The 119136-nt window shown below is 35.8% G+C and overlaps 19 protein-coding genes across 29 annotated transcripts; 9 read left to right on the forward strand and 10 right to left on the reverse strand.

The window, feature by feature from the left end:
* Positions 1 to 8651: 8651 nt before the first annotated feature.
* LOC102624781 (protein HUA2-LIKE 2-like) lies at positions 8652 to 24395 on the reverse strand. 3 transcript variants are annotated; one of them, XM_006479696.4, is made up of 16 exons: positions 23939 to 24390; positions 23167 to 23243; positions 17343 to 19364; positions 16565 to 17030; positions 15158 to 15266; positions 14906 to 15018; positions 14626 to 14813; positions 14118 to 14544; positions 13516 to 13963; positions 13248 to 13418; positions 11042 to 11118; positions 10846 to 10922; positions 10644 to 10705; positions 10158 to 10276; positions 9061 to 9228; positions 8652 to 8955 (listed from the first exon to the last, which is right to left on the reverse strand). In XM_006479696.4, exons 1-16 carry the CDS (start codon positions 24059 to 24061, stop codon positions 8923 to 8925), a joined length of 4680 nt encoding a protein of 1559 aa, XP_006479759.1. In that variant the 5' UTR covers positions 24062 to 24390; the 3' UTR covers positions 8652 to 8922. The 3 variants fall into 3 exon arrangements, with proteins under 3 accessions (XP_006479759.1, XP_006479758.1, XP_006479757.1); XM_006479695.4 differs by lacking the exons at positions 8652 to 8955; positions 9061 to 9228; positions 10158 to 10276; ... (1 more) ...; positions 10846 to 10922; positions 11042 to 11118 and adding exons at positions 12214 to 12683; positions 12916 to 12969 and having other exon boundaries at positions 15167 to 15266; positions 23939 to 24395; XM_006479694.4 differs by lacking the exons at positions 8652 to 8955; positions 9061 to 9228; positions 10158 to 10276; ... (1 more) ...; positions 10846 to 10922; positions 11042 to 11118 and adding exons at positions 12214 to 12683; positions 12916 to 12969 and having other exon boundaries at positions 23939 to 24394.
* A 10828-nt stretch (positions 24396 to 35223) lies between these two features.
* LOC102625456 (EID1-like F-box protein 3) lies at positions 35224 to 36395 on the forward strand. The gene has a single exon (XM_006479697.4). It carries the CDS (start codon positions 35275 to 35277, stop codon positions 36163 to 36165), a length of 891 nt encoding a protein of 296 aa, XP_006479760.1. The 5' UTR covers positions 35224 to 35274; the 3' UTR covers positions 36166 to 36395.
* A 3348-nt stretch (positions 36396 to 39743) lies between these two features.
* Positions 39744 to 45498, forward strand: LOC102625734 (CSC1-like protein At4g02900). 2 transcript variants are annotated; one of them, XM_006479698.3, is made up of 9 exons: positions 39744 to 39867; positions 40562 to 40663; positions 40820 to 40936; positions 41090 to 41170; positions 42007 to 42347; positions 42957 to 43202; positions 43707 to 44031; positions 44865 to 45098; positions 45182 to 45498. In XM_006479698.3, the coding sequence occupies exons 1-9, from the start codon at positions 39751 to 39753 to the stop codon at positions 45416 to 45418; spliced, it is 1800 nt and encodes a 599-aa protein (XP_006479761.2). In that variant the 5' UTR covers positions 39744 to 39750; the 3' UTR covers positions 45419 to 45498. The 2 variants fall into 2 exon arrangements, with proteins under 2 accessions (XP_006479761.2, XP_052293059.1); XM_052437099.1 differs by lacking the exon at positions 42957 to 43202.
* Positions 45499 to 45750: 252 nt separating this feature from the next.
* On the forward strand, positions 45751 to 49338 carry LOC102626207 (isoamylase 2, chloroplastic). The gene is made up of 2 exons (XM_006479700.4): positions 45751 to 46365; positions 46525 to 49338. Exon 2 carries the CDS (start codon positions 46525 to 46527, stop codon positions 49192 to 49194), a length of 2670 nt encoding a protein of 889 aa, XP_006479763.1. The 5' UTR covers positions 45751 to 46365; the 3' UTR covers positions 49195 to 49338.
* A 399-nt stretch (positions 49339 to 49737) lies between these two features.
* Positions 49738 to 54167, reverse strand: LOC102626893 (protein PALE CRESS, chloroplastic). 2 transcript variants are annotated; one of them, XM_006479703.4, is made up of 7 exons: positions 53973 to 54164; positions 53788 to 53855; positions 53120 to 53314; positions 52233 to 52319; positions 51621 to 51671; positions 50773 to 50952; positions 49738 to 50191 (listed from the first exon to the last, which is right to left on the reverse strand). In XM_006479703.4, exons 1-7 carry the CDS (start codon positions 54088 to 54090, stop codon positions 49958 to 49960), a joined length of 933 nt encoding a protein of 310 aa, XP_006479766.1. In that variant the 5' UTR covers positions 54091 to 54164; the 3' UTR covers positions 49738 to 49957. The 2 variants fall into 2 exon arrangements, with proteins under 2 accessions (XP_006479766.1, XP_024954356.1); XM_025098588.2 differs by lacking the exon at positions 51621 to 51671 and having other exon boundaries at positions 53973 to 54167.
* Positions 54168 to 56015: 1848 nt separating this feature from the next.
* LOC127900842 (uncharacterized) lies at positions 56016 to 57842 on the forward strand. The gene is made up of 5 exons (XM_052436102.1): positions 56016 to 56300; positions 56391 to 56537; positions 56623 to 56765; positions 56827 to 56989; positions 57075 to 57842. The coding sequence occupies exons 1-5, from the start codon at positions 56016 to 56018 to the stop codon at positions 57708 to 57710; spliced, it is 1374 nt and encodes a 457-aa protein (XP_052292062.1). The 3' UTR covers positions 57711 to 57842.
* Positions 57827 to 58742, forward strand: LOC127900843 (putative ubiquitin-like-specific protease 1B). The gene is made up of 4 exons (XM_052436103.1): positions 57827 to 57862; positions 57959 to 58054; positions 58145 to 58273; positions 58344 to 58742. The coding sequence occupies exons 1-4, from the start codon at positions 57827 to 57829 to the stop codon at positions 58740 to 58742; spliced, it is 660 nt and encodes a 219-aa protein (XP_052292063.1).
* Positions 58743 to 58958: 216 nt separating this feature from the next.
* LOC127900844 (uncharacterized) lies at positions 58959 to 60353 on the reverse strand. Its single transcript, XM_052436104.1, has 2 exons — positions 59589 to 60353; positions 58959 to 59513 (listed from the first exon to the last, which is right to left on the reverse strand). The coding sequence occupies exons 1-2, from the start codon at positions 60351 to 60353 to the stop codon at positions 58959 to 58961; spliced, it is 1320 nt and encodes a 439-aa protein (XP_052292064.1).
* Positions 58988 to 62510, reverse strand: LOC127900990 (uncharacterized). The gene is made up of 2 exons (XM_052436628.1): positions 62286 to 62510; positions 58988 to 61585 (listed from the first exon to the last, which is right to left on the reverse strand). Exon 2 carries the CDS (start codon positions 61578 to 61580, stop codon positions 60441 to 60443), a length of 1140 nt encoding a protein of 379 aa, XP_052292588.1. The 5' UTR covers positions 61581 to 61585; positions 62286 to 62510; the 3' UTR covers positions 58988 to 60440.
* Positions 62511 to 62702: 192 nt separating this feature from the next.
* On the reverse strand, positions 62703 to 70606 carry LOC102627163 (mediator of RNA polymerase II transcription subunit 33B). Its single transcript, XM_006479705.4, has 12 exons — positions 70162 to 70606; positions 69932 to 70042; positions 69325 to 69672; positions 68860 to 69179; positions 68680 to 68771; positions 67895 to 68255; positions 67317 to 67530; positions 66633 to 66747; positions 66317 to 66478; positions 65170 to 65830; positions 64402 to 64608; positions 62703 to 63946 (listed from the first exon to the last, which is right to left on the reverse strand). Exons 1-12 carry the CDS (start codon positions 70449 to 70451, stop codon positions 62826 to 62828), a joined length of 4002 nt encoding a protein of 1333 aa, XP_006479768.1. The 5' UTR covers positions 70452 to 70606; the 3' UTR covers positions 62703 to 62825.
* Positions 70607 to 70990: 384 nt separating this feature from the next.
* On the reverse strand, positions 70991 to 74075 carry LOC102627850 (RNA exonuclease 4). 3 transcript variants are annotated; one of them, XM_006479707.4, is made up of 7 exons: positions 73938 to 74075; positions 73484 to 73635; positions 73252 to 73385; positions 72878 to 73101; positions 72579 to 72785; positions 71836 to 71916; positions 70991 to 71334 (listed from the first exon to the last, which is right to left on the reverse strand). In XM_006479707.4, exons 1-7 carry the CDS (start codon positions 73976 to 73978, stop codon positions 71112 to 71114), a joined length of 1062 nt encoding a protein of 353 aa, XP_006479770.1. In that variant the 5' UTR covers positions 73979 to 74075; the 3' UTR covers positions 70991 to 71111. The 3 variants fall into 3 exon arrangements, with proteins under 3 accessions (XP_006479770.1, XP_024954355.1, XP_052292589.1); XM_025098587.2 differs by having other exon boundaries at positions 73484 to 73742; positions 73938 to 74046; XM_052436629.1 differs by having other exon boundaries at positions 71187 to 71334; positions 71877 to 71916.
* Positions 74076 to 74586: 511 nt separating this feature from the next.
* On the reverse strand, positions 74587 to 75969 carry LOC102628147 (heavy metal-associated isoprenylated plant protein 32-like). 2 transcript variants are annotated; one of them, XM_006479708.4, is made up of 3 exons: positions 75552 to 75969; positions 75375 to 75453; positions 74587 to 75252 (listed from the first exon to the last, which is right to left on the reverse strand). In XM_006479708.4, the coding sequence occupies exons 1-3, from the start codon at positions 75576 to 75578 to the stop codon at positions 74729 to 74731; spliced, it is 630 nt and encodes a 209-aa protein (XP_006479771.1). In that variant the 5' UTR covers positions 75579 to 75969; the 3' UTR covers positions 74587 to 74728. The 2 variants fall into 2 exon arrangements, with proteins under 2 accessions (XP_006479771.1, XP_024954378.1); XM_025098610.2 differs by lacking the exon at positions 75552 to 75969 and having other exon boundaries at positions 75375 to 75522.
* Positions 75970 to 76103: 134 nt separating this feature from the next.
* On the reverse strand, positions 76104 to 78737 carry LOC102628439 (sm-like protein LSM2). The gene is made up of 3 exons (XM_006479709.4): positions 78583 to 78737; positions 78252 to 78410; positions 76104 to 76467 (listed from the first exon to the last, which is right to left on the reverse strand). Exons 1-3 carry the CDS (start codon positions 78583 to 78585, stop codon positions 76348 to 76350), a joined length of 282 nt encoding a protein of 93 aa, XP_006479772.1. The 5' UTR covers positions 78586 to 78737; the 3' UTR covers positions 76104 to 76347.
* Positions 78738 to 79376: 639 nt separating this feature from the next.
* Positions 79377 to 82594, reverse strand: LOC102628741 (BTB/POZ and MATH domain-containing protein 2). The gene is made up of 4 exons (XM_006479710.4): positions 81777 to 82594; positions 80966 to 81314; positions 80347 to 80623; positions 79377 to 79796 (listed from the first exon to the last, which is right to left on the reverse strand). The coding sequence occupies exons 1-4, from the start codon at positions 82193 to 82195 to the stop codon at positions 79618 to 79620; spliced, it is 1224 nt and encodes a 407-aa protein (XP_006479773.1). The 5' UTR covers positions 82196 to 82594; the 3' UTR covers positions 79377 to 79617.
* Positions 82595 to 86898: 4304 nt separating this feature from the next.
* On the forward strand, positions 86899 to 91960 carry LOC102629013 (uncharacterized). Of its 2 annotated transcripts, XM_006479711.4 has the most exons (6): positions 86899 to 87059; positions 87165 to 87367; positions 87807 to 87987; positions 88715 to 89132; positions 89949 to 90029; positions 90951 to 91960. In XM_006479711.4, the coding sequence occupies exons 2-6, from the start codon at positions 87281 to 87283 to the stop codon at positions 91447 to 91449; spliced, it is 1266 nt and encodes a 421-aa protein (XP_006479774.1). In that variant the 5' UTR covers positions 86899 to 87059; positions 87165 to 87280; the 3' UTR covers positions 91450 to 91960. The 2 variants fall into 2 exon arrangements, with proteins under 2 accessions (XP_006479774.1, XP_024954554.1); XM_025098786.2 differs by lacking the exon at positions 86899 to 87059 and having other exon boundaries at positions 87128 to 87367.
* Positions 91961 to 92831: 871 nt separating this feature from the next.
* Positions 92832 to 97101, reverse strand: LOC102629479 (elongation factor Tu, mitochondrial). The gene is made up of 12 exons (XM_006479713.4): positions 96794 to 97101; positions 96434 to 96509; positions 96171 to 96263; positions 95943 to 96017; positions 95407 to 95511; positions 95209 to 95299; positions 94903 to 95108; positions 94515 to 94598; positions 94208 to 94273; positions 94058 to 94120; positions 93453 to 93693; positions 92832 to 93116 (listed from the first exon to the last, which is right to left on the reverse strand). The coding sequence occupies exons 1-12, from the start codon at positions 96976 to 96978 to the stop codon at positions 93046 to 93048; spliced, it is 1356 nt and encodes a 451-aa protein (XP_006479776.1). The 5' UTR covers positions 96979 to 97101; the 3' UTR covers positions 92832 to 93045.
* A 2081-nt stretch (positions 97102 to 99182) lies between these two features.
* On the forward strand, positions 99183 to 100818 carry LOC102622578 (GDSL esterase/lipase At1g54790-like). 2 transcript variants are annotated; one of them, XM_052438404.1, is made up of 5 exons: positions 99183 to 99478; positions 99613 to 99819; positions 99912 to 100078; positions 100150 to 100420; positions 100531 to 100818. In XM_052438404.1, the coding sequence occupies exons 1-5, from the start codon at positions 99241 to 99243 to the stop codon at positions 100758 to 100760; spliced, it is 1113 nt and encodes a 370-aa protein (XP_052294364.1). In that variant the 5' UTR covers positions 99183 to 99240; the 3' UTR covers positions 100761 to 100818. The 2 variants fall into 2 exon arrangements, with proteins under 2 accessions (XP_052294364.1, XP_024954556.1); XM_025098788.2 differs by having other exon boundaries at positions 99184 to 99478; positions 99619 to 99819.
* A 788-nt stretch (positions 100819 to 101606) lies between these two features.
* On the forward strand, positions 101607 to 105744 carry LOC102629766 (E3 ubiquitin-protein ligase SP1). Its single transcript, XM_006479714.4, has 11 exons — positions 101607 to 102135; positions 102246 to 102298; positions 102939 to 103063; positions 103168 to 103263; positions 103462 to 103599; positions 103684 to 103749; positions 104296 to 104408; positions 104518 to 104628; positions 104921 to 104967; positions 105060 to 105168; positions 105324 to 105744. The coding sequence occupies exons 1-11, from the start codon at positions 102062 to 102064 to the stop codon at positions 105424 to 105426; spliced, it is 1035 nt and encodes a 344-aa protein (XP_006479777.1). The 5' UTR covers positions 101607 to 102061; the 3' UTR covers positions 105427 to 105744.
* A 797-nt stretch (positions 105745 to 106541) lies between these two features.
* Positions 106542 to 110566, forward strand: LOC102630052 (E3 ubiquitin-protein ligase SP1). Of its 2 annotated transcripts, XM_015530776.3 has the most exons (11): positions 106542 to 107209; positions 107333 to 107385; positions 107956 to 108080; positions 108186 to 108281; positions 108479 to 108616; positions 108701 to 108766; positions 109295 to 109407; positions 109518 to 109628; positions 109877 to 109923; positions 110016 to 110124; positions 110280 to 110566. In XM_015530776.3, exons 1-11 carry the CDS (start codon positions 107136 to 107138, stop codon positions 110380 to 110382), a joined length of 1035 nt encoding a protein of 344 aa, XP_015386262.1. In that variant the 5' UTR covers positions 106542 to 107135; the 3' UTR covers positions 110383 to 110566. The 2 variants fall into 2 exon arrangements, with proteins under 2 accessions (XP_015386262.1, XP_006479780.1); XM_006479717.4 differs by lacking the exon at positions 107956 to 108080 and having other exon boundaries at positions 106543 to 107209.
* Positions 110567 to 119136: the final 8570 nt, after the last annotated feature.

The following is a 119136-nucleotide window of genomic DNA, read 5'->3' on the forward strand; positions in this document are numbered from 1 at the left end:
CGGATTAGGAAATTAAAGCTGCAACAACAAGGGGCCGGGCATGCATGGTATTGGTTCCTAGAAATTTGTTTGGGCTATGAGAATGTTGCGAATGCGAATGCGATTCAATAAAAATCCAAGCTGTCGGGGGAGGATTTTTTTTTTTTTAACCTTCTTTCGCCCCTATTTGTCATAAATGGAGATTGGAGAACCGTCATGAGTTGAGTGGGGATCGATATCATCAATCCGTCGTAGAAAGCTTGAACAAGAATCATGATGAATGTGTAGCATGTTACCCGCCTGGAGGAAATGGTCGAAAATCTCATATCTGTATATATAAGCTTCCATTCAGAAACAAACTGCCACATGTGTCTTACATATATATTAGCAAAATAAATATAATATTACTCAATATTTTACATCACAAATTTACTAATAAATATATCTTAAGTCTTATCAGTCCATTCTAATGTATGTCAGTCCTTTCTGGATGTATCAAAATTGAAGTTTCAATTCATAAATTTGTTTACAAAGAAGGAGAAAGAAGGAGAAAGTATACTTCCACAAACATTTGTTTATGTTCATGTTCTATGACAAACATGTATTTGCAAGGAAAAAATATCCCCTCAAAGAAATCAGCTACTGAGAAGTTTAAACGAAAAATAAAAGTAAAAAGAATAAATTTGACCTACATGTAGTGTGTGCTAAAAGCACATATCGAAAAGTTAAAAATAATACGAGTTACCTTATATATATATATATATATATGCTACTTTTTAGATATTCAAAGTTTTTAGATTTTTTGAATATAACACTAAAAATAAAATATTTCTATTTAAAAGTATTAGTAGAAATTCAAAATAGTAATAATCTTCGTCCTAGATATTTAAAATAGTTGCTAATTAAAATAATGAAAAGGCTTTTATTATGTTGCTTAAATTATAAAGAAATTCGTGAACTCATGTGTTAAGAATTAAAAAGTCCTTCATGACCAAGAATTGAATAAGCTCTTGAATAATAAGATAAAATTGTATTTATCTCAACCAAATTCATGATAAAAAAATATAATATATTTATTGGGGTCGGACTAACACGAAGATGAGATAGTGAGAGTCGTGTTGTGACAGACTGTCTCAAAATTATGACGATCAATCATACTCTCCTGCATGCAAATTAATCACTTGGGAATTGTTAAATTCTTACTAAATTATATAATAATGTAACTTATATCGATCCAAGAGTTATGCCTAATAATCCAAAAATATTTTATAATATTATCCTTATTTTAAAGTATATTTTTTTATTTATATTTATTACAAATTAAATAAATCATATAAAATTTAAATAATAAAAATAAGAGACACATGTTTCAACGTAAATACCAAAATTAATAATAATTAAGATATTTTTATTTTTGTTATTGTTATACTTTTTTCAAATAAAATTATATTCACAAGATCAAATATGAAGCAAATAACTTATTTATCTCTCCTTTTCTTTAAAATTTTTTTATGTCAAAAAGGTTATTAGATATTATGAAAACAGTGGGATGAGCAGTATATAATTTTAGTAAGGAGAAACTGACAATCTCTATTAATCATCGCATTACCTTGCATATAAATAATCAAATATCTGCATCAATGTTTAGAATTGTACGTTTTGAATTTGCCATGTCAATGTTTAACATTTTTGGCACAATGAGAGTGTCAACTTTTGCACCTTTTTAATTCCCTTCCGGTTGATGATAATGGCATGATATTAGGTTACAAACTTACAGTTATGATGTGCCATAAAACTTGATCATTTTCTCTTAGCAATATAAACCATGTAGTTTATAAAGTCGTAGATTTTTGCTATGGAAAAGGAAGCTGACCAATGTGTTTCAGATTCTTTGATCTTTTGGGAAAACCCCACCTCATTTTTTTCTAAAGAGAAGAAGTCACACTTCCTTTTGAAGTAAAAAGAAAATATCTAATTATTCAATAAAGAAGAAAATATCTAAAAGGCAGTGACGAATCGATTGCCACAACGAATGTGAGCTATTTGTGATTAATAACTTTCATTCCCAACACCACACATATTAAAGCGTAGACAAACCAAGAGTGTGGGAGCTGGATCGCCTATTTCTTCAAGTAACTGAAATGCCCTATTTCTTCAAGTTAGCTTTGCGGAATTAAAGAAGGAGGTTAACATGCGCAGAAAGAGGCAGCATACCATTTCACCAGAATCGATTGTTTGAATCCTTAAATAATGAAATTAATCCAATTGTAACTAGAAACACGATGAAAGTGTTTTACCACTATTTTTCATATATATAATTAATTATAAATAGCTACGTTTCGTATTAAAACATTCATTACTCGAGATACATTTATCTCGGTTTGTCCTTAGTCTATTGACAAACTGGATCATTGGCGTTTGACACTCCCAAAAATAAGATGACCATGCGTATTGCTCAAGTAATGATGAGATTTGAGCACATACTTAAAGAAAGAGACTGCCATATATATGTCCCCAAGTTCGTAACTTTATTGGGTTAAAAATGAAGGAGATAGCTAGGTAGGTAGACCTGCTTCAATTTCTACGTAATCATTATTTTAGTTGTAACTCACCCGAAATCTTTATAATTATTCTTCTAATTGTCGAAATGTGTGTGTGTGTTTATACTCTTCAATTTTGTTTATATGTTGTTATCTTTTTTGCCCTTTTTTCTGTTCAGTTGTTTTATCTTTCTGTAGGCTATGGTCTTCTATAACAATTACTTATTTCGAAGTGAGATATCTAGTGGTTTGTTATAATCATCGTATGTTGACAAATTTGTTCTATGGAAATTAAAGGAAGTTTCTATTGATCTTGGGCGAATCCCACTCATTCTTTTTCAAGAGAAAATTAAGATCACGCTTCCTATTAAAAGTGAACAAAATATCTGAAGGTAGTGAACCACACATTGCCACTATGAATCTGTGCTATGATTACCAACTTAATTCCACTCACTACACCACATATATTGAAGTGCATACAGCTAGCTCATCAAGGATGTGCATGGGAGCTCGATCGAGCTAGATATTCTTTCCGGTGAACCAAATTCTTTAAATAACCAAAATGCACTTTACAAGATATTTCAAAAGGAGGAAACGAAGTCACAGTTCCAAAAAGTGGTGGTCCGTAATCCACTTAAAAAAAGTCGGTGCCATTTCAACGGAATCCTCTAACAATCAAATGGTAATTAGGAACACTAAGAAAGCCAGCTGTTTCTCAGTCTTCCTCATATTCAAACTGCTGCATTTCATGTTACAACAGTCACTCAGCCAGCATTTTTTCCCAAAAAGTATTCTACCTTCTCTGTCAACTTTTCCAGAAATTTTCGCTAAATGAAACACAGACGTGGCCATCAAAGTGTTTTACCGCAGATGATCCAAAGGAAACTTGAAGTAATTTCAAGTTCATGATTCAGGCATCAACGTGTTTGACCGAACAATTTCTAATTGCAACAGAACTTTTGGATCTTGCATCAAAACGACACAACATATATAAAATAAATAAATAAACTAATAAGGTTTTTTTTTTTTTTTTTTTATCTTGAACGATTTGTATTTTATATTTATACAAAGTGGACTTTCGTATGGTTATCTTTGACTAGTTAGAAAAATAAAAATAAAAATCATGAGCTCAATTGTGCGTTCAAAGACACAAATGCTTTTTTGGAATTCATGATTATTTGTTGTTCTCTAAATAATTATCAATCATGACCTCAAATTCACATTTTACAAAACAAGGGACAACTACACCTGAAAATTTCAAATTTGTTGCCCACTTGTTTAAATGATAATTATTTATTAGTTCACATATTAAGCCACTAATGGTTAACCTATAAGTAGATCTTTCTGGTTTCTTGACCACTAGATTTGCTACCTTAGTGGTTGTATATTTTTATTGTAAAGTTAAGCATACATTTAAAAGGATGCGAATTATATCATGAACATAGATTATCCACATTTTGATTAAAATTAAGCAAATTTTCCATTAAATGTACATAAGAGCAAGAAGGGCACCGGGTGTTTACTCAAGGATTAATTTTACGTTACCGGTGCAATGTCTATGATATCGAATTGTATTTTGAATGGCTATATATCGATTTTCATATATCTTCGCCTTCTGATTCTCAATCAAATCCCAATAGCCAATGGTGAAGAATTGAACCCATCACTACCCAACCAAGAAATGGAAAAAGAAGAAAAAGAAAAAAGAAATTAAGAAAGAAGTGAATTTGCAAATCTAACTGAAAGTAAAGGTGTTATACTATCAGCTTAATTTATAGTTTTATATATACATCATACATATGTATTAATTGTACAATCAAACAAAACTGGACAGACATTAATCCATTAGCTTTGTTTTCAATTGAACTGAAACCCTAGCAGCCCCCTTTTCTTTACTATACCCTAACAGCGAGCTTCCGAAAGTAACTTCAAAAATTAACTTGCACGTCATATATACATTACATATAATTAGTTTTATTTAGAATTTAATTTGCATTTTCTTGCTTGACTCACTGTATATAAAAAGCTCCCTGTAGCCAGGACGTCAACAAAAAATACACAGCTACTTAATCATGCCAACAAAGAAGCATTACAGAACATCTCCATATAATATAAAGCCGTGCCTTCTGCTCCCGAATATGCTTCGAAAGCTTCCTTAGCTTCATGCTTCTTACTGAGAACATGCTTGTTGCAGCCATGAACAAATTGAATGAAGTTGTGTGTTGAATCACCTGATGTTCATGAAGACATAGCTGGGGATATATATATAGGGCAGAAGAAGTTCTGTTGAAGATATTCGGGAAGTGATTTGTGGTTGATTCGTGATTCGTGAATGGCCTAATTAGCTTGAGGACCCACTCTTGGAGCAAGTGGAAGAAGACAAAAGCAGAGAAAAAAATGTTTAGCTTAGTGTGTCCCAGCGGCCTGATAACCACTTCTCATCATCTTTGCCCCGCATCGCGTCAATTCCTATATATGTTCACGCATTATTTCTGCTTATGTATTCGGTATAGTTGGTATAATATTTTTATCAAATTTTGTCAAAATGGAAAGAATTATGAACTAAAAATTAGTTTATTTTGTATGATATTTAATTTCTATGCATGCACCTTCATTATACTTCAGTTATTATATGACATGTGAAAAAACATATCTTGAATCAAAATACTCAAATCTCTCAAACAAAAAGCATACCAATAATAATTGGTTGTTGTTAGTTGTGTATGCTAATATTTTAATGTTACTACGAGCTTGCAATTACGTCTACTCAACATTATTAATTGAACATTCATCAAACATTACAAATATATACTAATTAAGGAAATTATCTCTTCACCATCTTAATTTTATCATATGTACATCTAACTATCATAAAAATTTAAAAATGTTCTTTGCACCACTTTTATTTTTAACTTTGTATCAACCACTCACTTTGACACTAAAAAATGATCATTTTATCATTAAAAAAAATTAAAAGTCCATTTTATTCTACAAAATATTGAAAAATAAAAAAATTATAATTAAAAAATACCCCTAAATTTAATAAAATAAATAAATCTCAAATCCAATATGTTAATTTTTATAATCATAATTAATTTCATTTAAAAAATTATCATGTTAAACTTTTGTAATTATAATTTCATTTAATTTGTATAGGGAAGTTTCTTAATATTAATTATGGGGAAGTTTACAATAATTATAGGGCGTTTTTCTCTTCATGTTAATGTTTGTAAACTTCCCTATACTTAATTTAATTACAAAAATTAAACGAAGTTATAATTACAAAAAATTATAATTAATTTCATTTAAAAATTATCATCTTAAATTTTGAGATTTATTTGTTTTACTGAATTTAGGTGTTTTCTTGTGATTATAATTTTTTTTATTTTCTAAAATTTTGTAGAAAGAAATAGTCTTTTAATTTATTTAGGGGTAAATTTGTTATTTTTAGTTTCAAAATAGTTGATTGATACAAGCTTTCATAAATAAAGATAGTGTAAAGAATATGTTAAAATTTTGTAGTGGATAAATGTAAGTATTACAAAGTAAAGATGATGCATAGATAATTTCCCTACTAATTATTAAAGTGTTAGCCATCTAGCTCAGTCATAATATTCTCAAATCATCAGGCAATTAAAACTTACAGATGTCAAGTATGGATAGTAGTTTCATACGTCATTAGAATACTTAGGAAGGATGCATGTGTCGAGATCAATTATATATATATATAAATAAAATAAAATAAAATAAATCCAATGTCGATTTCCCAATTTTTTTTTTTTTAAAAAAAAACTAAGATTTGGCCCTCCAATATGTCCTAACATTCTCTCTTTTACTAGAAATCATATTGGGTTTTACAAATTATTAATCTTTTACTAGGGAATGAAGTAACATTTGAGTTGATCTTATAGCAGGCTCTCATTTTCTCTCTTAATTAAAGATTGAGTAAAGGCAGATATTTTCCCACTAATTCTGTGGGTAGACTAAATATACAATATAAAATAATTCACAATAAAATTGACCTGAATGATTTTAATAAATATCTGATTGTACTATATATATATATCAGTAATTAAAAAAAAAAAAGAGTAACTATCAGTGCAAGTGCAAACCATTTGTTTGTCTCACCTGTTAATTAGTTCAATTTGAAGCATGGATGTGATCAATCGGAAAGGGACGTCGGCCGAAGGAATTGTGATTACAAACTGAAAGTATAATTTTCCCAAAAAAAAAGAACAAAAATCATGAAACATTAATTTCATCATTGTTCAATGCTTTTCTTGCATTGGGAGCCGAGCTTATCTTGTTTATACAACCACGGCCCACGGGTAACTAAAATGCAAATGCGAGCGCGAGCGCTAACAACATTTACAAAATATTTAAAAAAAAAAGGCCAAACAGGCCTGAGATCAAATTTCTGGTCTGGGTCAGTGACACGTGTATGGTTGGGTCGTTATCAACTTTCAACAAGAGTCTTCTGGAGGGCTGGCAAAGCGAAGCAAATTGGTTGCCACCACCAACCAGACTGACAGTGGGGCAAAATCGAAGTATCATCGTCTCATCAACTTGGTAGTAAAACCATCCGTTATCTGTATGTAACCCTAAATTTAATAAAAATCCCAAATGTCGGATAGATTTTCCTGAGCCGTCTTCTGAATATGATAGGGTGGGAGTGGGATGCCTCCAATCTCAATTACGTCACAATAACTTTGTTTATTTTAATATCATATATACTACTTGCCTCGGTAGCTGTTTTAAGTTATTGGATCAAAGCAGTTCGTCTAATACAGACCGAAATAAGTCTTTTTCGTAGATGAAATGGAAAGAAAGAAGACACAAGTATTTGACTTTTACATTTCCCTTGATTTAGGGAAATCTACATTATGCTTTCATAGTGCCTTTAGGGGAAGCGGACACGGATAACAGTTGAATTGACAACCACACGATTGCAGGTAAGTGACTAAGCTCTATCCCGAAATATAACAGCAATGTTTAAGAAGGAGAAATTTGAATGCTGATCTCGGCTAATGACTTAATGACACGTGGTAAAGAAAGTCCGTGAAGTGAAGTTAACTTATTTGACCGAGATGGCAGTATGCTCTCAATTTTTGTAAATATGCTTAGCATCAAAGGATATTGTTGGTCAGAGATAGCATGTGAACAGTGTGCACCATTATGAGAAAAAAAATAAAATTTCTTTTTTTTTGACTAAGAATAAAGAGTCAATAAGAATAAAAATTCTTTGAGCAAATCAATAAGAGGGGATCATGTCAGCTGTCATTTACTGCTCTCCTAAAAAATAATAGGACCACTACACCAGCTTCCGCCATGTAATGAAGAGCAAGTACTACATAAAAGATAGAGAAATTACTTACTCACCAAGCTTATTTAGTCACTATCAACTGAATAAAAAAAAGATAATAATAACCCCCCTTGAGGAAAGCAACACTAATAAAAAATCTCCATTTAGTTGAAAAGACGAAACTACCCCTAAGACACCAATCCTATAAATTCAGCTGAAAACACAACAGGGATCTTTTTCAGATGTAATTTCTTAGGAGGCTGCTTCATCTTCTTCCTCCATTTTTACACCTCCATGAAAGATTTTGGCCATCTCATTTCTCAAAGAAACTTTTCCCTTACTCTTATCTTAGAAAACTCTCTAATCTTCATAAGACCCTCGCCTCTCTCGTGTTATTATTCATTATCACTAACCTTTAATAAGATTTTGCTGGTATTGTAAAGTAAATCATGCAATACTTCATATATATAGTAGATTGGAGATTAACTACTCCCGTGGATGTAGGCCAAATGACCGAACCACATAAGATCTTATGTGTTCTTTATTATTTATGCTTATTTTCTACTTATTATAATGGTTTTATTGCCTAAATTGCATTTTCTTTATGAGTTCACCTGAGTTATACCACGAGGCTTGCTCTCCAGAGCTATCCTCAAGTTCACCAAAGCTATACCCTGAGTGCTCTTGAGCTCCCCATATCAACCCCCTAAATTAACCCCACAGAGCTCTCCATATTATTTTAAACTCGGAATACCTCAGTTCACCTCCTAAGACACCTCAATTCACCTCTTAAATCACTTCAACTCACCTTCCAAATCACCTCAATTCAGTTAAAACAAACAACAATAATAATATTAATATCTACAAAACTACTAGTCTTTACAATCTGAGAGTACCGAAATACAGAAATAAATCGATTACATTATACTCTAGACACATATTTTGCTCTCGGAATAAATAAAAACAAAAAAAAAAAGTTAAATAATTAAAACATAGTGATAAAACAGAAAATATAGGACAATCAAAACAGCTACAACACTCATTGTACATACACTATTATATCATGTCTTGCACAGGAATGACTAGTCACCCAGAAATCTCCTAAACATCTCCCAGTGCATTCTTTATGTCACCCTGTGCCCAAACACCAAAAGGCAGACAAAAACTAGCTACTTAAAAGAACAAGAAGAATAATGTCATGAATATCGGTTGCACAAAATATAAACAAAAACGGAGTACCTCAATTGCCATCGGAGAAGTGGTTGGGCTATAACGCCCGATGACATTTCCTTCTGTATCAACTAAAAACTTGGTGAAGTTCCACTTTATTCTGGACCCAAAGTATCCAGTTTTACTTGCTTTGAGAAATTTATATAGAGGTTCCGCATTTGGACCATTGACGCGTACCTAAACATTATGGAAATGAACATATTATATCAATTACCAGAAAACAGAGGTACTTTCTGACAAAGAATAGAGCACTAAACAGACTTGAAGAGTAAGTGCAGAAAATACAGCTATCGGTGTACAAACTAGCTAAAGTTTTATATAATAACATACGGTGAAGTGAAAAGCCTTTTACATATCTGGAAATACTTTAACCTAATAAGAGATATGGCAAAAACAGTAGACTTTCTTGAAAAAACAATGATTGAGCTTTTTCCTCACTAAAGGCCAACATCAGCCAGAAAGAATGAATAAGAGAATTCAATTTTCTAGATCTGAAGTAGAAAATTAGTTGTCAACAATGTAGAAGGAAATACTAACTGCTGAACTTGTAACTAACAAAAGATGAAATCAACTAAAATCATAATACATTTTCGACAGTAGACATACCAAAAGTTTCAAGGTGAAAACTCATGACTACTGTAACTCTCGTGATTTGGCATAATTAGAACCTCTTCTCTGATGCAAAAGTTGAATGGATTTCATTATGAACCAACTACTTGTTCTTCCATCAAATAAAATTTTGATATGCTTTAAAGGCAAAGAGACTTTTTCTAGTCCCCACTTCAGAGTAAGGTTTGATCATTGGGCTTTTAGTGAATCATTGCTCACCAGAAACAACAATGTTTTACCAACACATTTAGCACATACTCAAATAACAGACTTCAGAACAAGAAAAAAAAACAGTTTGCAAGTCATTAACAAAAACAGAACATCCTCAGAAGGGAAAGGGAAAAAAAAAAAAAAAAGAATCAAATCCCAATAAAGAATTTAATGATTAGTCATCAAATAATTCTATAACTATATCAAGGACCTTCAAAAGAAAAATGTTTATTTTGGAAACAAGACAAGATTGAGAGCCACAGGAGGCAAAAAACCAGATAGTGTACCTTTTGAAAGATTGGATATTCAGCCTTGTATCTAGTACATGCAAATTCGTGAGCCTCCTGACTTGTCCCAGGCTCTTGCTTCAAAAATTGGTTGCACGGAAATGCCAAGATCTCCAAACCTGAAATGATAGGAGAAAAAATAAATTGGGAAGAAGATTTTCGAAAGCAAAGAAAATAAAAAACATTAAGCAGCAGCATAATATGCAAATAAAAAAGGTTCAAATTAATAAGTAGAAAATCAGAAAAGCAATGAAGAAACAAATTAATTAACGTTAGGATTAGTTCATGGCAAGGACAAAAGACATGAACAGAATAGAACCTACAGTAGGCACCCCAGGGTCAAGGGCATATCAGAAAACTGGAGTTGGTTTGAAAAGAAATAAGGAAATTAAAATAGAATGAAGCACTTGAAATAAGAAACAGTAAAAGAAAATAATAGACATATTGAAGATGACGAAACAATAACAGAAGGGAAAAAGAAGTGACCTTTATGCTTGTATTTGTTATAAAGATCAGTCAACTGGGAGTAATTTGAATCCGTAAAACCACTGATTCAAAGGAAAACATCACCAAAGGAGGCAAAACCAAAAAAATAAAAAAAAATATCAGATATAATTAAAGGAAAGAAAAATATCAAATCATAAAAATAAAAAATAAAAAAAACACCCAGAAAGAGAAAGAGACGAACCATTTGGAGGCAACGTTAACAATCAAAAGAACCTTGCCTTTGTAAATGCTAAGGTCCACGTCCTTGCCCTTGCTATCCTGCTCCAAACCAACCCCCCCCCCCCCCCCCCACCCATTTGATTTTTTTTTTATATATATATTCTGAAAAATCATCCAATAAACTCAAAATCTAAACAACGGAAGAAGAAATGAAATACCTTGACAGTGAACTCGTAGATTGATTTCTGTGGGACTGATTCTGAAGCACCCATTTGCTTTGTTTCGCTATGCCGTGCTGTCCTGTGCTTTCTTATCTCACCTCCCTTTAGGGGGTTCAAATTTCGAAATTGGAGTTGGGATAACAATTAAATTAATTTACCGAACGGCCGTGACTGAAATTGCCTTACCAGTCGGGTATCGGTTTTTTTTTTTTTTTTTTTTTGTCAAATTGATTTTTTTACCTTCAACTACTGTTCCAGGACAGTTATTATTATTATTATTATTTATTGTTAATTTCACACTGTAGTTAATTGACATTTGCGTTCCTATTATAAATGCATAATATATATATAAAATTTCTGAATCTATCTTCTAACGCCGTATTTTGCTGGGAATAATAATAATATAATAATAAGAAACTTCTTTGAAATCATCAAAGCAAATGCGCTGTCGCTGAGATGAGTTATATAAATAATAAAATATTATTAATCCATAACTGATCCGGTAAGTTGGTCGATTTTTCACTGCTTGGCTGGACAATCTGTTGTTACTCGTGTTATCTAAATTTAGCGCGCGCCTTGCCGCCTTCCCGTTCTAGTAGTACATAACGACATCTACAAAATACTTCCAAACACGCGCACACACATGTATCTCTGTGTTTCATTTCTGTCTCCACTTCTCTAGAATCATCCACCCCACTTTTGGTGGACTCAACAATTTAGGTTTTTAAATTTTTTCTACGCTATTAAAACATGTTCTCAATTACGCGTCTTGAACTCCGCTCATTGCAACTCTTCTATTCTATGACGTCAAATATCCGCCGTCCATTATTTTTCCTTTTTTCCTTCTTCTGATTGGCTCCAAGTTGCATACATACCATTGATTATCCGGGTCTCCCCACTACGTTGTTTATGCCCGCTATATCCGTATTACAACCCCACCTTCACCCAACTCTTTCATGAAATAGGGTCATACATATTTGAAAGCCAGCTTAATGCAGCTAATAATACAGTTCGAAACTTAACATGTGTGCGTATGTCCTTCCTTTACATTAACAAAATTGCTGAATAATAATAACTATTCAAAAAACACAACATGATTATAACAGTAAGGCTGGCTGTGTACACACACACACACACACACACACACACACACGAGACATTCAAGCATCTAATCTAAATTCTAATTTAAACTAACAAAACCGGTGAAATAGAATTTCAAATGTATGAACAACCAACTGTTTACAGCAAAATAGCGGAACCGACATTAGCCCCCCAACCCCCAATGTTAAAATTATGATAGAAATCCTATAATGGTCCGGCTTCCAAGAATAAAACGAGCCTAAAACTGATTATTAGACAATATCCTAGAATTAATCACAGCTGCCCCCCCCCCCCCCCAAAAAAAAAACAAAAAAAAAAGCTCTCTATAGTTACCACAGACAATTCTGACCGCCCTCCCCTCTCCTTTTGCAGATGGGTTTATAGTATACATATTTATATATACAACCCAGCATGTCACCAGCATGCTGCTCCTCTGGCCCTTGGGCTCAGCTGAAGTTTCTATTACTTGTCCAGCAAAGAGAGTCTCTCTGTTTCAACAAGCCGCAATAACCCAGATCAAAAATATTGGTGGCCGTACCTAAAATAGTGCAAAGCAGACATAATTCCATAAGTTAATATGGCATCTTATTAGATGTATTTAACTTTATTTAATAATGCCCATCCACTAGCATGGGTTATAGCTCTCAAATTCGAATTCTATGTAATTGGCGATTGCAGCCCTCTGTTTCACACGAGGTGCATGTCCCGTTGCATACAATTCAGCCATTCCATGACATGAAGAATCAGTTCAATTATTAACAATGACATACCGATCCCTCACGTTTCATAAATACTTTTTCACCTTGGCCGCCAAGCGCCTGGAGCTGAAACAGCAGAAAAAAGTTTTTAAAAAATCAATGAATAAATAAAATACACTTAGCCCCTCTAAATTTTGCACTTAGCCTCTCTAAGTTTTGTAATATTAACACTTGCATGTACCTACCAACTACAGCAGATCAACTGCTAACTCCTAACTGAATTACTGATTACTTCAATGACATTGCAAGAACAAATCCAGCAACAGATAGAAACTTCACAAACAGCCAATAACAAACATTTTTGGTTTTCTTTATGAAGATAATCTAATATAAAGATTACACACCTCTTATTCCAACTGGAACTGCACCTCCAGAAGGTGGTCTCATGTGTCTGTGATTCATTGGCCTGGGAGGATATGCCCACCCTCGGTTTGAGTATCTTGGTGGCTCACGCAGTGGACCACCATATGAGCCAGATGGATAACATTCTCTGGCTTCGTCAGGATATCTTGGACCTGGATGCAGAGAGATGAATATTCACAATGTAACCAGAGAACAGAGCTAAACCTGCTATCATTCCTAGTGAAATAGACTTCAATGGAGGGACCTTACCAGAAAATGAGGGTGCAGAAAACCTCCAGCTCTCTCGGTGTTCATATGGACCCGGTTTCATTCTATCATGGTTATTGTAAAAGTTCCCCCCATCAAAATTTGGATGAGGGTGGAACCTGTGGGAGTTTGAAGGGTGTGGAGCCTCCCTCCGGGACTTGGCACTTTGACTTGCCTGAACATATGAAAAATGATTTGACTGTGGAGCATGTGGTGGACGTGGAGGGTATGGTTTGTTATGGAACCTAGGGCCATCAGTTTGTTGAAAATTATTTGACGGACACATCGAGTAACAGCCAAAAGAGCTGGTAGACTCAGGCATCTGCATTGGCATCTGATGATCTCTACATTCAGAAGCATGATAATGAACTGCATTGGTGGACACCGTTGAATTGATTCTTGGGGCAACTGACTGCTGGGTTACAGATTGTTGCCCATCATTTTGCATATTCTGAAAATGTAGGGGAAAAAAATAATAATAAATAACAGATTACACTCATATCCATATTCCTTTAAATGAAGTTTAGAAATCCAAACAGGATTAGCACTCATATCCATATTCTTTTACATGAAAGTTTAGAAATCCAAACAAGGATAGCACATACCTGCATGCTAGCTCCATTAGAGTAGGAGTCAGAGAATGCACATGAATGAGGAATGGAGGGAGGTGGTGGCAGAACCGGAGGGGGAGATGATGGCAGTGGTGGTGATGATGGGGGCACATCTTGCGGAAGAGGAGGGACAAAAGACAATAACTGATCATGTGATGTCTGGGCAATATCAACTAAAACGGTTGAACTCATCTCATTGTCACAAGTGGGAGCTACATCCTCCATTTCAAGCTCACCATCTACTTCTTCCAAGATATGTCTATGCTTTTTCATTGAAGGATTAGCATCACGTTCTTCAGGGATTTCAGAATTATGTTCAGGAGTGACGGCCTCAAAACTACCCCCATCAGAATCACTTCCATCATCATCATCCTTGAGCATGCGGGGCATACAAAATCCAGGAAGCTGAAAACTTGAATTGCTGAAGCAACAGCAATGCATCAGTAAAAGAGTATAAACAGTTAAATTGTTTAGACTATAAAAACGGTTCACAAAGTGCTACCTTCCATATTCATCAACAAGCATACCCTCCATGTCCCTAACAGGATCATCCAGAGCCCTTTCCGTTCTTGATGAGCGGCGAGAATAAGCAACAGCAGAAGATGAACAAGTAACGGTATCAAGTTCACGCATATGGTGGCGAATAATGGATTCTGGCAGGATTCGTCTTTCCAGCCAAAGTCTCAAAACCTATAAAAGGGAACATAAATTGGGTAAGAAATAACCAAAACACAATAAACTTATTAAACTATGACAATGAATGACAAAACATTCTCACTTGCCTTCAAACACTGCCTACGATTTTCCTGAGCCACGTTGCCAGGAGGAGCAGCAGCTGACAGTAACCTTGGCAGAACCGTCAGAATAGCTGAAGGTATTATACCACTAACATCACCTGGGTATTCAAAGTCAATATCAACATAACACCCATATAAACAGACATGTGCGATTGACAAAACACATCACAAAGTAATCATGCAATTAAACTACCATATTACTAAGTATTTGCACTATTAAGACATCTGATACATTACCTTTCATACCTCGAGAACACTGCATGATAGAATCCACAAGGAAAAACAAATCCACCCTTCTGTATAAGCTAGACTCACTTTCCAAATGACGGGCTACAATTTCCACAACCTGGTTACACAGAAAACTAGAATATCAAAAAGGAAAATAGTCTATTATTGCATTAAAACTATATTATCATTTTAAGTTCATGAGTTCACCTTTCCATAATGAATATGTTATATTACAACTTCATACTTGTAAAAAGGGAATGACAGTAAGAAAACATATAAAGTGCAAAGTAAGGCCATACTAAAGCATTCAACATAACCATGCAAAGAATAATAACACTGAATTAAACAAAAATTTAATATCTATTGACATTTCAAAGCGACAAACAACAAAACCACATAATAATAATAATAAATATAAATTAAAAGAAAAAGTCCTCTGCACATTGTCTCAAAAAATAAATAGCGCCTTCAGCACATGAAAAGTGTTAAATATATTATCATTCCAAACAACAACAAACATAAAAAATCAAAACAGAAATATCATTAACCAGAAACCCCACCTAACTTAATGATCACCACTAAATTATCAATGTTTGTCTTTTCTTTGAGGTCCTGCCTAAGGCATACATTTCAGGTCGCAAATGCTTCCATGCTCACAAACAAAATAATGTCGAAGCGAGAAAATCATCAAGGCATTGAAAAGGAGAAAGATTTGAGTTCCATCTGAAATTGACAGTCTCGTTCTGGCATTTCTGTTATTTAAAAAAAAAAAAAAAAAAAAAAAAAAACCAATCCCGCAAAGAGCCCGCAAGCAATTCATCTGTTTTGGTTAGTGGTTTTTCAGTCTTATCCACTCTCTCGTGATCCCTACTCTAATCAAAAGAAAATGTGTTTTGCCTTTTGAAGCACTCACAGACAAAAAAAATCTCCAATCAGGCAACTGGTATATGGCTTATAACATATGGAACCCAATAGTTTTTCCATTGAATTAATTGCCAAAATATCAGAAGAGAACAAAAATTAGATGTTAATTCTATTAAACAAAAAGTTCTGAGCATTATATTCACAAGGGCCACCTTATACAAATCCCCCCACACCCCCCCCCAAAAAAGACCAAAAAAAAATGCATTAAAAATCTTACAAACACCAAATGAAAATATTATCACGGCATTAAAATACCTAAAATTTCTTAAACTCGTTCTTTACTATATTATTTTGTCCATTTATGAACTTCTACTTAGCATATCAATATCATTCACCTAAAATGACTATGAATCTTACGTAAAGATACAAAATTGAGGTCTTAGTAATTATCCACAGATCAATCCTCATCATCAATGAACATTATAGATCTAATACTTTTAACAAGGTGAATCAAATGAAGTATGGAAAAAAGTAAACAATGATATTTTATACCTTAGAAGAGACACCAAACTTTGCACAGTCGATTGCTATGCGTGTTGCTCGACCAATGCTCTCCTTGGTCCTAGTCAATGATCCAAGGACAGCCTCAAAGGAAGATAGAGCAGCATGTGCTTCTGAACAACTGCTCCACTTTCCAACAGATTTTGGTCTCTGAGTCAGTGTTGTGTCAACTTTTCCCTCATCAGCAACTGGTGCCCCTAAGGACTTCTTATACTGTGAACGGGCATAGGGACTAGAGCTACTGCTTTGAACAATATTGGCACTTTCTGAAGTGGAGACATGGCAAAGCGAGGTATTGGGTGGAGAGACCCGTGCAGGCGAATCCACTCCCTCAGCAGGAGATGAACTAAATAGGACACTTGCAACACCTTTGTCACCCAAATGATCATCAGAAATTGAAACAGAACTCATTTCCTTCTGCTTTTCATTTTGTTTGATTTCTTCCACAGCCTCACACCTAATACAAAGATGTAAAGAAGATATCGATATTCATGCCAAAGATGCTAAAAATGACACTAACAGATAACGAACAAGAAAAAATGACAATTCAGTCAAGGCCAGCAATCACAAATTTAATGTTTAAATTTAAATACCATCAATGTCCTATCACCAAAGAGAATAATTTCATTGTTAATTAACTACTATATACCTGAAATACAATAAGTTCGGTCTTTCAGAGGTGAGGAGAGGGGAATCTTTAAAGAACAAACAGAATCTAGTATTAGTGCTTTAGAGAATAACCATAGCAAAATTAGGCCCACGAACTTACCTAGCATTAATATGGCAGTTGTCATCAATTTGAGACTTCAAAGACTCAGAATTCTCATAACTCATGCCCTGTACACTGTACTGAAGCTCATTTGAACCATTTTGAGGAGAAAGTTTAACACTTTCATCAGCCCCAGAGACAGGATCCAGACTCAATTCCACAAGCGCTGAAGTATTGAACTCTTTATCAACATTTTCAACTCTACTATCTTTCAACTGAAGATCCTCAGCACTGCCTTCATCCTTTAAAGACAACTGATCCAATGAATTTTGATACAATTGGAAAGAAGAATGTCTTTTTTTAGGATCCGGCAAAATATTTACTGGAGTTTGGGTTTGAACTGCAGTTTGAATAGTATGAACAGAAAAAGGCGACCCAGGAAGATCTTTGCCATCAACATTGTCTACAGACCCTACATCATCTCTAAAAGATTCCTGTTTTTGGCTATTACAATTCTCGGAGAGTTGATCACATGTGGGAACATTCTGGAGTCCCGAACCACTCCTTTCTCTGCTATCCACGGTCTCATGAGAACATTTACAAATGGAATTGACACAACACCCATTAATAGATGTGTTTATCAAAGATGACGCCTGAACAGATGCTTGGCCTTCTTCAGCTGCATTAGCTGACATAGCTTCCAAGGCACGATGAAGGCGTTTAGATGGAGGTAAAGCAGCTTCACCATCTGCTGAACAACCAAATGATTGATTTGTCGTCCCCTTCCAAAGCTGTGGCCTATTTCCTGAAACCTCACTACAAACCTTTGAAGGTGATACACTATCAGTTGATTCCTTCACTAAAGAAGGGCCTTTTTCAGTAAAACCTTCATCATAATTGTTTAATGAGGGACTGATATGCTCCACAAGATTGACAGCAGTATCCTTGGAGGGTTTTTCTTCAGTCTGCAAGGAGCTTTTCAACTCCTCTTCAGATGATGGTTTGCCCATTCTCACCCTGGCTCGTTTCACCAACGGCAGGTGCTCATCTCCATCTTCTTTAAAATCCCTTTCATCCAAATTTCCACCAGTATTTTCTGAACTATGACAAGTGTTACGTGTACTGACATCCACTTCTGTTGCTGTATTAATTCTAGCAGGAGGATCAACAGCATCATTACACACTCTCTTTCGATTTGGTTTTCTTTTCTTCTTAACAACAACGGCCTTTATTTGAAAATCAAGCCTTTTGCTTAACATCTCATCTCCATCCAAACACTCAAGAACAGTCTCAGAGTCTTCAACTTTACAACCAGAATCCACAGTGCTGCCTTCATTCAGACTAAAGGCATCAGATTCAACTGTTACAATCTCAGAACTGTTATCTTCAATGCTACCATTTGACATCAAAGCAGATGAATCCAAATCATTGCATTCAGAGCCATCAGGAGACTTCCTTGTTCGTTTATTCCTTATGAGGGATCCATCTAGGATACTTTTAGCTGAAATGCCCTCAGCATTCTTCCCCTCATTATTATATGGCATCATCAAGTTTTGCAATCTACAGGATTCAACCATTGTCGAGCTTCTCGACCTTCGAGTTGAAGGTGCCATTCTCTGAGTACTTTGTAATCGTGACCCTCCAGATCTTTTTCTCGAGGAGTATGTGGTTAAAACAGGTGTTGCTTTAGCAACCAAATTTTCAGAAGGTTGCTCAGGTAATGGCTCTTTAGCTGGTAATGCATCCAATTGTCTTCCAGCTGGAGAATCCTCAGTTGGGAGATTTAGACCATCACCAGCAGTTGAGTTGGAAGGTTTCATTTGTGAATCAAGAGTTGCCTCAGAAGCTTCTGTTCGATCCTTCAAGTGGGAAATCGAGTTCACTGAATTCCCACCATTTGCCACAGTGAGCTCATCACCAGAATTAGAATCAACTTGGTCCTGTTTCTTTAACTTTTCATAACTGTCAATAATCTCCTGCACTGCACGAACAAAATCAGCACCCCTTCCCTGGCGTTTCGTCAAAAGAGATTGTTTCTTCTCTTCCGTAAATGCTTCAACATCAGCAGGGTTGCAGAAGGCTCTGCATGAAAAGTATCCATTCAAATTAAGAAACAAGGTAATATTTAGCTCCTAGAAGAACTGTAAAAACACTTGGAGAGAGACAAGAATAAAAAAAAACTAAAATCATCCTTAAAAAAAAAAAAAAGGACCAACAGCATCAAACCACCATCATCCCCCCACCACCAAAAAATAAATAAATAAAACAAAAATCTACCACCAGGATATGTGGCTGACAAAGTGAACAAACAACTCCATAAAGATACAAAAATAAAAAATAAAAATAAAATTCATATACAAAGAAAAAAGGTACTAGTGTACTTATTTCAAGGACCAAAAAAACTACAATAGGAACAATAATTTTCTTTTGGATAGGAACAATAAGGGAGTAATAACATGAATAATAACATGAAAGCAGCCTTTCTTTTAAATGAAAAATAATGAATGCTGCATTAAGCGAATCCTCATACAGAAAAAGTATACATAACACAAACACAAATCCACCTGCTCACTTTGCAATAACACAAATGGATAAGCCAAAAAAAAATGGTGAAAAAACAGTTCATACATATAAAACTACCTGCAAACAAATAGATGTCATTGTTATCTTACAGATTAATGCCACATAAATTGCCACACTAGGAATCTTAACTTTTAATTAATCTCCCTAAGAAGGCATACTAGCCCATCAAAATCTCTTTATAACTGTGATAGCCCAACAAAATCAGCCTACAGCAAAGAACAGAAAAGTCACCGCACACACAACAAGAATGCAGGCTACAAATATATCAAAGAGTCCCTTCGGCAATCCCAAGTCCTGACATAATATTTTCCTGTGTATAAATATCAATGCAGATAAATTCTCTTCTAAATATATATCTTACCATAATTGATGTTTGATACTAAATATTTTTCAAGTACTAATGTTTTGCCATTATTTAAATATCCTTTTTGATAAGAAACTCAAAGTTATATTAAAGAGGAACCCAGGATTAAATGTCAATGCAATGAAATGCTCAAACTTTTCAAAAATATATCATAAATCCCATGGTTGATGTCAGATAAAAAATATTTTCATATGCTGGGAATATATTTTTCTCATGTTTCACAAGCATTGCTGACAATATTTCTGGGTATTTTACCATAACCTTATTTGAAATAACGTCCTTATTCTGAAAAACATTCTATAATTTAGAAAAATATTAACTTTGCAAATGAAATTTATTGCATTTACTAGAACAAACAAAGTGTCAAGGTGAAAGGACAAGAAAACTTCCTAAACCTTCATGTGCAATAGACCACAACAGACAAGAAATTTCAATAAAAAGAGAACATTTTGCAACCATCTGCAATTTCTGTCATATACGCAACTGGTGGAAAAACCAAAAAGACTAAATAACCGTTGGACATCTCAACCATGGTTCTATTTTTCCCCTTTGACAAAGCTGCTTACAAGGATAAATTCCAAATGAAGTGTATTTCAACATAGGATCAGTGCACTTGCTAGAAAAAGAAGCCCAAAAGAAATTATGAATAAAGAATATAATCTAGGTTTTTGGTTATGGGCACCCCAAAAAAAAAAAGGCACCTGCAGAAATGAACAAGAATCTAACTACAATCTTCCAACAAAACCCAGCACAAAATTGGAGGCCTCATTTACCTAAAAATTAACAGTCTTCAAATGAAACCTAAATAAAATAAAACAATTAAAAAAATGTAGCTCAGGTTGCAGCCATCAGCTGTCGAATGCATCACACTCAACTAACGCACACACTCCTTCAAGTAAGTGATAAATTTGCCACCCAGAGATTCATAACATAAAGAGTAATTTTTCAAAAATAAGAACTCAACTGACCAATTTAATTGCTTTCAGCTTTCATAAAATGGTCAATAAATCTATCATTTAATCATTTGTCAAAGATAAAAGCATTCCTTTCCATCATTGCACTTCCTAGCTATAACAAATAAATATCTTGCTGAAAACAGGGGGGGGGGGGGGGGGAACATTGCAATCAGATCAAATTGAGTATGAAGGTATGCCCATAACACTATATTATGAAATCATTCCCTTCCTTGGCTGCAGGATTGTCTTCCTAACTTAACTTGCCTCTAGACTTCTAAGACAACTCGTTAGACACATGAATATTCGATATTTATTGGTTCAAAATCTGTCCGGCATATGGAAGAAACCCGTTTAATATTGTTTTATCTCACGCAACATCCCAATTTAACTTTCTACTCTTTGCAAGTCTAATTACAATAATTTGAAATAAATTAGCATACAGTCACATCATGACTGTATCTCTATCATATTATATCACAAATTTGTTGTATCAACAACAAGCCATCTCTTTTCAAAAAAAAAAATGCCCACATCTAATCTCACTCACAAATAGCAATGCCAAAACGCTCCACTCCCTAGTCCAAACATTTCAATAAGTCAATCACAATGATAATTCACACAAAGTATCGTAAAAATTCAAAGGCTGCTTAGATATCTTGTCACATAGTCAATTAAACAAAAACAAATTGTAAAAAGAAACAAGCAAAAAACAATAATATTTTTGAAATTCAACATCTGGTGGCTTATTTGGAACTCAGCTGCTTAAGAAAAAATGCAATAGCGTTTTCAGCTGTAGTTTAGACAATTGGTAGGAAACCCAAAACACATAAAAAGACTCAAAAGTCATTCTTGACATAATACTAGTTCTACTGAATGAATTATGTGTTTCTAAAATGCTGTTCTAAAAGCAGCATCATAAAACAGACAACAAATTAAAAAAGGGCAATGAAGGCACCTTCAAGATGCAAAAGCCAAGGGAGACCTTAGAACCAATGCAACATAATGCTTCAACAATAATCTGCCAAAACACCTCAATCACATGTCCAAAAATAAAATCTACATAGGAATTGAATGCACAAAAATCTTGGTAATTCCCACAAAATTCCTAAAGTAATAAACAGGATTATAAGAAATTGTAACTAAGGACTAGCCTTATGGTGCCATAAATCAAACAAATTAGAAGGTAAAGTGTACCAAGGGATGCTAATCTTTCCATCATTTATTTTATTCAACCACCATTTGATTGAGTTTTAAGAAAAAACAAGAAAAAATATCCAATGACTGCTCAAGAATAGGCATTCAGGTTTATAGGGATACAAGCTAAGAACAACGTATTGAAAAAAGAAAGATTCACAAAAGGTGAAAAAGTTGCCCACCAGCCTTGACTACACCCAAGAATTTACAATTAAGAGAACATCTTGAAAAAGAAAGCTTCTATGGACTAAACAGAATCAACAACTTCAATGAAGGTAAAGACATTCCACACATAAGAAAATAAAATAAAATAAATTGAAAAAAAAGAACTTCCAAATCATCAAATATATGAACAGATGCTAAGAACTGAGCTCTATCCCAAGCATTTTTTGTTCCTTTCTAGCTAAATAACCCATAAAATAGCCAAAATACAACTCCAAAATCCTTTCAGCACTTTTTTCTCATCTAGCAAAAGCCGACGTGTTCAGAACACAAGAGGGCTTTACTATATACGCACACAAGTGTTTACAGAAAACAACTATGCACCACATAAAGCATGATCCACAATCATACTCCCATTGAATAATCAGTAACATATAGAGAGAAAATATAAAACCAACCAATAGAAATGGGTGTATATGAAATGCCTAGATATCAATTAACCCATATGAATGCATCATATTGTAACTAAGCAATCAATTAACTTGAAGGAACCAAAACGAATATGATTCACAATCATGTGTAAAATAGTTTAGGACAAAACACCCCAATATAGCTGAGCACTCACATTTGTTGTGTTCCAAAAAAGAAGACTAGTACTTTCTTCCAATCCGCTGAATAGCCCCACTTTTCCGGCTCACTTACCTGCCATTAAAAAAAAAAAAAAAAGGCAATGGTCAACCAACCAAAAATCAAAGCAATTTTTGAAAAAAGTAAAAAATTGTGACTTCAAGACTTCAGTTTGTAAAACTGAAAGTACTACATGCTAAAGAATAAACTTCTTTTGGGTACCAGAAGCATTTCAATAGCATAAAGAGAGAAAAAAATAAAATACCCATAGAATTTAACTCAATTTTCGACTTAACCAGAAAAAAGAATAAATAGATTCCTCTGGAAGCCCTCATTTTAATGAGATATAAACAAATGGCTCTGTAATTTTTTTTTTTAGGTACTAGGGTTTGGGAGTTCTAAAGCTGATTCATCAAATAATCTCAAAAATAACCACAAAAACTGACCCAACAAATAAAAATTATATCGATCAAACAGTCCACTGAAAATATAAGTCCTATCACAAGAACATGCAAATACCAATTACAGTTAGGAAAAGAATCAATTAACAATGGGCAAGAAATTAAACTTCAATACAGACCGAGAAGCACACCCAATTAACAAAATCCCTAATAAAGATCAACCCAGCAAGCCCAGACCGTACGCTCAAACCAAACCAGGAAAACCCTAACTAAATGCATATTCTTGAACTAACAATCACTTAAAGAACAATCTTTTGGTTGTTGAAATTAATCATGTAAACAAAAAGAGATATATGATGCGTTGCATACCGTGGCAGGCCAAGCGGGGAATCCTTTGACTTTGGCAAGCACGAGATCGCCGACCTTCCACTGGCGACGAGCGGCGGCCGCGGCCGCGGCTTTGCTCGCTCCTTTTCTCCGACTCGGCGCCATCGGAGAATTGCACCACACTCAATCGATAAAATTCTACGGCAACAAACGAGTTGAGGCTATAACAAAACAGACGGACTGAGATAAACACGCCAAAATTGCTCACGCGAAGGAGCTATTTGGCTCTGTCTAGGGTTCTCGAGGCACGATTTGGCAATGAAATTTGCAGGCATTGAAACGCACAAATCGCTGGAAAAGAGAGGGATGAGTATCTCAAAACCCTAATTTATGTAGGAGCAAGCAAGCGACTGTGTATGTTAATGTGAGTGTCTTGACTGTTTATGTGTAAATATTGGGGGTGGGGGGTTATCGTGGTTGAAGAAGGGTATTCACGCACAATCACAAACGAGAATTGACAGATATTGAAATGGATCGGTGGGGGCTTGGCTAAAGTGAGCTGCGGCGTAGGTTAACACCGCCGGGTGGTGGGATATCCGCTAACGTGCGCACAATGTAGATTCATTTTCAAAAAAAATTGTTTCCGATAAAATTATTTACCAATATCACCATAGTATAGTAAGAGAAAGAAAGAAAGTAAATAAAAGATATAATGTCTTGAGATAAATTTTATTTAACCACATATATATTTAAAGAAGGAGTAGATGCCTCCTTCTCTAGTGATACAATCATAAAAAATGATGAATAATATATTAAAATTAAAAGAGATAATAATTCTCAAATTAAGGAGTTAATGGGAATTATAAGAAGATTAGAGTTTGCTTGTGGAGAGATAAAAGTTTACTTTGATGAATATTCACATACACAATAAGTGTTTTATAACCCTTCCCTTGAATGTTTATCTTACAAAAAATATGCCTTATTAACAGTTTTGCTAGTAAAAACCCTAAAAAAAAAAAGAAATAGCGATTGAAAAAGATATACTATTCATTTATATTGTAAGAAAATACAAATTACTTCATTAAAACCTCATTAAAAAAAACTCAATGAGATAAAAACCTAATGAATGAAAAAAAAAGTATTGGGCATGATTTCATATGTCCCTTCGTATCAATAACTCCCTTCAATAATTACACTCCCCATCAAAGTGACATGTGTGCTTCAATGATCACATTTTATTGTAATAATAATTTGATGAAATGATATACAGTGTCAACACTATCCTTTAAAAACTTGAAAACATTTAATAAATCAAAGGCACCATCATCTTGATTGAAGAATATCGTCGTACATATATCTTCATAATTTTGTCGATCTTCTCGAATAAAACCAAGTTTTAGCATCAATATGAAGAAAAAAGTACAATATAGTTTTCAGACTCTTTTGATAGTTTTCAAGTTAATGATAAATATATTTTAATTTGCAATGATGCAACTTTTTCATTATCTTTTTAGACACTGGTTTGAATAAAATATGGCACTTCAGGACCAAGACATGTACATTATATTTTAAAATATAACAATTTTTTAACATGAAATACTTTTGTTATTTTTATAATATCAGCATTCCACTTGATAAATTTTAATTCATAAATTGAAAGAAATTCTTTCATTTCAAAAATTTTCATCTTGAATTTTATTTTTAAAAGAAGTAAATTCATAAACTCTTCATAAGTCTTTTTATGATGAAATCATCAACATATTTTGTAAAAATTACAAATTTAAGCTTTAGTTTTTATTAAAATTGCAGCAAAATGGATAATGGCATATCCCACTTACAAAAAATCATTACTGAAGTGATTATATTTTATAAGTCTAAATTGTTATAATGTACACAAATATGATTATAGATCTATGAAGAATACATAAGGTGCAATCTTTTTGATTTAGTACTTCAATTACTTCTCTCGAGCATTTTATTATTTTAAGATAAGTAAAGAAATTCTTCAATTTAAATTTGACATGCTATAGTTCAAATTCATATTTTAGTAATGAATTTTATACTTCAGGTGTATGGATTACAAGTCCAAAACTCTTCAAATTTTACTAATCAACTTTACATTCTCTAGCCTCTTGACTATAGATGCAAATATTTTACAATTTTAGCCAATTATATGATTTGATGATCTTCACATTTTATAATTTAGGATCTTGAAGCTTTTATCACAACAACTAAGTTTTTATTGACAACAATCTTATGTCAATTTCAAATTTTCTCTTGCGCTAAGCACTAGCATGCCATCGATTAAATGTTTTTATTTTTTTTAATATATGTCCCAATGAGATCTTTTAAAGTTTCTAATACTTATACTTTGTAAGGGTTAAAGATCTCTCTTTCTTAAATTGTATGCATGTATCTTATAAGGCAATTTGAATCTCTTTATTTCTCACTATTGACCTTTTCACGGGCATTTGATAATCAATTTCTAATTAGTATATCATGCCTCTCTAGCGATATTATATTCCATAATTTAATATAGTTCAAATATATTCAATAATTAATATAGATTAAAATGTTTTGCTATACATGCAAGCATGGTCCGTTCAAAAGCATCGAATTATTTCGCTTCGACTTTGCAAGAATTAAAGTATTTGCATCAATTAATCTATCACATGTTTCAAGCATTCATATGTTTACTTGTATGACTATTTCATCATTCAATGACACCATGTATACCAGCCACAATCATATTATATTCATGGTTTTCTCAATTTCACAAATATTTGCAATTCATCGTAATTTTCTTTGTCTCGATAGAATATGGAATCATCAAAAGAATCCATGACTCCTTGATTGAAATTCATGTGAAGTTCTATTTATTCATGCATTTAGTCTTGTTAAGCCAAATTAGTGAAGATGTTGGATTTGAACTTGGGGCCTATCACCAAATATTAATTCCGAGTCTATCCCACTTATGAGGGTGTAATTTTCACATTTGATTTTTTATATCAAATGATAAGACCTTTGGCCATCATAACTTTGAAAAGTTATATTTCCTTGTTAATCAATTAAGAACCATTCACTCCATCAAATGAAATTTGTGGATTGTTAGAGATTGATGATGATTTTAAGAACCAAACAAAAGGAAACAAAGAGAAAGATATCCTATTTATCATCTTTTGAAACTCTTAATTTGCTACTTCAGGAGCATATAAATATTCAAGCCATTATACATAAATTTTGTAACATATACACTTTATGATTCTCTTTTCTCACGTAGTTTAATATAGAAAATCATATAAACTATCAAAATATCAGTACTTAAAAGCCCTCGAAGTTACAATTTCTATTAACTTACCACAAAGGAATAAATTGATAATTTATCATAAAATATTTAATTTCAACTCTTTCAAGAAGATTATGGTAAAGAAAAATTACGATTTTTTAATTTGTATAATTCTTTAGGAATGGTAAAGATATTATAATCTATTAATTTTATAGTCCTTCTAAGACATGACGGTGAATAAAACAACTATTTTATGTATCGTCCATTGGGGACATATTTGAGCCACAACAATTTCTTATGATTTCTTTTTAATTTAATTTAATGTAAGAAAACCACATAAATGAGTTTTCAAAAATATTTCAACATTTGATGATAATATTTTTCTTTCATATTGTTTCATGAAACAAGTTTGCTGTCATTTTTTCATGAGGTTACAATCTTTCCTCCTATAGGGAAATGATATATGATGAAGGAAAATCACTTATTATTATTTTTTATTTTTTTTGGTCATTCAAGGACGAGGTAATGAACAAAGAACACCAATTTTAGTGTAATTCTTCAAGAATATATAGTTAAAGAAATTTTCATCATAGTACAATCTGTTGAGGATGCATTCTAAATTTTCTTTCATTTTTTATTGCAATATTCACACTGCAGGATTGGGCCTAATATCCGAGTGGGCCAAATATCCAGTCCAGTTAAAGAAGGATCCAATCTTCGTAGCATATGACATAACAGAGCGAGGCAAAAAAAAAATCTCTTCGAGATTATTTTGGTTCCAAACCAAAACCCAGCTGGCTGCGTCATTGGCTAGCTTTCTTTTCAAGCACAAAAGCGTTCTTAATTCTTACCCTTGTTTGGAAAAAAAAAAAAATTTGCACATTGGTCGAAAGAAACTTAATTTCTTGGACTAAGAGTAATAAACATGGCAATTCTCAATTTGAAAAGAACATGACATTTTTTCAAACAAGATCGATCAGTGATTTTAAATTTGTCAAATTAACTATTGAAAGTTTGGATTTAGCAAAGAGCAATCAAAGAACTTACTAAATTTCGAAAGTTTCATTTGCATATACAGAGATGAACTTAAACGGATAATGAAAATAGAGTAATGATAGAGATTGTTTTTTTGTATATCTGTATGCGTCAACTGCTATCTATAATATGATAGTTTAGTCAATAAAACTTGTAATTAACTAATTATATGATATTATTAATTATGTATTCAATTTGATTAATAAAATTTTTAATCAGGGGTGCGCCTTGGTCCTTATGTGGCTCCGACACTAAGTGAAATACATGCCATCAAATGCACAAATTTGAAGCATATTTTCCTAATCAACCTCCTATGAAATATGTGCCATTATATGTACAATTTGAATTTTAAATATGCTTTTAATCAACCATAATCTCCCAATTTATATGTTAAAAAAATTAACGTATTATATCAACTATTGATCACAGGACACCCACATGCACCAATCCGTACATGCGTGTTTTTTTTTTTGGTAAAATGTAGACGCAGGCCGTTCGTGCATGGTACCAATGTAGACGCACGTGTGAAATGTGCGATCAAATCGGAGTTAAGTAAATAAAGCAGGCCGGTTAACCAATTCCATCCCCAAAGTCCAAACCAGAAATATTCAAAAGCGCGTGCCAAGTCAACAAAGTCTAACTCCTCTTTATAAAGTCTTCTTTTGACCACCAGCCACATTCTTAGTTTCTTACCTAACTCTTCGAAACCTTGTAACCCAAGACCCTAAAACCCATTCCGGCCATCTTCAAAAAACGGTAGTGCGAAAGCGAAACAAAATAAGAAACCAAAAATGGCTGTCTTGCCAATGCCTTGTTCCTGTTCCTTAAACATTCACTTGCACGCAAATATTAAAAATAATAACACGGTCTGCCTGGCCGGTTCGCTCGCTACTGAATCGACGAGTCGTACCGCCGCAGAACCACGAACGTCCCCGTTTCACGGAATTTCTCTCAGGACAAGGCCAAGAACATTGGTCGTGGACCAAGAAGATGGTCGTCTAATGAAACCGATCAAGATAGAAGATGAAGGATATTTGGAGAAAGAGGCTGCAAATGTTATGATGAGATTGAAGACGGCGGTGGAGAGGCTGAGAGAGGTGGAGATACAAAAGTTCTTGAGCAGAGTATCGCATAATGATAGCAGCGTTATGGCGGCGGAGGAGATGAGTGGGCAGATCGTTAGCGAGTTCCTAGAGAAGCCCATCGAATATTTGACTAGTGATGCTGGATGCAATTTGGAGCAAAAATTGAAGGACGTTGATGTTCTGGTTAGCATTCTCGAAAACTCATGCCTGCGGCAGGCAGTGGCGGCAAATCAAAGATAAAGCCTCGATCAAACAAAATCCATACCAAGCTAATCTGTTATTGTGAAAAAAGATTGATATTTTGTACAGTGCCTTGTTCGTACGCAATGGGTAATTTTTAACGATAATTCAGTTGATTCTTTTTTTTATCTTTGTTGTACGAAACAGTGCTGATCTCTAATGAGAAAAAGACGCCGCATTGAGTGGGATTCGTGTAAGATTGATTCATATATTGGCCCGATGTTTTCTTTTGCTTAATTTGTTTTCTAATTAAATACATGTTTTTGACGTCGCAACGTTGTCTGATTTCGTTAGTTTGATTGTGGCGCACGTATGTCCATATACATTATATAGCTCTAATTCATTCGTAAATATAGTCTAAAAGGGTAAAATTGGGAACAAAGGGCTTAAAAACAAAAATACAAAAACTTAAAAATAAAGGGCAAGCATGTCAAGAACCATCAAGATACTCGTTGCAACCACATTTTAACAAATATTTTTGTTTCTAATACACTCCAAACTTAAATTATAATTATCAGACATTAGACGAGTTAATAAAACGAAGGAAGAAACTGCAAACTGAAGCTTGTCTACAAAATAAACATCTCATGCAACAAAATCATATGATGTCTCATTCAAAAGTACGCAAGCCCAAGCAAAAATAATTTCCAACAAAAGTTTTTCATAAGTTATGATATTTAACTTTTATAGTTTTTTTTATATTGATTTTCTTTTAATTTAATACTTTAGGCAAGCAGATTGACGGTCATATATATATATATATATATATATATATATATATATATATATATATATATATTCTGGATGTATATAAAAAAAAATTCAAGCACAATTTTAATTCTATTTTGCTAATTTGTGTGGTTAATTCCAGTCAAATATGCATTCTGTTAATACTAAACCACAATATTTTATAATTAATAAAATTGGTTCGCATTTAAATGAAAATGGGTGTAGAAATTAGTTTCTATTCGTGTTTAAAATAGATTCAAGGACATATTTAGTATTAAGGTGGATGATTAGAATGAAACCTTAATTTTTCATATTCTCGTATCGAGTTAATTTAATAAATAAGTTTATACAAGATATTAGTAAATTCAAATAATCTCACCAAAAAATAAATCATTTGCTTTGATTAATTTATCATAGATACACGTGTCTTTAATTTATGATTAGTTTGTATTCTCAATTTCTCCCCATTTTTGTACACCAATCATTTTTCTTTTACCACCCTTTGTGGGACCAAAGAAATACATACATACATATGGCGCCAATCTTCCGTATATCGTTATTTTTTAAGGGAATAGAATTCTCTCTTAATATGAGTTCTATTGAATTTTTAAAAATCTTTTATCATGTGTTTTTTAATTGTAGTGTATGGATAAAATTTTAACTTCTTTTTATTTTTTTTATTAATTATCAATCAACAATTTAATTATTTATTTAAGACATGATCAGATTAAGAAAGAATTTTAATTTCTTTTAAGCCTCGCATCTCATCATGACATACTATTGAGTACCGAATCCACCTTACTCGGCGCTCTCTCAAAGCTTTACCAAATTTTTTTAGTCGAACTTGTAAACATATAGAATTTTCTGAATTGAACCACAACGAACATCCAATTGAATGATGGATATTGGAAAAGAACAACTAACTGATCTCCTCCTCATTATAAATTAAAAATCTTATTCTTACGTGCAGGCTAAAAAGCATCTCAATTTTCATCTTCTTAACAAATAAAAGTAAAAATAATAAAAATAATAATAATCATTGTATATCTGAATTTTATCTAATCTGTCCACCCAAGTAATTATCCACTTATCCCCTTCAGACACAAGCACATTTAAGTCTTCCTTTAATATTGAGGTTAAACAACTTTAACTTTTAAATTACAATATTAAAATATTTAAAAACTTAAAATTATTTTTTTAAAATTACATTTACTTCATATTATCAACGTTTATTTTATAATTATAAATTTTTACTTCCTAATAGTTGTGATTTAAAAGTAACGATACTTCAATACCAAAAAGATCCTTACTTAACAAAAATGTTAGATATTATATATCTCACGTGATTATTTTGTGATTGCTTTAATATTATCAATCATACTTGTAATGATAGCAACCATAAGCTGCCACTTAGAACTCAAGAGGGATAGCAAAATTTAGTATTACAGACAGATATTATGGATATTTGAATCCGCATAAATTAAAATTTAATAATTTAAAATTCAACAATTTAACTAATAATATCAAATAAAATTCAATTATAATTCAATAATCAACAATTCAATATTAGAATAATATATTACACCATAAAGTCACAAATAAAAATACCACAACATAAATCAAATATAAAAAAATAACATAAATCCAAATCTAACACTACCATAAATCCACAAATAAAATTTTAAAAACACTATAAATTCACATAAAATAATGCAGATCCCAATATGCTTCTTAATTCAATTTATTAATTAATCCTATTATGTTTTGTTTTTCATTTAACTTATATTTTTTTATTTAATTTTAATTTAATAAATAATTTAATTAAAAAATAATATAAATTCGGATATCCAATTTTTCAGATACATGTGCATCCAAATTTAGATTTAAATCGACACGGATTTTAAGTTTTGGGATTTGAATTTACATTTTTAACATGTGAATCTGAATATTTCGAATTTTTATGGATTCGAGACGAAACAAGATATTTTTACCTTCCCTAAACTTAGTTTAATTGAGAAATTGCCAAACGCATACAAAGTTAATTGACACGTACTAGATGGATCTATTAATTAAAAAAAAAAAAGAAAAACAAGTAAAATGTCAAGTATTTATGTGACCAAACTCTTCAACATATTAATCGGCTTCAAAAATACGAGGTGTGCAAAGCTCAAGCACTAAACAAGACTCTTCCACGCAATTCACATCTCCAAACTGAAGTGTGCAGCACTCCCCTTCAATTACGTTATGAGAAAAGCGCTTAAACATCATCCCGCATTCATACTAACCTCTCAATTCCATTTGTGTAAAACAACTTCAAGGAGTCTTGCACTGCAACACCTCCTGCAAAATTCCGTTAAGACTCCAAAATGAGAGGCCATAAAAGGGGAGGCCCGGTGGCCAAAGGAAGCACAAAGCAAGAAAAGAAGTCTAAAAAGAAGAAGACAGCAGCTTGGTTGTTTATAATAACAATACTATTGCCAAATTATTCAATTGAAAAGTGTTAAAAAGACAATAATAAGGCTATGGTGACAATGGTATTCAAGTCATAAAAAGCGTCAAAATATCAAAGTATCAAACGAGTTATGGGGGCAAATTGTTATGGAGAAGGGAATAAACGTTTAGAGAATATATTTGCAATTCCGTGTGAGACACCCCCCACTTAGACGATAGAAAGCATCCGGATTTAAAGGATAATCGCACTCCACATCAGACATCGAAATGTGGCGGTAGTCCATCAGCCTTCATCGCTTGCCACGTATCAGACATACCATGATGTGGAAGCTGCATCAATCACCATGTGTCATCCAAGAATGCGATGGACAGTCACTTCAGTCTTTATACTATTACCCCAGACGAATACGCAAGTGACCGCCACGTTTCAGGACACGCGTCATAAGCTCGTACAACATTGACTTTATAATCGTCGTCTGAGGTACGCGCTACACTGAATTTTCCAATCATCATTAGCCAGCCAAGCTCTTGTCTCCATCTCTCGGACAGAACGAACCAGATTTGACAGCTTTTTTCCGACTCTCCCTCAGAATCTGTTTGGGCTTCGACGTGGCGGGGTTAGCAGTTATTTTTATCATTTATCGTGTCTACTTCCAGTTGGCTCGCTTTGTATTTTGGTTACTTAGTAAATCTATAAAATTTGGGAAATTTACAGTAATAACCATTAAAGTTTTGATTTTTTTCATCTTAACCCCTCAAAAATATTTCTATCAACATTAGCCATAAAACAACTTTTGAGACTAAAATACCCCTCCTTCATCTCTCCCCCAAAAAACTTGTTCTATGGCCAAAAAGCTTGATTTTTTTTTTTTAAAAAAATCTAATCTTTTGCGGCTTGTTGCATGATTTTAAGATGGAAAATTTGTCAAGTTGTATTCTATCAGCATTATTATTATTAATGCTTTCACCTGCAAATCCATTGATATTCATTCCCCCTTCCATAATCTTCGTGCCCAAATTGCTTCTAACTTTTCTCGACTTCGACGCGGGTGAGAGATTGCTTTTCCTTTCACCTTTTTGTTTTCTTCCGTTTAGCTTCATTATTTAAAAAAAAAAAAAACCGAAACAGAACAGAAACAAAAGCTTCAGCCCGCGGCCACCGTCCAAGGCTGCCGGCTCTCGTTTTCCGTCACCGATCCGGACGCAACCACCACTAAACGGATCATAAATCGCCGGCCATCAAACCCCAAGCATCGGACACCGTTGATTAGCCACAGATCGCCGGAAAAACAACCAAAACAGCCGCGCCAACCGTGCCGTCATTCACCGGTTTCCGCCGCAATTTAGCCAGCACCACCGTAATCAATCCACTCCTCTCCACGAGCTCAACCTCTTTCGTTATTCCCCACCTCCGATTGACCAACCCATCGCCGGAATCTAAGCATCACCAAACAGTTACAACTTATCCCAAATTTCCGGCCAAAACGCCACCGTTTCCGACGAATCACAAACATCATCATGAACAACTTCAAGTTTTGGTGCGACGGGTGCCTGTCGCACCAAAACTTGGTGCGACAGGCACCCTGTCATCAGATTCATCCTCCGACTCAGATCAATAAGTTTGAAAATAACTCATGCCACGATGCCGATTAGTTTTGGTCCGTAAAGAAGGGTAATTTAGAGAGAAAGGCTTGTGTTTGGCTAATGTTGATAGAAAAAAGTTCAGAGGATTAGTTACAAAAATAACAAAATATTTATGGTTATTTTCGTAAATTTCCCATAAAATTTACAATCCATTAATTAATTATGAAATTGCCAATTTAAAATTTGCTTGGTTATGAAATCCAAGTGGAAAGAGTCGAGAGAGTGTCGGCGTCGAGTAAATGTATCATCACGCTCTTCAATGAAAGTGCCACAACGGGACAGAGTGATCATTACAACACGTCTCACTAATGACACATCGCCCGTTGTCTTTGCAGGCCCCCTAACTGACTCGCCTCGCCCGCTTTATTCTTTAATCTCTCCTTGCCTTTTTGGTCCATACCGTGACCACGTGCTGGCACATTGTTTAAACACCGTTATCTTTAAGTATATAAATAAAATAAGACTGCACCAATCTTTCCCAACAGTTGCCACGTGTCTCTCAGTTATTTGTTTAGATCTATTTGTTACATGATTAACCAGGATACTTGCAGCTGTGTCATTTCCGGAACTTAACTGCTACCGGACACGTGGAATCACAGATATTTTGGAGCGACGAAGAAAGATATTTCGTGATCTGAGACCGTGATGACACGTGGAGCTCGATCTCCCTACAGTCCAATAGCTGATGCAATTCCTCGATTCTCTTTTACTACATCTCTCCAGTACAAAACGGACACGCGTCCTGCACCAGTAGAAAGGTGACACGTGCCCCCGAATTGGGGCCAGGGTACCATGAGACTCAATTGCTTACACGACTCGTGTCTAAACATTCAGATTTTGATGCGCACAACCAGGCATATAATAATAAGAGCACGCAAACACAATCTCTATCTTCAGCATTGTCACCGATGAGTGGGAATGCGAACAAGAGACTCAGACCAAACCCACCAAGTCAAGTGCCCGAGTCAGGCGACTCGGGGATATTCAACGAGCGGATACTCCTACTCGTCTTCGAGTCCGTCGGATGGGACCTTCACATGCTCTGCTTAACCGCTTCTCTCGACCGCAAGCTTCGCGCCATCGCAGAACGACTGCTCTGGCGCAAGCTCTGTGAGTGTCGCGCCCCGCGCATGATTGAGACATTGGCTAACGGTGCGCCTAACGGTCGAATTAACGGCGGATGGCACGCGCTGGCCAAGCTGATGTTTCACTGTTGCGGTTGCGAGTCAACTCGTAATTTCAAAGTGAGTAAAGCTTCTCCAGCTCATTTTGTTCAAGCGTCTCGATTTTCTAAAACTTCTGGCCGTAGCTTTTTGACTAAAAAGTGCCGGGGGGATTTATTGTACGTGAGCGACCCGTGCGAGCATCCAATGGGTAATAAGGAGGATGATTTGGGGATTTTCCGAGGTGTATTTCGGGGATTTTTGAAATCGACGACTAGGGCGTGTTTGATCCGACGGCGAGTGGAGCTCGAGGAGAGGGTAAAATGTCCTTACTGTGGGGCCCGCGTTTGGAGTATGACTGCGGCTCGGCTTGTCCCCAAGAGCGCGGCTCGCAGGCTTGGGTCGCATGACGGCGGTTTGGAGTATTTTGTTTGTATAAATGGGCACTTGCACGGGTCTTGTTGGCTCGTTCCTCTATCATCCGAAGAAGATGCTTGTGACGAAGACGATGACGAAGATGGCGAAGACGGAGAGGACGGTGGTGATGATCCTGATGGGGCTTATGATCTTGATGATAATCATGAGCATCGGACGGTGATAAAGTGTGAACCTCATGTTGCATTTAGTGGGGTCTGACTGTTACTTGTTCTGTTGCGTTTTGGTTCCATTCCAATGTAATTTTGTGAATCCATTTTTGTAAATCTCACCTGAGTGGATCAAATTGTTGTAGCTTAAGTGCAGTATTAGGATTAGGCGATTAGCATATAGCCAATTAGCCATATCCATTTTTGTGCTAACGTGGAATTATTACACGTTTCGTTTCCGCATTTCGATGCTCTTGTGCAATTTAGCTTCTGATTCTCCTTCGTGTCCCGCTCACTTTGTTTTTTTAGAGGATTTCCCCCAACCACCCCCCCCCCTTCCCTTTTTTTAATATATTACGAGAACCTGAGATTTTATGATTGTCGGGCACCCTGCATGACTTGGACGGATCAGCGGCACTGTAGCTCATTAAGTCATTTTTTCCCCCCATCATTTGTTAAGTTTGAGGAGCGGACATTACTAATTAAATACAATATTATTATGGATCATCGGTTATTTAAATTAAAATTACCATAAATAATTTATAAATGAGTAATGATACAGTTACAAATTCTTGTATAAATTTATTTTGTACAAACTGATGTGTCATAATAAAATTGATTGAATTAAATATCACTTTGCCCACATGATTTATTTTTATTAATTTATATTTTCATTCAACTAATGAATTAATGCCACGACAGTTTGTACAAAATAAGTTTGTATAAGAATTTATGGTTGTATCATTACTCTTTATAAATTGTAGCTTGACCCAAAAAAAAAAAAAAATTGTCTCATGCATAGCATACTAGTTAGAAATTAAAACTCCTCTGTTTCCAACTATGTAAGAGATATTTTAATCTCATATCTCTTATTTCAACCTGATATATTAATTAAATTAACTAGCATTCCTAAACATGATAATAAGGTCATGAATACATCTGATTGCCGAAATTGAACGTAGCTGAATCCTAAAATTTATACAATCAATATCTTTTTAATTCTATCGATTTGATGCAAAGGTCAGGAACAACATATTTATAAGATTTAACAAGTGCTAACTTTAGTTTTAATATTATCATTTAAAAAAATTGGATTTCATATATAGTAAAATCTCGTTATAATCATAATGTTAGATTATAATGTTTCTTAAGATGGGATTTAAAAAAAAATTATATTTTAAATAAATATTACTATATGTAGGTAAGTTTCTTAAAATGAGATTTAAAAAAAATTATAACGTTTTTTAAGACAGAACGTAAAAAAATTATAACTTACAATAATTTTGAGTTTATTTTTATTTATAAGTAATCTAAAACAGAATCATAATGAAAATGACAACATAAAAATTATTTATATACACAATATTACTCTGGAGGGGTTTTACTATAAATGCCAGATCCAGGTACTTAGTTCGCACGCTGCAAATTGCAAATACTGGGTAAAATCACCGAATTGAATCCCCCGCTGACACCCGTCAACACACAAACAATATACTGTAAACTGATGAGGAGACAAGAAGCGAGGGGGCAATTTCGTCAAACAAATCATTCAAATAATTGGCGTCGTTGCTAATTATAGCTTGCAAAAACAGGACCCGTTTCCGTGCATGTTGCCGCCATTACATCCGATGGGAGTCGCATACATTTCTCCAGGTTTTTAACAAATACAAGAAAACTCATCCAACCAACATAACAAAATCCCTTTTCTTTTTCTTTTTTTTAAACTTTATTTTACATATTCAAATACTCAAAAGCCAGACATTTTCAGGTATATGTTTTATATGTTTCTCCCTCGCGAATTTACAATCAAAGAACTTTCGCTAATTGATTATGCGTTCATGGTTTTTGCTTTTGACATATAGAGAAATGTTTAGGATTTTGAACCAATGAATGCAGATATCTCATTAATCATTATGATGATGAATTTCCTCTGCCACCTGACTTTTACGTTCTTCTTTTGTGTACAATGTAGAATCTTGTATGGCCGTTACATTTACGTGAGGAATTACAGTATTAAATTTGGATATTTTGGTTCTTGATTTTTCTTAAGAAGACGACTTCGTTTCCTTTGAATTACAACTCTACAACTGAAATATCACCGAAATGGCTCAAAACTCAAAATTGTGGTATCTAATTGCAGATGTAATTTTGATCTTACAATCTTTTTTATTTTTTTAATTCATTTTAATGCAATGTCATTCTGTTTAGGCGCCATGGCTTTGCCATCATATGGTTGAGCTGGAGCGGTGCATGTCAATTCTTGATTTCTGATTAATGGGATACTCTTAATTATAAACGTCTAAATAATAATACTGTTGGAATGACAGTCATATGAATGTTGCTGCTGTCAACTGTCTTTAAAAATATTTGACATGTTTTTCACTTGTCCGTCACCGTTTGCTGCAGTACACCAATAATTTCAAAGGAAGGAGATGGCCAATCTAAAAGATATAGGGGTTTCAGCGGCTATTAATCTCCTCTCTGCTTTTGCATTTCTTGTGGTATTTGCAATTTTACGAATTCAACCGGTAAATGATAGAGTCTACTTCCCAAAATGGTATCGTAAGGGAGTAAGAAGCAGCCCAACACACTCTGGAACCTTTGCCAACAAATTTGTTAACTTAGACTTGAGAACATACTTAAGGTTCTTGAACTGGATGCCCGATGCTCTCAAAATGCCAGAATCCGAGCTTGTTGATCACGCGGGATTGGATTCTGTTGCATACCTCCGGATTTATCTCCTTGGGTTTGTTTTCTGTCTTGCCTTCTCCCATTTACTCTACTGTACATGAACTCGTTGCCCTTTTTTTTTTCGGACTACCAGATTATGCCTCTGCCTTGTTCTTTTAAATTGACTTGTTGATGTATCTACAATATCGTGTTCCTGAATCAAATAGAAAGTGTTCAAAGCTAATATGGCCATATGGACAGATGTCCATGTGTAAACATCTCTGCACACTGTTTACTTTCTCTTTTATGTTGTTTTATGTAGATTGAATATCTGACATGAATGACACTTCTAATTTTCAGCTTAAAAATCTTTGTCCCGCTAGCTATTCTTGCTTTTGTGGTTTTGGTGCCCATCAATTGGACGGGGAAGACATTAGAGCACGCTACAAATGTGTCATTCAGTGATATCGACAAGCTGTCAATATCCAACATCCCAGCTGGATCGAAAAGGTCAAAATTGGTTTATTGTCTCTCTTCTATAGATTTATTGTTTCTGTTTTTTTTTTTTCACTTTGTATGAAAAAATCTCATTTGCTTTTTTTTTTTTTTTTTGTTGAAAAAATATATTGATAGAATTTAAATTGGAATATAGTGTACTTGGAGCTTGACCTCTATTGGTATTGTCAGTTATCTTGCTTACTGAAATGGCAATTCAATCTTTGCATGATATCGTAAAAGCAAGGTGCTAGAGATTAAGTAGCCGAGTTTATAAATATCACTCAGGAAGTAACTCCCAGAATGTATGATCTTTAAGCTGTGACTATGTATAACAAGAGTTGTTAGACCTGAGAATCTATTCATGTTTTTTGTTTTCATGTTGAATACATTCTTACGTTGTTATAATGAGTTCACATTCTTGTATGACAGCCTTTTTTAATTACTTTTCAGGCTATATGCACATACGATTATGTCCTATGTCTTCACATTGTGGGCATTCTATGTGCTGCGAAATGAGTATAAGATGATAGCAGATATGAGGCTGCGATTTCTAGCATCTCAAAATCGGCGCCCTGATCAATTCACAGTGAGTTTATCAGATACGTTTTAGTTAAACCATTTCTCTGTTTCTCCAGTGTGTTTGTACATATAATCTTACCATGACTAGTATGTTTCAGAAATATAATGGAACATATGCCATGTTTGACAACACTTAATCATCTAAGAAGGAATCTTGTTTGAGAAACGAGATACATTTTCTGACTGGTAGTATTATCTGGACTGTAATTGAAGGCAGATATATGCTGTGAGATTAGCGTCTTCTATGTACGGACGAGCCAAGCTATGATGAAGTCAACTATTTTCAGTGCTTGGGCAGGATAAATAATTGAAAATTTTTATGTGAAACTGCCGATGCCCATCACAGAACTAGTCTTACATATAGAAATTACACAATGATGTACAGTTTCAAACATTAATTGCATATAACTACAATAGATCCCTTCCCAAACTGATGATCAAAGAAAAGAATGAGAAATGAACTTTAGGGCTTGTCTGAACTTCAGGTTCTAATAGATGAATAAAACTCAGCTTCTCGATCATAAATTATGCAAGCTATCTTCATAAAAAAATAGTAAGTCTTGCTGTTCTCTCCTAAATTAGATTTTTGTCACTCCTAATTTTTCTTATTTTTCTTTGGGGCCATCTTTCACTGTTAGAGGTAGCTTCTCCTTATAGTTTGATCATCGTTTGCCATAGATTGATTTTTACATCATTGGCAGGTTCTTGTGAGAAACATTCCTCCCGATCCAGATGAATCAGTTAGTGAGCATGTTCAACATTTCTTCTGCGTGAATCATCCCGATCATTATCTTACTCATCAGGTATTTCTTTTAATAGCTGTTTTGGTTAGGAACTCGACTCATGTTCTAGCAGCGTGTACTGCTGTGAAAAACTAAATACTCACCTTTCATGTTTCAAGCTTTTCATATAATCCACTTCACAAATTGCACTGAATATTCACCTTGCCAAATTTCTAGGTCGTCTACAATGCAAACAAGCTCGCTCAATTGGTTGAAAACAAGAAGAGTTTGCGAAATTGGTTAACCTACTACAAAAATACTTACGAGAGAACTTCAAAGAAGCCAACCACAAAGGTTTCCAACTGCATGAAAAACTTTTAATTGTCTTTTGTTGCTCTATGTTTCTTTCATAGCGGGGTCTACCTAATTTGTTCGGTATAAATCATTTTGTATATAATCATTGATTTAAAAGTATTTACTTTGCCATCTCATTGTCTACATATATAGACAGGTTTCTGGGGACTTTGGGGGACTCGAGTGGATGCAATTGACTATTATACTGCTGAGATTAACAAGTTAACTGAAGAAGTAAGTTTTGATACGTTACAATAAAGGTTTCATCATTTCGTTAGCTACTTCTATGAAGCATTTTCCTTCTGCTTACGAACATATCTTTATTATTCTTATGGCCACAGTTGCTCTTATTGTTCTTGTGATGGGCTATATTTTAAGAACTTGGTAAAGACTCTGGCTGTTTAACATAGATCCCTTCCCTTTTTCCCCCCCCCCCCCCCCCTAATTCACAGTTCATGTGATAATTTTACCTGACCGTAGATTTAAGAAGAGGTGACAATTGATGTAGCATTCTCTGTGTTGATTCCCCATATGATATCTGAGTGAAATTCAGGCAATCTCCCAGCTCCATATTAAATATGACAATTAAAATTAAGGGTGACTGAACAAATGGTTACGTAGAATAACCCAGGGATTGTGTCATGGGCAGAGGGATGTGCAGGTAGTTTATAGGCTTGAACTTTCTATCCAAGGAAAAGCTAATAGAACCTCAGCATAGGTGAACAGCTAAAACGCATACAGGTTCTAAAGCTATTCAAGATAGTATTTTATGGAAATCATAAAATATTCTGAACATAAGTATTTTTCAAATGGGATGATTCAGGAGTGCATAGGATAGAATAGGAAGATTTGCTCAATTAGATAAGAGTTGCATCAATCAGAAACAGAGAAAGCAACAGTTGAAGGTCGCATCTATTCTGAACTTTCAGCTTGTAGGGGGTTATTCCACATATTTCGCCTGTTTTTATATTTGAAAAAATGTAAATTAAATAACCCAAAATAATAACATGACTAAACATGCCCTACAGGGGACTATTTTGTCTGAAATTTTACAATGACTTATTTCGCAGGAGAACGCAGAGAGAGAAAAGGTCATAAGTGATGCCAATTCTATAATTCCAGCAGCATTTGTTTCATTCAAATCCCGATGGGGGGCGGCAGTCTGTGCTCAAACTCAGCAATCACGTAACCCTACAATTTGGTTGACAAACTGGGCTCCTGAGCCACGTGACATTTTTTGGGATAATCTGTCAATACCTTATGTTGAGCTGACCATCCGGAGATTGCTCATGGCTGTTTCTCTATTTGCCTTAATTTTCTTTTTCATGATCCCTATAGCATTTGTCCAATCCCTTGCCAACATTGAGGGGATCCAAAAGGTTTTACCTTTCCTGAAGCCATTGATAGATTTGTAAGTTTTTCCTTCCGTCTATTACTTAAAAGCTTTTATATTGCATGCAGTATTTGTTTCTTTTATTTACGGGACCACGTATGTAAAATGCTACAAGTCCTTGAGAGCATCCCTGTGTTTTATCTTGTCTTTACTTTTCCATTCACCAACTCCTGAGAAGAATGGACATATTAAATTTTAGAAATGATCTTCAATATGATGAGGGTAATTCAGGAAATTTAACTTTTCCCTTTACCCTTTTGAGCAATGCTTGAATTCTGGTGGCAACTGTTATAAAGGTTCTGATTTACTAAGATGAAAAGGAAATTTAGATTCTAGCAGTGCTTCAATCTTGAGCAGGAATGGTTTGATGATGAAACCAGGCAAACTTATGCACAGATTAATATTAATTAAACTGGATTTATTGGGAAAAAGCAAAGGACAGAGACAGCAAAGTTTACTTGGAGAAAGTGATTGAGCTTGTGATAATGATGTCCGCTACTTCTAGTCATGGGATGGTTATAATGATGGATGGCTAGTTTTTTGACCGCCTTCCCCCTGTATTGCTGACAGTTTTCATGTTTGGGATGGTCGGAGTTTTTAATTGTAGAATTTTTAGTTTTCCTGCAGTGGGTTTGTGAAGTCATTTATTCAAGGGTTTCTTCCTGGAATCGCTCTGAAGATATTTCTTATTTTACTTCCACTAATTCTCATGACCATGTCCAAGATAGAAGGATTTACATCACTCTCATCATTGGAGAAGAGATCGGCTGGGAAGTATTATTTGTTCATACTTTTCAATGTGTTTCTGGGAAGCATTGTTACAGGAACAGCACTCCAGCAGCTTAATACTTTTCTTAATGAGCCCCCGACAGAGTATGTTGCTTTACCAGTCTGTTTATCACAATCATTTAACCTAAAGGAAACTGTGTTTACCATTATCTACATGTTACTCACTCTAAGTTATAGAAAAACACTTCCAGAATCCTCCTTAATGCATGAAACTATGCATGATTACTTAAAACAGTGGTCCAGAAATTATCTTGTCCTCAATTTTTCTCTTGCAATCTCTAAAGAAAAATGAGATGCATTGAGCACCATATTCTCTTTAAACAAAGACAATTTTTTTTTTTTTTAAAAAGTTGGTTTTCTGCAGAGAATTAGGCTTGCAAACTTTTGGTGGGTGCTAAACTTCTATGCTTTTAATTGTTACTCTGCAAAGATGTTTATGACTTAAATCTCCAAGAATCAACGATGTGTTGTCGAAATTTCAGTGCCATAGCATTTCTCTTGGTGTTCCATGTCACAAGCTATTATGCACTGTCAGTGATTTCCTTGTTCCAATGAAGGCAATTAACATGAGCTTGTATTGCTTTTCAGGATTCCAAAAACTTTCGGGGTTTCCATTCCAATGAAAGCCACTTTCTTCATTACATATACGATGGTTGATGGTTGGGCTGGAATTGCTGCTGAGATCATCAGATTGGTACCATTAGTAATATTCCACCTGAAGAACACATTTTTGGTTAAGACAGACCAAGACAGGGATGAGGCAATGGATCCTGGTTACTTGAGATTTGGGACAAATGAACCTCGGATCCAGTTCTATATCTTGCTGGGACTCGTATATGCTCCTGTCACACCCATACTTCTTCCTTTCATCATCGTCTTCTTTGCCTTTTCCTATGTGGTATTTCGTCATCAGGTACCTAAATAAGGTTCAGTTTTACATTTTCATCTTTCAATAAGTTTGTCTGTATATCTCTCCCTCCCTCCTATATGTGAAAAAACCTATAGGTAACATGTTAAGGTTCCTTTGCTCCACATGGCTTAGTTGAGTATTTCTCATGGTAACTGATATGGCTCTGTTCAGAATACTTTCTGTCTTTGCTTATGCACCTTTGACTCATTCATAGATTTTCATTATCTCAGTTATTTATTGTGAATCAATGCATGCATAATTTTTTCCACACATGATTGATGGTATGCTGCCATACTTATTCATTAATCAGTTAGCTAGGTTACTTTAAACATGTTGACGTAAAAATATTCCATCTGACCTCTCTTTATCTTTCTTTCTGAGAGGAACATCATATTCAATAAAATCTTTAAATATATTGAAAAAAAGGGGGATGAATCAATCTAAAAGAAAAGAAAAATGTTTGTTTCGGGTTCATTCTAGTAGATTTATTATCTAGAAAAGTATCTTACTCTCCTTGTCAAATGGTCATGTATCAATAAAGGGCATGACATATTCATGTTGGGCAGATATGGGTGGTGATCATATAGGTGTGTTCAGGGAACTAGTCGTACTATTGCCACTAGGTATTGACAAATTCTCCCGGTTGGTAACATTTTTTTTCTTGAAAATCCTCTAATATATATATATATATATATATATATATATATATATATATTTCAATTTCAAAAAAATAAAATAAAATGAATTGCTTGTATTTGGATGAAAACAAAAAGTGAGGATGTTGAATGTTGATGGTTGACTCTATGTACACATTTGCTGGTGCTGCTTGTTGTAAGGTTATCAATGTATACGACCAAATATATGAGAGTGGAGCTGCATTCTGGCCTGATGTGCATCGGCGTATAATAATAAATCTAATAATATCTCAACTTCTATTGATGGGATTGTTGAGCACAAGGAAAGCTGACAAGTCAACGCCATTGCTGATCCTGCTTCCAGTTATAACCATATGGTTTCATGTGTACTGCAAGGGTCGTTTCGAGCCTGCATTTGTGACGTTCCCATTACAGGTTTGTTGGAATATTTGTATTCGGGGTTATTTGGGTGGCGAATATATGATGTTTGTTTTCTGAGAAATGAAAGCTGAATGCAGGAGGCAATGGTGAAGGATACACTTGAACGGGCTACAGAACCAAACCTCAACTTGAGAACCTATCTCCAGGATGCGTACGTGCACCCTGTTTTCAAGGGGATTCAGGAGCAGAATCCGCCGGCGGTTGAGGAGGAGGAGGATAGCAGCCCACTTGTTGCAACGAAGAGGAGGAATTGGAATGCTAGTAAAAATGAGTCTGATGCCAGTTCTAAAGCTGGAAGTGGTACTGGTCAGTGAGAGAGTGAGAGAGAGAGATTATTATTGTACATGCATATTACATATACATGTGAAAGAGAAATGGAGGAAGAATCACACAACTCCGCTGCTGGCCTAGCTTTATTCATCAACAAGAAAAAAATTGTTTTTATTTTTATTTTTGCCCGTGAATTAAAAAAAGAAAAAAGAAAAAAAGAACACGTTTCACATGCAAAGATCAGCTTAAATTAAATTAAATTTATTTATTTTTATTGCTGCTGGGCAAGGGATAGTGTCAAGAAAGGAAATTATAAATAAATAGACGGGCGATCTCAAATCAGAGTTGTTGACTGATGATGAGGACTCCCACTGGCTGGGAGAGCTGTTTTTAGGGATGACGATGGACACCTCCGGTTTGTTAATACCAAACTTAATAATCCAATTAAAATATAGAAAATTGAAACAAAAAAAATGTACAAGTACTAATGGACGGTCTGTATTAATTAAGTATAGTGATATAATCGGATTATCAAAAAAAAAATATAAAAGTAATGAAAGAAAAGAAAAGAAAATCTGAAACGCGTCGTTTTGGGTCTCTCGATCAGTCGATCTCTTGCAGATTTTGTATTTTTCAATTTTCAAACACTCCCGTTCCCGTCCCGTCGCAAAGTTTAAGCAGCCAATCTGTCTGTCTCGGTCTGTCTGTCTGTCTGTATTGTGAATACCGAACAGGCTTCGTCAGTAAAATGCTGCGTTGTGCGGTCCAAAGCGAACACCAATTTATTTTATTTACTTTGAAAAGAAAACAAATTAGACGGTAAGTGTGAGTGTGTGTGTGTGTGTGTGTGTGTGTTGTAATCTTATTAGCTTGGAGTCGGTTTCGCACATTGTTGGCCTCTGCCACTTGCTTTCAATAATTTCATCGAACATCACACATTCATCAGCTCAGCTGGCTTTTTCAACTGATCAGATCAAAATCATCAAATGACGTAAGTTCCATTCTCTATTGTTGATTGGTGCACTGGTGGCGTACTGATTTTGACTAATTTATACATCCTTCAATCGAATTGATTTATCTTTGTATTTGGCAAGTTCTTTCTTTCTTAAGGGTTTTTATTTCTGCTAAATCTCTGCTTTTACAACAATAGATGGCAACTCTCGCTCCATCACTTGCATTTCGGCCCTGTTGTTTCAACTGTGGGGCCGTGGAATCATCACCACCCTCAAAATTATGTGCTGCCTCTGCCTCTGCCTCGCATTATGTTTTTAAATCGAAATGTACACGAAGGCCTGCCAGGCTGGAAGTGGAAAAGACGCTTTCCGCACAAGTTTGTCAGAATGCCGTGACAACTCGTCCTGATTTCAGAGCGTGTGCTTCTTCATCTCGAGTTTCTGTTGACGAAACTCAGCCCGTCTTTACTCCGACTACTGAAGTTGATGAGCTTCAGAAGGTGTCCACTTATCTATTTAGGACTGACCTCGGCGGTCTGGTGAGTGTTTCTGTTGGCGAGAAAAATGTTAATTATGCAGTCACTATTGATGTTTCTTCATTGCAAACAACTCGAGGTGGCCACAAGTTGGTGCTCATCTGGGGTGTCTACACTTCTGACTCGTCGTCTTATATGCATCTGGGCTCTCAATGTTTTACTCCAGATGCCAAAACCGGGAGCATTGAAACCCCATTTACACCGACTTCTTTTGATACTTTTGCCCTTGAATTGGGGTTTGAGGCAAAACAAACTCCCTTTTATCTCTCTTTCTTGTTGAAATCTCCTTTACGTGATGGTTCGGGTGATTTTGAAATCAGGAATCATCTGAGTGCAAAGTTTTGTGTGCCAGTTGGTTTGAATGCCGGTGTACCATCTCCTATGGGTCTCTCCTTCTCCATTGATGGTTCCTTGAATTTTGCTATCTTTTCAAGAAATGCACAAGGCGTGGTTCTATGCTTGTACGACGACACTACAGCAGATAGACCTGCTTTAGAGCTTGATCTTGATCCATATATCAATCGATCTGGAGACATCTGGCATGCCTCGATGGAAAGTACCTGGAACTTTGTCAGCTATGGCTATCGGTTCAAGGGAAGCTTCAGTCAGGGAGATGGGTATAAGTCTCATCTGGAAAGTGTTCTTCTGGATCCATATGCTAAAATTATTGTGAATTCTATTCCTAACCATCACGACTTGGGCTTGCCACCAAAGTATCTTGGACGATTATGCAAGGAACCTGATTTTGACTGGGGTGGCGATGTTCATCTAAACTTACCAATGGAAAAATTAGTGGTTTACCGGTTGAATGTCATGCGTTTTTCGGAGCACAAGTCTAGTAAGCTTCCTCCTGATATAGCAGGGACCTTCTCTGGTGTAACTGAGAAGGTGCACCATTTGAAGGATCTTGGCGTAAATGCAATCTTATTGGAGCCAATATTATCATTTGATGAACAGAAAGGGCCATATTTTCCACGTCATTTCTTCTCACCAACAAAACTACACGGGCCTTCTCGTGGTTCTATATCTGCCATTAATTCAATGAAGGAGATGGTGAAGAAGTTGCATGCCAATGGAATAGAGGTCTTATTGGAAGTTGTCTTTACCCGTACGGCTGATGGTGCACTACAAGGAATTGATGATTCATCCTATTACTATGCGCATAGAGGTGAGGGCATAGAAACCACTAATGTTTTGAATTGTAACTATCCCACAGTTCAACAGATGATTTTAAATAGTCTTAGGCATTGGGTGACTGAGTTTCACATTGATGGTTTCTGTTTCATAAATGCTTCATCTCTGTTGAGAGGGTTTCATGGTGAATATTTGTCCCGCCCTCCATTGATTGAAGCAATTGCGTTTGATCCCCTACTCTCAAAGGCCAAACTCATTGCGGATTATTGGGACCCACATGGTGTGGCACCAAAGGACACTCGCTTTCCTCATTGGAAGAGATGGGCAGAGCTAAATACTAATTTTTGTAATGATGTGAGGAACTTTTTTAGAGGTGAGGGTCTTCTTAGTGACCTGGCCACTCGACTTTGTGGGAGTGGGGATATCTTTTCAGATGGGCGAGGGCCTGCATTTTCTTTCAATTATATTGCCAGGAACACAGGACTTCCCCTGGTAGATCTGGTCAGCTTCAGTGGTGGTGGACTAGCTTCAGAATTAAGTTGGAATTGTGGAGAAGAAGGACCTACAACTAAAACTGCTGTTCTTGAAAGACGACTCAAGCAAATTCGCAATTTTCTCTTTGTTTTGTATGTTTCACTGGGTGTTCCCATCCTAAATATGGGGGATGAATGTGGCCAGTCTTCTTGGGGTTCCCCTTCATATGCTGACAGAAAACCTTTCGATTGGAATGCTCTGGCAACAGGTTTTGGCATTCAGATCACAGAGTTCATCTCATTTTTGAGTTCATTCAGACTGAAACGAAGTGACCTTCTTGAACAGCGGAACTTTTTGAAAGAAGAAAATATTGATTGGCATGGAAGCGACCATTCTCCTCCTAGATGGGAAGATCCGGACTGCAAATTCCTGGCCATGAGGTTGAAGGTTGACAAGGCAGAGAGCCAGTTAAGCTCTGAGTCGTCTCAAACAAAAGGTGATCTATATATTGCCTGCAACGCAGCTGACCATTCTGAAAGTGTTGTTTTACCCCCACCTCCAGAAGGGATGACATGGCATCATCTAGTTGACACAGCTCTTCCATTCCCTGGGTTCTTCTCAACTGAAGGTAAGCCTGTTCTTGAGCAGATGGCGGGATTGTATACTTACGAAATGAAGCCTTACAGTTGCACTCTATTTGAAGCAAGCAATGGAAACGATTAAAGTCTTCTCCAATTGTTAGTTTCTCAATGCCTTCTGGTTAAAAAAGAAAAAAGAAAAAAAAGAAAGAAATAAAACAAGAAAAAGATGTAGCTGTTTTCTGTACAAAATTGTTTGTAATAAAAATGTCACAAGTATAGTGAATCAGGCAGGGTGCGGTAACAAGGCAATTGACACTCAAGCGAACAGCGGTCAGTTTTCAATTTGTCTTTGAATAAGGCCCTTCATTTGTTAAATTTTTATTATTTCTATGGAAAACAAAAAAATGGTCGATCTCTGAAACACTGTTTGATGGGTTGTCTAATCATGTGTAAGTTTTTGGCAAATAACATAGCGGGGCAGATTTTCGATTGGGGCCTTCGATTATTTGCGCAGAATCGGATCTACAGTCAGTTGAATTTCTTAACGATTCTCAAATCATTAAAATATAAAGCGCAATATTGGAAACATACTTGTAAACTGGGCTCTTCGAAAAGGAATAATGACTCTTACCCGCTAGGCCCCCTCACCTCAAAACGGGAAATGTTAACTGAAAAATGGCCGCCATGAACAGAAGAAGATCGTACATTTGTATTTACAAAATCTGTAAATTAAATGGTACAAAATTCTAATACAAAAATAAAAGTGCCATATGGCGAATACAATAAAATAAATTCCATTAAGTGCTAAGATCTTCACTACATAGAACTCTATATAGACAGCACTGTAAAGCTAAGAAATGAACCGGGTGCCGAATTAAGGACCTGCATCTTCTCTCCCAAGATTATTACCACTTCAAATTAATGGCCAGGTCTAGCAGAGCTTCAACTTGGCGTATGGTTTTTTGCTTCTCTTGTTGCTTCAACCTTCTGGCAACAGATTCAGGATCAAGCCCTTCTGCAGTTTGTGCTTCATTTTGTTCCAATCTAACCTCTTTTAACAATGCGTCTACTTCTCTGACGAAATCTACTCTCAGAAGAACATCATCTACTTCAGGGGGTGGTGGCAGTGGTCCTTGATGCTGCATACAGATCAAGGGAGTCATTGTAGTCCTTTTAATTGCAAAAGAAAATTCATATGCATTTTTAGTACGCGAATTAATAAGATTAACTACTTAAAATTTGGAAAAATTACAGTATGGTGATATTTACTTTGAAACAGTCACTACTGTACAAGCACACAAAAAAAAAATAATAATAACAATAATAATAATAAAAATTTAACCACGTCCTAAATAGCTGCAAAATTCATAGTTATTTCCCTCATCATTCTTGTTATTTTCTAATATTATTAATATTAAGTATTAATCACCAGACTATCTAATGCTGCAGTTCCATAATATAAAAATGGCTGATGATTTTGTGACACAAGGAATATTACCAATAAGAAGCGAATTAGCACCTACTCGAACGGTTCACTCTCAGTTTAAGGAAAGCAGAAGTCTAAACCAGTAATCCAATTGAATTGACAAGAAGCCAGGAAATCCTGTCTACCATGTAGGGTCCTTAAAAATATTTTGATATTGTACGTGTGTACCTTCAAGCAGGTCTATTTCGTAATCACAGACATATAAAGCACACAGACAGCATAAATGCAGCATACCTTATCAATGTCAAACCCAGCTGGTGCAAGAATGGTAAATGGATCCTCTCGTGGAAATGTATCAACCATATGTTTCTTACATTCTTTCAGCCACCCTTCATCATCAAAACCATCATGCATGTTCAATAGATCATTGAGCAGTCTCATGGCAGGAGTGGCCTCCCTTTTCAAAATCTCAGTCTAAAATTTCAAGTGAACTTTAAATCATCTCATTCTTTTCCAATAAACATAAGGAACAAAGAATCTAGAAATTCAAATAATTAAAGAAAAAAAGAGTAGAAAAGCAAAATTTCATGTCTAACATGTGCTAGGCTGGAATAAGCAGGAAATATATAGCATGTAGAACAATTTGTATAAGTTGATAAAATACCATGAATGTGTAACTTTCTTTTTCCAATTTTATCTTTTATTGAAAGAATAAAGCCTAGAAAACTTTCAACCCAGTCCTGCAGTTTATACCATAAAGTAAAAATGGACAGTCAATAAAATATCAAAGGTTTAAAAAAAAAAAGACTGCATCACTTTAACCAACAGATATTTGTTTTAAGACAAATCAACAGGGATCTAATAGATCAAATTTATTGTTTAATAGTTATTTTGCTTCATGGATTTTGATAAATGGAGGCAGACACTTCAAAGTGCAGAGATACCATACAAAATTGACATCAACACATGCAGAAAACTGAGAGAAGAAAAAATAGATCAGTCTAACCAAAATCAGTCAATTAGCCTAGAACAATTTGAATTATGTATAGGAATTTTTCAAAACTTGAAGGAAGTTTAAAATCCATTTGCAAGCCCATTCATTGGGAGTAACAACTTTCTCACATAGTGCATCTAGTGCATACCTCAACCCTTCTGTAAAGCAGATCGAGACTTCTTATTGCATCCTTTTCTTCCTGGAAGAATGTGACACACACACACACACACACACATCAATAAGATAAATGTGAGAGTGGTATCAATCATCACACTATCCTCTTAAGGTAGTTATGGAAATCAACTTTAAAGATCCAACTGATCACATATGGTAGCAAATAACTTACAGATCTACTTAATGAAATATATATGCATTCACGCAAGTCGATATGTATGAAAACAACCAATCAGGGATTAAAATTTTCATCTCCTATTTAACACATATTTTGAATTTCAATTCCCAAATATGACTTTCAAAGTATATAAATCAACTTGTTTACACTTGTGCACAAAAAATCCTTTCTGTATTTATAAAATCTTTGATCATAAGATGCATTAATATGGAAAAACCATAAGCATCAATCATAATGACTGGCAGCATCGGCATATAGGATGCCATCATTTATATTAGCTCAGAGAAAAGATCAATAAATTTGCCTCAAAGGAAAGAGGAATGTGGAAGAAGGACCAGGTAATGAACAATAAGCCGACACATGGTAAAGATACTACCAACTTCTTTCAATAATAGCACACCAACTTACATCACGTCGGGCAAGATCAAGGCGATTCCATATAACCATAAGAACAAGTTCAGTGAGTTCTCCTCTTTCAGCAGTTTCTTCAATTCTCTGCATGGAACGAAGTCCTAACATCAATTATCTAACATAAGTGCTTTTACCTAAAATCAACAACCCAGAAGATCCATGGGAATGCATGACATAAAGGAAAATGAAACAGAGAATCTCAGAGAAATACTTGAAATTATGTATAAGTAATAGTGGAGACTAGATAAGTACAAGACATTTCCAAAGAACTTCACTTCAGAAAATATCCTATCAACTTCTGTGTGCAGAAAAAAAGCACATTTTTCAGATAGAAAAGATGAGTTGCCAGAAATTCTGGTGCAAAAGCATGTGAAATATGGTGTCTTCTCAAGGTTCAAGAACATTCCTTTGCTTTCCATATACTGACAGAATTATCATTTCTCATATCCCCAGAAGTCAAATAGCTCATGAATTTCTAATTCACACTTCTGAGCAAGGTATTTGTTCCACTTAGGGTGTTCAATCATGAAGCAACTTTACATATAACATGAACCTCAGTTTGATATTTGCACCCTTAACACAAAGCCTTTGATTTTAGATAATAAGTTGGAATGCAGGTGTGTTGAGGGAAGCCGCTACAGCTACCCAGTTGAAAGAGTCCAAACCGTCTAGCTAAAAGATACCTAATTACAAGGATCTGGTATGCAAGAACAAGGTCTACAAGGATCTGGTATGCAAGAACAAGGTCTACAAGGATCTGGGAGGCACCTTTGATGATCAAAAGGCTCATCTTCTTAAAAACTTAATTTGAGGGGTAAAAGAAAAAAAGAAAAAAAGAAAAAAAGAAAAAGAGAATGGCAATTCCAGTGAATTGGACTCTGTACCTCTTCCACCTCTTCTTCAGCTCTGATAAAGCTAGAAACTAGTTTTCTCGCATTTCTTACATCCTCTTCAGGATATCCCTTCAACCGCATGCCAATATCTCGGTACTCTTCAATTTTCCTTCGCTCTTCTTCATCTTCCTCTTGACGTCTTCGATGCAACTCCTTAGTCTTTTCTCGTCGTTGAGCTTGCCATTCCTGGCCAATCAAGGTTAGAATCATGAAAAATACTGAAACATCGATTTAATGAATTACAATCAATACTGAAAGTACTGTAAATAAATAATAACAAATAAATTTTCTTTTATGGAACTAGGGAATCATTATAAATACAGCTACATGACAAACGAACTCATTCACGTAAGAGCCGAATGTGACATGCCATTCCCAGTTTTCTAAAATTAGACCAGCCATGTGGAATCAAATCAAACTCCAAATGTTAGCGCAAAGTGAGTTGCTTCGTATTACTAGGTGAAAAATCCAAGCAACTCCATTAACAGAAGCACTGAATCCAAACTCAAATGTCATAGTAGTTGATTAATAACACCAAACATATAGAGTAGAATACCCAACAATCAGACGGTAATAATCCTAAAAGAAGGAAGAAACCCAGAAATAAAATAAATAAAGAAAGCAAGCGAGATATGAAATGAGCGTATTTGGACACTCACATCATCGTAGTACTCGGGCGGCATGCCTTCTAAAAGCGTTTCTTCTTTGTCCGTGCACCTCCTTAAAACTGCGAACTCAATTATTTAAAAAAAAAAAACAAACGCACCCCAAAAAAAAAAAAAAAAGACAGAGAAACACAAAGAAAGCAACAGGAAGTTTATGTGTATTGAGTTAAGGAACTAACCTACGCCATGTAGGGCTTTAGTCTTGAAAAATGATATACGCTCGTTCACGTTAGCTTTTAGTAAACATGGCGATGGCACAAGAGGTGCGCATGTTAGCGGGAAAACTTTTGCCTCCATTTTTGTCTTCGACAGGGGGAAAAAGGCCAAAAATAAAAAATAAAACCAAAGCGAAGTAAGTGAGAGAGAGAGCGCCGCGGTCAGGATATGGACTGGAGAGTGTGAGAGCATGACGTGTCGGTTAAAGATTAAGATTTTACGACCGGTCGTTTCACCTTGCAAGTACCCAATGAATTCTGCAAGTACCAAATTGCCCTTACCTCTTGATCAGGAAGCACACCATAAGAGGAAAGGAAGAGCGTACAAAATAATATTTTATTAATAATAAAGAGAATTGCATGAACAGCAGACTCTGCATTCTGACAGCACAGCCCAAAATGATCTTAGCGGGTTGGGAAATTTACAAAACAAGCCAAAAAAAAAGGTATTTTTCAACTTTAACCTCTTAAATTTTTTTCTTTCAACATTAGCCAAATTACCAAATTGTAGACGAAATTACCCTCCTCATTCTCACGTTTCCCTCAAGTAAATTCCTTCCTCTCTCACCAAAATCTCATCACCGGAAGTTCTATAGATTGTCGGCGGCGGCGTACATCGGCAGCGGAGGAAGTTGTTGGCACTTGAAAGAAGCTAAATCACGTTGAAAATCTTCGGAGATCTCCAAATTCAAAGAAAAAAATTGAAAACCCTAGGTGAGTTGTTATTGCCGTTTTTCTTGTTGTTGTTGTTGTTGCTGTTGTTGTTTGGGATGTTGTTGTTGTTTGGGTTGTTGTTGTTGTTTGGGATGTTGTTGTTGTTGGTGGTGTTTTAATGGCGGTGGTGGGTGAGATGCATGTGGGAAAGGGAAGAGAAGAGAAAGGGGGGAAGCCAACTCGCTCGCTCGCGCAGCGCGCATCTCGCGTGCGACATGCGCTGCGTCGCACACGAGATGCGTGCGGCGTGCGCACCTCGCGCGCGCGAGATGGGCATGCCGCGCGCATCTCGCGTGCGACATGCGCATGTCGCGTGCACGAGGTGCACACGCCGCGCGCATCTCGTGTGCGACGCCGCGCGCATCTCGTGTGCGACGCCGCGCGCATCTCGTGTGCGACGCAGCGCATGTCGCACGCGAGATGCGCGCTGCACGCCCATCTCGCGCGCGCGATGTGCGCACGCCGCGCGCATCTCGCGTGCGACAGGCGCATGTCGCGCGCGCGAGGTGCGAACGCCGCGCACATCTCGTGTACGACAGGCGCTGCGTCGCACGCGAGATGCGCACGTTGCGCCCATCTCGCGCGCGAGGGCGCGGCCTCGCTCGAGCGAGTTGCGCTAGGCTCGCGCAAGGGAAGCCAAGCGCGCGCGAGTTGCGTGCAGGCAAGCAGCTCGCGCGCGCTTGGCTTCCCTCGCGCGAACCTGTCGCACCAAGAGGCAGTGCGCAGTGTTGCCTTAATTTTTATTTCTTTTGTTCATAATTTTTTTAATGTGTGATACTTTTAACTTGGACCAGATAAATGGGCAAATCAAAATTAGCATTGCATAACCCACCCGGACTGATTAAAGAACCGGGAATGATGAAAATACCTTATGTTGATCACTTCCCTAGGCGTATCACGAGTATGTGCAAATTAGATGTCGTTGTTAATGCCATCTGGGAAAAATTAACAAGGCAATAGTTGAAGCTATTCAAAGACGATATATTTGGGCATTTCCTATAGTGCCGGAGCTATCCGTTCAGTGGCGTGATTGTGCACAATATATTGCTTCGGCAAGTGTCACATGGCGATGGAAATGACAAAGATGAGTTATGGTTTCAAGTTGGCGATCATTTGATACGACTATCGATTGGAGAGTGGTGCCTAGTAACGGGACTTTGTTATGGCGAAAAAGTATTCCTGACGAAGCATAAAACAAATCATAGGTTACTTAATAAGTACTTTGGAGGCAGGATTCGCGATATAAATCTTGGCCAGTTCGAGGAAATATTTATGAACTTACGCTTCAAGACTATGAATGACACCGATGCGCTAAAAATTGCCATGTTTTACTTTGCTGATAGAGTGCTACACGGAAGAAAGGATCATTGTCAAATCAATTTCAATTTACTTAATGAGGTAGATGACATAAATCATTTTCGAAGTATTCCGTGGGGTCGTTTGTCATGGGAAACAATATATAAAAGCATTGATAATGTATTGAACGACAAAGCTAAAAAATTTAAGAAGGCAAGCGCAGAAAATCCATTGCATAGAATTGAGAAATACAACTTTTACGGCTTTACGTCGGCAGTGCATGTAAGTGAAGAAGTTTTTTTTATAACTTAGTTTTGTTATAATAAATATTTAATGACACGTTTTTTTACTTCATATATTTCCTTGTTGAAGGCATGGATTTTTGAAGCGATCGAAGGACTACCATTAGAGTGGGTGGAGAAAATTAAGAGGAAGGGTGCTCGGATCGTGCGATGGAAGCCTGTGGCTTCTTTAAATATTAACTTCGGCGAAGTGTATTCATACCTGAACGAGCGTCTTGTAAGTCATTTATATGTATGTTTGTATATAAGTATTACATAATATATGGTTATACTAATTGAAAATTTGGTAATCTTTACGACAGGATGACACCATTTTCCAAACCCTGAAACCGGATGCAAAGGAGAGAGCCACAAATTATTGGAAGAGTGTCGAGGATTACGTGCCATATTTGCCAAGTTGGGTCCGTAATGTGGGTATCATCTATAGTATCATTGAAAATCGGATGCAAAGTCATTTATATGTTTGTTTTTTTTGTATTTACTGTTTTCTGTTTTACTTGGTGCAGCACCAGCCTTCAATCAATGCGACATCCAGTACAAAGGCCAAACGAGGTGGATCCTGACCCCACGAGCCCAATAGGACTGGAGCAGAGTCTTGTTGAGGATGCCGGTGCTGCCGACGACCATTATGAATCCGCACATGATTCAGATGACAGAAATGAGCCAGAGGTAACTTCTGTCGTCTTGAACATTTACAATGCACATATACTTATCCGACATTTTGTCATTACTTTCTTATTTGCGTAAATTGTAGGCAAGGACTAAGTTCCGCAATGATTATTTCGTTGGACGACTGGATAAAATAGAGTCTTCCATTCACGAGTTGAGGTCGGAACTTCAGACTGGACACAGTTCCATTAACGAACTGAGGTCAGAACTTATGGCGGAACGCAGAGAAGCACAACAATATAGAGCAGCGGTCATGGGGTTTATGGCTTCGTTTGGCGCGGGTGCTTCAAAGGGCGCGTACGGTGATTCTCCGTTTGGCCCCGCGCCCTCGGTGAGCAAGTTTCGTATGTTTTCGTTATGTTATTATGATTTCAAACCCGAACTTATGTTAATATGTTCATCTCCTCGAAACAACAGGCCCCAGATTGCTATGGTCCGAACGTTGATGCTGGCTATAGTACGCATACTGATGCTGGTAATGACGACGAGCACACCCCTATGTCCTTGTACAGTCTACATGGGGACATATGTGATGACAGTGTACAGATATTCACGGAGGCACCTCCCGGCGTTAGTAAGTTTGGGCGTCCGTACCGACCATCGTATATATTTGGCAGTCCTTACTTCATTCCTCATTTCAAGAGAGTTAGGAATGTCAGGCCTCTACCCGCACTCAACATTACGGACTATGAAATTGATGAAAGATCGAGTGTGGATATGAATCCGCTTAGGGGACTAGAAGACTCAAGACTATGTGAGGAGTTTGATCAGTGGTTTGCCGGCAACATTTCCGTGGATTGGCCCGTCCAACAGTCTCGAAATTTCTTTGAAATACTTATGGGCAATGCTTCGATGGGGTGGTTTGGTGACGAGGTAAGCGTGTTTAATGGTCAGTACATTACAATACACAATAATATTTCTGCTGGCATGGATATTGATATAAATTTACTTGGTATAATCCCTTCACAGCATATTCACACGTATTACCGCTTGATCAGCGAGAAGCAACGACGGTTTCCAAATGCACTACCACAACGCGTCACGCATACAGATACATACTTTTGGGCATGTTTTCAAATTTTATAATCATTAATTATAATTTCGATGTTTTAAATATCTCGAAATGTTATTAATTTTCTACTCATCGTGTAATAGGTGTTCCTAAAGCAATTATGGAACAATGGTAGTTGTGATGTCAATTCATTACAATATGGCAACAACTTGAGCAGCTATATGGATGGGCGGGAAGATCTCATGTCCAAACTGTTTACGGATGTCGATATGGTAAGAATTGTCACTCAATCTTATGGTAATTGTGTATAAAATATACTAATTTACCAATTTATTTATGTAGATATTAATCCCTGTGAATTTGGGCGGCGATCATTGGGTACTAGCTCGAGCGAACCTTCGCGCGAGGAGGATGCGGATTTACGACTCGTTGGTTACCTTTCGCGAGGACAAAACATATTTGCGTAAATTCAAACCTCTTCAGGTCGTCTTCCCTCAATGGCTTCAAGATGTTGGATTCTACAACATTCGATCTGAGCTGCAGAGTGCCGACCCTTGGAAAGTAAGAATCGTTAAGGATGTGCCCCAACAATCACCTGGAAGTGGTGATTGCGGTGTATTTATGTTGATGTTTACAATGTATTTGATGTTCGGGCTAAAACTTGATTTTGATAGTAGCCACGGGCATTACTTCAGGAAGAAAATTGCTGTAGATATATTCACGGGCGATATTGCCTTGTAAGTCGTTGTATTGTATTAAGACTTGATGTATGGATGTAGATTGTTTTTCTAATAGATATAAACTTTTGATATATTCATATATTTAGCTATAAGTAATTATTGATCAACTTTAGTACTCATTATGCAAATGAACATAACATAATATACCTCATTACATATAATTGTAATATAAATTATAATAAGAGTTCATAATCCATAATTAGTTACAACGACACAGTCAGTTTGGATTCGACACAATAGGATTTTTACATCTCTTGCGGTTATGACCTGGTTGGTTGCATCGACCACATCTCACAGTTTTTCGGTTAACATCCTCACCGATAGAAGGAATTCTTAACTCTGGACGACGACCAGGTGGTGGTGCTTTGATCGGTGGGTTAACTCTGATTTCCTGGATTTCTTCTGGAATGTCCCAATCTGTCATGTCCCCAACCGGCTCTACTGGTTCTGCATATGCCATGACCAATGCATTTTTAGAGTAATAATCAGAGCAAAGACTTATGTAATCCACACGGACGATCAGACAAGCAGCAATTGCAGGCGCACAAACAAGCTGATCGAGTTGGAATACTCTACAGGAGCAAGTTCTTTCATGAATGTTAACTATCCCTTCCTTCATACCACCACCCAAAACATGAAATCGATGTTGAGACACTGGCCGAACGGTCATTCTTTCGGCCAAAATTCTCATTTCGCCGAGTATCTCATCTGCCCACGTCGTTAGACGAGTGCTCATCGATTTAGCGACAATTTTCCTATCATAAAACCATTGCTGTAATGTTTTTCTAAAGTGATCAACAAGATGAGTAACAGGAAATTTTCGCGGTTCCCTCATTAAAGAATTCACGCTTTCTGCAATGTTGGTGGTAAGTATGCTGTATCTCCTACCTTCAAATCCGGACCTTGCCCAATTACACGTGCCCACATTATTCTCTAAGTAATCAGCCGCGGCCGAGTGGAGCATCCACAACCCTTCAAGTTGTCTTTTAAATTCTTCGTGTCCATATGCCTTTGCTGCATTAATAAAAGCTGGCTTGAATTGATCCCAAATAGCTTTGGACATCCTGAATTTAGACTTAATGTTGCCTTTGACATGGTAAAAATAAACTCCATGACTAGCAGTGTGAAATGCTTTTAAAACGGCTCGCTTGATGGCAGTGCATCGATCAGAGATAAATACTAACTCTGGCCTATCGCCAATCACTCCGTGTAACTTCGTCATAAACCATTCCCAAGCATCATTGTTTTCTGAATCCATGACCCCAATAGCTAACGGATACAGTTGATTATTACCATCCAGACATGTTGCTACAAACATGCTTCCATGATATAGCCCCTTCAAATGAGTGCCATCTACAGCGATCACAGGCCTTATGTACTGTGTGAAGCCCTTAATGGAAGATCCAAGCGCAACAAAGTAGTATAAGAAATTATCATCTCCATCCCGCTGGAGGTGTGTCACTGTGCCCTCATTCGCTTTAGTCAAAACGTGAGAGTATTTGGGAAGTAAGTTGTATGACTCTGCAGGGTTCCCTCGTACTATTTCAAGACCGACTTCTTTAGCCCGATATGCTTGCTGATATGTTAACTGGACCCCGTATTCTTGCTGCATGTCTGCTCTAATGTCATTCGGCGTGTATATCCGTTTATCCTGAATAAATTTATCCGCGATAAGATGGCCAACAACCCGACTCCTAACTTAGCGGAGGCCACTAGGCAAAACCTCATTAGAGCACGTATGAACATTGTCAACTCTTCTCACTACCCAAGGAACATTATGCTCATCCGAACCTCTTGTTGCGCGAAGACGCCAATTACATGATTCCGAAGAACAATGAGCCTCAAAGCGTGTCGTTGTGGACCGTGCAATCTTGAAATCAAACTTTTCCCGCAAGGCCACTTTGCGCAATTCCAGTATTAACTCATTCTTCTCAACGAACAACTTTCCCACACTAATGTCCGCAGAATTATAGCTTCTAACTAAGTCTGGAGCAACCAAGTTTGAAGGCAAAACTGGAGCAAGACTCACCAGGGGATCAACTGTTGTCCTCCTCCTCGAACGGGCCATCGGAGGAATAGGTCGATTCTCTCTATTGTTAACAGGAATATCATACTGATGCTCATCCTCATTATTGATAGGAATATCGGAATGACCAGTGTCCCTATCATCAACTTCAGTATTGGAGTTCATGCCTTGCACATTATCAGCTTCTGTGTTGTTGGTGTTATAACCAGGATCATCATAACTGCGGAACTCATTATTTTGAAATGGAGAGTAATGTTGCCCTAACGATGTCCCTAATGGTAACACATTATCTTCAACATCCGATATCGTAATGCCATTATCATCAATAGTGTCATTGTTTTCGTTGACTGGTGAGTAATGTTGTTGGAACGACATTTGTTGTGGTAACACCTCTTCCTCAATATCAGGGACAGGCTCGTTTGCTCTAAACGAACTTTCACTTTCCACAAGTGGCTCAGGATTTTCGGCCGGAACTCGAGAATGTGTGGTGACAAATATAGGGATGCATCCATAATTGACCACATCAGAGGCCATGTGCAGCACAACATTAACCATTTCATCATTAAATATATCCATAGGTAGTGAACATGCACGATACATTGTGTTACTAGATCTCAAAGTTGTCTTCATCGACAAACTATATTCAATAGGATTTATCTGTAAAACTTCATACACCCTTGCCATAAATTGCTCAAACGTACAATCTTTCCGAACTAAAAATGCTGTATTCTTCGCATTCACGTACTCCATACGGCCATCTGCTAATGTCTCCCACCAACCGTCATAACATAATTGAAGTACAACGGAATCCATTAAACCTAAAAAAAAAACAAAAGAGATAAGATTTCACGCTACAAAACCTAGTAAAAATGAATATGCAGTACATTTATGTGGATGAAATGAAGTATACAATTTTTGATTTACTTCGTCTCATCGTAAGTTTCGAAATGATATATTATACACCTAAAACGGACACATGTAGCCCAAGTTATTACTTTCGGAAAATAACTTAAATTTAGTGAGACAGGCAGTGGGACAGGTGCCTGTCTCACATAAAACCAACAAATTTATGTAAGACAGGCGCCTGTCCCACTTGCCTGTCTCACATAAAACCAGTGGTAACAAATGAGACAGGCGCCTGTCCCACTTGCCTGTCTCACATAAAACCAGTGGTAACAAGTGAGACATGCGCCTGTCTCACACGCCTGTCCCACTTGCCTGTCGCACATATTTTGGTGAGACAGGCAAGTGAGACAGGTGCCTGTCTCACATAAAACCAGTAGATTTATGTGAGACAGGTGCCTGTCTCACTTGTTCTGGGTTTCTGTTTTACTCGATTTTTCAGGGGTTTCAATAATTGATTTTCATTTCTCAACTCAAACTAACTACTTTAACAAGTCACATTGTTTTGTTAATGAAAAATAACAACATTTGCAATAAAAACTCACTTCAATTTCGAACTCAAATGATAAAATCAATAGATTAAAAGTTTAGGTTATGGTAAGAGTATAAACTAACCTTAAGAAGCTCTCCAATTGATAATTATATCTTCAATTATGTAATACTTGTTTGATGAAATTTGCTAATTTATTGAGAGTAATGGAGTTTGTTGAGTGATGAAATTTGTTAAGTTGAAAAGGGAAAAGAGGTGGAAGTGCTGGAATTGATAAGGGAAAGTGGCATGCCTTTGTAAATTTGATGAAAATGATGAGGGTAATATAGTCCAAAAATAGGGTGTTTGACTAGTTATGATAGAAAAAAATTTGAGGGGTTAAAGTTGAAAAATGCCTAATTTTTTTTGGCTATTTTTGTAAATTTCCCTAGCGGGTTCGAGGGATTCTGTGATATCATAACTAAAGGTGTTAGGTAGCTAGTTCATAATTCTAACCTGATTTTCCATTATATCATATTATGTTTTGATTTTACAAGCAATAATAATAATAATAATAATAATAATTAATGTAGCAGTTTTTTGTTACAAACATCCGCTAGACGGAAAGGATTATATTAGATAATATAATCCATACAAGTAATCTTCTACCTTATAAGCTAATACCTCTAAATTTTACTTTCAACAATCAATTGGGCAGCTGCACCCATTGCACCAACGCCGCCTACTCCCAGCAGGGTCAGGGCCAATTCTTCCTCATCCCATTGCCTCAGACCCTTGCTCAGCCTCTTTAATGCATCCACATTAATCTCTAGCATCCATGTTGGTGTGCAACCCACAATCAAGGTAACAAACCCTGATACATAGGCCCGCCAAGTGGCGCAATCACAACCCACTGATATCTTCCTGTCTAGTGCACTTGCAAGAAATTCTAGGTGAGTCCCAAGAACCGTTGGTCGCTTCTTTGATGCTCGTGATTCCGAGTCCACACCCCAAGCAAATGTTGCACAATACACTGCAAAGTACGCAAGTGCATAACCTCCCAACATGCCAACCATGCATCCTGATTCCCCTCCTTCCTGCACCAGTCCATGCACTGATATAAACCAAGATGGCAGAGTTTCTGTCAATAAAGAGTGCACCAAACTTGATCCACCAGATATCCAAACTAATGAAGCCCCAAGTGAAGCTGCAAGCTTGGCACGTGTCATTGCTGCAGCAAGAGATACTTGCCCATATCTCATTCCATGTTTGGTCTTCTTCAATTTCTCCAATTTCTCCCTGGGCAGCCCACAGCTAGCAATATCTCTAACACAATGCATTAAAATAGAGAGAATTTCCTCTTTCATGAACATGACATCTCTAACAGAACGGTGAACTCGCAAGTAGAGAATACCAGGGCCAACTGGAGAGATACCGCCTGAAAAGTGTGAGCCAAATCCATGGCCAAGAAGGGCACCTACACCACCATTGCTGTAATTGTGAGAGGAAGTCAACCCAAGAGTGGATGTGAAGCAGCTCTTGAGGAGTTGGACTACAGCATCAGTATTATAGTGGAAGACTGTGCCAGAAGCAGAGAACACAAGGAAGTCATTCCAACGCTTTACTTTCTGAGCCCATAGTGAGGCTACAATGGGCATGCATGGCCAGGGGCAACTAGAGGCAAGAGAACTCAAGCCAAGGCCTACTAGAGCGAGAAAACGATCAGAGGCTTTATCAAGTTTAAATGTTATTGTGAGGCTAACTAGGGCAGCCAATGGTAAAGGAAGCGTAGCTGGAGAATTTCCCCCTGCAAGCAAACAAGTTTGAGGCATAATATCAAACAGACTGATTTATAGAACCATAAAATTCCCGGTAAATCTGAAATGATATTTCATTCATTGCACTCATTTATTATAACATCAAAAAAACCGCAAGTAATTCCACTCTTCCACCTTTATCATCAGGAGCCGAACCTCCTCTGTTTAAGAATGTATATGTGTTGATCAAAATCTCAAGTTAAATTATTAATTCCTGGGTACATATTTTCCTTACAAATAATACCAGCTCAACCATAAGTGACAGAGTGTCTAGGAGAGTTGACTGACACGACTTTTACTCAAAAGAGTTGAATGGAAAAGGATGATTATTCTTGGTTGTGATGGCAGTAAGGCAGTAGATGTGAAGAAATTTCATTGTGTCCATTGACGAGCATTCAACAAAGCAGATATAATAACTCACATAACAGACAATATGAAGAAATACCTACGGCAACGGTTGGGACATCAACACCAGTGGCAGCTAGGATTTTCTTGATCTGTTGTTCTATAGAGGATAAATTTGTAGCAGGGCTTGGCCAGTCAGTTCCATTCATAAAGGCTGGCTTCCATAAGCCCCGTGTTACTTCTGCAGAAAAGTAGCTAACAACGGTTGCCAGAGTTGCTGGAAGACAATCAGAAAGTTCTTTGAGTCCTGAGATAAGAGTAAAAAGATTTTAAGAGGCAGACAAGTATATGATATATTGAGAAATATGAATAAAACCGTCATACATTTCATATATACGTTTACCACCTCACAGATGCCAACAAGATATGCTTAGATCATTGAAAAGATAATACGGGCAGATCAACAAACAATATTTTTGTAAATGGTGATATATATAAAAGAAAAATTGAGGTCAGTGGTAATTTTGTAACAATACATCGAGTAAACTGTAATTTGACACTAGAATTTCAGACATTGATATGAAACTTCCCAAAGTGGATTTAAATTTCTGTAAATGAAAAATATAATATCTTAAGAAAAAGAAAACTCATTATCTTATATGAAATAAGTGGGCCACTAATTTACTGTTTATATAGGCCCAGCATATAGAAATAAACATATAATAATCAACTGCATGAACCGCCAACCACTAGATCCCTTCTCACCAAGCTCCAAGTGTACTTTCATCTTTCAAGTAAATGTCGCACCTAGATGATAAAGATTCAATAACAAAAGCATTCCTTCCCTCTTTAAGTATATTAGACAAACCTGTAGCCAGTTCACGAGGTGACAATCTGCCATGGGCGCAGGCGGCCAGAGCAGCATCAAGCACAAAAGGAGTTGCTTCCAGGATGTCCCATGCAGGAACTTTGAGTTTAATTGATACATCCTCCAAACCAGAACCAGATGAATTGGTACTTCCAGAAGTTGCAGAAGTTAAAGGCGTCCCACTTCTATTAATCTTTCTAAACATCTTAGTGAGAAGCGCATCAACAATCAGATGAACAGAGGTCCCATGTACAAGACCAGTGAGGGTGGAAGCAATACACTCTTCATTCTGTCGATACCATCGCTTTAATTTGGGAAAAGAGTCCATAAATATGGGATCTGTAGAAAACTTTATATTTTTTGAAAATCTTTTGCTTTTCATTTGATCCTTTGGTGAAGTCCCAAAAGATGCTAATTTAGAGTTACGAACTAGCAGGAGATATTCAGGACTTAGTTGGGAAGCAACCAGTGGCATGTCTACAGTTAACTGTTCAAGAGGAGGTTTATGGAACCTCCATAATCTCACTAGAATGGTAAATGCATTGGAGAACACTGCATAACAAGAGAATTCTTCTCCCGATGAAAGAGTCCATGAGGCATTTGGTATGCTTGATCCAAAAACCTCACAAATGGGCATCAATGCAGCTGCAAGTAGTGGAACCTGGCAATAGAAATTGAACAAAATTAGCTGACAACATGAAGACCTTAGGTTTCTTCATTCCTTAGATTGGACCTTTAGCTTTTGTCCCTTTAGCTTTTGTCCGTTTTTATTTTTAATAAATTCCAATATTTTCAATTATTGAGTCAGCAGAAATATATGCAAGCAGCCATGCATCATTAGCTAAGATCATTAGCGAAGTGACCTACACGGATGAGGAAAGCGATGCTACTTCAATTTCTTTCTGGTCTTCATATTTTGTTCTCAGGGTTTCTTTTTATTTCATAGATACAAAGAACTTAGGAGGATTCCTTTCTTCATCTTCAAATAAATAGGAGCCCTCTAGATTTCATTTATTTTCCATGAACCAAGGACATATTCTTTCTGGACTCTAGTAACCGAACCTCTTCAAGAACTTGTTTCGCTACTATTTTTGCAATTAGTTCAAATTTCAAACATGAAGCTATAATATGCTTAAATAGAACCTACCCAGCCGTGTAAAGAAAAAATCTGGATGCAATCCACAGATGATATTCCAACAAGAAGAGTGTTCAGTAATGCAGCATAACCAATTAAATGACTTTCACTCCCAGAATAATCTGCAGGAACTGGAGGCGACAGCAGCTTTATAATGAAAAGAATGGTGTTTTCCTACAAACAAGAACCAAAAGAAAAATTCACTATAAAGGACATAGGAACCAGGAAAAGTAACACGACTCCTGAACCAATAAGGAAGACGGCGGGAAAGTTTGCCATTGGCTGATAGAGAGTCTGTAAGTAAACATAATAGCATCCACTATGTTACCTGAACACTCCAACCACGAACCAGAGATGCCCCACAAAGAACTGTAGCAGCACATATCTTCTCATCGTCTGAACCATTGACTGCAATCTCATATACCTTCTCGATCTCTGCTAAGCTTCCATCAAATCCATGAGCTTAGATTAAGTTCCCATATCACTGGGTAAATTTACAAAAAAGAGCATCTGATATACCTGGCTTCAGGAAAAAGATTGTTGTAACTGAAGACCAGGTCATAGTCAGAAAAAACCAGGAATGCTGCAGTTAACATGACAACCATGCTGTTTTCCTAGCCAAATTGGAAATAGAATAGCGGAAAAATAAAGGCTATTACTTCAAGTATGCATTTTTTACGTGCATTGACTGACATCATAATTGCATTTGTGTAACTATATTAGGCAGAATCATTCAGGCCACTAAATCAATATTTCAGCTGAAAAAATTCAGTGAGGTCATTGACTAATATTATGAGATTAGATCTACTTTTGTCAAAGTTACTTCATTTATTCAAGCATTTTAATGTTAGCAGGGCACTACACTTGATAAATTATGTATATAATAAAAAATGAACATAAAATAAAGAAATTGATAGAAAATGTGTGATTCTAGGGCGATTATTAGAATGATTGATCTAGAACAAAAAGAAATTAATAGATATGCTATTGAGAGATTCAAGAAGCAGCATACCTAGAAGCTGGAGTTACAACTAAAGCATTTGTCAAAGATGGAGTTAGAGGCGACCCCTTCATCAATGATGACCAACCGGACATTTGGGTAGCAATACTACAGGGTACTTGGTTGCTGTCTGAAGCATTCACGTAGCCCGGCCAAAGATATGCAGATGTGTCCAGCAGATTCCTGGCAATACAAGCCTCGACAATTAGATGCCGCATGTTTCCTACTGCAAGGAAAGTGAAAGATTGAAAGCAAAGTTATTTAAAGAAGACAAGACAATATCTCTCCACAGTCAATGAAAGGGAAATTCAAAAACATATTCAAGAATAAGAATCTAAGATGAATAATGTGAAAGGGGCTATGTAATTTTCAGATTCAATTAGTTCATAAAAATTTCTTTTATGAAATCTTAAATTAAGGGAAATTTCCGAAATGATTGATTAATCAAAAATATTTGTTCAAGAAAAGCTTGGGGGAGATATATGCGAAGATGGGCCCGGGCAGAAACATGTAGAAAAGTTTACTTACTTTTCTCCACAAAATAAACTACATAAATAAAGTTGTGAAACCGAAATAATAATATCACTTACAACAGCTCGTGGCCAAGCCATTCATGCTCACACTTTCATAGTAACCATTACCAACTGTGAGACCTGAAATGAACATAATTGCTTTTGCAGCAGCTTGATTGGCTATTGAACGAACAAATGGAGGTGGAGTTAACATGTCCTCAAAATCACCCAACAGTTGTAGACTTGTGACTAAATCTTTCCGCCGTCTTCCTGGAGCCTGCTTGTCTTTTGGAAGATTGCTTGGGCTTTGTTCAGTTTCATCAATCAACTCACTTTCCTCCTCCTCAATAATGTCAGCAACCGTAAGTGTTGTGACAGACAATACCATGCACAAGCTAGAGTCAATGCGAGGTACAGGGCCTTCTGATGGGTCCCTTTCCTAAAAGATACACCAAAATAAAAAATTAAGGCATGTCATTATAGATTTCTCGAAACAGAAGCATGTAAAATTACACTGGAACCTTGAAAATGATTCAGGTCAAATTGCAAGTGACTAGATTGGCTAGACAGATCCAATCGGGAATCAATAAAATGTAAGTTGGCATAAACATAAGAGTAAGCAAATTCCATCCATGCATGCTCAAAGTTACTAAATTCACAGTATACATTTCTATTTTTCGAACATTTCTTTTTCATGTTCTGGCTCTATTTATAAAACATGTAATCCATACATTAGACACAACATAGATGTTTTAGATTCCTCAGCCATAAAGCGATACCATATCCCAAAAAGTTTAGGCAAGCTGATATAAAGCTATTTTCAAAATTTGAAGCAACAAAATCAAGCTGGTACTAACTCCTACCCTTTGAAGAAGCCGTAGAGCTGCAATCCACAGACCCAAAAACGTATCATGCCATGTAGTACCATTTACTACCTGCAGAGCCTTTACTAAACCTGCATTATTGACTTGCCTCAATAACGCTGCCTAGAAGAAGTAGAGAAAGCAATGAACTAGCATCACAATACAACAATCCAATTTTACCAGTGAGAATTTCAACAGCACTAGTTGCAGCAACTTGAGTTCCATCCATAGCATCTTCCAGAAACAAATCAATTGGAAGCCACAGGGCAGACCGACTTGTCCCATTACATTGACCGGCCAACGACATTAAAGAACCAGGAAATGCCACTGCATGACACTCTTTTTGTGGTGCTGTTTTAGACTTCCTACCCAAATCCCCACGTGTATCAGATGCCAACTGCAGAAGGGCCTCAGGAGTTATAACTTTCGAATTCCTCAAAGCAGCTGACTTCAGTGCAAGCAGCCTTAGCCGCTCAATGAAACCTCCCCAGTGTGATGGCCTGAGAAGAATAATGGGGTTCGTGCATTAATGACATCTCAAAGTAACCTTCCTCCAAACTCTAAAAGAAATCAACTCAAATATTAGTAATGTCAATCATTATTTAAGATGAAGTTAAAAGATATCTAATAAAAACAAGCTCTCACATGTTCATATGTGCCAGGTAAAGAATCCTTGAAGTGACTTTGTTTTGAAGAAACTCTCCAATTAACTCAATGGCCATTGTAGTATTAGCTCTGAAAAGTCCCTCGTGGTGCTCAGACCTCTTATCAATAAAGCCATCAATCCCATCTATTTCCATGTCTTGTGGCCTAGTTGGCCATTTGAAATTCTTGTCTGAAGCAAATTCCAGCAAGCCTTCATCATCTAATGATGCATCAAGCAACTGCCATACAACTGAAAAGACAAACTCAACAAGAAGAACCCCCGACTCACACACTTTAAGGCCAAAAATCTGGGAAAGATTAAGAACATCATCTATAGAATTCATGATCCTGTAAATTTCACAATGAAGATGTGTCAGTGCCCATTACATCAATAATTTCCAAGCAAAATATCCAACAAAAACAACATGAAACAGAATGCATGCAGCTGAGCTGAAATATGAAGTTCCAGCTGCAAAATAAGAGCTAAAAGTTGATAGTAAGTAAACCAAAGTTAACACTTTACCGCTGCAGATAGATAGAGCAATATCAAACAGAGCCTAAGTCAAATAAGTGTGACATAATAAAAAGAAACGAATTTGATTCATACTTATCGTAATTTGGCCCATTCACTAGTGATGCAAAAGAAAAGGCATGCCGCGTAAGAAATTCCAAATAAAGCCTGTATGCTGCAGGGTGAAGCTGCCGATTTGAAATGACCCTGTAGTAAATAAATGATTGCATTTCCCATGATTTAGTTAATTTTTAAAAAAAAAAACAGAAAAAAAAACTATGTAATTGTAAGTGTAAGCATAAATATAAAAACATGAAAATTCAAACCTCGTGGAGAGGAGAGCGAGAACGAGAGAGGGAGGGACGATCTTCAAAGTCAAGGCTTTCTCGAGGAACTTCCATGTGATAGGAACGTGATTGTCCCAGCAGATGTGAGAGACGAGGAGGTGAGCCAGCTCGGTGGATGGGAGAGTCGGCCCGTCCCCGTCGGCGGCCGAGTTGAGCGTGGAGCTGAGTTGAATCGCCCATGTCAGAGGGTCGGTGTTCCGGTCCTGCGCCGTCTTCGTCAGCTCCAGCACTTCGCGCCATAGACTCTGTTGTTGATGATTCACCGCCATCAGTTTCAAGGCTCTTCTTCTAGAGATTGTAGATACAATTTTTCATTCCATTTAGTTACACGGTAAGAGAGCGACACGTTAAATGAGATAAGGGCGGAAAAGTCTCTATACGATTACTATTTAGTTTGATTTTCTTCGCAGATTGATTAAAACGTTTTGCGCTTTTGTCACTTTGCTGTAAATATTACGAAAGTCAAGATAGCAAAAGGCGGGCGGGCCGGCAGTTCCGCATGATTAAAATAACATCAACAGGTACAGCGACTATCAAACAATTAAATACTTCTTTCGCAACTGAAATGATATTTGCGCGATTACATTTAATAGGATATTACACGCCGCTTTGATGGCCGGTTGAATGAATAAAATAATTCATGGCATCCAAAAAAAGAAAAAATATATATATATTTTTGTTCGTTTGTTTCCCTTTTAATTATATAATATTTGTACCTCAAATTGTCCCCATTTGCACAAAACAGAAAAGAAAGAAGGTTAATTTGAAACTAGAAACATGGCGCGATATCTGATGATGGAGACCGTAATTCATTTGCAATAGAAAAGCATTCATTCATGTGCGCGCGAAATCAGAAAGGTGGTGCTTCATAAAAATTGCTATATACATAGAGATGAAGAAAGCAGAGGTACACAAGCTAAGGCTCCATACTAATCCAAGCACCAGCATCTATAGTCTGATTTTGATATCTGGTACAGTTCATTTGGGCTCATCTTCTCAAGCTCCTTGTATTTGTAAGAATCAAAACTGCCGGTAGTATTTTGGTTTCCAATTTCTTCTACCTGATGATCTTGTCTGCGGAATCTCTTGTACAGTCTCATGACAGATACACAATCTTCGTATGGATCATGCACCCCAGACTGTATATCATACCTGTGAAGCAAATAAATACGGTGATTTTCTATCCTTCTTACAGATTACATTAGTGATCGCAGAACTCCAAACATTGAATAGACACCAAGTGGCCGACCATACCATACTCTGCCGACGTGTTATTTGAAATCATAAAATGCATATAGATATTGCATGGGAACAAAAGACTGTTTTCCTTTCATTTTACTAAATTTCTTCTTTGACCTTCTTTAGGAATTCTTGCTTCCCCTATCACATCAACTATAAATTTTAAAAAAGTTACGAGACTTTCTAACATAAACAGCATCCAAGAACCTTTATAGTTTAACAGTGGAATAGTGAAATGTTAGAATCAGTTAAAAGTTTCCTCTTTCCTTTTTCCCTTGTAAAAGAAAAGAAATATCAATAGCAGCTCCACATGAACAAGAAACTTCAGGATAACAAAGAAAATTTAAAAAATTAAAGGGAGAGGGGTGGGGGTGTTAGTGATGAGGATGGGTGCTGAAAGCAAAAATAACTTGCCCTAGATACGTTCTGGTGAGGTACTTGAGCGAGTGGCTAACCAGATTTGTCTTCATCAATGGACGATATTTTGCAGTATCCCTACACAAAGAAAAGGTTATTTTAAGGCGCAAAAAAAAAAGGCCATGCTTCAATGCAACAATACAGCTGCATAGACAAAATATATGATAATCGAAAATGTCTTAAAATATTGAAATCAAAACTGTGAGAGCCAAAACACATGAAACTAGATACAAACAGAGTTCAGGTTTATTTTTTCACCAAGTGAAACTTATGAAACCAATGCAACTAGATACAAACAGAGTTCAGAGTTATTTTTCTCCAAGTAAAACTTTTGAAGCTAAGTTTAAATGCTACTAGTAGAAATTTCATCAAAACTTTTACCATAACTGTGGCTGCTCGAGTTTGGTGGCCTTTGCTGGAGAAGACTTGAAGTTTAAGCCCAGGAAATAAGGTAAAGGAGGTAATCATAGATACATCACAAGATTGTTTTAAAAGAAGTGTGATTCTCATTTCCAGATCCCAAATCACAATCAAGTTTGATTGTATTGCAGATTGAGAAGATCTATAAACACATTTTACTTTGAATTGAACATAGATAACCAGCTGAGTGGGTGATTTGAACCATATTATGACATTTGTCCGATTCAAATAACAATCCATCCTTTTTATCATGTATCTTTCAATGAAAGTGAACTTAAATCAATTAGACAGGTCAAAAATCTTTAAAATATTTATATTACCTCAGCATGTGATCAGGGTAATTCATCCTCAAGCTATCCAAATCATGCTCTAGACCATGACCCACAAGAAGTCTGGCCTTTCCACCATCCAACATAAGCCTCCCGGTAGACTCTCCATTGTTCAAAATTTCCAAAATTTTATCCTTCACTTCTTTAAGAGGCATGGCATTTTTTATATCCTCTTCAGTCAACCCAGTTACTTCATATCTGAAATTATTTACGAAGATATATCAATGATCAGCAGGTTCTTCCTAATGATTAATTTGCAGAATCAAAAACAATGTAGGGCAGGGAAATGCCTGTAGTTAGTGACAGGAAGTTGGGGTTGAACATATGTGTGAAAAATTACATTCTCATCTTCATCAACAAGGCAAACTCTAGCACAAAGATCAAGTGTTCCATTGCTTCCACCACCAACCATTTCACAGTCCATAGCAACTGCTTTGGGACCTCTGCATGTGCGCTTTTCATCAATTGCCCCTGAAATTTTCTTTTGAGATTCTGCATTAGACAGTGTTTTTTCCTGCGGCAATCAACAAAATATTCAAAGTGTGAATGTCTAGGAAATGATCAGATGTTCTGCAATTGATTGTCAAAAGGTTTAAAAACTACATGAGATAACAATCCTAGAAGTTTCCTAGCGGCAACCCTAAAAATTCAATAATCAACTTACAAAGGGAACAGGTGCAGAAAGGGAACATGCTTCTTTATGCTTGATAAGAGAACTGGGGCTATCAAAAATATTCATACAAAGATTGCACCCTCTGTCAGAGAAAATCCCCGAACAATGTGCTTTTGATAATGGACCTATAAGAAGGAAAATAAAATAAGAACCTATAAGAAGGAAAACAAAATAAGCAACTGACGAATGGACCAATCAGAATGAACATGAAAATATATTTTACCAGTAAGATGTTCCCGCAGAGATTCAAAAGATTTAGAGAGTTTTTGACAGACAGCACATTTTGGCTGATGAACTGAATGGTATGAGATTTTCATGTGCTCAATAAGATGATCCTTTCGCTTAAATTGTTTGTAGCACGCAACACATTTGTGCCTGAAAGTAATGTAAGCACAGGAGTCACATTACCCATGACCATTGTCTCAACAAGTGTAGCACACAAAAACAACGAAGCACCGACACAGCAAATGCAATCACCAGAGCTGACAAAATCACCCATTAGACTTTACAAAGCTAAGAAGACGAGTACATAACTATAAGAAGGGTAAATTCTGATGACCCAAAAAGGTAAATAGCTCAAAATTGCATTAACTAATTATTCTCAAAAAGTCAAAACCCTCATTTTTGCTGTATCGACCGTTGCCTCTTTTAGCAAAATGTAATTGAGAGAGTGTTACCTTGCCGTTGACCTTTTCGGAAGCTCCGCTTCAGTGTCCATTTCAACACCTGATGACTCGGAAATTTCATCGACTTTCTGCTGAAATTATTATGAAGCAAGGATAAAACCCTTTAAAAGAAATCGAAATTACCTAATTGCCCAGAAGAAACCCAAATAAGGAAGCTCTATGTTTAAGGGTAGGCAAATGGACGGGGGCATTTCCAAGCCCACGTTCGGCCCTCCCAGATGCAAAATTGGGCCGGCGTTGACCCACGGGCTTTTTTCTCTTCTTGGGAAAAAAAAAAATTAAAGGTATATGAAATTGTATGTGAACTTTAAAACTTTCTACCATCCAAATTTTTTTGTTGAGTACCGAACTTCATGTGTTAAACTTGTCGCTTTAAAAGGTACCGAATTTCAAAATTGTGCTACTTTTAGAAGATTTGATTCATCAATATGCCAAAGAATACAAGAATACAGCAACAACACTTGTAACGCCAAGCTTTAGTTCCAGTCATTCATAAGACTTAGGTTGTAGATTCAATTTTCAATGATTGTGTGAGTTTATAGCTTCTTTTTTTTTTATAAAAGAAGAAAAAAAAACGAAATGTGTCGAATAAAAATCTTGAAACTAAAGTGTTTAGTAATAAATATATATGGGAGAGAAGTCGCTGAACCTTAGAATTTTTTCACTTAATTTTTCGTCCATTAAATTTCCTTATTACAATAATACAATGATAGATGAATAATAATTAATACTAACTACTAATCATCGTATTGAGAACTTGAGATGACATCAAGCAGATAAGCTCACATTACACTGCAAACACTGACATTCTCATCACTGAATGTGTGGTGGGGAGCGTTGCCAACGTCCTGCCCTTGTGGTTCGTAGATGCTGAATGGATATGGCAGGGGTGGCCTTGTCCACCTAACATAGCGCGGTGGTGGAGGAGGCCTGTTATAAATCACCGGCTGATTAATTGGATGCACATAGTTTGGCCTTGGAAATCCTGGAAGCACTCTTCTCGTGCCATAGTTTGGGTGATGGCAGGAAGTGCAATTAGGCATCGCGTAACGAGCATCATATTCATACCCGCCACGATCATCGTGGTCGTGATCGTCGATCTCCTCTAGATTTCTTTTGTTGTCCTTGGAGTTGCCTTTCAAGAAGTGATCGAGTTTCTTTTTGGCCTTTTTAGGATCCTTTTCGTACGCCAATAGCTCTGCCTCTACGCCAAGTTTTCCTATCGTCTGCATGATTATGGCTGGATCTAGTAAACCAGTAACTATTACCAATCCTTCTTCTGTATCTATGTGAATACCTTGCACTCCTATACCACAAAGCAAATAAAATAAAATAAAATAAAAATATTAAACTTTATTTGTTTCAACTTTTGCCCTTTTCCAGTTACCACAAAGAAATAAAGGGTACAAGTCAATATATATGCATAACCTTGGATTTTCAGCAACTTCTTATTCATTTTACTGGGACATGCTTCACAACACTGGAGTTCCACTTTCAGAACGCAAATCTGCTTGTACATGCATAGTTCAAAAACATCTTGGATTTGCATGAATAAAAAAAGAGTGAAAAAAATATAAAGTAAGATATAAAACAAGATGCATATACCTGAGTTGGTGTGTTACAGTCAGCCATTTGAACCTCAAAAAAATGGAATGGCTGATGGGAACCCTATTCTTTTTTGAAGGTAAAGAGAGATTTATGTACTCAAATCTTTGACGAAAGGAAGTGTAAAATAAGAAACTATATTAATTGCCAAATATGGGAGAATCTCAATTTCCTTCAATTCAATAATGTATTAAAGAATTAAATTTTGTAGATTTAAGTATTTTAAGTTGGAAGACGGTTAAAGCACGGAGGTAGACAAAGTAAGATCGGAATTATATTTACTCATCCAGACAGATGTGGAACGAAATAGAAAATGGCAAGAAGAGATGTGTCAATTTTTAAAGGAATGTAAATCCAGAGGAAATTTCGGGATCCGATTATTGGATATTTTGGGTGACTAAATATATATGTATATTCCTTTGGCATCAAGCTGCTGCTAAAAAGACTCAATTTGAACTGCGTTGACCTAATGTTTGACAAACACACTAAGCTTGCACGTCTAAATTTGAAGAAATGAAGTACAGCAAGAACAACTGCATTTACAGAACAAAATAAAAAGCGACAACTGCTAATGCTTCCATAATTGAATTCAGAAAAATCCCAGATAAACAGATTGTTCACACAACCAGCAACACTTTCCCAATTAATAGGAGGGACTCCATCCACATTAGCACAGGGAACAGATATACAGCCTTTATACTGTCAATTAGGCTTTGTTTAAACAGAAAAACAGTTACATCTAAAAGAAGAAAAACCAATGTCTACAAAAGTACATTGAAGATTTAAACAACTAACTTCAGCCACCCCGAGCTTCTCTTCTTGTGGCATCATGAAGCAGGTCGACATCAACACCATCAGGAGGCAGTTGAACATATCTAACCACTGATCCTCTGATGAAACAGTTCCTCACTGAAAGCTGCACTCAACCAGAAGATGCACATATGAAGACCTATTGTATAACTCAAGACGTAAGCGCATTAAAAAGTTCTAAAAGGACACAAGTCTAGAGGTTTCAAAAACCAGAGTCAGTGATATCCCCAGACAAGCATTTCAAGCAAAACATTAAAGCACTTTGAAAATAAACAAAAATTATGCAGGAAGATGGAAAGACAAAAAACAAATAAATAAATAAAAAGGATACTAATTGATAGTGAGAATGTCAGAAACACTACCACGACCTTAATGGAAAATTTACTTCCACGCTGGTAATGCATCGCAGAACATGTATTAATCAGGTCACCAAAATCTATCATAGTCAACAAATTTCAAAACATACAAGCAGGCAGAACTAAGAACGTGACCATAGAAGCCCATGGGGCTAACTCATACTCAAAAGCTAACTCTAAAGTTGAGGGTTGCTCACGCCTCATATGCTTAACCAAAGAATCGTTATCAACTGATGCAGGATAATATCCCCAACAGGGAACACCTAGGCTCCAGTCTAAACACTCTGCAACTACAGTTTCTCGTGTCATGTGTATTAGATTTTAAAAATTCCACACAATTCAATCTCACAGCAGTAGGAAATTATCTTTGCAAATCATTCATTCATTTAGAATACCCAAACAACATTTTAAGTTGTTCATAATTTGAAGTTCGATAGAAAGTGTCTTTGACATTAAAATAACTTTGACTCTAAAAAAAAGTGTTACATTATAATGATTTTGACTCTAAACAAAAGTGTTTTACGTCCCTAAAAGATTCAAAAACCTTACAACAAACCCAAGAATTCAAATTAAATCTAAAAACACCTCTATGATTACATCACCATATCTGCTATGATAACTTTGATCTGATCTCTTATGAAAAAAACTATGATCTGATCAAGTTTCCATCAATGTTCAACAGATACATCAAGAAATAATTATTGCTGAAAGCAAGATAGCACCATATCCCTGACAAGCATCACATTATGTCGAAAGGCAGACTCTTCTTCAAAGAGTGCACATACAAAGACCAAAGTAAAAGCCAATAAACTTTCAGCACAAATAGAGACAAAGAAGTCAAACGCCAAGACAAAACATATTCATTGAGAGACAGACTGACACAGAAAGATGACAAGGTAAGGTGAGCGCCACCAGATTCTATACGACTACGCTCATGGTAGCTAGTAAGCAACATCAACCGCTAATATCTGCTTAGCTTATTTTTTGGTCCATCTTATATCTTCTAGGGCTTCCAAGATTTGGATAAAAAATAAAAGAAGATAGTACAATAGTTCATATTCAAGGGATCTAAATAAGAGGGACATCATTGGACTTGAAGCTTATGGGGCTACAGGAAACTAAGGATAGACACCAAGATTTGTAAAAATTGAACAACTCGGATTGAGAGCAACCTGCCCTTGCAGAAGCAAACTGATAAATAACTACCCTTGTTACAATGACAAAACAATATTATCTCACCTACATCCGCGTAATGCTACATTGAAAGTTATGTTAACCGTAAAGTAAACTAAAAATGCAAAGTTCCAAATCACCTTTGAACATTCCCACCCTGAAAGCAAACGAGGTAAAGGAAATAACACCCAGTACACAATCACCCCCCATAGATTAAAACTCAAATATTGAGTCCGAAAACCCTAAAATTTCTAATTTCATTCACAAAATCCCCACGCCAGAAATTAAAACAGATAATTGAAGGGAAAAAATGAAAAAAAAAGACCTACAAATTTAGGAGTGAAACAGTTTGAGTACGTACCATGTGAGGGTACTTGTCTTGATCAACCACTCTCGTATTCTCAAGCTTGATATTGAGGTACTGATCAACTGAATGTAGAGTCCCTCTTATTGCCAAATCGTTCTTCAACTCAACAGTCACTTCTCTGCCCACCAAATCCTTGAAGTATGAAAAGAACAGCTGCAAACAGACAAAACCCGCAAGAAAATCAAAACCCGGCGATTTGAAAGAGCACACACCAAAATTTTACCAATACAAATACATATATGCTGCAAAGATTCGGAAAGGAACACAATAAATCCGAAACCGAGTATACCCAATCGGCAAAATTTTCCAAAGAAGCCAACTTTACCATTTTTCGTCGCCGTAATGGACAGGGTTCTGCTTCTTTGCTTTCGGAATTCGCTCATGCCAGCGCGGTACCCACTACAAGTTTCATTTTATAGCCGCACGGAGGCCAAGGGCCCAACTTCCCGCTCCACATCCAAAAGGGCCTATTTAATTAACTAATTAATTATTCTTTTAATTTATAATATTCATTTTTCTCCTTAATGTTCATGTTACTTATACAAGTAATCCTATATTATTTACTATTTACTTGTTTGACATCAATAAACCTATTTCTAGTTAAGTTAATTTCATCTGATTCTCTTACGCAATTCTAAGTTTTCTTTTGCACGTATTAATTCTAAAAAAAAAAATTATGTTCAGACATTTTAAAATGACATTCAATGACCTTGTTTAAGCCATTGAACTTATTACTTTTTTTATTTTAAAATTTACACACAATAAAACCCAACGTATACATTTTAACTAAAATGTGAAATCTCTCGGTAGAACCTAAATGCTAACACACACACACACACACACTTTCTCTATGTAAATATAGGCTATATACATATATTATCGAAGTTTGTTTTTGTTCTTTTGTAAGTGTCCTATAGATTCATTTAAAATATAATTTGAACCGACCAACACCAGTAGTACGCATTGTGCAAGGTGTTTTATACAACCAGCATATTTGATCCGCGATATCACAAAAGCGATTTAGGACTTTTCATTATTATAAATATCAATAGAATGTAGTGAATAACCAAACTTATATTTCAAAAGAATTACTTGAGTACGGAACTTTGAGTAAGATGCTTAGCGTAAATCCAAGAAACTATACCACAAAACAAGGAAAGCAAAATATGCAGAATAAAAAACTTCCAAATAACAAGCCAACGAAGTGAAACCAAACGCGAAAAAAGATAAAACTAAATTTACAACACTTACAAAATAGAAAAGCTGAACAGGGGAAAATTGTTTCTAATCCTAAATGAGAGGATTTGATTTCTTCTTATATTTGTTTGATAGAAAGAAAACGCATATAAAGATGTTTTTCCTATAGCCTTTGCTTCACCCGTCTACCATTCACGTCACTGCCATCAAGTATGGCTTCATTCCCATGCCTGCAAACTACCACAGAATGCTCACTCACTTTAGCCACATACTCTAAGAGTTCAGTCAATAGCGAGGGGCAACTTTCCTTCAAGTACTCGAATCCATCAGTTTGCATCACAGCTGCAAAAACAATGATACAAAACAGGTTTCAGCATCACATCGGCAAAAGGTAAAAGGAAAAAAATACGAGAGAAAATAAACCTCAACAATCCAAGAAATCTGGACATCTTTCAACCTAATAACAATGCACGTAAAATAGTGTTAAGATCTAACAATGACCTTTCCAGTAAGGGTTTTCAAACAAAATGCCATTGACATGTGAAGAAGTACATTGGTCTTCAGCAATGAAATGAACTTTTAGTAAATGAAACATGCATTGTGTGATAACATAGCTTCCAAAAGATATGACCACTTGCCATCCCATTCTAATGACATTTCACCAAGCAGCTGTGCGGAGGGTGGCACAACACAAGTTTAAAATGCTGGCATCGAGATGTATGTACAAGGGATAATTGTCAATCAGATAGACCAATAGAACTACATTTTATAGGGCGGCAGAGTTCATAAAATAATTTTTTTTCTTTCCAAACTAGGAAGCACAATGTTATAACGAAATTATTAGACACAATGTATATTTGCTGAATATGAATAGAATCTATGGAATAACCACCTCTCAGATTTTCTGGCATTGCAACAAATTTGAGACATACGGACTTCAGCTGGAAACAATGGTGCTGCTCTGCCAAGGCTAATGTGGTTGCCACAGTGTTAATGGCAACATCCTCACAGAGGTTGGCCTCACATAGCAGCCTAAGCCTTTCCAGACCATACCTATCAGCTGCTGCGAGCAGATGCTGAGACATCAAAGTAGAAGCCCACTTTGAACTCATGCCGGTAAGCTCTTCCATGTCAGGTAGACTATCCCAATATATGAAATGTAGTAAAGCCTGATAGGTTATAAACAAATCAGAAATGCAAAGAACCAAAGGCAATTAGTGTCACATGATCACAAATCAAATTGCCAACATAGAAATAAGCACTAAATGACTTATTTGTCGACTAAATGCGCTAAGCAGGATAGAAGAATAAGTGAAAAAGAAATCAGACGATTCTGCTAAAACGTTAACATGGGTCACAATCTGGCATCAGACATATCACACATCAAACTAATCACATAGATCAGAAGAACTTTCAGATCCCAACAAAATTACTATGCAGACATACATACAACAAAATTACAACAAAAGCTAAGATTGCAAGACCAGGAAAAGATAGAAGATGTAAGGAACCTTAAAAACTGGGGCTTCCATGTCCTCAACTTTTATACACTGGGTGTTCTGATCCTTCATCGGACCATAAAGTTGGGCCCTAAAAACAGGCGAACGAGCAGCAAGAACCAATTTGTGAGCAGCAAATGTTTCACCGTTGACTTCAAAATTTACATCAGTTCTCTTCCCACTTTCCAGTAGTTGGCCAAAGTGCTGACCAATGTTAGAAGGCGGTATCGCTATGGAGTAAATCTTAGGCCCCTCTGTGTGTGACTTCACAACACCAACACTGCAGTGGACCGAGAGGCAATCACCCTTGAGGTAGTCTGATTGTTCCAGAAGAGTTCGCTTGAAAAACCGCTTGTACCCCCTACAACAACATCCAATGATCACACCCACTATAAGGCGCTTGGAAAGCAATTGCTTATTATAACCTTCATGTTTATGAATTACTAAAAGAACTTGAAACAAACAATTGTACTGGCTCAACATAATATAACCAATGTCATCCAAACCACTATAAGGCGCTTGGAAAGCAAATACTTATGATAAACTGCATGTTTATGAATTACTACAAGAACTTGAAACAAACAATTGTACCGGCTGAACATAATACAACCAATGTCATCCAAACCACATACAGTACAAGAGACACATTTCAAGCTCTAGTTGCCCTGAACCTTAATATATTAGCTTCCATTTTCAAGGATTCAACTATTATCATTTTCAAACAACAGACATAAACACCCAGGTTTATAACAAATTCTTGAAAATGTGACAGCGAATAATTGACACAAATCAACAGAGAAATATCAAAGAAAAGGAATCTCACCACATGCTACCGCGATACTTAAGGGTGTAAGGCCCGCTCTCCAGCGTCCTGCCAAAATGGCTATGAACCTTGTGACGCTCTTTGCCGCTCTGATCCAACAAAGTGAGCTCGAAAAGCGCCCTCACGTCAGTCCCCTCACTAGCCAACGCGATAAAAAGCGAGACGTACGCGGCATTGTCCTCCACGCTTTTGCCATCGGGATAAAAATAAATCGCCCACGCGTAACCGCCCACCATGAACGTATCGGACGCTATGTACTTGCCGATCCCCAGGCCCTTCGACAAAGAATACCCGGTGATTTTGAACTGGTGAGATCCGTTAACCGTCTCGGTGATCGACGTCGACGTGGTGCTGCTTTCGGAGGTGGAGGATGAAGAGGCATTATTGGGCTTGCTGTATTCCCGGAAAATCTTTCCCATGACCGGGAATTTCAGAGGAGGAATTTTCTCGGAAAATCAAAATTTGATTGGGGGGCGGGATTTTCTCCGGAAAACGACGGGTTAGGAGGGGACTGAATGGTGGTGGTGGGGTGAATTGGGTGTGTGATTGGGGTTTGGGTTTGGGAATTTCTCGGGAAAGTGGGTGTTTGGTTGGCCGAGAAAATCTAGGGTTACGTTAGGGAAATTAACTTTTTCCCCCCTTGAATGCGGAATAAAAAGAGAGAGAAAAACGAAAACAAAAGAGGAATGAGCGAAGAAGATGACGTTCAGTATACGTTCACTTTGTAGTTCGAAAATTTTACATATTATTATTCATTTCACTTTTTTGTTCTGCGACAGTGAAATTATTGGTGGGAGAACGTGCTTGCTAAAATGCTAAATAGCGTAACTGGAGATGTATGAAATTCGTCAACTCGCCCCACTTTGTCAACAGATGTGAAGATCATGGGCGATTTTGGATATCACTTTGAAGGATGGTTCCAACGTGGACCGTCGGATTAGCACGACGAGGGAGGAGAATTGGCAGTTGGGGCCCGCCAAGAGTTATTAAAAGTGTTGATATATCGGCGCGTGAGGCTTTGGCAATGGAGAGGATGTGATATGTCAAAAACAAAAAATAGAGGCTACGAAAGGACCGATGGTAGGTGATGGTAATTGTGCCATTGCATGATCGTACACTTTCTCATACATTTCCTACCACAATCACGAATAATCATCCATCTCACTCTGCCTACATGTCTATGGCCATTGCCCATCCAAACTCTTCCTTTCTTTTTCTTTTTTAACCCCCTCGCTTCAAAATGTCTACGTTGCCAAATCCAGACAGCCAGTAATTAAACAAAATCTTTCTTTAAATTGTGCCGCCAGTACATGTGGAGTATGGAATTAGGGATTGTAAAACTCCGGGTTAGGTCCCAAGTTTGGATACTGAAGCGAAGTCGCATGCGAAGGCTAGCAGCGTATGGAGTGAAGCCGCCCACGAAGGCCAGCAAGGCAGCAACGTCAGCAGCTGAGAAGTAAGAAGGGATGTTGTAGCTGTTGGCTGCTGCGTGCTGATTCTATGGTGAGATTACGGCACAGGGACAGTAATTTTTGCAAGTGGAGTCGTGGTGACTGGTGGTTGCCAGCTTAAAGGTCGCCGGTGGGTGGCAGATTGTATTGTGTGTATGTGTAATGTGTTTCAATGTGTTTAGTTATGTCGAGAGTTTGGGGTTTCGGTTTGGTAAATTTTTATTTATATTTTCTTTTTACATTATTTTTGTAAATTAAAAAAAAAAAAATCTTTCTGGGCATAGAGCCGGGTTTTTAATGTCACATTCGGACTGTCCACAGGTTCGAATTTAGGTCGAGTGGGTATTCTTGCCAAGCCTAGTTGGAACTTTAATCACATGTGCACTAGGTGAAGTAATCTGTTCCTCTATTAATCAGTTTAAAAAAGAGTATCATTTTTTTAACTATAACTACAATACCATTAATGTTATATCATCAGAATCTATTGGGCCAATGGACATCTTTCTACTATGGTGCAGCCGAAGTCATTACTCTTACATTAAGAAAGAATTAACTCGCATTTAGGGAAAAAAAAATTGAGTTTTCACTAGGTTAAAGGATGGTTTTAAGCATTTACGAATTAAGTGGTCATTTAGGGTCTCATATATTAGACAAGCCTTATTACAGTCGTGTTAAGTCCCAAATGTTATGATGATTTTTTTTTTCGGGGGACGAGGGGAGGGAAGGGGGATCTCCTTAATATACTCAAAATAATAGATTTTTTTTTTAAGTTACATATAATAAGGAAGCATGTTTTTTGAAGCTCCCTTTAATTAATAATTATCATATAATTAAGATTTTTTATTCAAATTCCATATTTGATAACCTTAGTATTAAAGATCTATAATTAATAATATTGTCTAACTGTTAATTTATTATTAGTTTTTATAATAAAAATATTAAATTCATTACCTATTGAAAAAGTACTTAATTATTAAACAAAATTTCTTACACTCTTCTCTATAAAAAATAAATTATTGCATTTATTCACTCATTGTTGAAATGGAAAAAAAAAAGTTCTTGGAATAATATTTCCAAAAGAAGTAAAAAAGATATTTTATTGACTACTTTGTTTTTAATTTCTTACTATATTATTTATTGTTGATATTCACAGTATAGTTAAAAAACAAAAATTGATTGAATTTTAAACTATTTTATATTTATTTAAGTGTTAAAACAGCTAAATGTAAATAGATCTCATTAAAAAAATTCGCTAAAAACCCTGAACTCTAGACTTGGCCCTGATTAGGTTACAAGGGCTAGATGATTTGAAACAGAGAGTATGTTTACCATGACAATAAGTCAATAAGAGTACTTGTCAATCAGTTCTATAGATCAAATATACTCATATCAGTATTGATTAGAATATAAATTTCTTTTATACAAACTAATATAATTTATTATTGGTTAAATAAAAATAAAAATTCAATAGGTTGTTTCTCTATTATTATTATTATTATTATTATTGTATTCAGTCAGATGCAAAATTTCCTGAATTGAAGGCAGCTAATTATTAATGGTGTGCATAATAATAGCAAGCAGCCAGACCATTTCCATTACAGAAACCCAATGGTCAATGATTATTTAAGGCCTCAGACTCTGGAGTGGTTGCTTGTTGGAATGTTAATTTGATTGAAGCTTTGAATCCTGGTTGATGGAGGTGAACGTACGAGTTTAATATGTATCATGCTTGTAAATGTTTTGGGTGTGCGGTGGGTTATTTGAGAATTTGTCTTCTAATTATGTTTTAGTTATTAAATTACCTACATAGCATAAATAATTTATTTTATCCGCCATTGTGATGCCAATCTAACCCGTAGTTTATTTGATTTTTTTTAACTCAATACATTAGCAATATTATAAGATATAAAGTAGAAATAAATTATAAAATAAGTTATTGTCATATATATAGATATATATACAGGCGCACACACATTTGGGTTTGGGTATTCTTTTCTTAATTTAAAAATTTGACATAGAAAGTGAGTTAACTTTTTGCCATTGGATCCAATCAACCCAATAATAAATAAATGGATACATAAATTCTATTTTTTAACTTTAAATCTTTATTATCAAATTAAGTAGATTCAATAGATAGAAAATTAACATTTTTTTTTAAAAGCCAGAATTTTAAGATGCTCCTTATTAACTTTAAATCCTTACCATTAACATTTGCTTTTATTATCCATAATACTTCAAAGAAATTAAGGCAGCAATTTGATTTTCATTTAAATTCTAAGTGGTTATGAATGCTTGTAAAACGTGGAAGTGAATTTGCCCTGTTATTGGCCGGTATTCAGACAGCCACATGTTCAGAAAACTATCAACTCAACATGGTCCTTTACGTGATAAATGTGAGCTAAAATACAAAGCTTATGGTCGGGGCCGAGCCCAAAATAATTTAATTGTAAGCTTGCAAGTGGACAAAGGCAAAGAGCTCTTTATAGCCACCAAAACAAAAGCTCAATCTAATAATTAAGAGCTCACCGATAGTATTGATTAAAAAAAAACAAATATTATGATTGATTCGTTAATTTAGACAAATATTATTAACATTGTTGAATAAATAAGGCAATTCCAAAATTCTCATTTAAAGAGTATTCGCTAAAAAATTCATATAATTTTATTCTTCAAATATTTATTTATATAATTATGTGATAAATAACATAGAGAAAAAAAAATGTAATCTTCTAAAAATTCTTTAAATTTAACTGTCTCTCATTTATTCAATAATATAGTTATAATATTTCTCCCTCTTTAATAATGATGATGTAAAAAAATAGTATAATACTAATTAAAGAGGGAAAAATCACTCTTCAAAATTGAAGAGATAGAATAATAATCATATTTGAAGATTCTTTTAGAACCATTATTGATTATATGACTCTTCATATGAGAAGTGAAAAATCCCCAACTTCAAATGAGAAGTAAAATCTCATTTGAAAAATCTTTTAGTGGTGCTGTATTTTATTTTCTAAATGCCTATTTGTTTGTATTTGTTTACCTATATAAAAAATACAAGAGCAAAAAAAAGTAAAATCTATTAAAAAAAAATCTCTTCAAATAAAAATAGATTTTACATTATTCTGAAAAAATTTGTCTCCACCGAAAACATATTGTATTGTATTACTTGAAGAGATACATGTTGATCCGTGTTATCAAAAAGGGAGAATTAAAATCTTATGTTTAAGAATTAATTGCTTGTATTTGTGAAACCGTTATCATTAATGATGTAGCTTAATAAGTTAGGAGCGTTATGCTGTACCATCTAATAAGTTTTGTAATTTTATTATTAATTTTAAAAAACCAGGTGTATGCTGGTAATTGGACGATTTACACATTTCTTGAATAGAAAACCCAACTTGTAATTTTCACACATTTCTTTTATTATTTTCGTTTTTGATGCCTAAAGCTCCTAATAAAACTATGCGGAAGCGGATTTGATGGTAGCGATACATCGGCATAAAACTCTGTGGGCCGCTCTAGATTCCCATGCCGTACTAACGACACCATGGTCCAGGCTTCATTGCTTCTGCACCATGCCGCCAAACCCATTAATCTGAGCCACCACTTCGATAAAAATTTAACGGCTAAGATTAATATAAAATTAAACAATACAGCGAGCCAAAATATATAAAATTATACAAATAATGCACAAGCAGACAAAACAAGAAGAAAGAGACAAATAAAGGTTTGTGTCGTCCAGTTCAACGCCAAGGATCCAACTGGACTGGATTCCCAAGGCAAGTGTGTGCCGCACAGATTAGTGTCACAGGAATGTCTCAATCGAACGGTAGTCATCTACTTTTTCGCCAGCCATTTATTTATTTGTTTATTTGTCTATCGATCTATCAAATTTCTAATAATTGTGGTAAATCATTTTATTTTGAGATTTTAGTGAGAGATTCTAGGTGATGGGTACGTCTACGGTGGCATAACGAAGCCCCAACAAAAGAAGAAGAGAGGTTTGGGTTCAGAGAACTGGGTTTCTCTTTGGTTATTAATAAAAAAAAAATGGGTGAGCTCTGTCTGATGGCTTCTCATGGGTACCCTCCGTGGCTTGTTCTTCACCAGGAACAGGGCATGAGCAGGGTCATCAAGGTAAATGGTGATTTGTTTCGGTCTCTGAGTGTTTGGTGTGATTGTAGTTAACAATTTGTATTAACTTGGAGCTATGTTTCGTGTTTCTGTTATAATTTGTTGCTCGCTTGACATGTTAATTTATTTATTTGGTTTTAATTGAATTGCTGTGTGCTTAAATTAAGTCGTGTATGTTAGAGTACTTATTCAAATAGGTTAAAATTGTGATACTAGTTTGAGCTATATCGTGTTTGGGTTTAGTACTCCCGTGGTTGACATCAATCTGTTAACTCCATATGACCTGAACTCCGAGAGTCATGGTTTCACGATTGCTCAGGCAAGTATTTTTTTAATCCAAGTTATTGGTCTTGGCATCATGGTCGCGATCTGTTTGGTCTCGTTTTGTTTTAACTTCTGTCTGTTAGATTATTGAATCTTTCTTCATTTTTTTCTGCCTCAGGATTGTCAACCTTATTTGCCCTGTCAAGGAGCTAGACAGGAGGTTATAAGATCTGACAGCTTTAATTTAAAGTCACACCAACCTGAGAAGTCGTGGAAACCATTAAGTGGGCTTTGCGAATCTAGTCAGTTTGTCAAGCTTGACTCAACATTTGCAAGGGCTGTGCTCATTGACGTGCAAGGTTTGTTGTTTATTAGTGGGCACTAGTATTTCAAAGATAATCACCCCTCTCACTGATTTCTTTAATCATCATTTGTTGAGGAGAAGTTTGATAACCCCATGAATTAATTAATTAATCTTGTTGGAGTCTTTCATATTTTTCTGCAGAAAATCTTATTTGTAGGCTACAAGATTTAATCAAGGGTAGGTTTAAGATTATATTTTCACTTTGGTGCTAATTGTGTATAGAAGAACATATGCAAGTCAAAAGTTATTTTATCTCTAAGATGTCTCCATGTGCTCTTTATACCTCAAATGGCATCAAAAGTAATTATTGATTTTGTAATACCCTTAGCATTATAAAGCCCAAATGCTGGGTTACCAAACTGCTACATGTGTGTGTGTTGATAATAGGAAAGTTAAAAAGAGTATTATGTTTGTTAAATGCGCAAGCAGAAATTATAAAAAATAATAGAATATAAAAATAAACTCTAGCAGAATCAGATTAAGCAGTCTGGGTTGAATGAGGAACGGCTTTAAAGATTTGGAGAGGACAGAGCAAGTGTGATTGCTTATTACTACCTAAAAATGAGCCGTATTTGTTAGAATGACATGGCATATCATGCCCTTTTTTCCCATTTTCTTTGAAAGGAGGCGTATCATGCTGAAAATCCTTTTTAACCCTCTCCCTTCTGCATGCTCTATAAGTTGGATAGTGCGCGACTTATTTACTGTTTTGTTGTGTGCAGACACTCAACCAGACTCAGCACGCTTCAGCCTTGGAATAGCTAAGCAATGCACCAGACATGAAAAAATCTTGCAGTTTCTCACATCCAGATCAAGTGAAGCAGAGGGAACTGTTTTAGATTTGTCCTCAATATCTGATTTGATGGGACTTGAAGAATTTTCATTTGATGCGCGCCAACAGCCTTCAGCTCCTTCTCTCATTTATCCAACTAACGAATTTTTTGACCAGAAGCCGCTTCTAGACTTTGTGGGAGATATGGCGCGTAGTTCAAAAATCTCCATTCATCCGGATGGTAGAGTCTTATTCACAGGAACTGGGATGGAGATGAATGACTTCCTTTCCCTTCTAGCTGAGTTTTACTTATCAAAGAACACAGCTAGGTGGACTAAACAGTCACTATTGATCCCATATTTTGACAGGTATGGATGTATGTATATGGTTGATTCATCAACACTGCAGTATGAATGCATGTTAATTTTTAACGGGCAACGTGGATTGGCATCTGCAAATTGTGAAAGCTGTTCATTTGCCCCTATCTACATATTAGTTTCATTGATATGTTTTGAGGGATATGATGAATGATGCTATCTTTTCGACTGCTGATCCATTTTTTGGAACGGCAATACCCAAATGAATGGTTTTACAAATTATTACAGTCCCTCTGCTTATGAAGAGTATATTGCTTCCTATTGATATCATCTCTTAAATGGTAACACATTCTAGAAGCATTTGGCTTCACTCTGGAAAGTATTTAGCTTTTCTTTTTTTTCCTGTTAAGGCTTAGCAAACATAAGTTAATCATATAGACAGAAGGGGAAAATAGGTAGAAATGTAGTTCAGGAATACGGCATTGTAGAACGACAAGGTGTTAATGTATCAGGAGGTTTTACTTAGAAAATAAGATTTTTCAGATGTATAGTTTTATGGGATGGAGAATTGATCGCTGATTTTTCTTGTCCCTTTCTCTCCCTGCTTCCACTATTTCCTACAGTTTGGGTTTTATAAAGCTCTGGTTATTGCATCGGTGGACAGGTTTATATCTGTCATTTTATTCGATATTCGGCTGCTGAAACCCGTGCATGAAGTGTATGGTCTCCAATTAATTTGACATAGTATATTAAAGTGGCGATGACCCCAACACAGACTCTTATGTTCACATCCTGTATTTCCTATTTGTTCAGTTCTTCATCATTCAGTCACTAAACACCTGCCTCTTGAACTATTGTATTGAACAGGCTGCCAAGCAGTGAAGCTAAGGCTAATATTCATGTGTCGTCTTTGACAATGGAAGCTACAACAGTTACACCTTTGAAGAGGTAACCAAATCATCGATCTTTTTTCAGAAGTATTTCAATCTACCCACATCTGTGACTTTGGTTCTGATCATAGCTTTATAATAAATATGATTGTGAGAAATTGTGAAAGAAAGGAAATTCAACATTTTCCTGTTTTGAAGTCTCAAATTATTGGCCTAATAGTTTCAAATAGTTGGCCTAAACTTCAAGCTTCAGACCCATGCTGGGTCATATGCTTCTCTGGTTTTTCTTCCTTTACACTGTTTTTATTTGACTAATATTTTGCTGTGGCTACAAACTTTTAGCCACTAGGAAAATTTTGCATTCTTGCATTTCATATTACTGCCATTTTGGGAAAAATGATTTGAAAGGAATTAAGATAGTTGTGCTTTTCAGAGAAGTTATTTGTTATATGTTGAATCTAAGTACTACTTGTATGTTTGGGATTAATTTGCTAATTTAGATAGTTCTAATTAGAGGTGAGAGATTGGCATGTATTAGTGAATATTTTCTATATTACAGGTTGGATTTTCTTATGAGTTTTATGGTAACGTGTGATATTGTTCTTTTATTTGAAACTTGGATTAGATAAAGAATTTTGGAGATTTGCCAAGAAAATATCCATAAACACCGAAGTTAAAACTGAGGATAGAGCTTTGAGTTATAGGTTTAAACTGAGATAGTTTGAGAACTCAGTCATATTTTTAATTTTAAGAATGAATGCTACTCTGAATGGGTGGGTTGTCTGGGAATGCCAAGGTGCATGGGTTTGTTCTTATATATTTCATTTATTGACTTGGTATTCGACTTCAATTTTCTCATGATGTGAATGAGCATATTACTACATTTCCATCATGTGAATTAGGTGAGGTAATGATACTTGTACAAAAGCATTCTGTAAGGCACGTCTCTATTTTGTCCTTATGTAATCTTTTTTGACAGTCCTGAGAAAATTAAGGTCAAACCGCCATCAAAGAAGAACAGCAAGAAGATTTTTAAAGAGAGAGATCTCTATAGAAGGAATTACGTCCATGCATGTGAGAGCCTCCTATCGTTGATGATCAACAAGAGACAAAACAAGAAAACAGCCATCCTGTCTTTAAAGAAATCTGGCCCTGAACTTCCCGAGCTTCTAAATCAGTTTTCTGCTGGCATTGCGGGGACTGGCCTTGCTGTTCTTTTTTCCGTCATCTGCAAAGTAGCTTGTACGAAAGTTCCTTTTTGTGGGTATAAAGTCTTGAACACTGGTCTTGCTTTTGGGCTGGTTTGGCTCTCTTGGGCAGTAAATAGACTGAGGGATACAATTGTGTATATCAGCAAGAATGCAAGCAAAACGGGTTTGAAGGATGAGGAGATGATGAAGAGAGTAGATAAAAGTGTGAAAGATATTTACTTCAGAGCTGCGACTTTGATGGCAGTAGCTGTGTTGAGGCTTGCATAAATGTCAAGATGACTGCTGGGTGACTTACTTTTCTGAATATTGTAGCTTGGTTAAGCGATGATTAGATGGCTTTAGTTGTTTGGCCTTGCATGATTCTGTAGCGGATACTCCCGGGCCAGGAAATAGCAGGGGAGCCAAATGGTTTTGGTCTTAAGTAACCCTGTCTTAAGATGACTTTGAGGTCAATGAGCCGTAGCGCTATATAATCATAAGTCAGCCAGACATCCTCGTGGTTGTGATTAATGTATGATAGGTTGTAAATTGATAGAAGGTTTATAAGGTAAATGTCGTAGTGATGAGACTGTTAACATATAACACAATTTTGTGCATTGAACCGCGAACTATTTTTCTTTGTTTTGTACCTGTTTTTTTTGTTTTTTTTGGTTTGTTGGTGAGAACTGAGAAAGTGGTGTAGCCAAATATGGCCGCCGGAGCACAAGCGGAAGGATATTGTATGAATTATTGTATAACTGTATCAAATATTTTTGGGGATAATGTTGTACTTTATCAATTGATTCCTGTGGAGATGAAAAAAGAAAAAAAAAAAAAAAAAAAAAAAAAACAGGCCTCAACTGAATTGCGGGTGTTAGGTGCAATTCAATAGGACCTTACTAGAGTCAGAACAACTTGCATATAAAAATTTTGCACCAGCAATAGCCAAATATTGATATTGGCTGGTTTGATTTTCAAATACTAGAAGTAGGAACTTAGAATTCAGAGTCTTGACTAAATTTCCGTGGAAGCTGGAATACAATTGGACTAGTGATGACTGGTGAGTTTGACATCGGCAAAAATTGTAAGTCCACGACCCTCCCAAAGTCTCGTCCCATTCTGAGTGCCGCGAAGGCCACCCCCGCCGCCCCCACCAAGGCTATAGCCCACCTGTCTCGGGGTCTCCAGGGACGTTTTGGCCCCCGCACTTGCGGGCACTATTTTTGGGCGGGGCTCTACACGTTTTGCCCCCCGAGCGTCCCGAGGACCCTCACAAAGTCTTGCCCCATTCCGAGTGCCGCGGACGCCACGCCCCTGCACCCGTCTTGAGGCCCTTGGGGCGTTTTGACCCCCGACCTGCGGGCACTATTTTTGGGCGGGCCTCTGCACGCGCCTCCCCCCGGGCGCCGCGAGGGGCCTCGCAAAGTTTTGCCCCATTCCGAGTCCCGCGGGGGAGGCGCCTGTAATTGTAAGACGAGTTTTGCCACAAAAATCTCAAGAAAGTTGACAATTTATATTTACCCTATTCCTCCGCTGGTCGGTTGCAGCACATTTCACAGACTTATTCACATAAAATTATTTCTTAACAAGAATATTATTTCTTACAGGGTCGGAAAAAAATTGTTTTGACTGAACAGAAAAGTAAAAACAATAATTACTGGATCACAAAATCCGATATAAAGATGAGCTTTCCCTTTAATTTCTCTCAATTTTCAAATAACTAACAACCTTCTGAACAATTCCTGGAAAATAGAATGAAATTCAGACTTCTCACATAACATGGCATCCCGGTTTCCACGAAGCAGCATTAAGCCTTATGTTTCTACCCAAATTTGCAACTAACCAGACACAAGTTATAAAAAAAGATTCTAGAACCATGTCAAATCAGCTGATTACTTTTGAGACTACACCTGCACCAACTGTTCTGCCTCCTTCTCTCAAGGCAAATCTTTGTCCTGTTTGTCAATAAAAGACAATATTATAATAAGAGTAATTGTATACAAAATTTGAACTACTTAGAAAGTTTCAGCTCAATTGCATAAAGACATTATTAATACTTGCACTAGATGGCTGCTGTCAAATAAGGTGCTTGTGGATTTTGCAGTGTGTATGATGCATGGATGCATATAGGTAATCGCATATACCTTGTACTAAAATATAAATCTCATTATAAAAATATAAAGATGACGAACAAATGATTTCACTTAATAAATGCATGAAAATTGGCAAAACAGTGAGCAACTGCGAAGTGCATTTTTCTTTCAAGGAAGATGATGTTAATTGGAATATACCTTGTTGAAGAGGCAAGGGTGATATCAGCTCAAAAGCTGCATTCACATTATCACCAGGCATAACCATCTTAACGTCTCCAAGCAATTCTACTTTTCCAGTGACATCTGCAGTCCTCAAATAAATCTGTGGTCTATAGTTTGAGAAAAAGGCAGTATGGCGTCCACCTTCATCCTTTGTGAGGACATAAATCTCAGCCTCAAATTTCTTGTATGTCTTTACAGATCCTGGCTTGGCAATCACCTAATCAGTATGAAGTAAAGAATGGTAAGAACATCCTCGTGAAGTTCTTACAAACTAAATAAAGTTGAGGGTTTCTGACAACCATCACAAATTTAAAATTCTTTAAAAAGGCAATGAATCACAAATATATTACACAGAATATATTGAAAGAACAATTATGCATTTCTATTCTTATTTATAATAAAATCAACAAAACTTCCACAGGCTAATTAATCAATGACAAAAGATTGAAATGCAGAGAAAATGTGGTGAATGTTCATTCCAAAGTCTAGATACAGATTGAATTCGTTTCATAAGTCTCAAGATATTACACTAGAAACCCACAGGAATAAGATCTGCATGAAGCTTAAATAATGCCACTTACTTGTCCTCGTTGCACATCTTCTCGTTTCAAACCACGTAAAAGAAGACCAACATTGTCACCAGCCTGGGAAAATATACAAACTGGTCTATATCTGAATACAAGCACAAAATTAATGGATAGCCTAAAGAGAACCAAGAACCAGTTACTTACTTCCCCTCGATCCAAGATCTTCTTGAACATCTCAACACCGGTTACGGTGGTTTTCAAAGAAGGACCCTACGGAGTAAAGCTCGATGTTAGGGTCAATTATTGTTCATAACAGTCATCTGCTCAAAAATATATCAAGGAACTTGCACGAAAATAACATACATTAAACACACAACTTTTAACTAAGAGCCTCACAGCTCCACTCACAAATGGCTTACTTGAAATTGCAGAGAACATTATCAATTTAAAGATTATTCACAAGAAGGAAGTCCATAACAGCTCTAAGAAAATGATGATTTTGCACATCTACCTGTGTTAACCCCAAAACCTCAACTTCTTCACCAACTTTGATGGTCCCTTGTTCAACACGACCAGTTGCAACAGTTCCACGTCCCTTCAAAACACAAACTCTATCAATGACAAGCGACCACTCGTCTGACAGCAACAGCATTTTTACAGCCGAACGAATTTTACAGAAAGATGAGTAACAGAACAGAAAAACCATGTCCTGAGTTCCGAATATTCATAAACTGAGGAAAAGAAACTAGGAAAATAGGAATGCTCCAGAATAATGGAGCAACAGTCGGTATAAAAAGAATTCAAAACTAAGAATGAAGGAATTATGAAAAAAGTATGCAGCGATGCAGTTCTAAAATGAATACTTAACAAAATAAATGCAAACAGCATTTCCCCTTTACCTGAATTGAAAAAACGTCTTCAATTGGCATGAGAAAAGGCTTGTCAAGTTGACGTTCTGGATCAGGAATGTACTCATCTACAGCGTCCATCAATTTTAAAATAGCCTTTTTGCCTATTTCTTCATTTTTACCCTGTAAAGCTGATGTAGCAGAGCCTCTAATAATGGGTATTTCGTCACCAGGGAACTTGTAGAAGCTAAGAAGTTCTGCAGAACATAAGCTCATGTAACACTTTTTGAGGTTACACCTATAATTTAGCAAACAATAGCAGTCCAAGATCACAATAACCTCAAATGGCCAACTTACCTCGGAGCTCCATTTCCACAAGCTCCAACAACTCTTCATCTTCAACAAGATCAACTTTGTTTAGGAAGCACACAAGTGAGGGCACACCAACCTGTACAGTGCACCCAGAAAGTTCAAAGAACATATTTCCAATCCAAAAATGCTGGTCAGAACTTGCAAATCAAATATGCTTCACAAACAATTGATAAAGATGCCCACCTGACGTGCAAGAAGAATATGCTCCTTTGTCTGCGGCATTGGCCCGTCAGGAGCAGAGACAACCAAAATACCACCGTCCATTTGGGCAGCTCCAGTAATCATGTTCTACAAATCAATCACAAGAAACAGTTTGTTACATGATTATTTCATGTGGTTAACTAAAAAACTCGGAAACCTGTTGACATCTCTGGAATGAATATGAGTTTAGAAAATTAGATGGGACAAAACTTCAAGAAAAAAATGAAATATCTAAACCGTGCAAGACATGAATGCAGGTCCTTTAAAATGTTAGCATGCTAAATCTTTTGCTTCTGCTATGCTTCAAATGTAAAACTTTATCCATAAAATTAGGTTGCTGTTGAGGGAACATACTAACACCTCAGCAGCTTCGAATTCTCTTAACATCATTTTTGCCTTTTTAATTTTTCTTTCTTTCTTTTGTTTCTCTTTTTTTTTTCACTGAGAATACATCAATTTCCCAGAGGATCGCTCTAACAACTAAATTTACCCGGCAGCATTGAATATTTACTTCTTACTTTAACATAATCAGCATGTCCAGGACAGTCAACATGTGCATAGTGACGCTTAGCAGTCTCATACTCTACATGGGCCTGCAAAAAAAAATAAAAAATCAAACACCATTGATTTATTATTTGTTGTTTTTTTTTGGGGGGTGGGGGGGTTGAAGAAGTTGCACATATCCTTCCAGTGGCAAAATCAAATGCAACAATTATTAAATAAAGGAAGAGAAATATTATCCCAACCGTTGCAATAGTAATTCCTCTCTTCTTCTCTTCAGGGGCCTTGTCAATTTCATCAAAGGCAATAGCTTTTGCTTTCCCTTCTTCTGCTAGCACCTGCAGATAAGACACCAAAAACCAGCTATAATAAAACAAAAACATTGATTTACGCCATGCATATTCCATTACCATGTATCGTATCATATCATATCATATCATATCATATCATATCATATCATATCACAAAACAATTGGAAAACAAAAGTCTAATCAAAGATAGACCAAACCTTGGTAATCGCAGCAGTAAGTGTAGTCTTCCCATGATCAACGTGTCCAATTGTTCCCACATTCACGTGAAGCTTTCTATATATATTTAAAACATAACGAAATCAAAAGCAACACCCAATTCACAACACAGAACCCAAAATTCCCACTTCCACTTCATATAACCACCAAAATTTCTCTTTCTTAAAAAAAAAAATTCACCTTTTGTCACCTTTACAAAAATATTACCCGGTGAATCGATCACTAAGAAAGAAAAAAATGTCTACTTTTGGAAAAAAAATATACAAATAAGAACACAAAAAACTGTTGAAATAAGAAGACATATAAAAATAAGTGATGTTGAGATCAGAAGGAGAACGCACGTGCGAGTGAAGGTGGCCATGGATCTCCACCAGGGGTTAACAGAGGGGCCGCAGCGAGTAGCAGAAGTTTCATTTGCGGAGAAAGCGTCGGAGATGGAGAGAGAGCCGCGGCAGCAAGAGTAGATTTGGGATGAAAACGGCACAATTCTCTTGGAGTTAGGGTTTCTAAGAACCACCGAAGCCATTGATTCCGAGTGAGCGAGTGAGAGAAAGTATGTTCAAAACGAGCTGTATGTAAAACCTCGCTCAGTGATAGGGGCGGATATCTGTACTGTGTTAATTGGGGTTTTAGTGTTCTTCGAGGGTTTTAGAGAGGGGATGGGAGTTCTTGTCGCCGCTACTCTCTTAAGCCCATTTGGCCCAACCCAACTTCATCATCAAGTCCATTCATATCGTTTGTTTTTTTTTTTTTTATCCCCTTAAAATTTCTTTGCATGTAATAAGAATTTCTTTCAGAATGAAATAAGGTGTGGATTATCTAGCCTAGAAGATTGACCAAGCGATTTTCACCTTTCAAATAATTTTAGAGAGGTAAAAAATTAACTTGAACTTTGTTCAATCTTACTTCCTTTAATTTTTTAAAAAATAATAATTAATATGTTGTGCAGAAAAATGATGAAGAAACTAGAATTTTCAATAGGGATAGTAATTTGGGTCAGCATTCGTTTTTTCAATTTGATTTGATGCAAATTAAGTGGGTTTGGGTTTGAAAATTTTGATTTTTTAATAAATGAGTGAATTCAATTTGATTCACTGATTAAATTGAATCTGAGTATGAGGATATTGATTTGTTTATTCGTTTATAATTCGTTTAATAAATAGGTCATAAGCGAATACGATCCATTCTTATAAAATTCATCTATTATTTTTTAATTAAATTATTTATTTATCCATAAATATGGATGAAAAAAATTTAAAGTTTGAAGGCTAACATAGTAATTATAAAGGGGGATTGCCACTTTCCCCCCTATAGTAATTAACATATAGCATTTACCCCCTTGCTGTTTTTATAATGGTAAAAAATCCCACTGACAGTGTAAGTTTACAATATTATCCTTATTTTTAACTACTCTTTTATTTACATTTATTATAAATTACATGAATAGAAACTAAATAAAAAAATTAAGTACTAAAAATAAGAAATGTATGTTTTGATATGAGCAAAAAAAATTAATAATAAAATTTTTTTCTTGTAATTATTTATTTTGTGAACATTTTCTTATAATAAACATTTTGTAACATTTTAAAATTAAGTGTCAAAAGTATAGGCAAAATATTTTATTATTTATCTTATAATAAATTTTTATTTGCCATTCAAATTTTCTTATAATAATTGTTTTTATCATTTTATAATAACTTTCTTACAAGAAAATTTTCATAAAATAAATAAGTACAAGAAAAAATTATTATTAATTTTTTTCTCATATCAAAACATATATTTCTTGTTTTTAATGCTTAATTTTTTATTTGGTTTCTATTAATGTGATTTATTTAATTTATAACAAATATAAATAAAAGAGTAGTTGAAAATAAGAGTAATATTGTACACTTATGCTATCAAGGGGATTTTTGGCCATTATAAAAATAGTGGGGGGGAAAATGGTATATGTTGATTACTGTAGGGGGAAAATTGACAATCTCCATAATTATAAATGATAATGAATTTGCATTTTATAAATTGTTAAATTTATGGTTTTTTTTTTAAATTTTGTTTGCTTAATTTTTTTATTAATTATATTTTTGTAAAGGAATTCATATTCAATCCAATTCATTATGGATTCGTTATATGATAAACGAATAGTAAATGAATTCAGATTTGATTCGTTTCGTTTCGTTTATTAATTCTAATAAATAAATTAAACAAATCAAATCGAGTATTCATTTAATAAATAAATCGAATCTAAATCAACCCAATTCATTTACGATTTGATTCAAATATAATTCGTTTATTCGTTTTGCACCCCTAATTTTCAGAATGACAAATGCAAGTCATTTATATTTATTTCATCTCTATTAATAGTGACATGCAAAATGTTAAAAGTAATTTCTTGCCCCTGGCAGTACATTATTTGTAAATAGAATCGAAACCAAATTAGAATCAAATTCCAAAAGTCAAAGACAACATTTTGCCCATATCCCAACATACTTCTAGTTATAGAGATCTATGCCTTTTGTTTTAAACTTTTAATATTAATTGTTTAATCGGGGCTTCAGCTGATGTTTTGTCTATGCTTGTAAGCATATTCATTTGTATTAGTTGTACACTTGTTAGCTTTGAAATACAGGACGGATTCAAAAAATGCCACAATATTCTATTTTTAACTTGCAAGGCACCCCCATCTCTTACCAAACTTTAAATTTTGCTGCCTTCTAGCCACTTAAAAGTAGTTCATTATGGTTTGTTTTGCCCAGGGTTCTTTTGTTTCTTGCTGGCTCACTCACTTTCCATGGCTCTTAAAAACTATATGTCCCAACTAATAGTCGTAATTTGTTCATGCTTGTTGGCTACGGCTAGCTCTTTGAATTTCAGCTTTCCAGCTGTTTTCAACTTTGGCGATTCAAATTCAGACACAGGCGGCCTCGCTGCAGGAGTTGCATTTCCGGTTGGACCCCCTAACGGGCAAACATACTTCCATGAACCATCTGGCCGATTCTGTGATGGCCGTGTGGTCATTGATTTTCTAAGTAATATATCTATCTATACTCGTTAATAGCACTTTTTTCGCAATCACCTTTTCAGTTATCTGACATGCATCCTGCACATCTGCGGGGCCTGAATGTACACCAAATTGCATGATGTATTCGTTTTTGGTTACAAGCTGCAGTGGATGCGATGGACCATCCGTTTCTCAATCCGTACTTGGATTCTGTTGGTGCACCCAGCTTTCAAACAGGTTGTAATTTTGCAACCGGTGGGGCTACCATTCTTCCAGCGAATGCAGGTGCAAGAAACCCTTTTTCCTTCAACATTCAGGTAGCTCAGTTCGCAAGATTCAAGGCCCGAGTTCTTCAGTTACTGGCAGAAGGTATCACAGTATCACCAATTGTTTCTGGCAAAGTATATACATTGTTGTTATGAAAATCAAGTTAGTGACTAGAAATATGGGATCCGTTTCAGATAAGAAACTAGAAAAATACCTTCCTTCAGAAGACTATTTCAAGCAGGGCCTTTACATGTTGGATGTGGGTCAGAATGATCTTGATGGTGCATTCAATTCCAAAACAGAGGATCAAGTAATGGCTTTTATTCCAACAATATTGTCACAATTTGAGGCCGGAATTCAGGTTGGTTGGTTTATCTAATTAGCTTATACCTAATTAATTAGATACTTACAGCTTTCTCCTTCCCTTTTCAGAGATTATACAATGAGGGTGCGAGAAATTTCTGGATTCATAACACAGGTCCCCTTGGATGCATAGCTAGAATCATTGCAACATTTGGAACAGATTCATCAAAGCTGGACCAGGTTGGATGTGTTAGATCACACAATAGTGCTGCGAATAATTTCAACCTACGACTCCATGATCTCTGTACAAACTTTCAGGATCAATTTCCTGATGTTAATGTTACCTATGTTGACATTTTCTCGGTAAAGTTAGACCTCATTGCAAATTATTCTCAATATGGTAAGTTGTCACTTTGTCCATTGAATAATTTTATTTTATTTTATTTTATGCGTCTGAAATAGAGTAAAGCATACTAATTGGATCCTTGTAATTTCAACAATGGCTTTCAGGATTCAAGGAGCCTTTGGCTGCTTGCTGCGGGTATGGCGGGCCACCATTGAATTTCGACAATCGGGTTGCTTGTGGGGAAACTAAGAATCTGAGCGGAAGCACAGTGAGTGCAACTCCATGCAACAACACTGCTGAATATGTAAATTGGGATGGAAACCATTACACAGAAGCCTTATTTGGAATTGAGGGTGAATATGCTACAACATTAAAGTATTTAGGGTGCATTTGAAATTGAGATTGGACAGCTATAATTTAAGCTACAATATTAAAATATTTGTTAAACACTAACTGCTTTATCTTATAAGATATGTTGATATAATTTTTTACTTGTATAATGAAAAATCTATTTTATTTTTAATAATTTTGTCAAAGTTATTATTTAAAATTTATATTTACTACATATTATTAACTTTTATTTGATAGTTATACCTTTTTTTTTTTTCTACAGTAGTTGTACTTTAAAAACTACAGCAACTCAATCCCAAAACGGGACCTTAGTAAACACCATCTTCTATACATTAAAAGTTAAATTAATTTAATTTTATACTTATATAAAGAAAAATCTATTATATTTTTACTACAAAGTATTAACTATTATTTTATAATTACAATTTTTTTTACAATAACCGTAATTTAAAAACTATAATACCTTAATACCGAATACAACCTAAAATAAGTTGTAAAAGTAATAGTTCTTTGAAGCCAGTAACAATCAAATCCAAGCAATTAAATTGCATATAAAGAAAGCCAAATGTTACCATTTATGGAAGAAAGCCAAGTCTCATTCTACTTTATATACGTTTTCATAAGCATTTGTGGAAGAACTATTCCTTTACATTTATGATCCGACTCTTTCTCATACACAAATTCAATTAGCCTAACATCATTATGTTATTTTTCTTTTATTTTAATTTTTATAATTTTTTTTCAAACCGATATTTTCATTTGCCATGTCAATTTGTACATCCTAACCAACCAAATTACATTTACTGAAATTGGGTTACAATGTTTCTCGTCAAATTAGAGACTTGCGACACAAGTAAAACAGGAAGAAAGTTAATAAACTCAAAGTTAAAAAAAAAAAAGAGTGAGAGAGAAATTAATTTTATTTTTATTTCCATTAGCCGATAATTATGTCGTGAACGGCAGCGTCATCATCAACCTGGACAGACAGAGGCGATTGAAAAGAGGCGGTGCGCATAAAAAGCTAAATCCTCACGCGCTCCGCGCATCTCGAAGAAACACGTCCGGCTATTTTGTGCTTTGCTTTCTCTCTCATCTCCCTGGTTTTTTCCTGTCTCTCACTTCTCGCATCAAATTGTCCCTCAAATCTTAATAAACTAACAAGCGTCAACTTATTTAATTGATCCTTAATTTCCAAAATCTGCTTTCATTTTTCATTTTTTTTAAATGGCACTGTCGTTTTACATTAAGCGGCGTGTCGTTTCGTTCTGTTTATGCAAATGAGAATTGTTTACGATAGATAGTACGTGATTGGAGAAATTAGGTTTCGATAGGGGTAAGTTAAAGATGATTCCGTGGGGCGGCATCAGTTGCTGCTTGAGTGGAGCTGCGCTTTATCTGCTCGGCCGGAGCAGTGGCAGGTCACAACTCCCTAATTTCTCTTTGGTATTAAAAAATTAGATATACAGACGCATGAATTTCATGTAATTTTATTTGTTTATTAAATTTTGTGTAATTTGGTTTGTTGCAGAGATGCAGAGCTTCTTAAGACAGTCACGCGTGTCAATCAACTCAAGGAGTTGGGTATGTGAAGGTTCAATTGTTATTTTGGTTTTGATGAGCTTAAATGAAGTTTTATTTGTTTGAAAATAATTTTGTGGTGCAAATGCTGGCCTGCCTGCTTGCAGATTGTTAGTTTTTTGTTTGGTTTGGATGTAGGCACAAAAGATGTTCTGTAGACATATTTACAACATAATTAGGCAATATGGATGTATTTGTATTTGTATTTGTATTTGTATTTCTCTATGAGTAATGTTAATGGGTTAAGACTTGATGCTACGACTGAATTTTGTAAAAGGAACATATAAGTCTGGTTGCATACTCGTTCTTTCTATTTCCACCTGTGAATACTGATTTGTTGATAGTGTGCGATCAAATTCTGATAACTTCAGATGCAGTTGTTGCCTTGTTGGAATAGTTATCCACCTTGAAACATTTAAAACTTTTACCCTTATTGGCACCTGGGTTGATTGTTATGTTGAAAAATGAGCTAGGGGACATTTGGGCGAACATCCATTGAAGTTCATATTGCAGGTGTAGTGCAGACAACATAGGTTACATGTGGAACGTATGTTGGTTGCCGATTTAGTTTGTTGCTGGTGGCATTATTGATGCTACAATATCTTTCTCAAAGAATAAGTTCTTCTCTTCTTTCACCTTTCAGCACACTTGCTTGATAGTGGAAGTAAAGTTTTGCCATTCATTGTTACGGTCTGTGGAAGAGTTGGCTCTGAAACACCAATTAGCTGTGAATATAGTGGGTTGAGAGGCGTGATTGTTGAGGAAACGGTGAAATTTAATTTCCTTTTTTCAATGACGAGCATAAATTACATTATTTATTAACGTTCCTTTTTGTATGACTACGTAAACATTCTTGTCCTTCGGTTCTTCAGGCTGAACAACACTTTCTGAAACACAATGATGCCGGGTCTTGGATCCAAGATTCTGCATTAATGTTGTCAATGAGCAAGGAGGTTCCTTGGTACCTAGTGAGACTCCCTCTCTATGCCTCTATCCAATCTGCATGTTTAGTCAATAAGTCCACTGTAATTATTGCTTTTGATGGTTCGTTGAAACTGCTTATTTGAAAGCCAGAAGTGAAGGCTTTATAATTAGTGTTGTATCATATATAAACTCCAATGCTGGATTCAAGGGGATTCATTGATGAATTCTTTTGCACTTATCAGGATGATGGGACTGGCCGTGCATTTGTAGTGGGAGCCCGTGGTGCCACAGGTTTTGTATTGACTGTTGGAAGTGAAGTTTTTGAAGAGTCAGGACGATCACTTGTACGTGGAACATTAGACTACCTCCAAGGCCTCAAGGTTTTTGTTCTTCAATTTTTTCATTATACAAGAACACCCACATTTGTGTTGCTTGGCTTATTTGATGGGAGTTTATAATTTTAGATGCTTGGAGTCAAGCGTATTGAACGGCTACTACCAACCGGCACTTCGTTGACTGTAGTTGGAGAGGTATGGCTTGGTTTAGTGAATGAAATAATATGACATCTTGTCTTTTTGTATACAATGCGATTGAACATTACCAGATTTGACTTTGGAGATAGATATATTGCTAAAATAACAAGGTATATTAGATGATGATGTATTGAAAGTAATCACCTTGAGTAATACACATGACAGAGAAAAAAATAAATAAATAAAAGGAAAGAGAATATTGCTTGGAATCCAGAATATGGGTCTCTGCAAGTCAATTCTGATTGATGAAGAATGAATATTGTATGAACAGGAATATTCCATTCCTATTCTTTCCTATTCTTTATAGCAGCACAATTGACCTTGCTGTTAGTGTGTGGGTAGAAAACCATTACACTTGCTCTGGATGATGAGTCTTGTATTGTCATAATGCAACATTTTGTTGTTGTTTAATATGTATTTTGCTGCCAATTTCTGTTTGACTTAATGTGAGCTGTTTTTCCTTTGTTCATCATTATGTGTTTGCCAATGATTATGCTAAGTTATTTACTTGTGTCTGCTTTTGTTATTTTGTTTTGCAATCAGGCTGTGAAAGACGATATTGGAACAGTTAGGATTCAGCGACCACACAAAGGGCCTTTTTATGTATCTCCCAAAACAATTGATGAGCTCATTGAAAACCTTGGGAAATGGGCAAGGTTGTATATAACACAAGCATACAAGGATTCCTGCTTTTTTACATGAATTCACAAGGTTGAATCCATTAGAATAATAGAGAGAAAGAAACTAATGAGATGTATCTACCAGGTGGTACAAGTATGCCTCTTTTGGTTTAACAATCTTCGGCACTTTCCTGATTGCTAAGCGTGCTATTCATTATATCTTGCAAAGAAAGCGCCGTTGGGAATTACATAGAAGGTATGCCTAATTCATTATTCATATGAGGGGAAAAGAAGAAGGGGGGGGTGGGGGGGAAGGGACAAGGGAATACAAAAATTTGACGTACATGCATAACGAGATTCTGTATGTTGACATAGCCGCCAGTGATAAACCTGTGTCACTGAACATAGGTATTTGCATGCAAGTTGAAAGCGAAATCATGGTTGGCCAGTCCTATTGCCAAAAATTTATGATGATATTATTTTGTGAGTAACATGGATAGTTCTTATTTTTTCATGATAAACTGAATTGTAAAGCTCTGTCTGTGTAGGGTTCTTGCTGCAGCAGCAGTCAAGAGATCAGAGCAAGATAATGAAGGTAAATTATCTGGTTGTTTACATAGTTGTTGTTATAAAAGAGCAAATAAAATAGATATGATCTAGTCTCAGAATATTGCATTTATTTTGTAGGCACAAATGGTCAAGCTGAGAATGGATCAGATGGTACTCAAAGGGACCGTGTGATGCCAGATCTATGTGTGATATGCCTTGAGCAAGAGTACAATGCTGTTTTTGTCCCGTAAGCACGCTAGCTCTCTATTATTTGAATTATACAGACTGTCAAATAACTGTGAGAAAAAGACTATAAATCGACAGTCTGTACAAATTGCTTTTTGAGTTTTGACTTATGCAGCTTTGAAATTAAACAAATTGCCTACTGCTTATGTTCTGTAGGTGTGGTCATATGTGCTGTTGCATTATATGCTCTTCGCACTTGACAAACTGTCCTCTTTGTCGGAGACGGATTGATCAGGTGGTGAGGACTTTCCGGCATTGAGGATTTGCATGCTTCTGATATATTTGTAGCAACTGTACTGCTGAGAAATGCGTGGATGATCAGGATCTTGATTTTTGAGCCATTTAAGATTCTGAGGGTGTAAAATATTCCTCGTGATTGCAGTAACTTAACAAAGTAACACGTGTAAATTCCTCACTTCTCAGCGCCCTATGTAAATGTTTAGAAATATTTTCCTTTCCCAGCAGAAGAATGACTGTCTGCATCGTTGCAGTTAGATTTATTTTTAAGTAAATTTGTACTTGAGATCCTTTTTCGTTTGTTCATCATGTTTATTTATGTATGTATCCTCTTCTACAATATTTATGTGTTGAATTTATTAGTATGTATTAGATCATCTATTCCGCTTGCCATTCATCTGAAGTTAAGTTTTAGTTTCGAAAAATTAATAATTATGGCAGTGGCTATGGCCTAGTCCTACGGGCTGGCGGTGCCCCAGGCTTGTGCGAACGATGACACAAGCCATTTATAAACTAACAGTAATAAGGGAATTTTTTTTTTTTTGGTATAAATGAATTAATTAAGAGAAATTATCATTGTATCGATTTTATTTTATCTTATGTTCATCCAATCATTACAAAATTTTAACATATATTTTGCATCACTTTTTTTTTTCATATTTATATCAACTAGCCACTTTTGCATTAATGTTATTAAATAATTTTAATAAAATAATAATTTTACTCCTAAATAAATTAAAATACTATTTTATCTTATAAAAACTTTTAAAATTAAAAATTATAATCATAAAAATATTTCTAAATTTAATAAAAAATAAATCACAAATAGAGGTGCTCAACTGATTTTTACTAAATTTAGATTTGATATAAAATCGCATCCTCTTTCCTTTTTTTTTTCCTTTTCCCATCCACATTCACTTCTCCTCGATTTTGTTAATTAATTAATGAGAAATTATCATTGCACCATCTTTATTTTACTTTATATTCATTCAACCACTACAAAATTTTAACATATATTTTACACCATATTTTTTTTTCACATTTATATCAACTTGCTACTTTTACATTTGCCTCGTGTTTTCAGCACCCCTCTCTCTTTTTCTTTCCTTTAACCGAACATGTATTCATTCAGTTACTCGCTCTTCGCGTCTGAAGTATGGGTTGGGACGTGTCAAACTTGATCAATAGCTTTAGATTATTTTCGAATCTAGGCGCCCTAGGATTTTGGGGGGGCCATGTACGTTAATAGTAAATGTCTTATGTGTTAGCATACAATAATCACAATTCAATCCGCGGGAAAGAAACCACCCAATTGGGCAATGAAGAACCATCAACTAACACGAGAACCTGCGACACAATTACAAATTTGCTACAAGATCGTTTTTTTAAGCTCTCGTGTCTTTCAAAGTCGTGCATTTGCACATAATAGCGAATCCGATACCTTCTTGATCTTTATTTGAAGTCGTCATAGACACACGTTCATTAAGCTACTTGTTTTAATTGCACTGTCAATTCTCGCATCTAATTCTCCCTTGAGTGTTGATAAACTAACAAGCGTCAACTTATTTAATTGCTCGTTAATTTCCAAATCTGCTTTCATTTTTTTTTTTTTCCAAATTGCACTGTCGTTTTACATAAAGTGTCGTTTCGTTCTGATTCTGCACATGAGAATTGCTTACAATAGATAGTATGTGATTGGAGAAATTAGGTTTTGATAGGGGTAAGTTAAAGATGATTTCATGGGGCGGCATCAGCTGCTGCTTGAGTGGAGCTGCTCTTTATCTGCTCGGCCGGAGCAGTGGCAGGTCACAACTCCCTAATTTCTCTTCCTTTTTCTTTTTTGGCATTAAAAGATTAGGTATATAGAAACATGAATTTCATGTAATTTTATTTGTTTGTTAAATTTTGTGTGTTTTGGTTTGTTGCAGAGATGCGGAGCTTCTTAAGACAGTCACGCGTGTCAATCAACTCGAGGAGTTGGGTATGTGAAGGTCCAATTGTTATTTTGGTTTTGATGGGCTTAAATGCTCGCCTGCCTGCTTGCAGATTGTTAGTTTTTTGTTTGGTTTGGATGTTGACACAAAAGATGTTCTGTAGACATATTTACAACATAATTAGGCAATATGGATGTATTTGTATTTGTATTTCCCTATGCGTAATGTTAATGACTTAGACTTGATGCTATGACTGAATTTTGTGAAAGGAACATATAAGTCTGGTTGTATACTCGTTCTTTCTATTTCCACCTGTGAATACTGATTTGTTGATATTGCGTGATCGAATTCTGATAAAGTTGTTGGAATAGTTATCCACCTTGAAACATTTAAAACTTATACCCTGATTGGCAACTGGGTTGATTGTTATGTTGAAAAATGAGCTAGGGGACATTAGTGCAAATGTCTGTTGAAGTTCATATTGCAGGCGTAGTGCAGACAACTTAGGTTACATGTGGAACATATGTTGGTTGCCGATTTAGTTTGTTGCTGATGGCATTGTTGATGCTGCAATATCTTTCCCAAAGAATAAGGTTTTCTCTTCTTTCACCTTTCAGCACACTTATTGGATGGTGGAAGTAAAGTTTTGCCATCCATTGTTTCGGTCTCTGGAAGAGTTGGCTCTGAAACACCAATTAGCTGTGAATATAGTGGGTTGAGAGGCGTGATTGTTGAGGAAACGGTGGAACTTAATTTCTTTTTTTTCAATTACGAGCATAAATTGCATTATTTATCAACGTTCCTTTTTGTATGAATACATAAACATTCTTGTCCTTTGGTTCTTCAGACTGAACGACACTTTCTGAAACACAATGATGCCGGGTCTTGGATCCAAGATTCTGCATTAATGTTGTCAATGAGCAAGGAGGTTCCATGGTATCTAGTGAGACTCCCTCTCTATCTCTCTGTCTAACCTGCTTGTTTAGTCAGTAAATCCACTGTAAATATTGCTTTTGATGGTTCGATGAAACTGCTTATTTGAAAGCCAAAAGTGAAGGTTTATGATTACTATTGTATCATATATAAACTCCAATGCTGGATTCGAGGGGATTCATTGATGATTTCTTTTGCACTTATCAGGATGATGGGACTGGCTGTGTGTTTGTAGTGGGAGCCCGTGGTGCCACAGGTTTTGCATTGACTGTTGGAAGTGAAGTTTTTGAAGAGTCAGGAAGATCACTTGTACATGGAACATTAGACTACCTCCAAGGCCTCAAGGTTTTTGTTCTTCAACTTTTTCATTATACGAGAACACCCACATTGTTCTTGCTTGGCTTATTTGATGGGAGTTTATGATTTTAGATGCTTGGAGTCAAGCGTATTGGACGGCTACTCCCAACTGGTACTTCGTTGACTGTAGTTGGAGAGGTATGGCTTACTTTAGTGAATAAAATAATATGGCATCTTGTCTTTTTGTATACAATGCGATTGAACATTATCAGATTTAACTTTTGAGATAGATATACTGCTAAAATAACAAGGTCTACTAGATGAAGATGTATTGAAAGTAATTGCCTTTAGTAATACGCATGACAAAGGGAAAAAATAAATAAATAAAAGGGAAGATAACATTGCTTGGAATCCAGAATGTGGGTCTCTGCAAGTCAATTCTGATTGTCGAAGAATGAATTTTGCATGAATAGGAATACGAATTCTTTATAGCAGCACAATTGACCTTGTTGTTAGTTTGTGGGTGGAAAACCATTACACTTGCTCCAGCCAATGAGTTTTGTATTGTCATAGTGCAACATTTTGTCAATGTTTAATATGTAGTCCGCTTCCAATTTCTGTTGATTTAATGTGAGCCATTTTTCCTGTGTTCATCATATGTGTTTGCCAATGATTATGCTAAGTTATTTACTTGCATCTGCTTTTGTTATTTTAATTTGCAATCAGGCTGTGAAAGACGATATTGGAACAGTTAGGATTCAGCGACCACACAAAGGGCCTTTTTATGTATCTCCCAAAACAATTGATGAGCTCCTTGAAAACCTTGGGAAATGGGCGAGGTTGTTTATAACACAAGCACACAATGATTGCTCCTTTTTTCACACAAATTCACAAGTTTGAATCCATTAGAATAATAGAGAGAAAGAAACTAATGAGATGTATCTACCAGGTGGTACAAGTATGCCTCTTTTGGTTTAACAATCTTCGGCGCTTTCTTGATTGCTAAGCGTGTTATTCGTTGTATCTTGCAAAGAAAGCGACGTTGGGAATTACGTAGACGGTATGCTTAATTGATCATTACGCAGAACAGAATACAAACAGTCAACATACATGCATAACGAGATTCTGTATGTAGCCACCAGTGATAAACCTGTGTCATTGAACATAAGTATTTACATGCAAGTTGAAAGTGAAATCATGGTTGGCCAATTCTTTTGCCAAAAATTCATCATGATATTATTTCATCAGTAACACAGATAGTTCTTATTTTTTCATGATAAACTGAATTGTAAAGCTCTGTCCATGTAGGGTTCTTGCTGCAGCAGCAGTCCAGAGATCAGAGCAAGATAATGAAGGTAAATTGTCTGGTTAGTTACATAGTTGTTGTTATAAAAGAACAAATAAAATAGATATGATCTAGTCTCACAATGTTGCATTTATTTTTCAGGCACAAATGGGCAAGCTGAGAATGGATCAGATAGTACTCAAAGAGATCGTGTGATGCCAGATCTATGTGTGATATGCCTTGAGCAAGAGTACAATGCTGTTTTTTTCCCGTACGCACACTCGCTCTCTATTATTTGATTTGTACAGACTGTCGAATAACTGTGAGAAAAAGACTATAAATCGACAGTCTGTATAAATCGCATTTTGAGTTTCGACTTATGCAGCTTTGGAATTGAACAAATTGCCTGCTGCTTATGTTCTGTAGGTGTGGTCATCTGTGCTGTTGCCTTATATGCTCTTCGCGCTTGACAAACTGTCCTCTTTGTCGGAGACGGATCGATCAGGTGGTGAGGACTTTCCGGCATTGAGGATTTGCATGCTTCTGATATATTTGTAGCAACTGTACTGCTAAGAAATGTGCGGATGTTCAGGATCTTAATTTTTTAGCCATTTATGATTTTGAGGGTGTAAAATTCTCCTCATGATTGCAGTAACTTAACATGGTAACATGTTGTGTAAGAGCATCTCCAAAAGGCCGTATTCATTTTACTCTTTAAATATCTATTTACTTACTTATGTGGTAAAAAGAAGAGTAAAATAATATATTATTTTTCAAAAAACTCTTCAAATATAAATAAGTTAATATTATTTTATCAAATAAATATTTTTTCAAAGGAAAAATAAATAGTAATTAAAATATTTTTCTTTCTCTAATAAAAAGTAATAAAATATAAATTGAAGAGAGAAAAAGTAACTCTACAAAATTAAAGAGGGAGAATCATTTTTTATTTTAAAAATCTTAATTAGAGTATCTTTTAAAATTTTAAATGTTGATGTATCTCTTCAAATAAGTAATAAAATCTTTGAAGAGATTTTTGGAAATGTTCTAACTCCTCACTTCTCAACGGTCTATGTAAATGTTTAGAGCAGAGAAGAATGAATTTATACGTGGTTGCAGTTAAATTTATTTTTAAGTATATTGGTACTTGAGTTCCTTTTTCATTTGTTCATCATGTTTATTTATCTATGTATATTCTTCTACAATATCTATGCGTTGAATTTATTAGGGTAGATTGTCAATTTTCCCCCTATAGTAATTAACATATACCATTTTCCTCCTTACTGTTTTCATAATGGCCAAAAACCCCCTGACGGCATAAGTTTACAATATTACCCTTATTTTCAATTATTTTTTATTTTTATTTATTATAAATTAAATAAATTACATGAATAGAAACAAAATGAAAAATTAAACATGAAAAACAAGAAATATATGTTTTGATATGACCAAAAAAATTAATAATGAATTTTTTTTCTTGTACTTATTTATTTTGTAAAAATTTTCTTATAATAAATATATAAGAAAATTATTATAACATGATAAAAAAATTATTATAAGAAAACTTGAATGACAAATAAAAATTTATTATAAGATAAATAATAAAATATTTTGCCTATACTTTTTACATTTAATTTTAAAATATTACAAAATATTTATTATAAGAAAATGTTCAAAAAATAAATAATTACAAGAAAAAAAATTATTATTTTTTTGCTCATATCAAAACATACATTTCTTATTTTTAATACTTAATTTTTTTATTTAGTTTCTATTCATGTAATTTATTTAATTTATAATAAATATAAATAAAAGAGTAGTTAAAAATAAGGGTAATATTATAAACTTATGCTGTTATAAAGGTTTTTGGCCATTATAAAAATAACAAAAAAATAAATAATATATGTTAATTACAGTGGGAGGAAAAGTGACAATCTCCTAATTTATTAGTGTGTATTAGACCATCTATTCCGCCTGCCATTCATCGGAAATTAAGTTTCCATAAATTAATAATTATGGCAGTGGCTAAGGCCTAGTCCTACAGGCTAGGGGTGGTGCCCCAGGCTTATGTGAATGATGACACAAACCATTTATAAGCTAACAGCAATAAAGGAAATTTGTTTTTCTTGGTATAAATGAATGAATTAATTAACAAAAGCGAGGAGAAGCGAATGTGGATAGGAAAGGAAAAAAAATAAAGAAAGAAGATCACATGGTTAAATGTCACATTAAATAATAAATTTTTTCCCTCATGTTCTCACCACCCTCTCTCTTTTAGATTCCTTTAACCAAACACGTATTCAGTTTCACACTTTTCGCCTAAAATATGGGTTGAGACGTGTCAAACTTTTATCAATAGCTTTAGATTATTTTCGAATCCAGGCGCCTCAGGATTTAGGGGGGCATATACTTCAACAGTAAATGTTTCATATGTTAGCTTATAATAATAACAATTCAATCGGCGGGAAGGAAACTACCCAATTGGGCAATGAAACATTAACAAACACGAGAATCTGCGGCACACAATTACAAAATTTGCCACAAAACCCTTTTTTTTAAGCTCTCGTGTCTTTAAGTTCATCAAGAAGTCGTGTGTTTGCACATATTAGTGAATCTGATACCTTCTTAATCTTTATTTGTCATAGACATACGTATACTAAGCTACTTGTTTTGTGTCGTATTGAATTGTGTATAACAGCTAGACACTAGTAAAATATTGGTAATCAAGATTCCGGTTTCCAGACTTCGAAGATCAAAAAGGACAGAAGAAAAAGGCGAGGGAATATGATCCCAAACCATCACATCATTTTGAAAAAATGGGAAAGTTTATCGCTTTACCCATAAGAAACGAGTGTCATGGAATCTAAGGCCGAAGCTTCGGCAGATCATCAATGAGAAGAGAACCGTGCCATTTGATGTGCATTATAAATTTCACCTAACTCTTGAATTATATCTTCAGACTGGTGCAATTGTAAATCACTACTTGTTAAGCCTCATCACAATCAGCAAATCAGCTTCTACGTATTTTCAACTTATTCGGTGATATCAATGGAAAACAAACGCAGCAGCGGCCCAGTTGGTGCATGTGAGAAATTCTTCAAAGCAATTGCTGCTAATTCTCCTTTCAGGCCAAGCCGCCGCATCTCAAGTCATCATCGCCCCCAAGATTCCAAGCCTTCCAATCCTTCGGCCAAAACTCATCATCACCAGACTCAGAAACATCCCAAGCCAGTAGTAGCCCCAGCTGAAGTTGTTCCCATCAAGTTTGAATATTCAGCTCCTGATCCATATGCCAAGTCAGCAGCAACAACATCACAGTTACCGGTTGCGCCGAATAATGGCAAAGTGGCCAGTGGACCTGCACCAAACAAAAACATGCAACCTCCTGTATCACAATTTGTTCAAGCCAAAAATATTGCGTCCAAGCATAAGCCCGAGGCAGCTGCTGCTCAAGAAAAGAGGCACAAGGCCACCACTGGCCGCAGGATGGAAAGCAGTAACAACAAAACGAATGCGAATAGTATTATTGACGAAGATGAAGATGTATTTAGCAAATACATCAAACGTGCAGGGATAAAGATTAGAGCTCCGTCAAGTGTTGGAGGTGACGGAAAGATTAATGCACCGTCAGCAAGAGGGGGAGAAGGCACGGCGGGCAAAGATCATTTCTCGGATTATATCAACCGTGCTAAGCAGAAGATGATCAGGACTATGTCAAGCTTTGCTGGTGCAGGGACTGACTCCAACAAATGAAATCTTTTCAATGCCTCTGCATTATAAGCTCTGATGGGGTGCCGCCTCTTCTGTCACAATATTACCTGAAATTAAGGTTTCATGAATAATGGGGGTTTGTGTTGCTTTGATAATATTTGCCAATTATATTGCTATTAATTTCATCTTCTTGTGTTATGCTGTTTATTACTTCATTGTATTAATATCTTGTGAGGGTCTATCATCCCACTTGATTTCTGGGATTGATCATGTCAAATAAAATTATATTGTTTGTGCATCTTTTATTTTCTCATAATCAAAGTACATGAATATATATATATATATATAAATTTGGATGAACTGATGAATCATATTTAAATCCACCTATAGCTTAACTGATCGTAGTGGTTTTGAGGTTTCTCTTTCCGGCACATCGCTTTTATTCCTCATTTTGTCTAGGGTTTAATTAAATCAAGATTGGTTACCAATTAATTTAAAATCGAAATGCAGTTCCATTTGGGAATAAAACTTTGTGTGTGAGACAATATAAAAGCCATTCCGAAAAGAGTAATATCGGTCACCTATCTGATGTGTGTGTGTGTCATAAGAGTTTATTTTTATTTTTATTTTCTTTATTAATGTGGTAGTTTTTTTAATACGAATCAATAATTGAATTGACCCATCAAGTATTATATTATTTGAAATTTAATTTTTGTGACCGAGATATTGTTACTCTTAGAACAAAAATCTTATAAACCCCAAATGATATCATTTTGGTTCCGAAGAAACCTAAAATTGCAATTTGCTTTAACAATGTGATGGTCGAAATTTAACGCAAGAACATTTATACCCAAGAGAAATTCTTTTCTTTTTCTTTTTCTTTTTGACAAAACGTGAATACTTGAATAATGGAAACCATGGATGATATGGATGTGGAATTTTTTTTCACCATACTATTACTACCTTTATATGTTTATAATTTCTTTGTTTTCAATCTTACAAATTTCGAAGTGCAATACTCACCATTCACCAATGGAGTTAAGAAGTTGTGAGCGACACACACTGAAGCAACAAGCTTCTAAGAATGGACTTCTCGACCGGCCCAATATAAGTTCATTAGCAGTGGGCTAAGCCCATGATAATCTATCTCCACAGGCTCACGAACCAATTTTATTTATTTAATTTTATTTTGTATTTCCTGTTATTTCCAAAATTGGTTTGGTTGCTGCATCATATGTCTGCCTTGTTTTCCGCTTCCTGCTTTCGTTTCAACTTCTGTCTTGCTTGTATGTATTGTTTCTATCAATTTGCTCTTTTTTTATTTTTGGTTCCCCTTCTGTTTTCAAACAAGAATTTATTTTTTTTTAAGGATCTTTTATTTGTCTCTGCTGAAGTGTCATGAGTCAATTTTAGTATTAACCTAAAATTTGAAAGAATCGTGCTTGGTATATAGAAAGATGAAAGAAATTTATCTTCTCTCTTTACACCCACCCACTCTCTCTCTTTTATTTTCTTATTTATTTCTCTCATCTTTCTCTACACTTTGCATTTTTCAATTTGAAATATTCTGGATGCATTGACTAATGTGTTGTGTCTGTAAAATTTGATTAATATAAATAACATATAAATCTTTTTTAATCGAAGACAAGAACCATCATAAATAAAACATACTTGCACACACATATACAATGGTTACGCAAGTTTCCCCGTCATTCTTTTAGTCTCTATCCACCAACGACACCATCGGTTTGATAAACATTATTTTTGAGTTTCCGTTCGAAAAGCCGGTTGAAGAATAATCAAATTGTGTGAAGCCGATGTAGTAATGTAATTGCAAATTGGTAATGACCCTTGATTTGTGTATTTGGTTTGGTAGCTCCTTTGGGCATTATTATCAAAGAGTACGTACGTAGGCCTAGAGTTGAATTTGATCAACTAATGCCTTTAATAAAATTCAAGATGCTTAGCTAGCATAGCATCATATGGCACGCACGAACGATGGCACTCTTCCCTCCTCATAAAATAAAAATAAAACTGTTCAAATAAGATATGATATGAGAAGGTTTATTGGAATATTTAATTTGATATTATATTTATTTGTATTTAACAAAAATTTGGATCCAGCCAAAAGCCAAGATAATGGGCTTTTTTTTTTTTTTCACTTCGAGGGGGCTGCTGCACAATGTAAGACAAGGCTCGCTCAACCGTTGCTGGTGATGGAAGAAATTAAGAGATGTCTCTTTCAATAATTTGACAAGAAAAATGAATATCTATTTGTTTTCAATTGGAACTCATTCATCGAATTTGAGTGTACGCATCAAGCTGACATCACACGTATTTTTATTATTTTTATATAATTTTATATTTTTTTGGATGAATTAGCTAGAAGAAGCTAGAAGGCCCCGTGAATTCTTTTGGTTTCAAAATTTGATCCGGTTAATTACAATTAAGTGCATCCAAAAGATTATCATCAATTAATTAGCTTGAGCTTAGGAATTATAATTAATAATAGTAACATATATATAATGTAATACTTGGAATTATCTTTGGATTTGATATAACATATTTACACGCGCGCGCGCGATTTAATTAATGAGTTGAATCTTTAAAAATTAAATATAGATAATTCTTTTTTTTTCTTTTTAATATTTATATATCATCTCACCGGCCGTGAGATTATCAGTTTTTTGTTTGTTTGTTATGTTTTAAGCTTTATTAACATCGGCCAGGACTCAAGCCTTCTCAATTAATATGATAAAAAATTTGTCTATTATACTTGGCACGTTGTTGCCCTTGCTGTGCCTCTTCTGCAAACGATGTCGTATATTTTAATCAAAACAAAGAATGTTGATAAGACGCAGTTAAATATTAACAATCTTTTTACTTCAAAATTAGTGAGGCCAGTTACTTCATTCGCTACCTAATACGCTACACTGCAGGGAAGGGCAAAACAGTCCGAAGTTGATTCCAATCCAATCAATCTCAGGTTTTGTTTTGTTTTGTTTTAATTTCCTTTTCTTGGGGGGTCTAGAAACATTATACTAATTAACTAATTTAATTTAACTCTTTTAGTTCCAGTACTGAGCAGCCTGTAAATCTTGACCTGACCAACACCACATAAACATTAAAATTGTCCACGTCTGCTCCGCCTGAATCAGAAGCGTCACATGAGAAAGGCTTTATTCTTTTTCTTTAACTTCACCTGGCTGATTTTTTTTTTTTTTTTTTTTTTTTTGACCTTCTGGATTTGGTTCTTCATGAACTTCACGGGCTAGCTCCTTAGTCCTTTATTGGAAACTCATAAAAGGGTAGCCACCCCATAAATGATTTTATCCACTGATTATTTTACGGCATTTAAATAAGGGGAAAAAAAAAAGAAAAAGGAAAACTTAATGTGAAACAACTTGCTACTGAAAAAGAAAAGTTACAAAGACTCGCCTTTGCCTTTGAGGTCGAGTTTTGTTTTTGTTTTAATTTTATTTTTATTTTTTAATTCTGCCCATTACCATTACGCTTGAAACTCTTTATTTATTTATTATTATTATTTTTTTATTTTGGATTAAGTTTATAGGAAAAGACAGTCCAGTGATTATGTAAGCTAAAATTCATGTAATGGTTGATACCGGTGCTCACTTTTCTATCTACAAAGGTTAATATTAAGTTATATGTATGTAATTTATAATCCTCTCACATAAATAATAAATAGTGTAAGTTCACTCATTATTCATGTGAGAGGGTTATAAGTTGCATGCATGTAACTTAAGGGGATCCATCTACAAAACCTAATTCATACGCTATGTGTGTGGGTACTACCAATGCAACGTATTTCAAACTTTCAATCATAAAAACCAACAATTCATGAGTCAGGTGTCAGCAGTAAGTTTTTTACATCACCGGACACCGTCTCCAAATCCAACTGAAACTCCTCCTAATAAATGACCTCACAAGTCACTATTACAAATTGTCGTGCATCACTTGCTTCAAAGTTCATTACTTGCTGTACATATGCGTATACACAATTTCACACATACATATTCTTATTTTTTTTAATAAATTAAAGTGCAAATATCTTTTTTTTTTAAATAAAAAATTTGGGTTAGTTATTACCACTTAATTATATGTAAATTAATAAAAAAAAAAAATCATAAACTCTAATAGACTACTGAAAAAGCCACAAACCATGTAATGAATTTCATAGTTTTTAAATGATATGTAGAAATTTCTTTCAATTGTACGTACCGCGTTTTAAACTTAATCTCTAACGCGTAGTAAGGGGTGTGTGGGTATATAGTCATCGTTTTAAATGAAGTAAATATGGGTATGGTTGCACTCTTTGGGTCTAGATACGCCCATTGTGTTCTATGTTAGAATTAGTCTAGGCAAGGGTTCTCGTAGATATCTAATCAAGTGTGCTTACCAATAAGGAAAATAAATAAATTTCATAACATTATATATTTGTTTTTGTAACATTGTGTCTGATAAAATGTACCTGTTGAACGATGCGATCACATCATCATGATCGCGATGTGGAAAGAACTCAAAAGTTCCACTAATATTGGTCTTCCTAATTAGCTTTATGATACGGGAAGGAGTCCGAAAAACAGTTATATTTCACTTTCGAAGACAAAATAATTAACTCATCCTACTTGCAAATCATTGATAGAGAATCCCCTTCCTTGTTTGTCTTTCCAACTTTGCGCGGCCGTGATCTACCCACGTGGCATGTTTCTTCTTTTTTTTTTTTTTTGGTAAAAAGGGGCTCTAGGCAGAGCTAAAGAACAATCGAGCGAGAATGGGCAACCCCATAAGCATCCTTAAACAAAAAGGGTCTAGCACCCAACGGGGGAGTATGGTAGATAGTAAGACCAAGAGGAATAGAGAAGGCTAGGCTCGCCATATAATCCGCTGCGAAGTTAGCTTCTCTGTAAATATGGGAAACAGAAACTTGCCAATCCATCTTTAGATAATCCTTGATAGCTCGAATCAGAGGAGTATAGTGATTGATTTCCAATGTTGGCTTGGTCACCAACTGCAGCACACAACAACTATCTATTTCCACTTTAAGCTTTCTTATACCAGAATTCCAGGCTAGCTGCAACCCTTGATACAAACCCCAAAGCTCCGCTACTGTAACAGAGCAGGAACCTATCATCATCCCAAAACCACTTATCCAGCGACCCATGTGATCGCGAATCAATCCCCCAGCAGAAGAAATTCCCTCCCTGTTATGGGCACCATCCGTGTTCAGAGAGCACCAAGGCCAATCTGGAGGTTTCCAAGAAATCCATCTCATCACTCTTGTATGTCCTGAGGTAAGCGGATGAGAATGAATCTTATGCATTTCCGCAGTGCGCATAAAAACATCCATTAAAACAGTATTCGGATCCATAGAAACTTGATTAAAGATGAATTGGTTCCTCCAAAACCAAAGTCTCCAGAGAGCAATACCAAAGAAGATGGCCCAATTAGAAACACTCCCTAGCCCTCCGACCATTCCCAGGTTCGTACGAAGCCAATCATGGAGCCGCCAATTGAAGAATTGTTGTCGTTTATTTTCTGGGAGAATCAGGAG

This window comes from Citrus sinensis, chromosome 3, assembly GCF_022201045.2.
Source record: "Citrus sinensis cultivar Valencia sweet orange chromosome 3, DVS_A1.0, whole genome shotgun sequence".
In the NCBI taxonomy this organism is placed as follows: Eukaryota; Viridiplantae; Streptophyta; class Magnoliopsida; order Sapindales; family Rutaceae; genus Citrus; species Citrus sinensis.

Bases quoted from the DNA above. Each gene is read 5' to 3' on its own strand.
- LOC127900844 (XM_052436104.1), bottom strand. From the start codon at position 60,353: ATGCAGCAAGAATACGGGGTCCAGTTAACATATCAGCAAGCATATCGG. The intron at 59,514-59,588 runs GTGAATTCTTTA...AAAACATTACAG, and splicing joins CCACCAACATTGCAGAAAGC to CAATGGTTTTATGATAGGAA.
- LOC102629479 (XM_006479713.4), bottom strand. From the start codon at position 96,978: ATGGCTTCGGTGGTTCTTAGAAACCCTAACTCCAAGAGAATTGTGCCG. The intron at 95,300-95,406 runs GTGGGCATCTTT...TGCACTGTACAG, and splicing joins ATATTCTTCTTGCACGTCAG to GTTGGTGTGCCCTCACTTGT. The intron at 93,694-94,057 runs GTAAGTGGCATT...CATACTGATTAG, and splicing joins AAGATGTGCAACGAGGACAA to GTGATTGCCAAGCCAGGATC.
- LOC102626893 (XM_006479703.4), bottom strand. From the start codon at position 54,090: ATGGAGGCAAAAGTTTTCCCGCTAACATGCGCACCTCTTGTGCCATCG. The intron at 51,672-52,232 runs GTAAGTTGGTGT...ACATTCTTCCAG, and splicing joins TTGATCTTGCCCGACGTGAT to GAAGAAAAGGATGCAATAAG. The intron at 50,953-51,620 runs GTATGCACTAGA...TTGAAATTTTAG, and splicing joins TGCTTTACAGAAGGGTTGAG to ACTGAGATTTTGAAAAGGGA.
- LOC102622578 (XM_052438404.1), top strand. From the start codon at position 99,241: ATGGCTCTTAAAAACTATATGTCCCAACTAATAGTCGTAATTTGTTCA. The intron at 99,479-99,612 runs GTAATATATCTA...TTTGGTTACAAG, and splicing joins TGTGGTCATTGATTTTCTAA to CTGCAGTGGATGCGATGGAC. The intron at 99,820-99,911 runs GTATCACAGTAT...GATCCGTTTCAG, and splicing joins TCTTCAGTTACTGGCAGAAG to ATAAGAAACTAGAAAAATAC.
- LOC102628741 (XM_006479710.4), bottom strand. From the start codon at position 82,195: ATGGGAAAGATTTTCCGGGAATACAGCAAGCCCAATAATGCCTCTTCA. The intron at 80,624-80,965 runs GTTCCTTACATC...ATAACCTATCAG, and splicing joins TGGAAGCCCCAGTTTTTAAG to GCTTTACTACATTTCATATA. The intron at 79,797-80,346 runs GTGGTTATTCCA...TTGTTTTTGCAG, and splicing joins AATGCCAGAAAATCTGAGAG to CTGTGATGCAAACTGATGGA.
- LOC102627850 (XM_006479707.4), bottom strand. From the start codon at position 73,978: ATGGACACTGAAGCGGAGCTTCCGAAAAGGTCAACGGCAAG. The intron at 72,786-72,877 runs GCATTTCCCTGC...AAATAATTTCAG, and splicing joins CTTCCTGTCACTAACTACAG to ATATGAAGTAACTGGGTTGA. The intron at 71,335-71,835 runs GCAAGTTATTTT...TTTGCTTCACAG, and splicing joins CTCACCAGAACGTATCTAGG to GTATGATATACAGTCTGGGG.
- LOC127900990 (XM_052436628.1), bottom strand. From the start codon at position 61,580: ATGGATTCCGTTGTACTTCAATTATGTTATGACGGTTGGTGGGAGACA.
- LOC102629013 (XM_006479711.4), top strand. From the start codon at position 87,281: ATGGGTGAGCTCTGTCTGATGGCTTCTCATGGGTACCCTCCGTGGCTT. The intron at 87,368-87,806 runs GTAAATGGTGAT...TTTCTGCCTCAG, and splicing joins GCATGAGCAGGGTCATCAAG to GATTGTCAACCTTATTTGCC. The intron at 87,988-88,714 runs GTTTGTTGTTTA...TGTTGTGTGCAG, and splicing joins TGTGCTCATTGACGTGCAAG to ACACTCAACCAGACTCAGCA.
- LOC102625456 (XM_006479697.4), top strand. From the start codon at position 35,275: ATGAGTGGGAATGCGAACAAGAGACTCAGACCAAACCCACCAAGTCAA.
- LOC102627163 (XM_006479705.4), bottom strand. From the start codon at position 70,451: ATGGCGGTGAATCATCAACAACAGAGTCTATGGCGCGAAGTGCTGGAG. The intron at 69,673-69,931 runs GTATGAATCAAA...TGAAATTTACAG, and splicing joins AATGGGCCAAATTACGATAA to GATCATGAATTCTATAGATG. The intron at 65,831-66,316 runs GTAGGTTCTATT...TTCTATTGCCAG, and splicing joins TTTTTTCTTTACACGGCTGG to GTTCCACTACTTGCAGCTGC.
- LOC102628147 (XM_025098610.2), bottom strand. From the start codon at position 75,495: ATGCAAATCCAAGATGTTTTTGAACTATGCATGTACAAGCAGATTTGC. The intron at 75,253-75,374 runs GTTATGCATATA...TTTGTGGTATAG, and splicing joins GAAGTTGCTGAAAATCCAAG to GAGTGCAAGGTATTCACATA.
- LOC102630052 (XM_015530776.3), top strand. From the start codon at position 107,136: ATGATTTCATGGGGCGGCATCAGCTGCTGCTTGAGTGGAGCTGCTCTT. The intron at 109,408-109,517 runs GTTGTTTATAAC...TGTATCTACCAG, and splicing joins AACCTTGGGAAATGGGCGAG to GTGGTACAAGTATGCCTCTT. The intron at 109,629-109,876 runs GTATGCTTAATT...CTGTCCATGTAG, and splicing joins CGTTGGGAATTACGTAGACG to GGTTCTTGCTGCAGCAGCAG.
- LOC102624781 (XM_006479696.4), bottom strand. From the start codon at position 24,061: ATGGCGCCGAGTCGGAGAAAAGGAGCGAGCAAAGCCGCGGCCGCGGCC. The intron at 15,267-16,564 runs GTATAAAATATC...CTGTGTAACCAG, and splicing joins AGTTTGGTGTCTCTTCTAAG to GTTGTGGAAATTGTAGCCCG. The intron at 14,545-14,625 runs GTAGCACTTTGT...CTGTTGCTTCAG, and splicing joins CTTGTTGATGAATATGGAAG to CAATTCAAGTTTTCAGCTTC.
- LOC102626207 (XM_006479700.4), top strand. From the start codon at position 46,525: ATGGCAACTCTCGCTCCATCACTTGCATTTCGGCCCTGTTGTTTCAAC.
- LOC127900843 (XM_052436103.1), top strand. From the start codon at position 57,827: ATGGGCAATGCTTCGATGGGGTGGTTTGGTGACGAG. The intron at 58,055-58,144 runs GCATGTTTTCAA...ATCGTGTAATAG, and splicing joins ATACAGATACATACTTTTGG to GTGTTCCTAAAGCAATTATG. The intron at 58,274-58,343 runs GTAAGAATTGTC...TTATTTATGTAG, and splicing joins TGTTTACGGATGTCGATATG to ATATTAATCCCTGTGAATTT.
- LOC102629766 (XM_006479714.4), top strand. From the start codon at position 102,062: ATGATTCCGTGGGGCGGCATCAGTTGCTGCTTGAGTGGAGCTGCGCTT. The intron at 103,750-104,295 runs GTATGGCTTGGT...TTTTGCAATCAG, and splicing joins CGTTGACTGTAGTTGGAGAG to GCTGTGAAAGACGATATTGG. The intron at 104,409-104,517 runs GTTGTATATAAC...TGTATCTACCAG, and splicing joins AACCTTGGGAAATGGGCAAG to GTGGTACAAGTATGCCTCTT.
- LOC102628439 (XM_006479709.4), bottom strand. The intron at 76,468-78,251 runs GTACGTACTCAA...GGTTGAGTGCAG, and splicing joins AAGACAAGTACCCTCACATG to CTTTCAGTGAGGAACTGTTT.
- LOC127900842 (XM_052436102.1), top strand. From the start codon at position 56,016: ATGAATGACACCGATGCGCTAAAAATTGCCATGTTTTACTTTGCTGAT. The intron at 56,538-56,622 runs GTAAGTCATTTA...TCTTTACGACAG, and splicing joins CATACCTGAACGAGCGTCTT to GATGACACCATTTTCCAAAC. The intron at 56,766-56,826 runs GCAAAGTCATTT...TACTTGGTGCAG, and splicing joins AGTATCATTGAAAATCGGAT to CACCAGCCTTCAATCAATGC.
- LOC102625734 (XM_006479698.3), top strand. From the start codon at position 39,751: ATGTCCTATGTCTTCACATTGTGGGCATTCTATGTGCTGCGAAATGAG. The intron at 42,348-42,956 runs GTAAGTTTTTCC...GTTTTCCTGCAG, and splicing joins CTGAAGCCATTGATAGATTT to TGGGTTTGTGAAGTCATTTA. The intron at 44,032-44,864 runs GTACCTAAATAA...GCTTGTTGTAAG, and splicing joins ATGTGGTATTTCGTCATCAG to GTTATCAATGTATACGACCA.